This window comes from Euleptes europaea, chromosome 16 (genome assembly GCF_029931775.1).
Source record: "Euleptes europaea isolate rEulEur1 chromosome 16, rEulEur1.hap1, whole genome shotgun sequence".
Lineage (NCBI taxonomy): Eukaryota > Metazoa > Chordata > Lepidosauria > Squamata > Sphaerodactylidae > Euleptes > Euleptes europaea.
This window is the reverse complement of record NC_079327.1, coordinates 30,108,146-30,252,324: the sequence shown is the minus strand read 5'-3', so window position 1 is coordinate 30,252,324 and position 144,179 is coordinate 30,108,146. Positions and strand designations below refer to the sequence as shown.

The 144,179-nt window shown below is 43.2% G+C and overlaps 1 protein-coding gene across 1 annotated transcript; it reads left to right on the top strand.

Moving 5' to 3' along the window:
• Window positions 1–43,965: 43,965 nt before the first annotated feature.
• NCK2 (NCK adaptor protein 2) lies at window positions 43,966–108,964 on the top strand. The gene is made up of 4 exons (XM_056861753.1): window positions 43,966–44,016; window positions 71,509–71,750; window positions 98,107–98,828; window positions 108,606–108,964. The coding sequence occupies exons 2-4, from the start codon at window positions 71,525–71,527 to the stop codon at window positions 108,798–108,800; spliced, it is 1,143 nt and encodes a 380-aa protein (XP_056717731.1). The 5' UTR covers window positions 43,966–44,016; window positions 71,509–71,524; the 3' UTR covers window positions 108,801–108,964.
• The last annotated feature ends 35,215 nt before the right edge of the window (window positions 108,965–144,179 follow it).

The following is a 144,179-nucleotide window of genomic DNA, read 5'->3' as shown; positions in this document are numbered from 1 at the left end:
AATGGGTTTTATAAGAATCTTTGCTGATACAATCTCTCAGAAATTTTCCAAGTTAGTGGCTAATTTGGAAGAAGTTTCTAGGCTGAGGATGTCTGAAGCACCTGCTTTTCTAGTTTCCATGGATCATTTCAGGTTGATTCCCCAGATAGTCTACAGGATCCTTATTGTGAAAGCCACCACTTGATCCTTGTATTTTTGATTAATTACAGCCTGCTTGGAGAGTCTGAGAGCTCCTTGGACAAAGCTAATTAATACCTCCTTGGTTTAGGGCCATTCTCCTACTGCGCGAAGCAAGCAATTGACAACCTGTGCTGAAAAAGCCCTCCCTTGATAAAAAAAACAATGACCTGGCTAATTATAGGCCTATTTCCAATCTGCCATTTTAGAGCAAGGTGGTAGAACAGGTGGTGGCAGATCACCTTCAGGCACACTTGGGTGATGCTTCTTCTCTTAACCCTTTATGATCTGGCTTTCCACCTGGTTATGGGAAGGAAACAGCTTTAGTAGCACTGGTGAACAATCTCCAGCTACCCATGGATAAGGCCACTTCGTTACTTTTAATCCTGTTGATGGACCTGTCAGAGCAGAGTTTGGGATACATGATACTCTTCTCTGCTGGCTTTGGCAAAAACCTGCAAGTAGAATTTTTAATGGAGTTAAATTATCATGTCTTATTTCTGTAGGTCAAACAGCTGTAATAAGAGCACTGGCTACTGTAGGTCAAATGAAGGTAATATCCAAATAAGATTTTCACAAGACAGGGACACATAAGCTCATGGAGGAGGGAAAGTCCTCTTCTTCCCACACCACTTTGGTTGTTTATGCATGGGAGTTTTACCTGAGGTTTGTTGCTCGCTGGACCCCACACTTACCTGTTGGGAATCTATGCACCAGCAGTCACCAAGCTCAAATCAAACAGCATTTGAGTCCCCGCCCCTCGAAATGCTGCTTTGTAATTGGCTGTAGTGCTTACTGTAGGGTTGCCAGGTCCCTCTTTGCCACCGGCGGGAGATTTTTGGGGTGGAGCCTGAAAAGGGTGGGGTTTGGGGAGGGACTTCAATACCATAGAGTTCAATTGCCAAAGCGGCCATTTTTCTCCAGGTGATCTGATCTCTATTGGCTGGAGATCAGTTGAATTAGCAGGAGATCTCCTGCTACTACCTGGCAGTTGGCAACCCTAGCTTACTGTGAGAAAAAAGCCCCCCCCCCAAAAAAAACTCAATTTTCACATAAAACTCGATTTTCACATAAAAAAGCATTTTAAAAACTAAGCTCTCTAAAAGGCATGGGGTGGGTGGGGGGACCTAAGCCTCATTTCTAAAATTCTTTCTTCTGCTCAGAAAGAATTCCAAGGAAGCAGGAAGCCCCTTAATGCCCGCCCCTTGACATGCTGCTTTGTAATTGGCTGAGGTGCTGTCTGTGAGAGAAACGTAACTCCCCCAAGCTTCCATGTCCCGCGCTTTGCCTCATGCGTGGGGATTTCACCCGGGCTGAGCTCAGGGGAGATGGAAGAATTGGGTTAATAGAGGAACGGGAAGTCCCGGGATTTGTGAGGGCTGGCAGCGAGGTCATCTCTAATGGACGGGAAACTCACGCATAACTCCAAGGAACAACCGAGACAGAGCGGGGGCGAACGTGAGTGGAAGTACCCATGCATAAATGACCTTTGTGTTGCTGTGGCGTTAACTTTGGGAGCTTATATTATTACGTTTTTATTATTAAAATATTATTACGTTTTTAAAAGAAGTTTCAAATTTCTGAAAACTTGAAGGTTTCCCTAAATGGTCTCTGTGGCTGGCTCTGTTGCTAAGGTTTGGCTAACCACATGGGGGTCATATTTGGCTAACCACATGGGGAGTATCAGATATAGTGATAATCTACATGGTTTAAGTTATAATTGTTTTCTCCGTTCTCTTAAGTTGATGCTCACCCCGGCCCATTTAGAGTTAATTCCATTTTCCATCTCTCCCTCTCCCTCTTTTTTACTGGCAGTACATAGCATTTCCATTATGCGCTCAATCTAGTATATTCTTGCGCAGGCACACTAAAAGTTTCCATTCAGTGGAAAATTGGCAAGGCATTCCTGTTTATAACAAGAAAAGGTAATGCCTCTGATAAAACAGTGTTCTGTTACTATAATTCTGATGGCTACATTGCATTTGAGGATGGGATACCCAATTAACCAGGCTAAGCTATTAATGCAACTCCAAGAGTATTGCTTTTTCATAGGATGGTATTAAGGCCTACCCTCATGACCCACATGGATATTGCATCCACTCTGCACTCTGTCTTCAAACGCCAGATGCTACACCTGGTGATAGGTGAGTTCAGAGCCTTTTGAAAACTGCTTTATGCCCCCTGTCCTTCAGTTTCTTGACTTATCTTCAACCTGTGAGAAATGGTTTAAAGAGTTCACCATATGCGCTGTTTTTTTTAATGTTCTGTTCTTAAGTGGGTTCAACTTAGGTGATAGCTTCTTGTTAGGTTAGAAACAGACTGTGAAGCACGTGGATAGGAAGCCACTGTAATGTTCTCCAAAGGTCTGCACAGGAGATCCACTGTGGCAACACTCCTTGTTTGTTCTGTCAGGTAATAACCTCGGAAAGCATCAAGTTGGTTCAGGGACTGGAATACATACACTGTGGTTGTTATGAACATGCTATAATTGCTGTAAATAGTCACACCCAGAAAAATTTAGGTCAAGGCCAGTATAAACAATAAGTGCTCATTAGGAGACAGTCAGCTCTGTACTACGTACCATAAACCTTTGGAAAAACTCAAATAGATGGGGAAAGTTGCCTGTATCCATCTGTGCCATTCTATTTTACAGAATTTCCATTTGTGGGAGTGGCAATTTCCACCAATTGCCCCTTACTACTATAGACACCCACTTTGCTTTTTATGTCGTTCCTGGCACAACATTTAAGGAAGAAGAAGAGTTTTATACCCTGCTTTTCTTTACCTTAAGGGGTCTCAAAGCAGCTTACGATCACAATCCCTTCCACTCCTGGTGGGGGGGAAGGAGATGCTAGGGTTGCCAGGTCTCCAGCCACCACCTGGAGGTTGGCAACCCAAGGAAAGGACAGGGAGGGGGGAGGGAAAGAAGGAAAGGAAGGAAGGCAGGGAGGAAAGGGAAGGAAGGAAGAAATAAAGAAAGAGAGAGGGGGGAGGGACGAAGAAAGATAGGAAGGAAGGAAGGAAGGAAGGAACTGGGAAAGGAAAGAGAAGGAAGGAACTGGGGAAGAAGGGATGAAAGGGAGAAAGGAAGGAAGGAAGAAATGGGAGGGGAGAAGGGGGAGAGAAAGGACGGAGCTTCCGGGGGCCACTGAAAATGTCCTCGCGGGCCATTTACGGCCTGGGGGCCTGAGGTTCCCCATCCCTGTGTTAGGGCAAGAAGGTTTTATGCTAGAGACAGGAACAACAGCAAAGAGGCAAATGGTTTTCTTATGATGGTTCAGAATAGTGGGCAAAGGTCAAAGGTTCGCAAATGTTTCAGTCATTGATCTCAGGTATCTAATATCTTATGTGTTTCATATTCAGCAGGTAAATGCTGAACACACTTGAGAATCTCTTTTTATTTATTCTGCAAAGAATTGTGAACAGAATAGGCCCCTCTATGATTGATTCATTGTTATGCAACCAGACCAGATCACTTATAAGGACATTACAGAATGGCCAAGAGAAAGGCAGCTCAATCCTAAATCCTAGACACTGGTACATTGCTGATGCTGGCATAGCGCAGGTGTAGCTAGTAAGTAGGATTTTGGTTTCCAGAGACCAGCTTGAATGTATGCTTTCTCAGAAGAAATAAATAAATGCCAAAAAAGACACAATTCCAAGGAGCTGAGAACACAGCATCTTCATTGGAGACCAAAGCAACATCATCTACACTCACCAGTCATGGTTTGGCATGCTAACACTGGCTGTATATAAAAACAGTCAACCAATGCTCAGTGTCATGTGTTGACATCCCCCTCCTTGATATCACCTGTCTTCACCCATCCACAGAACACGAGAGCAGGAACAAAGGAAAGTCATCATCCTCTGTTACATGAAGAATGTGGCCTGCCTGGTAGGAGCCCAATAACCACTTTGCTCTTGAGCTGGGGATTCAAATCCCCTTCCGCGAAGGTATACTGTTTTATTGCATTTATTTATTTACACATTTCTGGGTTGCTTCCCCCCAAAGGGCTGCTACTCCGAGGCACGTAATGGCAAACCACCTCTATTTGACTCTTGCCTAGAAAACCCTACAGAGTAGCCTAAGTCAGATGCAACTTGATGGTGCTTTCCACCACCAGCTAGGCAGGATTTCCCCCAGTTTCCTTCCCTCTTGACAGGTGGACACACAGGGAAGGTCATTCTAAACATATTATTCAGATACCTCCACAGAGGAAAGGCCATAGCCTCTCCCAGGAAAGAGTTCAGATCTTGGGGCGGGGGGAGGAGAGAATGCACTGAAGAGCACTTTTTTTTCTTTTCTTTTTTTACAAAAAATGGACAAGGATTGCCAACTCCAGGTTGGGAAATTACTGGAGATTTGGGGGGTTGAGCCTGGGGAGGGCGGAGTTTAGAAAGGGAGGGGAGGGAGTTCAGCAGGGATGGGATGCCACAGAGTCCAATCTCTGAAGCTGCGATTTTCTTCAGGGGAACTGATCTCTGCAGTATGGAGATCAGTTGGAATTCTGGGAGAACTCCAGAGCCCCCTCCCCACTGGAGATTAGCAACCCTACAGTGGATGGATATACACACAGACTAGGGCCACAACAATGGGAACTCATAACTGAATGATCACAGAAGACATCTGCGTTATTTGGGGGAAAGCACTCATATAAGTAACAGGAGTAATGGGTTCAAATTCCACCAAGGCAGAAGCTGGGAATAAGGCAAAGTTTACCAGTAACAAGATTAAAAGTAGCAAAACAAGCAGATGAGGCATGACTAGAAACCACAACTCATGTAGTTCAGATAATTCCACACACCACACAATGAAGGGCGTTTGGCCCTTCATTGGCCCTAGTGTCAAAACCAGCCAGATATACCTGGGCAGGAAAAGCTCACAAAGAAATCCCTAATGCTGTGGAATGGCAGAGGGTTAGCCTACATGAGGTGCCTGGTTCAAGGCCTACATGGGGCTAGCTCCTGGTTAATCTTGGAAGGAGCTCTGGGCACTGCAGAGATTTTGCACTATCAAACCCAATATCTGAAGACAGGCCGCTCATGTTGATTAGCTGCCAGCTACTCATTGACTGAACAGCAAGGCTGATGAATGGAGTTGTCAATGCTCTTAGTCCAGCAGGGCTCTGGACTAAGCTTTAAAGGCTGAGGTGACAGACAACACAATCACAGGCAGAGTTGTCTGTGTAACTGCATGCCCATAACAAGAACAAATATGTGGTAGTTAACAAATTGTCTGCTAAGCAGCTTGCAAGTATGCTAGAACCAAACTAGAACAAGAGAGTTGGCAACCACACAGCAGAGAAGCTAGAGAGAGCCAGCGTGGTGTAGTGGTTAAGAGCGGTGGACTCTGATCTGGAGAACCGGATTTGATTCCTCACGCGTCCACATGAGTGGCGGACTCTAATCTGGTGAACTGGGTTGGTTTCCCCATGCCCACACATGAAGACAGCTGGGTAACCTTGGGCTGGTCACAGTTCTCTTTAAGCTCTCTCAGCCTCACCTACCTCACAAGGTTTCTGTTGTGGGGAGAGGAAGGGAAGGTGATTGTAAGCTGGTTTGATTCTCCTTAAAAGGCAGAGAAAATGGGCATATAAAAACCAACTCTTCTTCTTCTTCTTCTAGATACAACACTGGAGGGTAGCTGTCAACTGATCAGTAATATCGCACGATCTACTTTGCTATGTCTAGTGTACCACGGGCAGGCAATGGCAAACCCCCTCTAAATATCTCTTGCCTTGAAAACCCTATGAGATTGCCATAAGACTTGATGGCAAAAAAAGAAAAAGAACAAAGTATGGCTGCTCATCAGGAAATGTAGAAATCTAGATGGAATGAATAATGAACAACTGAAGGCTTTACGAGAGAGAAACTCTAAAAATCAATTTTGTAGCCATACTGTGTAGAACCTGGCTATTTAACTGAATTTCCCCCATGACTGCTCAATGAAAGGTTGAATTCACTTTCAAGAGTAATAATTGATACATCAGATAATTAATAATAGTTGAAAATGTTTACCCTTTTAAACAATCTTAATTTCCCTTGATTGATAATAATAATTTCTGTAATAAGTATTTTTATAGTTTTAGATACTAGACATCTATCTTTTTTAAAAAATATATAATAAAAACAACATATACAAATCATGATAAAAGTTGAGATTAATATGATTGCTATAGAAGGAAACAAGCCACATAGCTTATTCCTGACGGGGGATGTAGATGTGTGGCGGACGGAAGCGGCACAGCCGTGCCACCTCCACAGCCTAGAGGCTTTCCAACTGGCGGACAAGAAAATAAAGGCATTTTAAAGGCGTGTAATTGACTTTTAAATCTTGAAACGAGTTGAAAAAACAATAGCTATCTTATATTTTTACCTTCATCCTTAATCATTTGCCATGATTTAATTTCTCCATGAGCATTGATCATATCTTTAAGGTATACGGTCAATGTTTTTTTCCACATATTTGTCATAGTATGCTTCTGTTGGAGACATTAATGGTGATACCAAGGGGCTTGGTCTTCTTCAGGTAGACTCCCAAATTCTAAAGAGACCATCTCTAATTACGTGGTTCTCATTCTGTATTGTTTTTCCCTCCACAGATTTTTAATCCATAAGTAATTGTGTATACCTTCTTCCAAAGCAGCCTTTTCTAATTTTATTGCTCTTTGCCCTGGGTTTTTGCTCCGATCAGCAATCCAGATGAGACGAGCTGCTTGGTAATATAGTTTAATATTCGGTACTGCTAGTCCACCTCTTTTCCTCTCATCTTGTAAAACTTTTAATCTAATTCTTGGTTTCTTGCCATTCCATATAAACTTGTTTATCTGTTTCTGCCATTCTGTCAGTGTTTTTTCCTGTAAATAAAATGGGAACATCTGAAATAAAAAGTTTTAATTTTGGTAATACATTCATTTTTATTGCAGAGATTCTTCCTAGCCATGAGATTATTAACTTGCACCATCTCTGCAAGTCTTTTTCTATCTTCTCCCACACTACTTTGTAGTTTAGACATCTATCTTGTGCCTCATTTGCCAATCTACAAACTGTTCCATTGCCTTTCCCCAAAAACCTTTGTATTTGACCCAACGGTCTTCTATAATTCTCTTGTTAGTATGATAAATTTATACCTTTTCATAGATTAGATTAGCTATTGAAATTGAAATTGATGGCATTAGGGGGCAATATCAATTTTAGTCTAAAGAAATGATAGCGTAGGGCTATCTTTTTCAGTTAATTCCAATGCTAATTAATTACAGCAGCAATTGATTGTACAGATGAGGTGCTCAATTATATCCAAGTGACCCAAGGTTATTCACCAAGTGTGTCCGTGGAGAAAAATAGCACAAGAAAATTTGCTTTTAATTTAGTAATGATGCTTTTATAAACTGTGGTGCTTAATTTCTCATTTTTACCTTTCAGTTTTAAATGAACACCATATTTGTTTTTGGTGTTATAGTAAACGGACCAGCTAAATATCAGAAATTGGAGGGACTTCAATGCCATAGAGTCCAATTGACAAAGCAGCCATTTTCTCCAAGTGAACTGATCTCTATCGGCTGGAGATCAGTCGTAATAGCAGGAGATCTCCTGCTAGTACCTGGAGGTTGGCAACCCCAGCCCCAGGTCATTACTGACCCATGGGGTGATGTCACATCACGATGTTTACTAGGCAGTCTTTGTTTACGGGGTGGTTTGCCAGTGCCTTCCCCAGTCATCTACACTTTATCCCCAGCAAGCTGGGTACTTCTAGTCTGTCCTAAATCCACTTTCAGTTCAAATTCTAGTCCTTCTATCTACTATATTTTTAATATTTATTAAAATATTTTTTTTATCCTGCCTTCCCCTCCCCCCCCCCCCCAAATTTATCCCAAAGTAGCTCTTTGTCTTCTCTGGAGGACAAGATAATATAGAAATCCTGTGGATTTCACTGTTCTCTCACTTTCCTGGAAACTACCTGGGATCTATTATGCACGTTAAGTCAAGTTTTTGTTCTCATTAGTAAATTGCTATGTTGCTTTTAAAGCCACGGGAGCTCTTGCTAGGGTTTGGTTTTATATCAGTGTGCCTCGGGCTGGGGAAATACTTCCTTCCCCTTGCACTCTGATTCTCTCCATGACTTCCAGTTTTACAGCCAATCACGATAGCCATAGTTTCTACTTGCGCTCCAGATCAGACACAAAACCACTGTCTACTCATGCTTTCCAAGCACATCATTCGACAGTTTGGATGGCACAGCCAAGCAGAGATTGCATGAAGAGGGTGTGGGAGCAAGAGTTTGGAAGCATGCAAACCTGAAGCAGCTCACTTATACAGTGCCAGGCCTAGAAATCTAGTAATTCTGGGAGTACATTTAAATAGCTGCAATGATCATTTTACAGTGATATTCACTGTGTATATAACACTGAGTGAGAGCCAGGATGGTGTAGTGGTTAAGAGTGGCAGACCCTAATCTGGAGAACTGGGCTCGATTCCCCACTCCTCCACATGAAGCCTACTGAGAGACCTTGGGCCAGTCACAGTTCTCTCAGAACTCTCTTGGCTCATGTGGAGGCAGGCAATGGCAAACCACATCCGAACATCTCTTGCCTTGAAAACCCTGCAGGGTTACCATAAATCAGCTGGGAGTTGATGGCACTTTCCACCACCACAATACCGATCTATTGACATTTATTTATTTGGATAGTTATGCCCAGGTTTCCTTTACAATGGGGACCGAAAGCTGTTTACGACAACATTGTTTTCCCCCTCTTTATCATCACAGCAACAACTATGTTAGGGTGAGAGTGTGCGACTGGCCCAAGGTCACTTAGTGAGCTTCCAAGGCACGAGTGGAGATTCGAACCTGGGTCTTCCAGATCCTAGTCCAACAGGCCAAGCACTATAGAAGAAGAGTTGGCTTTTATATGCTGACTTTCTCTTCTACTTAAGGAAGATCCAAACCGGCTTTCAATCACCTTCCCTTCCCCTCCCTGCAACAGACACCCTGTGAGGTAGGACAGGCTGAGAGAGTGTGACTAGCCCAAGGTCACCCAGCTGGCTTCATGCATGTAGGAGTGAGGAAACAAATCCAGTTCACCAGATTAGCCTCCACCACTCATGAGGAGGAATGGGGAATCAAACCCGGTTCTCCAGATCAGACTCCACCACTCCAAACCACTGCTCTTAACCACCACACCACGCTGGCTATAGCTATAGGGTTTAACTTTATGTTGCTACCCTTGATTGTTACAGCCTGAGCACTCAAAAGAAGGAAAATCATTACAAGAAGTGAAATTTTTATGAAAACCATATGGTTATGGCTATCAAATGGTATGAGTTTTGCTCTAGGCTTCTGTATAGTTAATATTTCAAAAATGTTGCTTTAATGACCACTGCCAAGTAGAAGATGCTCGCTTAAATGAGCATTGTTGGCTTTTGATGGCTTGTGGCTGTATGCATACGGTAGCTGGAGAGAAACAAACTGAAAGTGAGGATATATATAGAAAAAGAGAAGCTGACTAATTTGGCATCTACTGTCAAGGAAAAGCCTTTGTGGGGGTCTTCCAAGGGTCCTGATGCTGCTTAGGACTCTCTGCCGGGATCTTGTTGTTCTCTCCATGCTCCACTTACAGACATGTGGATAAACAGATGTTGCAAAAAGCACCATAAGGTTCCAGTGCTTCCTCCTCACAAAGACACTGAGCTTCAAAAAGCTGCCCCTGGAATTTGCTATTGCTTGGGAGCTGCCAAACAGTAGTCAATCTTGAATACTGCTGCGAAGAAAAGCATGGACACCTTGAAAACCAGAGTCTCTGTAATGAGTCCACAGCAGATTGTACATCGATGGTTTCTCTGTAGTTCTGCACTGCCAGTTGACAGAAGGAGGGAAACCTGCCTCCCTTGACTCCACCTCTGATTTAGACTTTGATCACAGTGGCCTACTTTTGATTTTTGTTCCGTTTTAAAAAAAACAAGTCGACTCGGGCTACTCCAACATGTGAAATATACTTTTCTTTAGGGGTCCCAGGCAAATTGTAGAGGATAAGGGCTGGTCTATGTCCCTACTGTATCAGGCAAGAAGAGAAGAAGCTTTTCCACGCTCCTTTTGTCTGCAGACAGGAATATGTGACATTTGTATGGAAATGCTCCCTGCAACAATAAATTGTTGTTGAGCTTTGTGATAGGGGAATTTGGGAAATCCCACACTGGGGATATTTTAAGTGGCATGTGTGTGATAAAGGAAACGTGCGTACTGGTCCGTCAGTTAAGTTCAACTAAAGGAAATGTTAAAAGATGCATAAAGGGGTGTAACATATTGGGCCTGTGTATTTGGTGGCAGGCATCAGTCTGGATCAAAAAAAAAAAGGGGGTGGGAACAAACTCAACCAAAAATCATCTGTAAAGCCTAAGAGGTTGAGCTAAAGACAACAAAAAAAGGATGAAAATATTTATTCTTTGTGTACCAGGTAATGATTAATAACAAAAGGCCTGAAAAACTGGCTTCATTAAAAGAACTGCACATCTAAGACTTAATGAAATAAAAAAGTATCATACAAAGTTGATGAAACATGGACCTTCTTCAGTTGTCACCAATATGCAAGCTTAAAACCCACATCCCAATAGTATATATTATCTAGGTTGAGTATCCCTTATCCAGAGATCTAAAAACTGAAATGCTCCAAAAATTGAAACGCTGCTCTCCTGCCTCACTGAGCCATGCCTGCTGTTCTGGGCTCAGAACCAGAAGACTGTTTGCCTGCACCAGCCCTGGCTTCCTGAGGTCTGGGGCTAAGGCCCCATGCTCACCGCGGCTGGGGAAAGGTAGGCAGCGCTTCCCTCCTCCCTCCGTTGGCCTCTCCTTTCTCCTCCATTTGCTACTGCAGGTAGGTCGGGGAGGCTGTGCCTCCCTAGGGTCCAGGATTTTTTGGGGTGAGCCGGGCTTCTCCTCCTCTATTGGTCCAGGTGCTGGGAGTTTCTGGAGATGACAAGATGCTTCTCACAAGGGACAAGAGAGTGTTGCCCTGCGGGTTAGGGAAGAGGCCAGCACCCTGTATTGCAAAGGAAAAAGAAGCAACCGTCTTACAGTAAAGCGAGCCCAAGTAAGCAGGGAGAAGCAGCAGGACGTGGGGCCTCACCATCTTTACAGCAACAGCTGCTGTCCAAAGTCAAGAAGCTGGCATCGCTCCCCGTATTAGAGTGGTGGGTGGGAGAGCTGGTTGTTCGGCGACCATGGGTGGTCATGCAACTGCTGTGGGGGTCCCTCGGCCCGCGTTCTGGCCAGGTTGCAACCCTCCTGTGTAAGTCTTTTCTTGCCGCCTGGGTCTTGATGTAGCGTGGGCTAGCATGGTGTAGTGGTTAAGAGCGGTGGTCTGGAGCAGTGGAGTCTGACCTGGAGAGCTGGTTTTGATTCCCCACTCCTCCACGTGGATCTTGCGTTTTTACATGAAATGTAGACAGATAGTAAACTGTCCTGTGTTTTGAAAGAGTGATAACAATTGCTCCCAACATCTGAAAGTCAATCGGTTAAAGAGGGGCTGTGTTTCCATGATTTGTTTTTGTCTTTTGTAGCAGAGAAGGTCTATTTACATCAACCGCCACCGCCATCTGAAAGCAAAACATGCTTCAGAATTAGTGGGCTATTGCGCCGCGTATTTTGGATATCTAATATTGTTGTTGCCTGTGGTTTGGAATGCAAATCATGCAAATCTGCTGCTTCTTAATGCTGCTTATTGCTCTGTGCCATATTCAGGATCTGCTGATCTCACCCTTGTAGTGCTTTTTAAAAAATAGTTCTTTCAGCGGCGCACAGAAAACAGTGTAACTACTTTGTGCAACTGCTGTTGATGGCTTGCCATGAAACTTATTTGCTGTGGAAGAAGATTTTGCAAAGAGCATATGGCCTAACAATGAACTTTACCACAAGGAATTTAAAAAGGAGTACTTCTGTATAAAAGAAGAAGAAGCGGTCCTTAACTACAGTCTCTTAACAGATTGTTAGAGCTAACATGCTAACATGATATCCTGCACTGTTATTTCAGTTGCAACGACACTGTGTGCATTTTTCATTATCTATTTTCCCATCTGAAGATACTTAAATCCAGACTGGAACCATGGACAGACAAGGCAGATCTTTCAACAAATCGAGGAAAGCCCTTGGTTTTCAAAAGGGCTTTAAAATCTTTAAACGTTTAAAACAAATGGTACATGAAGTGCCCAAAATGATAAAAATCCTGTAGCTTTAAAAAATGGATGATGTCAGTGTCTGTTGCTAAGCAACCACAACTATATTGCCAGCCTTCAAGCCTCGGTTTCTGGTAGTAAATGGCAGGGGGAGGGGTCAGGGCCCTTTGAAGGAAGACTCAGTGTAGCCAGGCCTGACAGCAATCACCAGGTGACTTGCTACCCTGCGGCTTACATGACTCATCCAGGTCCAGCTGTTTGCTACTGGTCACCAGCAGTCATCTCATGAAATCTAGTGTTGTGTAGTGGTTACATATTCAGGATCTGGGAAACTCAGGTTCAGATCCCTGCAATGCTGTGGGAAAGTTGCACACTCTCAGCCTCACCTGCCTTACTGGGTTGTGTGAGAATAAAATGGAGGAGAGGATAATGATGTACACTTCTCTGGGCTCCCATTGTGGACAATGGTGGGCTATAAATGAAGTAAACAAATAAATAAAATATTCCCACAGAGATGTAGAGAAGGTTGGGCTATTAGGAACAAGTAAGTGTGCTTAGAACTACAGCCTTAGTCAGTCATGGTTAAGGTGCTTAGTAGTATAATTATATACAGAATTACTTCAGTCCAAGACCATTGATTTTAATTGGCTTGAACTGGAATAAATCCACACAGGATTACACTGTTATATATCAATCATGTGGCAGTGGTTTCCATATTGAGACTTTAATGCGCTCACCGCACGAATTTGGCAATGCTCACCATACTAATGCAACGCCCCTTTTCCCCCACAGGCAGTTGTTGGGGAAGGTAAAAGCTATTGACCGACATGGAGAACAATTGGTTCTTGTAGGTTATCCGGGCTGTGTGACCGTGGTTTTAGTATTTTCTTTCCTGACGTTTCACCAGCAGCTGTGGCAGGCATCTTCAGAGGAGGAACACTGAAGGACAGTGTCTCTCAGTGTCAAGTGTGTAGGAAGAGTAAAATATAGTCAGAAAGGGGTTGGGTTTGAGCTGAATCATTGTCCTGCAAAAAGTATCAAAGGTAATGTGCTAATCATTGTCCTGTAAGTATCAAGATAATGTGCTAATGAGGGTGTGGTATGTTAATATGGAACCATTGTATCCTGAAGTGATCTGTTAATGTGTGAAATCCAAAGCTAATCCGCATGGCTATTGTGGACTGTAGTCTTTGTTAGTCTGGAGGTTTTCAGGACAGGAAGCCAAGCCTTATTCATTCTTAAACTCTCTTCTTTTCTGTTAAAGTTGTGCTGATGTTTATGAATTTCAATGGCTTCTCTGTGCAATCTGACAAAATAGTTGGTAGAACTGTCCAGTCTTTCAGTGTCTTGGAATAAGACCCTGTGTCCTGTTAGTGTTAGTCCATGTTCACCCACTGCTGATTTCTCAGGTTGGCCAAGTCTGCGGTATCTTTCATGTTCTTTTAACCTTGTTTGTATGCTGCGTTTTGTGGTCCCGATGTAAACTTGTCCACAGCTGCAAGGTATACGATATACTCCTGCAGAGGTGAGAGGGTCTCTTTTGTCTTTTGCTGATCGTAGCATCTGTTGTATTTTCTTGGTGGGTTTAAACACTGTTTGTAGGTTATGTTTTTTCAAAAGTTTCTCCATCCTATCAGTGACTCCTTTAATAAATGACAAGAATACCTTTCCTATGGGAGACTGTTTTTCCTGAGTTTTCTGATTTTTGTTTGGTTTAAAGGCCCTTCTGATTTCATTTCTGGAATAGCCGTTTGCTAGCAGTGCGTGATTTAGATGATTAATTTCTTCCTTGAGAAACTGTGGTTCACAGATCTGTCTTGCACGGTCCATTAATGTTTACCCTCAATTTCCTTTTTATGGTAAACTCCCATTTCTTGATATTCTTTACCATTTTACGGTAAACTCCCATTTCTTGATACCCTTGTCATCCGTAAAACAAACTTTCAGTTAGGTCACAAGGTCTACCAGAAACCAACTCACACAGATCGCTACTTACACAAAAACTCCAATCACACCCCCCCCAACAGAAAAGAGGAATACTCAAAACATTAATGTTTCACATTGTATACATGGCTACACTTTTGAATTTTACCCTCCGTGGGAAATAACTTGTATCCAGCACTTTGAAAAATATTATTAAGATGTGCAATATAAGAGGAACTTTCTTGAAGGACTGATGAAGAATTCATATGTAAAGAATTTGAAACGGCCGTATCCTCCATGAAGTTTTTCCTCCTTGAATATTGATATTGTCCTACTTACCTGCAATGAGAAGAGCGCAGAAGAATGATGTTTGTACTCTTTTGAGACATGTCATATATGAATTGTTCCCTTTCTTCTATCACGTTTGTGGTGGTTTTGTATGTTTGTTTCATGTTGTACTTGTGTGTTGTATACATTTTGTAGTTGACTTATAACATTGATGTATAAAGTTAGACACAGTAGCATATAAAGATAGTCTTGCACTTTAAACTTTTTTTCGCTCCTGATTTCCTAACCTCCAGGTAATAGCAGAATATCTCCTGCAATTACAACTGATCTCCAGCCGATAGAGATCAGTTCACCTGGAGAAAATGGCAGCTTTGGCAATTGGACTCTATGGCATTGAAGTCCCTCCCCTCCCCAAACCCCACCCTTTTCAGGCTCCACCCCAAAAACCTCCCGCCAATAGCGAAGAGGGACCTGGCAACCCTAGCCCTGAGAGACCTGGCTCAATCCTGCAAAGCCTGTAAGACTGAGATGTTCCTCCAGGCCCATGGTTGAAGGCAGCGATGGTTTCATCGCAGCTGGCCGCCCCATCCCTTATCCTATGGTTATTTTTACTTTTCCATTAGTTTTTAGCTGGCTTTGGCTTTTGTTTTTCCCCCTCTGCTCCTTCCTGTTTGTTATCCCCATCACTGCTTTGTATTATAGTTACGGCGCCTATTGAATTTCAGAATGGATAAGGTTTTAGATGTTATGGTATTTGTTTTACGTTGATTGCTTATTTCTGTTGGTAGCCACCCTGAGCCTGACTGCAGTCAGGAAAGGGTGGGGTATAAATCTAACAAAATAAAAATAAATAAATATTTGTAATAATTAAGTAAACAACTGTAACAGCAATAATGTGTCTCTGTGATTGGCCTTTTATGCAGGGATGTTTGCTCCCGGTCACCCCCACCGATTGCTTTGGGGCTTCCTTTTGATTATGCATGCCTTTCTTGCCCGTCAGAGGTCCCCTCGCTCCCCCCGTGCATTTTGCCTGCATTTTCCAGATTCGGGTTAAAACATCATCTGGAAAACACAGGCAAAATGAGCGAGGCGATCTCTGACTGGCGGGAAAGGCATGCATAATCAAAAGGAAGCCCTGAAGCAGTCAGTGGGGGTGACCGCAGGAATGCCCCTGCATATAAGGCCATTGAGAATTCAAAACACCCTGTGATCACTGGCTGCATGGACAGCAAGAATATGGAACTGTTTCCAATTTTGAAATTGCTCCTCTCAATGTGTTTTTAGTGAATTTCACTGACAATACAACAGTCCTGCAGTAAGTGAGAAAAGCGGCCATGTCACTGTCAGGCTGAATTAGAATCACAGGATGCTAAAGTCATTCAGCAGTAACTAACTGAGCATTTTGGATGTATTCTACCCATTGCATTTTTTAGCAGTAAAGTACTTCATATTTATACATGTGTTCAGTAAATAGAATACTAAGGGCATGATCCAAATCAAAATTAAAATTGTTTAAAACCCCGTGGATTTCAGTGGAAAGATTTACAGTCTCCTGTGTAAAGTTAGGCATGCCTAGGCCACTGAATCTAACTGCATAGAATGTAGTTATTCTAAATTTTCCCATTAAAATTAGTGAAACTTAAAAGTGTTAATCTTGGCTACATCAGATCCTAAACCTGCAGTCCTAAGCACAGTTTGGGATATGTCTGCTACCCTTTGTAGTAGGTAGGGCAAGACATCTTTGAGTAAACACAAGTAGGGCTGGATTGCCAATTTTGCAGCAGAGGTTTCTTATTTATTTGTTTATTGAAATGTTTATAATCCGCCTTTCCTTGTGGTTCAAGGCAGTTTACAGTAACAGTTAAAACATTTTCAGTTAAAACCAAAAATAAAATAGCAAACCCCAAATCTCTCCCCCTCCCCCCACTTAAAAGATGCCTGCCGTGTAAAACTCCTCCAAAGCCCTGGCAAACAGGCAGGACTTGTAGTACCTCCTGAAGCTTTCCAAGAGCGCCCCACACCCCTTCAGGGAGCCCATTCCACAAAGCTGGAGCTCTGATGGAGATGGCCTGGGCTCTGGTCAATGCCAGAAAGGCCACCCTAAATGGTGGCGTAGCCAACGGATGGCTGACTGACGATCGTAGTTGGTGCACAGGGACATATGGAAGGAGATGGTCCTTCAAATATGCGAGTCCCAGGTTGTGAAGGGCTTTAAAGGTCATAACCAGCAACTTGAATTGAACCTGGAAACAGACTGGCAATATAGCTGTTTCAAAATGGGCAACTTATGTTCCTAGCAGCTAGCCCCCAACAGTCTGCCGCGTTCTGGACCAGTTGTAGTTTCTGGGTTGTCTTCCTTGGCAACCCAACATAGCCCTTCTTTACTTTGATGGGAAGGAATTTATTCCTGAAAATTTACAGTGAAATTAGTTTAACTCTTTTATGATAATTCTACTTGCTGCTGATGTCTTTAGAAACTGTGCAGTAACATTGGTACTTTTTGTAAATTGTATGCAGAGTGTCAGTATGATCAAGGCAAAGGTAGGGACTTTTAAATCCAGCAGATTTCAGGGGGAGGGTGCATCACTTTGACTGAACCATGTTCTAAGGAAGTGATCCTCCAACACAGGGACACCATGGCACGTGCTGATATGTGTTTTGGTGCCCACTTGCTCTTCCCCAAAACATCTGTTCATCATCTGTCCATCTTCTTTCCTGTACCTCATCGGAGCTCTGACGTTGCTCTAGAAGAGCCTTTGTGTCTGCAGAGAGCACCCATTCATAGTCAGCTGCCTCCATGATAGGGAGATAGTCAGTGGTAGAGCATCTGCTTGGCATGCAGAAGGTCCCAGGTTCAATCCCCGGCATCTCCAGTTAAAGGGACTAGGCAAGTAGGTGATATGAAAGACCTCTGCCTGAGACCCTGGAAAGCCCTGCCGGTCTGAGTTTACAATACTGACTTTGATGGACCAAGGGTTTGATTCAGTATAAGGCAGCTTCATGTGTTCGTGGTTTGTAATCTAGTGTCACACTTCTTGTGTTCCTCGGCAAGAATGCATATTCAGAATCACTGAACACTGACAGTTATGCCAGAACTCCTGAGAGACCGTAAGCAGGCACTCTCTGTCTTGGTTTGTAAATTTGTCTAATTTGACATCACAGCACATCAATGCACTAGGGGAATTGTAGTTTAAAGAGAAACTAAATCATACATGGCAATCCATTTCCAATTCTATATGTCCTTATAACTCAACAGCCCACAAACATTATTCATATTTATTTAGTACCTAGTTACTCAGCTCTCCAAAGCTAAGCAGGGTCAGCCCTGGTTAATATTTGGATGCGAGACCACCAAGGAAGTCCAAGGATGCTACACCGAGGCAGGCAATGGCAAACCACCTCTGTGCATTTCTCACCTTGAAAACCCTGTAGGAACACCATAAGGCAGCTGTGACTTAACAGCACTTTCCACCACCACCTTGTAACTCTGCCCCTCCTCCAAGTAATTCAGGCCAGGAACAATGTTCTCCCCTCCTCAATTTTATCCTCATCACAACCTTGCGAGGTAGGTAAGGTTGAGAGAATAACGAGCCCACGGTCACCCAGCAAGCTTCATAGCAGAATGGCAATTTAACCTGGATCTTCCTGATCCTAGTCTGATATTCTAACCACCACGCCTGAAATGATTCAATAAAAAAGTAGTCCCCTGTGCAAGCACCTGGTCATTACTGACCCATGGGTAACGTAACGTTTACTAGGCAGACTATATTTAGGGGGTGGTTCGCCATTGCCATCCTCAGTGGTGTACACTTTACCCCAAGCAAGCTGGGTAGGTTATGGTTTAAAGACTACTTGTCAACCCAGAATGCTGAACTCACCTGACTACAAGTATACATTATTTTAACTACAAGATTGTATCTGTCATTCATATTAACAATCCTGTCCATTAGCGGCCTTGATTATACACACCTCACACTTTCCAAGGGAACGCTCCCAGGTAGGGAACATTCCCTTCGAGAGTGACGTCACATTCCTGGTGAATCAGCTCCATCAGCTGCTGTGACTCTATTCCTGAAGGTTCCCTATTCTAGGGTGGCACTTCTGGGTATGCAAAAATGGACCGCCTTTTGTTTTTAGTTGGCAAGTCATGGACTGCGTTCACATAAAAACCTAAAAGCATCTTTTTTTCTAGATAGAGAGCACAATGGATCTGCAGATCCAACAAAACAGACTATACACTTTCTCCTCTTTCCTTTCTAAATAAGTATCATGTGCTTTAAAAAGAATGGAGGGAGGAGTCATGCCGGAAACCCGGTATTGCTAGAGGCACGGATCTGGATTTTTAAAAAGGGTATTGTGTGTGTGTGTGTTGACTCCATTTTTATAGCTTCGGATGTGCGCTCCACTTACAGCCGAAAGAGACGCGTCAGCCAGGCCAACGCTCAGGCTGGAAACTGGAGCTTGCAAGCGCAGCAATAACCCAGATTTACCAGCCCGTTTACAAAAAAACATCCCAGGTGGTGCAAACTTTCATTGCAGGCGGGGGAAAGCACGCGCGAGTGCGAATGCATACTACCTTTAACACAGGGGCAGAAAAAGGCGCTTCCGAACCGACCCTGCACCAAGTTATTTCAACTGGTTCAGGCATAACCGCTTAAGGCTTCACAGCATCTGACCGTTTCTGTCCAGTGTGATCCCCGAGTGCCTCTGCCTGTAGGGCGAAAACGGATGGGAGGTTTTGCCACTAAATGCACATTTCCCCCCCATCCCAATTCTCAAAACTCAATAACAAGCCCTCATGCAGAGTTTTGACAATTCAGATGGGGGGAAACGTGCACCTAGAGAGCAGCAAATCCAAAGCAAAACCTCTTGTGCATAAGCGGCCAAAACGTTTGGGAACCTCTGAGGTCATTTATGCACGGGAGGTGTTTTGCCTTGGATTTGCCACTCTTTAGAGTCACATTCCCCCCCCCCATCCAAATTCTCAAAATTCAACAATACCCCCCCCCCCATGCAGAGTTTTGAGAATTCAGATGGGGGAAATGTGCATCTAGAGAGCGGCAAAGGGCCTTCCCAAACTTTTCAGGCCGCCCAAAAGAAAGGCACACCGGAAGGCCAGGCAGCGACCACGCTGCAGTCACCTTTCAGTCTCCCTCTCCATGACTGCCTGTTTTGTTTCCTTCAACCTCCCGGGCCTGGTTGTTTCTCCCTCCCCCCCCCCCCCGCCCCGGGAAGGAGAGGCAGAGCAAGGTCGCTGCCGCAGGAGAGCCTAAGGACATCAGAAAAGGCCTTGCTGGACCAGACCCAGGCCCATCGAGTCCCGCCCGTCTGTCCACACAGGGGCCAAACCAGGTGCCTCTAGGAAGCCCCCCCAAACAAGACTCTATCCTCCCAGGAGCCGGGGAAGGGAAGCGGGAGGAGGAGGAAGGAGGGGGGAGGAAGGAGGGGGGGAGGAAGGAGGGGGGGAGGAAGGAGGGGGGAGGAAGAAGAGGGGGGAGAGGGGGAGGAAGAAGAAGAAGGGGGAGGAAGAAGGGGGGAGGAAGAAGAGGAGGGCGGAAGAAGGGGGAAGGAGGAAGAAGGGGGAGGAAGAAGAAGGGGGAAGAAGGGGGGAGGAGGAAGAAGAGGGGAGGAGGAAGAAGAGGGGGAGGAAGAAGAGGGGGAGGAAGAAGAGGGGGAGAGGAAGAAGAAGAGGGGAGGAAAAAGAAGAGGGGAAAGAAGAAGAGGGGAGAAAGAAGAGGGGAAGGAAGAAGAGGAGGGGAGGAGGGGGGAAGAAGAAGTGGGGAGGAAGAAGGGGAGAGGAAGAAGAGGGGGAAAGAAGAAGAGGGGGGAGGAAGAAGAGGGGGGAGGAAGAAGAAGAGGGGAGGAAAAAGAAGAGGGGGGAAAGAAGAAGAGGGGGAGAGGAAGAAGAAGAGGGGGGAAAGAAGAAGAGGGGAGAAAGAAGAGGGGGAGGAAGAAGAGGAGGGGAGGAGGGGGTTAGAAGAAGGGGGGAGGAAGAAGAAGAGGGGGGGAGGAAGAAGAGAAGTCGCCTCCCATCCCCGCCTCTCCCTCCCGCGATCCCAGCGGCAGGAAGGGAAGGGAAGGGAAGGGGCAGACCGGGGAAGGAAGAGGAGGGCGGGGAAGGAACTGCCTGCCTGGCTGTGTGGAGGAGGAGGAGGAAGAAGAAGAAGAAGGGGGAGGAGGAGGAGGAGCCACCGGGTCGCTGCCGCCGCCGGGCTGCCGAGGCTGAGCTGAGCGGCGCGGCGGTGGAGGCGCCGGGGCCTGGGAGCCGGGCAGGGGGAGGCAGGCAGGCAGGCAGGCGAGCGGGAGGGAGGGAGGGAGGGAGGGGGTGAGGGAGGCCTGCGCCCCCCGCCCCCCTCAGGAGGTCGCGCCCAGCTGCCGGAAGGCGGGCAGGAAGGGGAAAAGCGACCAGCAGAAGCAGGCGGGGAGCTGAGGGGAAGGGAAAGGGGGGGGAAAGAGCCGCCGCCGCCGCCGCCGAGACAAAGAGCGGAGCCGCCGGGCCGAGCGCGAGGAGGCGCCGCTCCCCCCCCCGCCCTCCCTGCCTGCCTGCCTCCTCCTCCTCCTCCTCCGCCTGGGCCGGAGGGTCCCGGACAGGAGTCCGCGGCTGACCTCCTCTCCCCCCTCCCCCCCCATCAGGTAGGAAAGGCGGCGGCGGCGGAGGGACCGCCATAAACTTGTTAGTGGGGCGGGCCGAGGAGTTTAGGAAGGGAGGCGGGTTTCGTGGTGCGGGGTGGTGGTGGTGGTGGGGGGGGCTTTTTGTTGTTGTTGTTATTTTGCAAATCCCCCCCCCTACTCCACCCGTTGGATCCGTCCCGTCGCCGGGCCTAGGCGAGCGCGCCCATGTGGAAAGAAGGAGGGGGGGAGGGAAGAGAGGCTTGAGGACCAGCGCCTCCCCCCTCCCCCCCTCCCCCCCCCTCCCCCCCCTCCCCCCCCGTCTTTTCTGCGCGGGGTTTTTGCAACCGGGGAAAGGGCAGAATATGAAAAACACCCTATTGCTGGGGGGGGGGAGTGGGGGGTGGTGGAGAGATTTGCTCCTAAATGAAGAGACCCGTGGGTGGCGGTGGGAGCCTTTTAAGGCTTTGATCGAAGAAAGCGGTTGCATTTTTTTTTATTATTAAAAAGCAAATCGGGGGTGGTGGCGGTGGGTGGGGGGGAGGCGAATTATTGTTGGCAAATGGAGAGCTGTGGTTAATATGCATGCATATTTTATCTCCTCGAAGATTGGGGATCTCGGAAGGGGGGAGAGGGAAAAAAAGGGACTGGATTTGTTTTTCCGGGGCGGGGGCAGAGAAAGGAGAGAAGTGGGATGGCCCAGGCAGGGAAGGGTTTCAGGGGCAGGCTGGTCTGTTGCAAAGCGCTGTGCATGTGTGTGTGTGTGTGTGGGGGGGGAGAGTGTGGTTGAGAGTAGGTGGGAGATTACCTTCCTTCTTGGCCCCTCCCCCGGCAAGGAAGATTTGTTCTCTGGCAGGGAAAGAAGGGCAATGGATGCTGTTTTCTTTCGCTCTGTTGTGAGGTGGTGGGGCTCAGGGTGTCACAGCAGGGAAGGAAGGTTTTGCAATAGGGCAGGACTCTGGGGACAAGTGTAGGGGAGTTAACACAGGTACAAACGAGGAAGGGGGTATCGACTCGATAACAGCCCCGATAACCTACAAGAACCAAGGAAGGGGGTATTGGCTCAATCAAGGAAGCCACGGCCTTCAGTTTGCAGGATCTGAGCAGGGCTGTCAAAGATAGGACATTTTGGAGGACTTTCATTCATAGGGTCGCCGTGAGTCGGAAGCGACTTGGCGGCACTTAACACACACACACACAAATGGAGGTGAGGACACGTTTTTCCACACAACCCCCTGAGATGCTTAGTTGTAAGGGAGGGGGGAAGATGTCAAGATGGAGCCGCTCTGGTTCATGCTAATAATATGTTAAATATTATTCTTGTTCTGTTGTACATATGTTGGCCCTTTGTACCTTGATCCTGTATATGTTTACTCGGGGCAGTGCGGTTTAGATCAATGTATTGTGCACAGGGTGGTTTAAATGTAGGGCATTTCTGATATACTCCTAATTATTCTCTCTGTCTTCCTGTAAGTGTGGATACCTTCTTAAGTACTGAAATATCTATCCTTTGTTTTGCATTTTTTTTTAAAGGGTTAGTTCACTTATTGTGCAAGAGTGAAGGTTGGTATGCTCTACAGCAGGGGTGGGGAACATCAGGCCCAGGGGCCGTATAAGGCCCGCGAAACCATTTGGTCTGGCCCTTGATGTGTCCTGGCAGATCTCTAGTTCAGAAGGATGCTGCCCTGCCTGAATCTCTTGGGCCCAGCTGGGGACAGCAGAGCTCAAAAGCGAGTCGCTCTATGTGGCAGACACTCGGCGCCGTCTCCGGTCACACCTCTTGGCTAAATGTTTGACCAAATATAGCAGGCTAATTTATAAGTTGATAATTTTGTGTGGCCCGCGAATGATGTTATAAATGTCCTAATGGCCCTTGGCAGAAGAAAGGTTCCCCACCCCTGCTCTACAGGGAACCAATCATTGTTTCCTTGAAAGTATGTCTGCTGTATTCATACTTCACATTTTTAGGTGTATGCTGTTGTCCCTGACCAGCAGTCTTTCAAACATGAGAGTGGTACAGACTACTTCAGAGCTTGGTAAATGTGATGGGAGGGAGGATGTCAAATGGTGGACATTTGCCTGTGCATTCAAATTCCAGTCTTCAGGAAGGTGTCAATGTAGTTGTCAGTCACTAGCCAACTGCTTTGCGTAAGCCCAAACACACCAAAGATGACATCAAAACCAGTTGTTAGGAAAGGTCAGCCTGAATTCATCTTGCAAGTGTGGTCATGTCAAGGTACTTCAATTTAGGTCCACAATGGTTTTAAATATCTGTTCCAGTCTTACTGTGCAAATGAAGGACTGCTATTGGTCAGTTAGTTGATAGGAATTCTGTCAGTATAGGGATTATTTACTGCTTCCCGCTTTTCCTTTGTTCACAATAGGAAGAATGATTATTTCTGGTCTACAAAACAGGATAACTGGTATATCCTTACATTACACTGATCATGATCCTTCTGGAAGGTGTGGAAATTAAATAGTACAGCATTAAAACAATCACAGTCCTTGATAGTCTTTATGCAAAAATCTGACTGCTAATTCCATTCATGTGAACACAGTCTGTGACATACTTTAGGAAACTAGCAAGCAAAATGTCGATAGCCGAGTGACCCTTGATGGTTTTCATTCTTGACAATAAAACTCCAATTTTGTAGATTTTTCTTCTATACATCCACACTATAATGCTGTTCATATCCCTGTTCAGGAGATTTGCCAGCAAGAAGGTCTACACTGGTGGCTGCTGATTCTTAATAGGTACCCAGGGCAGAAACGGGGTGTCTCATCCCACTTCCGCGTTTTCCACAGTTGCTACCCGTTTGTTTCTTCAGAGTATGCTGTTTATTAATGTGGAGAAAAGTAAAACGCTGTACTTGAGGCTAACGTTGGGGCGGGGCAAAACTTTTTCTCACTGTCCTTAACCATGGGAGGTCCGGCCTAATCAACTGGTGTTTGTGCTGGTGTAATACTCCATTACACCACCTGCCCGTAAGTGAGGGCATGAGGTGGTGGTAAATGCTGGTGGGGGAGGGGAATGGTACTCTTCACCTATCTAATTGTAAAGTCATTTAGCTGGTTATTTAATAGAGCCAATTTGTTCTGTGAAGTGGCTTATTTTTGTTCCTGTTTTCTGGAACTATAATGACACTCAAGCTGTTTGTTTATTTATTTAGATTTTGACCCCGCCCTCAATCCCTGGCCGGAGCCAGGCTTGATAAAACAATTTAGTTATCCCCACAAATCAGCGTAAAACAACAGATGGTGCTCCTTTATGAACACAGGGTCCAGTGTAGGGCTGAGAAGGCAGTGGGTGTGTGTGTATTAGATGATGCATAAATCAAAGGCGCAGAAAAGGGTGAGGTGGTAGGGAGGCGAGCATTTATGACAAACCGTAACTGCCCTCAACGATAGGCCTGGTGGAATAACCCTGTTTTGTAGGCCATGCTGAACTCTTAAGGTCCTGTGGGGTCCTGATCTCATTAGGAAGGGAGTTCTAATTGAGGATGGCCAGAGATTCTTCTGGCCAGGGACCACCAGTAGATTGTTATCTGCCTAGTGTAAAGCTGTCTGAGTGGTGTACTAGGAGAGATGGTCCTGCAGATCCATGGTCCCAGGCCATGTAAGGCTGTAATGGTTAAAACCAGCACCTTGAACCTTATCCGATACTCTAGCTGGAGCCAGTGCAGTTGACGTAGTACTGGCTGAATGTGGTCCCTCATTTGAAGTTTTAAAGAGTGTGCTCTGTATTGTATTTCGTCATGAATTTGTTACACTTGGAAGAGTTGTTTAGGATGGAGCATATAGATTGTAGCAGCCCGCCAACATTTCATGAAATGAATGCTGTAGGCTTATTATATCAATGTTAATGCTTAGACCAATTGGGAAAGATACTTCCGTTAGTTACTCTAGATTCTAGAATAACTGCATTGACTTCAGTAGGATTTGAGCCTGTTTACAGCTATTAGTAAACTAAACATTTGTTTGGAGCATAGAGTGTTTGCAACACTTCCAATTCTCTATATGCATATGGGAATGTACAGGTTACCTAGCTGTTCAGAATCAGTCCTCTTTTCAAATATGATCCAGTTTGTTTAATTTGAATAGTTTGCAGTAGTCAGCGTAAATGATACTATTAGTATATAACCTTTTTTTTTTTTTTGAACAGCAGTTAATCCTCTGCAGTGTTATGCAGAACAGTGGTATCCTAGGCTGTCTTTCTCAGCATTTGGAGTAACAGTCTGGGTAAAGTGGAGTCATGTCTTAGGTTCTGAAGCAGAATTCCCTCATATGCAGTCTCAAGCACACTCACTAGGAAGTAAATTTCATTGAAATCAATAGGATTAGGGTGTCAACTGCTGTTTATAACATTGTAGATAGACTTCAAGCCACTTGGGCAGGTACCATGGCTTTCTTTGTTCTGTACAGTACTGAGCATGCTGCTGCTGAGTTGGTTATGTGCACGAATCATAATAGTGTTGTTGTTTAATGGGCGTGGGGTGAGAGACTGGACAAAATCTTCAAGAACAGAAATTTTAAAATAGGTGTTTTTTAAAAATTAAAAAAACTACTTCACTTTATCATAATATTCGTTTGAAACCCAAGAGCATAGAAAATGGTGCCATGAATATTAAAGAGTACTGAACACTTTCAGTGAATTGATAATTCCTTATGCATTAACCTGCTGGAAAACGCAATAGGAAATTTTTGGCCTAAGGATGAATGCTATTATCTTTACCTAGGACTGATTAAAAAAAAAAAAAAAAAAAAGCTGAAGACCTACTTCACACATATAATTGTCCCTGTGTGGAGATAATTTCCCTGTAGGAAAACCATGCAAACCCTTTTGTTATTTTGCTGCAAGTATGTATTGAGAAGCTGGTGCACAGATTCTGACTTGGATCCACTAGAAGGTTTCTGCAGATTTTTTGTCCCAGGAGCAGCGTTTTTGGGTTGTTCTGGGCTGCAGCAGGAGGGGAAATGTTGTTGTGTTCTATGGAGACCCTTCTATCTGTGGAAATGTTCCAGGGGATCCATACCAATACCTGTGCACACTCAGCAAAATAAGTGCAGTGACTAGGCTGAACAAAAGTTTATCTCTATGTTTGGAAAATCAAGCGTAGACTGAATTTGTATGACTAGCAGCTCATTCCTGAGTCTAAAGGACGAAAGTACTTTGGAGGCCAGGAAGAGGCTGTGCAGGCTTTCGGGACCTGTGCCACTTATGCCGTCCAGGGTGGCACAGACGCCGGCGGGGAGGCCTGGATGCTGGGTACTCAGGGACGCCGGCACAGCCTTGTGCTGTCCTCCCGGGGGCGTTCTGGCGCAGGGCCATGGGAGGAGCCACCTTTAGGTGTCCTCCAAAACCCCTTTGGCCCAGGAACGTCCCCTTTCTATTTTCCTGAGATACGCCACCTTTTTTGGTGGCGTATCCCCGTGCAACCCTATGGAGCGGTTGCACGGGTTTTTTCAGGAAGGGGAAGGTTTTGGCCTAAGTTTGTGGGGGTGAAACCTCCCTTGGAGGCAGTGCTGCTGCGCTGCCTCCAGTCACCGACGCAGCCCTTACTCTCAGAAATGGGCTTTAAGTGAATACACGAGGAAGAATCTGAAGGTTAGAAGCTCAGATTTCTGTATGTGGTAAATTGGCATAAACTTTAATGGATTATGCTGGTTTAAGTAAAACTGGAACTGGTGAAATTAAGTTGTGTCACACATCTTACCTTATTGTATTGATAGAAGTTTCCGTAGCCAGTTTGTTCCCATGGTGAAATCTCATTGTGACTAGTTTACATTTTCTTTATTTTGTCCATAATACATGCTTCATACTGATAAAAATGCTAAAGTAGTGCCATAACTTGTGATAAATACAGTTCGAGGGAGGAGTTAGAAAAGAACACTCGTCTAAACCCTTTGAGAGGACAGAAATAGTATTTGTGACTTCTGTGAACGTTCCTAAGTAACATGCAGCCTATTTTGGTACCTTATGGTACTTGCATCTTAGATACCAGTCCAAAACACTAGAAAAAATGTGTGCTTAGATTATTGTCTATTTTATACGTTTAATTAGACCAATGAATTATTTTAGAAACTAGATCTTCCCGTGGTGGTAATACTTCAATCAGGAAATACTGAAAACAGAAATTGTTATAATGATGATTTCCTTTTAGCTAAAATTTCTGGTGCATTTTTTTTTAAACGACAGAGGGTATTTTTCAAATTTTGATTCACTCTGATCATAACTGTCTATGCCAATAAAAGTTATATGGATGTATGTATGCATGATTCACTGTAGTTTAAATAAAGCATAGTTTGTTGGATGCTTTTGGACGTGAGTTTTAAGCCAGTATAGTATTGTTAGAGCCAGGGTGGTCTAGTGGTTAAGGTGTTGGACAAGGACCTGGGAAACCAAGGTTCAAATCCCCACTTGCGCCATGGAAGCTTGCTGGGTGACCTTGGGCCAGTCACATGCTGTCAGCCTGGCAAGTATTTGAATGGGAGATCTCCAAGGAATACAAGGGCCGTGAGGCAGAGGCAGGCCATAGCAAACTGGTTCCATCTCTTGCCTTGAAAACCCTGTGGGGTTGCCACTAGTCAGCTGTGACTTGGTTCTCCCCCCCCCCCCAAAGTGCTGTTGTGAAGCTACGGATAAAAATAATTTACACATTCTTGGAAACCAGAATAAGCATGATGTAGCCCAGTTTAGAAAAGTAGGATGTAAGTACTTGAGTTCTGCTTTTAGTGGTATTTTGTTCTTCTTTTCAGCGTAGCAAGAACACTGTACTGCTCCATAGGAGAATTCTCTGGATATGATTCAAAATGCTTCATGTCTTTACATCATCTTGTGCATGCCTAACAAAAAGACAGTACCTTCTAACAGAAGTACTGCAAGTTCTTTATCAGATTTTCTTTTCTCAGACTTTAGAAGTTAAGTGAGATGGGTCTTAATAGCGCTCCTCGATTTTATGAAAAGTGATAATGGTGATCAAACTGACTTTGTAAAATATGCATTAGTTTTGAAAAACGCAATTATTCTAATAACTTCTAAAAATAAAAATAATTCAGAATACTTTGAAATACAACAAGCATTAACGCAGGAAGTAGCATCCATTTTGTCAATGCCATTTCCTTATTCAAGCTTCTCTGGCATAATTAGCTTGTTACATGCGCAGCCCATTCCTGAAGGGGAGGACAGAGCCTCAGAGGAACAGGCGTAACCCCTACACCGGCATCCGTGCCGCTTGCGCCATGCATAGTGGCAAGGATGCCGGTGCAGGGCGACTTACGCCGGCTCTGGGGCACCGCACAACAGCGCAGGCCTTCTACACCAGCGCTGTTTTCCCGGAAGCGCTTGCGCCAGTGTCCTGGGGGGCATTCCCAGGGGAGGAACTGCCTTTAGGCAGGTTCCTGACACCTTTCAGCCCCCAAATGCACCATTTTGCAGGTGGCGAGATATACCTGCAAAACTGTGGTGCAGCCCCATGGAACTCTGTGGGTAGTTCCATGGGTTTTTTTTTGCAAAATGTCCGGGCGCCGACTAACCACCCCCCCTTCAGGAATGGGCTGTTAATCATCTTGTAATGCAGTATTCTCCAGTGCTTCACTGTGTACTTATCAGAGCTTTCTTCTTCTGAAGTCTGTTAGTTATTTCGATACTATACTATAATTTTTTAAAAAAAAATATTTAATTTTTTACTTTGTCAAAAATGGACAATTAGAATGAAACGTTAAAGCGGAGAGAAAATATTAGATGTGTTAGATTTGATTTTAGGAGATAACTGTTCAGAACTGAAGAAGAACCATATGGTGAGATGCCATGTGACCAAGGAATCAGTTCTGATTTCCAGAACTGTAGCTCTCAAGTCTGAAGACCATGCAGTTATGGTCTGCATAGACCAGTGTGGTGTAGTGGTTATGAGCAGTGATTTGGAGTGGTGCAGTCTGATCTGGAGAGCCAGGTTTGATTCCCCACTCCTTCACATGAGCGGCGGAGGCTAATCTGGTGAACTGGATTTGTTTCCCCACTCCTACACACAAAGCCAGCTGGGTGACCTTGGGCAAGTTACAGCTCTGTTAGAGCTATCTCAGCCCCACCCTACCTCACAGGGTGTCTGTTGGGAGGGGAAGGGAAGGTGATTGTAAGCCGGTTTGAGTCTCCCTTAAGTGGTAGAGAAAGTCGGCATATAAAAACCAACTTCTTCTTTGTTCCTTACCTGAACGCGCGGTACTGTTCATTATATTTCCCCGCAGATCTACATTGCTATATAGTTAGTGTGAAAGGAGAGTTATAAATATTTTAATAAATGAAATATGATATTGAGAAAATCTTCTCTTAAGTATGGTGGATGAAAAATTCTTATCCAGGCAATTTTCAGGCATTTGGATCGTTATGTACTTCAAACACAAGTTCAATGAAGGAGCTTTTCTACATTATTTTTTTTCACTTTGCGAAATGTGTGCCCTTGAATTGCCAGTTGTGTTACTCGAAGGTGGCTCCCAAACCTTTTAAAAGTACTGAGCCACTACAAGTCTTGTGTCCCCTAGCCCTTTGCTCACCCTCTTCCCACAGCCCATGGTGGGGAGAAGGATGAAGGAAGGTAATGGGTAGGAGCATGGCAGAAGGTCCAGTGGCTTCAGCATCATCATTTTTGGCATCATCTCTAAAAGGGATGGAGAAGCTTGTAAGTATTACTTTGGATATCCAGTCAGCATTCAAGTACAGGAGTAGCTAGCATTTATTTTCCAACAGCATTCATATGCAGTAGAAAAGAGTGGGAGTCCAGTAGCACCTCAAGACTAACAAAATTTCTGGCAGGGTATGAGCTTTCTGAAGAAGTGACCTGTGGCTCACGAACACTCATACCCTGCCAGAAATTTTGTTAGTCTTTAAGGTGCTACTGGGCTCCTCCTCTTTTCTACCGCTAGTGACAGACTAACACGGCTACCCTTCATGAACATTCATATGATTTGGCCGAATACCACCAATTGAGATTATTTGCATAACAAAATAGTTGTGCTGCATCAATATATCTAATAGTGCGCCTGTTGGTATCTAAATCTGCAGGTCAGGGCTTAGACAGAAGTGAGAGTTTTTTTGTTTTGTTTTTAACAAACTTGGGGGAATTCTTAGGTTTGCAGAAAAATCTTAAAAGGTTTTTTTTTTATTGGAGCACACAACAGACAGACAACATAAACCTACTGTGAGGGGGACGAGGAATTCCCAAAGAGCCCACTGCCTGCCAGTGCCTGGGTAGGCAGGCCCTCCTGACACCACCACGGCTAAGGTGCTGCAGCAGGAGGAGGAGCATGAACTAGTCCTGCCTCCCTACTGCCCGCCCTCCAAGCCAGCATTTCATACGCATGTTTCCACCTTCCTCCAAAGAGTTGAGGTGGATCTGTAATCCCTTAACATTTGAAGTTAACTTGTGGTGCTGTTATACAGCAAATTAATAGTGAGACTTCTTCATTTCTAATGAGCACTGGAGAAAAGGGAATTATCCAAAATGAGAAGCTGGAGCAGTTGGCATTTTAGCAGACAGCTGAGCATGGCAACACATTTTGTTCCCTGCCACCTACTCTTGCTCCATTTGGAGCATGGTTGAGATAAATATGGTGTATTTGATGCCTGCTAACTGAGGTCATTCCAAATAGCTGCTTCCTAAACTAGCTAAAGAAATTCTCATCGCAGAATGGAAACTGGATGATTTTTATTGGAATTTTAAAGACAATATAAAAAGAATAGTGGGGAGAGAGGTGTAATCCTGCAGCTGTGTCTCAGTGGGTGAACTATGGTCAACTTTTTAGGAATGTTGCTTGAGTTGGCTTTTATGAAGAGGGTAAATATAATGTTGAAAGGGCAATATAAGCAGTTGTTTCAGAGGGTAGAGAGCTGTGGTGTAGAGATTTTTTCTAGTGTTGCATTTTTCTGCAGAAAAATTTGTAAAGAATCATTGTAATTAGCAATAATGAGTGGATGCCATTGCCAGAACAATATTAGGCAGTATTGATGCTGTCCTTCAGTGTTACTCCTCTGAAGATGCCTGCCACAGCTGCTGGCGAAACGTCAGGAAAGAAAATACCAAGACCATGGTCACACAGCCCGGATAACCTACAAGAACCAATATTAGGCAAGCTTGGCAGCTTCAAAGTTGTCATTAATGTTTTCTAGGAGATTGACCCAGGAATTGTGCAAGACAGTACATATATGTTTTGTTGATTAGTAAATAGGGGTGGGGGTGAAATGACAACTACTAGTAATCCAGATAAAAAAATCAAGTGTGGCTGTGCAGGTCAAACAAAAACCAAAGTTAAATTTCTCTCTCCCACGGTGGGAGGCATGTTATAACCAGCAATCTAATATGGAATTTACAAGACGTTCAAGTGATACTCCCGAAAGTGACAGTAAAACTGAGGCATTCCAGTAAGAATTACATTCTGTTGAAATAGATGAATGGATAACTACATTGATGAGGTATTGTGTACAGTACTTTGGGTATGCTAGAATTAGTGTGTCAGCAGTTTTCAATACCTTTATTTTTTGTTAAATGTATGCTATATTGTCTCTTTCTCCATCAAGGGAAGAGCTCCAATGGATAAGCCAGAATTTTGTGTATTCAGCAAGCACAGTACATTTGTTACTTAGCAAATGGAGTGGGTGAAGTATTTTTTATTATTTCAGTGATTATATGCTTTTTGCTATACGCATGTTAGCATTATTCCATCCAAGTGATGCATTTTTCTTTCTGCTTGTACTGTTGGCAAATTATGCAAGAGCCATCACTGAGGTGAGATCACAAGGGCATAAATCTGTTGCAGGAAGAACCCAAGTTTGAGGAAAGTTGAAACACTAGTTTCTTGCTACCAGAAGCTCCAAGCTATCTCTTCTTTAAAGAAAGTCATTCTATTTTCAGAATGATTGCTTAACTTTAAATAATACCTTAATGACGCGGTAGGTAGGGTTAAAGGTGAATACTGATATTCAAGTTGCTTTTATGGTGCTCAGATACCAGCAAACATATTTCAGAGATACTTTTAGAAGAAGAGTTGCTTTTTATACCCCACTTTTCTCTACCTTCCCCCCCATACACAACAGACATCTTGTGAGGTAGGTGGGGCAGAGAGAGTTTGAAGAGAACTGTGACTAGCCCAAAGTCAGGCTTCATGTGTAGGAGTGGGGAAACAAACCCAGTTCACCAGATTAGAGTCTGCCACTCATGTGGAGGAGTGGGGAATCGAACCCGGCCCTGGGGGTGTGTCATTTTTTGAGGTAGAGCCCCCAAATTCGCAGCATAGCTTGAAGGGACTCTCCTTGCACGAACCCCAAAGTTGGGTGAAGATTGGGTCGGGGGTCTGATTTTATGGGGTCTGGAATGGGTCACCCCGCTTCATAGAGAAATATTGCAAAGTTTGCAATGTTTCACTATGGGGGGGCAACCCATTCCAGACCCCATAAAATCAGACCCCCCACCCAATCTTAACCAAACTTTGGGGTTCGTGCAAGGAGAGTCCCTTCAAGCTATGCTGCGAATTTGGGGGCTCTACCTCAAAAAATGCCCCCCAGGACCCGAAAAAGCCAAATAATTATTCAGCTTTTTCTGGAATTCCCTGTTTGGCTTTAGTTTTCTCCCCAGGTTTGTGTACTCAGTAAACCTGAACTGGAAATTTACTGAAATGGCTATTTTCGGGTTTATTTTTGGTTTGGGTTTAACGATATACACAAACCTACTGAGTAGACTTTTTTTTTAAGACTCCCTGTCGCCTGTCATTTAGATACTTTTTTCTGAAGTGTTTTATTGGGTTTGAAGCCTATGGTTTACACTAACCAAGTCCTTCTGGTGGTGTTTACATGTGCTGAATGATTATGTGTAGATGTATGTTGAAATCAACATGCTGTTACTTTATATTGATTTGTTGATTTAGTGTAGTTAAAATGCTGTTAGCATGATAGGTGATGTTCTTGACCTGAGCTTTGATGGTTCATTGTTTATTTTGGATTCCCATCTGCAGCGTGTTCCCTTCTACATATATTTATTTATTTAATTATATTTCTACCCCGCCTCCCCAGCAGCATTTGTCTTTTTCAAATTTGAGCCATGTTCCTCTTCGTTCTTAAAAGCAAACCGTGTTTTAGTGCATCTTTTCTGGAAGTAAATATGTTGTTTCAAGATAGCAGAAAATTCGCAGACCCTTGTAAGGTTGGCTTCTTGCTACCCTGGACCAACCGAAACATTGTTGAAACTGTAGTTAGCGAAAAAGAAGACCAAGAATATCTGCGGTGCATATTGTAGTATCTTATATCTGTAATTCTTTAATGGGGTGTGAAATGAAAGTTTTGTTGTAACATTCTATATCTCAAACAATTTGAGTGAGGATGGATAGTTGTCATCTCAGGTGCTTTAGTCTGTGTGGTAGTCAGTAGTTGCTATTTGACTTTCTTGTGACATACCTGACACAGCTTCCCTTGGCAATAAAATGAATAATGATGGTTTTGTGCTTGCATTGAGTTGGCTCCTGTGAATCCTTTCTGTTAGTAGGAGGGCATTTCTCTGGCACAGAGCCTCTACCGCTTGCTGAATGGATTCATGGGACCCAACCCATGGATTTGTTAGTATATTTTTTGTACTTCTCAGGTACCTGTTAGTACAACATAAGCTATGCCTTCTCAGGTTATCTTCTTTCTATGCTTTCGTCATGTTGCAGAGAAGAGAAAGTACAAATGTGTTTTCTTAGGATTTAAACTGATACTGAGCAACCTGTATTGTTGTCTCTTTTCTTCTCTGGTAATGTCTACTAATACTAGTAAATCCTAGTGTTCTTGAGGACTTTTTACACACAGTTTATTTCAGATGTACCACCCCCAATAGATGTGGCAGACAAACAGGAGTTTGAATTTCAAATGTAGGATTTGTTGCTGTGCATATTAAATTTGATTCTGGTAAGCTCTATCTAGTCGACTATTCTATATCAAATTTAGAGGCAGATATCTCAGTACAACACATTTTCACACTTTCTTACCTGCTCTCTCTCTCTCTCTCTTGATGGCTGCAGGGTTCATATTTGAAACAGAGGTTTCAGGTTTGAACCCTGAACCCATCTGTGGAGATTATATTCATAAATCGCAGTCTGTTAAGTCAGCATTTTAAGTGTGACAAAGAAAGCTGAATGGTTTAAACCAAAGATTTTGCTTCGTTGTTGTTGTTGCACATGATGTCATTTTTGTGGCAAAGTTTGTCTCCCCATTAGTCACAGCCAGAAGAGTTGAAGCAGGGAGACTAATGCTGACATGTTGTGTTTTGTTAGAAATTATCAGGGACAGGAGACACTGTGGTGTTGCTGTTTTGGTAGCAGGTATACAGTTGTTAGACTGAATAGACGCATGTTAAAGTGTGTTGTGTGTCAGTGTGTGGGGGGGTGATTAGTAACCGGTACAGTCCTTGTATTCTTCATACACGACAGACACCTAGACAGCAAACAAAATGCCGCAGAATTTGTTATTGTCACGTAGCACTACAAATGCCAGAAGCAGCAGCAAAAAAGGTATATTGTAAACAAATAAAATACCTAGCATATATATCATGCAAAAGTGATTTAAGATTTCATTCCATAATATTTTAAATCTTTGGCAAACAAATTAATCTTGAAATGCTGCTGTTCTTTTTAGAATCCTGTGGTGGTTTGTAAACCATTTTATATTCAAAATGATAACTTTTTATTTCCCTGAAAGTTTAATAACATTTGATTCTGTTGTTGGTAGAAGATAGATTTCAGAGATTGTTTTTTTAATATGTTTTGTTACCATTCTGTCTTCCCTTCTCACTTTACTGGTGTTGAGAATTATTTTAAAAAATTGACCCCTTGGCCTGTTTCTCTTACATGGTATTATTGGAAGCTTTTCTATATCCTTGTTGGTTTGGTCCCAGTTGTATTTTTACCGACTATCATATTATTCTCTCACTCTGTCATGTGCAATCTTTTAAAAAGCCATCTATTGGGAAAAGAGACAATCTAAAATGGTGGGCAGCCTCAACTTTCACTGTTATGCAACTTTCCCTTGCGTAATTGCAAGTACCCCTAGTATCACTGGAGTAGAAAGATCTGTGTCAGACTTTTGTGCTTCTCAAAACCTCTGTTGTCTTTACCCTAGAAGTTTCTAGTCCCGTTGATAGGTTTGGGTTTCCCTGAGAAGTATAAAGTGAGGCAACTTGTGTCCAGTGTTTTGATCCCATGGCACATTTTCTTCAGAGAGAGCCTTTCCAGGTGGTTTTGATATGGGTTTGCATCAGGGTGGATTTGATTTAAATCAAATCAATTTAAATTATTATGATTTAAATCAGTAGTCAAGTAAGACTTGATTTAAATCATGGTTTTCTACATCAATATGCATCCTGGCTAGTATAATCTTAATATTTACAACCAAATGAAGGTTTCATTTTTAGAATAGTAACTTTTCAGATTAGTTTTACAGCTAAATAAAAAAATTACTGATTTGGTTATACTATTAAAAATGCAGTGCATAGATAGTTCACCTCATAATTAAAAACTAATCCTTATTCCATGATTAAATTGGACTATAATGCATCTTACACAGAAAACTATTTAAATTATCTTTAATTAGAATTTTCCTCAAAAAGCATTTAAAAATCTGATTTTTAATTATTTTTTAAAAAACATTGATTTTTATCCACCCTGGTTTGCATGGTTAAAGTCTTAATTCTTCAAAGTAGTGGTCTTCAGCTAGGGTTGCCAACCTTCAGGTACTAGCTGGAGATCTGCTATTACAACTGATCTCCATCCAGTAGAGATCAGTACACCTGGAGAAAATGGCCACTTTGACAATTGGACTCTATGGCATTGAAGTCCCTCCCCTCCCCAAGCCCCGCCTTTCTCAGGCTCCGCCCAAAAACCTCACGTCAGTGGTGAAGAGCGACCTGGCAACCCTATCTTCGGCCCATGTGTCAGGACCCTAAAAGGGTCACAAAGCCTGACCTGTTGGTTGCAAGCCCCCTCTGAGCTGGCATAAGTTTTTAGCTGTGTTTTGAACAATTTGCTGCTTAGTATACATGCATAGAGAACAATGGTTTTGTATCTCCTGCTTCTCTTTGCCATATGTTGAGATGAGTAGCAGAATCGTGAAACTAGGTTGACCCTTGTGTTTCTTTTGCCTTGCTTTCTTGGTTTGCTGCTGTAGTCCTAGCCTTGACGGTGGTGAGATCATAAGCTTGGACCCATTCCTCCCGGCACATGACTGTCACATGATTTCCTGCCATGTGTCTGTAGCTCAGAAGGCCCTAGACATGGGAAGAGCATTGCTTTAAACAAGATCCCACGTGCAGTTGCATAAGGATGGGTTCCAATCTCTCTCCCACAAATTTTAGCACCCTGATTATTGTACTTTCTGCTGGTATGGTTAATTGAAGTATAAGAAAGATGCTTGAACAGATTACTGATTATTTTATAGTTGACCTCTGGGGATATGTAAATTTTTTCATGCATGACCCCCAAATCCCAATTAACAAAGATATCCCTTCAGGAATCTTACCGCTGAGTCTTAATTGCTAGGAGCCATGTTTCACATGGATGATAAACTGCATATCAGCTAGGTCTTGCAACTGCCCGGGAAAAATCATGCCTCAATTTGAATTGAGTACCAAACATTAACTCCTTAAGTTTGAGTTGGTCAAATTAGGTATTAAATGGATTAAGGTGCTCTTTGTGATCATCAATAAATGACCTTCTGTCATCTCTTCTTCTCCCCACACACTCTTTTTCTAGATCTTTAACACTAAAATCTCCCTGAAAATGAAACTAAAGTCTTTCTCTTAATTTGTTGTCATTAAATGGAAGCTAAGCTTGTCCCTGTATTCCAGCACTCATTTCAAAACTCAGAAAAAGAAGATTGTCAAGCGATAGGAAAGGCAAACAGAAATCAGCTTCCTGTAAAAGATGTGACTGTGTGTTTTAACCATCACGAGCTAACTTGAATTAAATCTGCATATCATGCCTATGGAAAATTTTCCACAAGATATATAGATAAAGATGTTTATTTATTATCTCTTTGGCGTTAGTGCAGTTGACAATGCAGCAGCCAGGTTGTCAGGAAGCAAATTTTAATAGTCCAAATGAGCAAGAAAAAACTACACAAATTTCTGATTTAAAAGCACTCAACACTTAAATCACACAAGATAAGAACAAGCACATTCAAAACTGCTGAGATAATTTACTCTCCACCAAATGCTCTCTGGAATAAGACTGCCTAACATTTCTGAGCTGAAAGTGGTAAGGAAGCTGCCTAAAGGCAGCTCTGCCCCTGGGAATGCCCCGGGACCACCCACCATGCAGGTGTATGCTGCCTCTTCTGGGATTTAGTTCCTGGAGTAGTGGCGCAGCTCCGCGCCACCCAGTTGGCGGCGTAATTACCTTTGCACAGGCATAAGTGTCCCTTATCACAGGATAATGGGCAGTTGCGCTGGCGCGGGGTCACGCCAGCTCCTAAGGAGCTTCCCCCCCCCCCCAGCAATTGGCTGTTAATCAGTGAAGATAGCCCTCCTTATCTGCTTTAGTAGGCCTTTCTGGAGGATTGGGCCCACTAAGAAAAAAGCCCATGATCTTGCTGTAACTGTAGAGGTGGTCTTAACAAAGAGCACCTTAAGGAAAAGACTGTCTGAAGAGCATAACTGGCTCAGGAAGATGCAGTTCAGTTTTGTAGGTTTTGGATTTTTGTAGGTTGAAGTCCTATTGAACATCAGAAGAATGTAGATGTTGTGATATCCTTGAAAATGTAAATTTAATCCTTGAAAATGTAATTTTCAAGCACAACTAAAGAAATTATCAACATATCTTAGTAAATTATATTCCTTAATAAGAACTTTTGTCATGCAGTGCTTTTAAAATGAAAATGGCAGGAATATCTTTCTCAAAAAACACATTGGAAAATCTGCAAAGAGGCTTGCAATATTCCCTGTATCTTATAGTCATAAATAATATAATCAAACAGTCTGTGGAGAGGCAACATATACATTTTCTAAATACTAAATAGGTAATAATTTAACATCTTCTATTGCTAGTTTACAATCCCCCATGAACTTTACCTAATGCACATTAACAGGGAGGGTACATGCTAGGTATGAGACCAGTTAAATATTGAGGGTGTCAAAAGAATTTTTGAATGTGGTAAAACCGATGACAGCGTGGTGGAGTGGTTAAGAAAGGTGGTTTGGAATGGTGGACTCTAATCTGGAGAACCAGGTTTGATTCCCCACTCCTCCACATGAGAGGTGGACGCTAATCTGGTGAACTGGGTTGGCTTCCCTACTCCTGCACATGAAGCCAGCTGGGTGGCCTTGGGCTAGTCACAGCTCTCTTAGAGCTCTCTCAGCCCCACCTACCTCACAGGGTGTCTGTTGTGGGGAGGGGAAGGGAAGGGGATTGTAAACCAGTTTGATTCTTCCTTAAGTGGCAGAGAAAGGTGGCATATAAAAACCAACTCCTTCTCCTCCTACCCCCCTTTTTCCTTACAATCCTATCAATATTCTGTTTAGTTTTTGGACAAATGTCAGTCAAGAACATTACAATTTTGTATATAATCTAATAGTAGCTAAATCTATTGTTAATAAATAATACCTATGTATGGCACACTTAATTGTATTTATTTCTTTTTTATATACAAATTTATTAGTTTCCAAGATGCGTTCTATTCCTTTCTTATTGACATAAGACCAGGAGGTTGCTCACTGTTTATGTTCTGGTGTCAGAGTTTGAACTGATCATGAAACAATGTCACGTTTAATATGATTTCCACATCTAATCCTGCAGGACTCTTGAGTTTTAAAACACAAATGACATGATTGGGTGGAGCTCAAATATTGTGTTCTGAGAGCTTTAAAGATGCCATTAGTCTGAAAGCAAGACAGATGCCATTGCAAATCTAAAACAGAATATTGTTCAGTGATTTGTAGTGTTTTGTCATCAGTCTGTGACACCAATTTAGTAAAATGGAGCACACAGCATATACGCTAATATAGCTACACTTTGAAAGGGAGGAGACTTAATGGAGGTCTGTTGTGGTGTAAGTTTGCGTTACTCCATATTGCTTTTGGATACTTGACTTCTATTTTGAGTTGTTGGTTAAGGAGTAATGAGTATTTGACTGTGTAGGCGTAGCGAACCAGGGCAATTGAACTTGCTCAACAGTTCTCATGATGACCTCCTGTTTTCAATTGCTTTTATACTTGCTCAACATGCATATTCAGGCTACATCTTTGGATGATTATGATTAATCTACATCAACACATCATTTATCAATGGATAAAAAGCGGGGGGGGAAGGACTTCCTATTCCTCCTTATGGATAAGTGACATCTCAATAGATGTCCTGTGCACTACTCGATATCCAAGGAGTTTACATTGAGTAACACAGATGATACTGAATAGTATTCAACACCTGAGAAAATTTTAATAGTCCAAATTAGTGAGGTAGGGTATGGTGAGGAGCAATTATGAGGTACTCTCCTTTGAAAATTGTTGAGTCTTTAGTATACCCTTTCTCTTTTGTTTGAGACTGTGCAGAAAGGTTTGGCACTGGTTTGAGTAGGTTTCCCCCACCTGCGAACATATAGTATATGCTGTCACATGATTGCAAAAATGCTTTGTATTGAAAGTAACGTGTAGCTTTAAGGTTCGTAACAGTGGTTACTGTTCAGTAGCAATGGGTGAGGCTGCTGGGCAGAAAGTGTCAATATGTCCCTTCATCTAGGGCATATTGATTGGCCTTCAGCTTGTTTGTGTTTGGTGTATTACTGCAGCTGGCAATATCCCATATTTCTAAATGTACTCGGATATTAGGGAAGGTAGTGGAGGTTAACAGTGGAAGAACGTAAGCAAATGCACACTCTCTGTTTGGTGATCAGGAGTACTTGGTTAAGTCAAAAGATTCAAATACAAAAATATCGTGGCCTTTCTGACTCCCAGTATCTTTATATATTTATTTACTGGCTGACTTTATGTATAGAAGAAGAAGAATTGGTTTTTATATGCCAACTTTCTCTACCGCGTAAGGATGAATCAAATCAGCTTACAATCACCTTCCCTCCCCCACAACAGACCCTGTGAGGTAGGTGGGGCTGAGACAGTTCTAAGAGTTGTGACTAGCCCAAGGTCACCCAGCTGGAATCAAACTGGCTTACAATCACTTTCCCTTCCCCACAACAGACCCTGTGAGGTAGGTGGGGCTGAGAGAGCTGTAAGAGAGCTGTGACTAGCCCAAGGTCACCCAGCTGGCTTTGTGTGTAGGAGTGGGGAAACAAATCCAGTTCACCAGATTAGCCTCTGCCGCTCATGTGGAAGAGTGGGGAATGAAACCTGCTTCTACAGATCATAGTCCACTGCTCCAAACCACTACACCACGCTGGCTCTCTTATAATAATTTTTATCATCAATGTCATATGCTTAATAATGTATATCTGTTCTGAATTTGCATTAGGAAAGTTTGTAGGAGTGGGAAAACAAATTCAGTTCACCAGATTAGCCTCCGCTGCTCATGTGGAGGAGTAGGGACTCAAACCCGGTTCTCCATATTAGAGTCCACCACTCCAAACCACTGCTCTTAACCTCTACACCACGCAGGCTCTCGTATAGTCTCGTGACAGAGAACCAAGGTGGATTTCTTTTTATGTGATTCCATTTCAAAGTAGTGTGAGAATCCCAATATTTCTGATCAAACAGTCCTTGGCAAACCCCAGGCTTCAAGTTGCGGTGATGACCTCAGATTTGCTGCTGGCATCTGGAGCTTCAGGGCAGCAATCCCCTGCTGCAGTTGCAGGCATAGGGAGGGTCACGGCCAGAGCAGCAGGAGCAGACAAAAGGAGGGGGTGGCATAGCCTAAGAACCACTAAACAAGCAAAGCCCCCCCCCCTTGTCACAACCTGACTGCACTTCTCAGCCGGGGAAACATCTCCAGATGCTTCCAAGTGGCCTGTTGCAGCAAAACCTCCGGCTCATCTCCAACAGGCATCACTCCACCTCTCGTGCTTGTGTCTTGCTCTCTCTCACACGTGCGATTCTCCACTGAGGCAAGCCAAGGCCAACTCCCCATCCCTGGCTTCTCTGGTTTTGGTGGGAGGCTACAAGGAGGCTGGTTGCCTGGTAACTGCCAGGCACTCAAGCCCCTCCATTAAAACTGCTCCAGTTTGTGCCCCTTGTGTAGCAGAGACACAGACTCTGGGGTGGGAGGGAGCAGGCGAGTGGAGCAGACATTTAAAATAATGTGAGAATGTCCTCCACATCGCGCAATGCAACGAGTCAAACTGATATAAATGTATATATACAATGTGTGTGTTAAGTGCCATCAAGTCTCTTCCGACTCATGGCGACCCTATGAATTCAATGTCCTCCAAAACGTCCTATCCTTAACAGCCTTGCTCAGATCTTGCAAATTGAGGGCCGTGGCTTCCTTTATATGGTTAGTCCATCTCTTGTTGGGTCTTCCTCTTTTCCTTCTGCCTTCAACTTTTCCTAGCATGATAGTCTTTTCCAGTGACTCGTGCCTTCTCATACTGTGACCAAAGTATGACAGCCTCAGTTTAGTCATTTTAGCTTCTAGGGTCAGTTCAGGCTTGATTTGATCTATAACCCACTGATTTGTTTTTTTGGCAGTCCACGGTATCTTTTAACTCCACCAACACCACACTTCAAAGGAATCTACTTTCTTCCTATCAGCTTTCTTCATTGCCCAGCTTTCACACCCATACATAGTAATAGGAAATATGATGGCACCCTTTAGCTCTGGCTGGCATATAGGGCTCTCTTCATTCCTATTGTATCCTTGTGAGATTCATCAGGCTAAGACTGATCCAGGGTCAATCAGGAGCTCTGCCCGTGATGGGAGTTGCATGATCCCAAGTCTCCCCAGTCGAAGTTGCATGTTCTGTTTGTTGTGCCATATTGGTAGAAATGTTAGTCTAACGTGGAGGTATGAGGAGTAATAATGAATATTTCTGAGTGTTTCCTATATAGTCCAAAATCCCCAAGGCAAATGAGAGGAATTGAGCTTGTCATTCAAGATAAGTCTCAGTTACGCTTTAACTCGGTTTCCAGTAAATGTATATGCCCCCTTTTTCCCGAGACCTGCTTGTGGTGGCTCACAGGATGGATGGAAATACTTTGTTGCCTATTAAGTCTGGCTCCTGAATGTTTGGGCTGGCTCCTAGACCCAAATAAAAATGGTCAAGGCTTGTGATAAAGGTACCTGTATATCTGAAGCCATATTTGCTTTCTTTGGATTACTTCACTCTGCTACTGAACAGCAGAGAATAAAACTCAGTGTTTTCATAAAATTCTGCCAAAACAAATTAAGCACTAGTAGTAAAATACACCATCAGTTAGCAGATATTGAAAAAACATGGTTTCTAGTTTGAATGAACCCTTACCTGGATGACCCAGGCTATTCTGATCTCAGAAGCTAAGCAAGGTCGACCTTGCGAAGTATTTGGATGGGAGACTGCCAAGGAATACCAGGAATCCTGATGGGAGGCAGGTGATGAAAAATCACCTTTGAATGTCTCTTGCCTTGAAAACCCTAGGAGGTCGCCATAAGTCAGATGTGGCTTGATGCGGGGGGTGGGGGTTGAATGAACTAAATGTCTCATTTCTAAAAGAAACAGAGGCATACTTTTCTCAGATTTGGTTTCCTTTAGTTGGATCTTTTATTATTTTTTACACTTCTGTCTACCCACTTGTCCATCAAAACAGTGTGCTCAGGGCTTCCATCTGTGTACTGATCAAATCCCTTATCTATTTGACTTCAGCAAGGTTTCAGTATTGCTCATGTTCCGGCAAGACCCTGGGAATCAATGCATTTAGGAAGCACAATACTGCTTGTCAGTAGTTAATGGATTTTAACAGTGTGAATTGTTAGGAATCTTGTGAAGATAGGGAGAGAGAACAAGCGTTTTATGTTTTCATCTACAATTCATCAGATGTATGAGCGGGGGAAATGAGCATTCTGTCTCCACATCAGAAGATTGTACTGTGGAAGTGCGTATTACTCTACTGTTAGTTGAGACTTGAAAGAAACATCTAAAGCAACAGTGACACGTGATTAGCAATAGTCCTACTTGATGATGTTTTTAATTTTAAGAGGGTGGATGTGGTGTGGTGCCTAGACTAGAACTGGGGAGAACCAAGTCAAAATTCCTGTTTAGCAATGAAGTCAATGTTACCTTAGGCTGAGGGAGAGGGACTGGCAAAATTACCTCACAGACTTGGTGTGCAGAGGAGAACTCTGTATGCAGCCCTGAGTTCCCTGAAGAAAGAACAGGATTAATGGCTTCTAAAAACCTATATCTAATGCATGAAATGCCCTGACCTGGATAGCCCCAGGTTAGCCTGATCTTGTCAGATATCAGGAGTTAAGCAGGCTTGACCCTGGCAAGCATTTGGATGGGAGACCGCCAAGGAATATCAGGGTTGTGACACAGAGGCAGGCAGTGGCAAACCACCTTTCAACATCTCCTCCCTTGAAAACCCCACCAGGGGTTGTCATAAGTCAGATATTACTTGTCTGCAAAACAAACAAACCATGAAATATGTGATGTGAAAAATGTCAGTACATTTTACAAAACCTGTTTTACAAAAATTCTGTTTGCTTTAAGCAGTGTGTCCATGTAATAATGTTCACTGGTGACAATTGTTAAGTAGACCGAAAATCTCTACCTACAAATGCAATTCAGCTACTTTAATTTGAAAGAGCAACCCTGCCAGAGTTTAAATGTTAATTGAAATGTCTTTGTGTTTTGTTTCAGAATCTTTTGCAAGTATATCGTATTGAAAAGCCCTAGCTTTTCACTGTCTGGATCTGAATTGTGTGCCAAAGGTAAGAAACTCAGGTCCTTTTAGTTGGAGGTTATTATTGTTTACTGATGATTCTTATTGGTATAATTGAAATTTGCCTCCAGTTGCCTCCCGTAACTTTTTGTGTGCTTGCAGAGCTAAAATTACAGCATTAATGGTAATAACATTAACGATTGCAGCATTAACAGTAAACTCAGAACAGAGGTTTCTGTTACTTTGTGTATCTTTAAAAACACATATAAATGGTAAATGTTACAGAAGCTTGTTAACCTTTTTCTTAGGTTGCTCATTCAACTGCAGTTCAAGTTTCTTTTTCAGTGTAGCTCATTGACTCCAGTGTGCTCTGTATTTTGGGAAGGATGTTTCTGCTTGTGCAAAAAGAGAGAGAGAAATGGATTATTTCTGCTTATTCCTCCTGTCTGTACTACATTTCATTTTGTTTCCAGTGGTCTTCAACTTTCTCAAGAACTTTTTATGGAAGTTCAGGAGGCTGTAGTAATAAGAGAAATGAGAAAAAACAGATCACATGAGCAGAGCTCTGCTCACTGTTCATCCAAACCAATCAATTTTCACCCAGGTAAATGGCATAGGCATATGTACTGTTTTATAACTTTCAAAATAGATTTATTGCATGGTTCATCAGAACCCAAGGACAACCTCAACCTTAGCCATGCTCCGAGACAAAGTGCTCTTTAACCACTTTAATTCCAGTTTCAGGAAGAGTCCTTCTTTGGCTCAGTGGTAGAGCATCTGTTTGGCATGCAGAAGGTCCCAGGTTCAGTCCCTGGCATCTTCAGTTAAAGGGACTAGGCAAGTAGGTGATGTGAAAGACCCCTTCCTGAGATATATTTGTAAATTTTGTGGTAGATAAAAGAATTGTGCCTGTGCTGCAGCAGCATCATGGGTCAATAAGAGACAATATGCATGAAAGCCTACTGTTTGTGTGTGCATGCTGTTGGCAGCAAATTCCGATATATGGATGGTAATTGATCATCAATAAATGGATGGCATATTCACAAGTAGAGTTTAGGAGGCGATCTGAACCTACAGGCGTTTGGGCATCTTTATGCATCTTTATGCACTTTTGCTCTCTATGCATCTCTATGCACTCATTGCTCTGAGGAGGATGGCATCTTGTCGTGGGTGATTCCCATCAAGAAGGCAGGACCACATCTGGAACGTACTGTTGTAGGACCTGTTTTAGATATACAATTTTACAGATTCCCTTGAAGAAGTGTATCCGAAATGCATAGGGGTGGTATGACTGGATGAAATTCCTAGCACCAGGAATATTTATTCCCAGGGTTGTGGGACCCTGCCGGTCAGGAGGCTGCAGTAGGGAGGGGGAAGGGGCAAAATCATCCTTCCTACTTGTTCTATCAGTTCTATCAGTTCAGCTGTGCTGATGGAAGAATGATTTTTACCTTTTCCAGTAAGGGGCTACAGGAAACAGCCAGAATCCTTGCGTTTGTGGATCACTGGATGCATTCTAGTAGATGTGGAGCATTTATTAAAACTTAGATTACTAAATAGCTTCTTTTGTTTTGTGATTTTAATTGTACTTACTTCAACCTAGGGATTGCTGTCCTATAATATATGTAAAATTATTGAGCTCATCATGTTGTTGACTTCTCGTCTAGCAGTATTTGGTTGCATGTCCATTGATTTTGGGCTCTGCTAATGAGAATAACAGCAAGTGTCTGTTGTAGTGTGGTCATTTGTCTTCATTATGCCACATAATTCCAGTCAAGGAAATAATATGTTGATTTATTGCCATTATTAAAAGGGATAAAGCAATTATTCTAACGTAATTTTAAGTAATCCGGTTTTCTTTGCATTGTAAATATTTTCAGAAAATAATTACATGTGTATCGGCAGTGAAGCTTCCTTTAGTTAGACTTGATTTTTTAAAAATAACAGTGTTGTTCACTTCCCTGGCACTATTGCAACTAACAAACGCAGAATAGCACAGCAAGTATTTCAGCAGTTAATGTTAATTGTGTTGTCTTCAAGGGGCTGACATTTGAGACCATCTATTATTATATTTATTACATTTTTACCTGTCCCTCTTCCATTGAGCTCAGAACATCGTACATGGTTTTCTCTGCTCAGGGTGGATAAAATCCAATGTTTTTTTTAAATAAAAAAACAATTTTAAAAATTTAAATCAGATTTTTTAAATAAACTTTTCCTCAAAAAGTATTTTATCTAAGATACGTTATAGTCCAAAAGTTATTCATCATGAAATAATGATTAGTTATTAATTATATAGCATGAGGCTTTATATTCATCCAATGTTTAAATTTTGTGGTAAATGAATTCCATTAATCCATTCTCAATGTCATGCTCTTCCAGAGGTTTCTGTATGATTATTCTGGGCAGTTTTTCTATCTACAAGATGCTATTACAGAGACTTGGTTTTGCAATTCTGAAAACGGTGAATTTGTGTCTACAGAAATAACACGCCTCTTCTTCACAGCAAAAATGTTATAAAATAAACATGCAGAGAAAAAGACCTTAATCCCATTGTTCCTTTGCAGTTTTTGTAATTTGTAATTTTTTGTAATTTTGTAATTTTTTTGATATAACTTTAAAATTAATCTGAAGTTATTATTCTAAAAATGACACCTTCATCTGGTTGTAAATATTATACCAGCAAGAATGAGTCTTTATGTAGATAACCATGATTTAAATCTAGTCTTAACTGACTAGTGATTTAAATTGGTTTGATTTAAATCAAATCCACCCTTTCTCTACTCATCCATTATCTCTTCACAGCAACCTTCTGAGGAGGCTAGGCTGAGCAGTTAGCCCAGGGTCATGGTCAGTGGAGATTTGAACCTGGGTTTCCCTAGGTCCTCGTCCAGTGCTGAAAGTACTATGCTACTCTGGCTACACCATGGTACTGGTAGTAAAACATTTGGGACCATGTGAGTGCTACCACAGTCCAATTACCAAATGGTTTTCAGGATCAGGACTTTCAAGATCAGAGGCAGCTACAAAGATTGGGTGCTGTAGAATAAAAGCAGTATTCTAAGTTCAAAATGGGGATGGAATTGGGGATAAGGTGACATGCTGGAGGAATGCCAGAATTAAAGTGTCAAGGATCAGGTGATTACAGGACAGATCTTTGGGCAGACATATTTTTGAACAGCCATATTTCTAAAAGGAAGGAACAACTGGAGTCTTCTGTTCTTTACCTGATACTGTAATACAGTTCTGTTCTTTTACACATGGAGGAAACAGTGACGGGTAAGCGTAACACTGCTTTTCTGAGCTCTGGTCCATTGCCAGTGGTGGTCTATAGCTACCTGCTATGGATGAAGCACAGATAGCTTAATCAGCTTTTTGTTTATTTAAATTAAGTTCATTTTGATAAAATGGTGATTATACTGTGGCCACCACTTGATGAAGCACATGGTTTCTCCGGAAGTATCTGAAACAAAATGGGAAAACTGTGTCTATTATGAGGAATGGTTCAAATCTTTTGAATGCCTCCTGGTAATAACATTGCTTTTATGAAGCATGATATTTTAAAATTGGCATACAGTGCTAATTAGGAGTGCAGATACTTGTCATCAGTCACTTCTTGTGAGCTTCCGTCCCTGGAGCAGGCTCAGTGGGGGGCTCCAGCTCTCTGACGCGCAATGCTGCTACCCCACCTTCTGTCCCATTCTCCCCGGAGGAGTGTAGACGAAGCCTCAGATGAAGTTTGGATACCGCTTGTCTCACTCGGCACTTCTCCCTCCTACTGGAGTATCGCAAGCTTGGTTTTCTTGTGCATTATCTCTCAGTACCCACTCCTCCTCGGCTTGTCATTCACCCCTGCTTTTTATTATGGCCTTCAACATTGGCTGCCCATTACCTGACATAGCCACCAACCTCCGGCCCACGCCCAACTCCCCTTTTTCTTCCACCCCGGCCTTCTGCCTTTCCTAGTAACGGCTGTGAGTGCTGCCCCTTGGTCTGCTCTGGTTTCCAGCCGTCTTCCCTTGTCTCGGTCTCCTGTCTGTTTCGGTGTTTCTAGCTCTGTTTGTGTCGTACCTCCCGTGGGGCTCCCCTCCGCCTGTTCCTCCCTTGTCTTCACCTCGCTCTCCGTCCTCTCTTGGCATACTATCCCTCTGCACCTCCCATCTTTCCCTACCTTGTCTCTGTGCCCAGTGTTGGAACCCTGCGGTGTTCCCTTGGCGTCGTCTGTTCCTCCCCCGTCTTTCCCCTGTTTCCCCTTTGGCTCCCTGTGTTCCGGAGCTACCTGACCCTCTCCCCCCTGGAGGTAAGTGCCCAGGGTGGCACACTACTGTCATATTGATTTTTAGCAGTTCAGAATATATGACAAGCATCTTATTCCTTGGGTAGTTCTCTCTCTCAAACTATATTTTTGTGGCTTAAGATACCATTTATCTGAGTTTGTCACTCAATTCATGAGCTGAAACGAACCCAGGGCTTAAAATGTGCTAGAGTTAATGTTTGCTGTAAATATCATACCTTGGTGTAATACACATACATTTGTTAGATAATATCTAGGTTACTGAAGTATGTGGGATTTTTTTAAAAAACACTGCATTAAGAGGGGTGCATGCATAGAAGGTAAAATATACTACCAGCTGACAAAGTGGAATTTTCACACTGTTTACTGAGGTGATTTTATTTAAGATAGTTCATACGCTCAGAATTTAGTGCCTCTTAAAGATACAGCATAAAACGGTTCGGGGGCAAAAATAGCCCTATGTTGTCTTAAACTCTGATAGTGATTTTTCATTTAATCTTTGTTGGATAATAGAGATTTACTGTGATTTAAAAAAACCTTTCTGCTGCATACATATAAAGATGTTGGCAGCTGGAAATAAGTATCCCAATCATGATAAAGAGTCTGACTGGAAGCAGTGATATTTCATAAGCTGCATATGACTGGTATGGCCAACACATGCCACTTTTTCTTTTGGAGACGGAAACACATTACAGGTGTCTGTATGCTAAAGCTAGAAGTGTTCTGGCCAAGATGGGGGAGCTGAAATGCTTGATGCTCAATGGCAATTTAGATCTCAGAAATATGGTGGAATGGGGAACTTCTATGGGATACAGTCATCCCTGGTTATAAGCTCTATAGGCAGGACAGGGAGGGACGGGTTGGGGAGGTGTTGTGTTGTACATCAAAGAGGGCATAGAATCAAATAAGTTGAAAAACATCAGGGAAATTAACTCCCCAAAAGAAGCAATATGGGTGGAAATACTGGGCCCTAAGGGCTACTTAAAAGTGGGGTGTACTATCACTCACCTGATCAAACCCTTGAGGCTGATCTTGAGATAGAGAAGGAAATAAAGGAAGAGACAAACAGATAATGTTATAGTACTGGGAGACTTAAAATACCCTTACATTGATTAGGTAAAATGGGCTCCAGTCATGCTGTAGAAGAAGTGAGATTCCTAGACATCATAAATGACTGTGCATTGGAAAAGTTGTTCACAGAGCACATGAGAGGGGTAGTGTTCTTGGACTTGATTCTGAGCAGGGCCTAAGACCTGGTGAGAAATGTAGAGATTGTTGCACCAGTTGGAAACAGTGACCACCACGCTATTCAGTTCAGCATTCATGTCAATGGAAAGTTATCTTGAAGTCCGAAACTGTAACATTTGATTTCTGACTAGGGAACTTTACAAAAATGAGGGAAATAGTTAAAAGGAAGCTGAAAGGGAAAAAACACAAGAGAATCAAATCCTTAGAGGATGCTTGGAAGATATTTAAAACCACATTAATTGAAGCCCAGATGCAGTGTGTTCTCCAGGTTAGGAAAGGCACTGCCAAGTCTAAAATAATTCCTGCAAGGTTAACAATGCAAGTCAAAGAAGGTATAAAAAGTAAAGAGGGTTCATCTTCTGTCTTCGGTGCAGCCCCACATGTGGGACTGCGCCTGCGCGCAGGCCTGCCGCCGGAAAAAATTCAATAGCCTTAGTCCTCCACCGGGGATGCCCCTCCCTCACAGGCGGGGCCGGCCTTCGCGCCGTGCAGCCCGCATGCTACTGGGCGGGGCATCCCCTTCCCTCCTCAGTTCCTTTTTTGCCGCCGCCTGGATTGGAGCTCCTTGCCTTACCTCTCCGAGTTCGTAAGTTCTGTGGGCCGCGCCCGGCCCTCCTTCTCTTTCCTACAAAAAAAAAAAAAAAAAAAGATAAGAAGAAAGAAACTTAAAAATAAAATAAGTAACTAAAGGACGTTAACAAATAAGCTGAATACGTGATGGCCTCTAAGGCCCCCTTTAAGATCTGTAAGAAGTGCCCGGCCAAGATACCGCACTCAGATCAACATGAACTCTGCTTAACTTGCTTAGGCGAAGGTCACAACGTGTCTAAATGCTCCATATGCCAAGGCTTCTCTACCCGGTCTCGCAATGCTCGCGCGCACCGGCTGAGCGCCGAATTGTGGAAAAAGGCTCTCTCGGCTCCCTCCCCTTCGACGGGTTCTAGGACCCCGGGAGACACGCAGTCGACTAGATCGGTACCGATCCCTGGTACCAGTTCGACACCGAGACCCTCGGATCCGACCTCCTCGGATCCGTCCCGGAGCCATAAGAAGCACAAACGCAAGACGAAACATCTTGACAAGCCGTCTAGCTCCGGCCATCCAGTGTATAAGAGGCCTGCGGAGACACCAAGACCCCTGGCACCGGACGTCTCCATCCCGGTACCGCCCTCGGTACCACCATCGGCACCGCCCTCGGTACCACCATCGGCACCGCCCTCGGTACCACCTTCGGTACCGAGGACGCCCTCGCCTCACCTGGACTCGCCGTTCCACTCCTTCTCTGAAGCAGACTTGGATCCCCTCGAGGACCCTCTCTTGATTACGGATCCGGACCCGCTAGACCCAGCCTCTATGGTACCGACCCCCTCGGTACCACAACAAATTTTCCAACCAGCTCCCTCCACCTCTGGGCCCACAATCTCCCCAGAGTTGGTCAAGGACTGGATCGAATTCTGCCGCTTCAGACGGCTTTCCATCAGAGGCGAACCGGTGGTCCTTCATACACCTCAATTACCCTCTCCATTTACCCCTCTGACTCAGCGCACTCCTAGACCGGAATCCGAACTGGAGGAAACAGAGTCAAGGGATGAAAGCTCTGAGGATGTATCAGAACCCTCACCAGATGAACTGGTAGGGGACACAGAGGCTATTTCACCATCTGAAGATCTCAGGCTCCGGACGGAGCAAATGATAAGGATGGCTGAAGCATTGGACATTAATATCTCCACAACGGACAATAGGCCTAAGGACAAGATCCTTAGTCGTCTCTACCCCGATACACCGGGCATTGCTGCCTTCCCCATACTGGAGGGCCTCTCAGAGATAGCCACATCTCTCTGGAAGAAACCTGCTTCCTTACCAGCCTCTTCCAAGAAGGTGGAAAACCTGTATAGGACAAAATCTGAGTCGGCTGAATTCCTCACAATCCACCCTCCGCCCTCCTCCATAGTGACCACGGAGATGCAATCTCGGCAGCGCCAGGGACCACATTCAACCCCTGCCGACAAGGAGAGTAAACGACTCGATCAGCTGGGCAGACGGACATACACCTCCTCTGCCCTGAGTTTCCGTATATCCAACTATCAAACCATCATGGGGGGGTACCAGCTTTTTTTGTGGGAGAAGGCTGCCCCCCATATTGACCTGCTTCCAGAGGAGTCTAAGAATGCCATGCGTCTTATCCAAGCAGAGGCCACTCGCTTATCGAGACAGCAGATCAACGCAGGCAAACATGCTGCAGATAGTGCAGCTAGAACGATGGCTTCAGCAATCACCCTACGTCGCCACTCTTGGCTTCGCTCTACTGCCCTTCCGTTGGACACGAGATCACTTATCGAGGATCTCCCATTTGAAGGCGATACCCTGTTTGCTTCATCTACCACAGAATTTCTCACGAATCTCAAGAAGGACCGCCAGACCGCCCGTTCTCTAGGGGTAGCTCCTCCTTTTCACCAACAACAGAGGGACAAACCTCAATATCGTCAACAATCTTTCGGCCCATCCTTCAACAGATACCAGAGATTTCAAAGATTTCACCCGTATCCTCCACAGGATAAATTCCAACATCAGCAACCTAGACCAAAACACGGTTTCAAGCAACGCTCTCACCCTAACCCCCAGAACAAGGATCAGAGACAACCCTCACAAAAGTTCTGACTATTTTCGCAACCCTCAGAGGAGGGACTACCGTTCATGAATAGGTTGGCTAAGTTTTCTGAGGCCTGGCAAGCTATCTGCGCTGATACCTGGGTTCTCAGGGTTATTTCCCAGGGTTACCACCTGGAGTTTAAATCCATCCCTACTTGTTTCTCTGCCAGTTCTGCGGCAGACAACCCACTCCCAGAATTTGCACCCCAACTAGGTGAACTTCTTCTGAAGGGTGCTGTTGAAAAAGTTAACCTCCCATGTTTGGGATTCTTTTCTCGTATCTTTATGGTTGATAAGAAGGATGGGGGCTCTAGACCCATTATTGATCTTAGATTTTTGAATAAATATTTACGAGTTTCCAAGTTCAGAATGGTTTCCCTACCCTCTGTGATGGAACTTATTTCACCCCATACATGGTTCGCAGTTTTGGACCTGAAGGACGCTTACTTCCATATTTCCATCCACCCTGAACATCGACACTTCTTAATGTTTCGTTATGGGTCTGAATTTTTTCAATATTCTGTCCTCCCTTTCGGCCTTGCCACGGCCCCCAGAGTATTTACGAAATGCATGGCGGTAGTTATGTCCTTCCTCAGAGACCAGGGATGCACGATTTATCCCTACCTTGACGATTGGCTGCTCACGGCTTCTAGCCCTGAGTCTCTCTCCGTCAATTTGCAGCTGGTTCTCTCTACCTGTTCAAAGTTGGGACTGATGGTCAACTTGAAAAAGTCTAAATTAAGCCCTTCTCCCAGAGCTCAGTTTATTGGTGCCGTGTTAGATTCCACAGCAGGTCGGGCATTCCTCCCCACTGAGAGGGTGTCCTCCATTAAGAGGCTAGTCCATCTTTTTATGAGATATAGACACCAACCAGTAGTCTCTATACAGAGATTATTAGGCCTAATGGCATCGACCACTGCAGTGACCCCTCTAGCCAGGCTTAAGATGAGGGAACTGCAAAATTGGTTCATTAGGTCCTACGACTGCTCTCGCCACTCCAAGTGGTATAGACTGTCTATCCCTAGGCCTATTCTGCGATCACTACAATGGTGGCTCTCTGAGCCTAATCTTCTTAAAGGGATCCCTCTGGGGTTTTGGACTCCAAGTTTTACAGTCACCACAGACGCCTCTATGGAAGGTTGGGGTGGTCATTGCGGGAGTCACTATGTTCAGGATAGATGGTCTCCTAGTGAGTTGTCTATGCACATTAATTTTCTAGAACTGAGAGCTGTGCGTTATGTTCTTACCTCATTCTCAGATATCCTCCAGAACTCGAGAACACTTTTACAATCGGACAACTCCTGCACAGTGTTTTATGTAAACAAACAGGGGGGCACAGGTTCCATTCCTCTCTCCAGGGAAGCCCAGAGGATCTGGGCAATAGCTGGGAGACACAACATAGACCTACGTGCCATGCATATAGCGGGGATCCACAACACCTGGGCGGATTCCTTGAGCAGGGTTTTTACCACAAACCACGAATGGGAACTACAGGATCAGTTTATCCTCCCCATTTTCCAAGAATGGGGCACTCCTCAGATAGACCTGTTTGCGACCAGGGGCAACAAGAAAGCGGTAGAATTCTGCTCTCTCGCGGGGAGCGACCCCTTGTCCCTGGGAGACGCCTTCCAGCTCATTTGGTCGAACCGCCTGTTTTACGCCTTCCCCCCATTCCCCCTGCTTGCCCGAGTTCTGGGGAAAATAGCTGCAGACAACACCGACTGCATTCTCATAGCACCCCGATGGCCGAGACAGATATGGTTCACCCTTCTTACACACCTGGCGGGGGGGAATTACAAGCCACTTCCAGACCACCCGAACCTACTTCGCTGGGGGGAACTGGCCCATCACGATGTACAGAGACTACACCTCATGGCGTGGAGAATCCTTCCCTCTCATTAGTGGGTTGTTCACAGCCGGTTCAGGAGGTCCTTTTGCAAGCTAGAAGGCCCTCGACTCGTTATTCGTATGACAGGAAGTGGGATAGATTTTTAGCCTGGGCGGATCAGGAAAGTTTTTCTCCCTTTACCTGCCCTGTTCCTAAGATCTTGGATTATTTGTTGGAATTAACCAAGAGGGGACTGGCAGTCTCATCCATAAGGGTACATTTGGCTGCGATTTCAGCCTTCCACGATAAGGTGGAGGGTTATACAGTTTTCTCCCATCCCCTTGCAAAACGCTTTCTGAAGGGTCTTAATAATTTATTTCCTCCTACTCCTATACTAACGCCCCAATGGTCACTCTCCCTGGTCCTAGCCAAACTGATGCTAGCACCCTTTGAGCCTTTAGCTCAGGTACACCTGTCGTTCTTGTCGGCTAAAATAGCCTTCCTGGTGGCTGTGACATCAACTAGGAGAGTAGGGGAGCTGGCAGCCCTTCGTATTGATAGCCCCTTCCTCAGGGTTTATAATGAAAGGGTGGTCCTCCACCCTAGTTTTAGATTTAAACCCAAGGTGATCTCTTCCTTTCACCTAGCTCAAGATTTAGTTCTACCAGTGTTTTTCCCCAATCCTTCCTCTCAAGCAGAGAGGACGCTACATACCCTTGATGTAAAAAGGGCTCTCCTTTATTACATTGACCGTACCAAACAGTTTAGAAGGTCCAAGTCCCTGTTTGTATGCTATCAGGGTCCCAAGAAAGGTAAAGCCGCCTCAGCCCAATCTATAGCGAGGTGGGTGGTCACGGCGGTTAGAATAGCCTATAAACAGGCGAAGGTGACATGCCCCTTGGGCATTAGGGCGCATTCCACCAGGGCGCAGGGTTCTTCTGCTGCTCTCCATAGAAAAGTTCCTGTGGGCGACATCTGCAGAGCGGCGACGTGGTCTTCGGAAGACACCTTTGTGAAGCACTACGCTCTGGACCTGCAGGCCAGGAAGGATGCAGCAGTGGGTAGAGCAGTTCTGCAGACCCTTTTTTCCTGAGTCGACCCCACCACCTACTGGGTAAGCTTGCTAATATCCCACACGTGGGGCTGCACCGAAGACAGAAGATGAAAACAGAGTTGCACTTACCTGTAACTGCTGTTCATTGATGTCTTCGGTGCAGACACACATCCCTCCCTTCCGACCCCGCTGTCGACCTAAAAAAAAAAAAAGAAAAGAAAAGAAAAGAAGAGAAACAAATTATTAAATGAAGGGATTAAGTTATAGCTGGTTCGTGTATTCCAGTCTTGGTCGGCGGCGGAGAAGGAACTGAGGAGGGAAGGGGATGCCCCGCCCAGTAGCATGCGGGCTGCACGGCGCGAAGGCCGGCCCCGCCTGTGAGGGAGGGGCATCCCCGGTGGAGGACTAAGGCTATTGAATTTTTTCCGGCGGCAGGCCTGCGCGCAGGCGCAGTCCCACATGTGTGTCTGCACCGAAGACATCAATGAACAGCAGTTACAGGTAAGTGCAACTCTGTTTTCTTTTTAAAAGTGGAAGGTCTGCCCCAATTAATTGAACAGAAGGGGCCACAGGCTCCATGCAAATGAATAATTAGGCATGCAAAAAGAGAATTTGAGCAGTTTGCTAAAAGCATCAACACAAACAATAAACATTTCTTTAAATATATCTGTAGTAGGAAACCAGCCAGAGAAGCAGTTGGGCCTTTGGATGACCAAGGAATAAAGGGATTGCTAAACGAAGATGGGGAGATGGCAAAGAAGCTCAATGAATTTTTTGCATCCATGTTCACTGTGGAAAGTGTGGGGTATGTACTCATGCCACAGCCAGTGTTTTCAGGAAGGGAGTATGAAGAACTGAATCAAATTGAAGTGATGAAGAGATGAAGTTCTAGACCTATTGTGGAAATTAAAAACCAGTAAGTCTTCAGGTCCTGATGGCATACATCTAAGAGTTCTTTGGGAACTTAGATCTAAGACTGTTGATCTACTAACCCGTGTATGTAACTTATCACTAAATTCAGCCACTGTACCAGAAGCCTGGAAAGTAGCAAGTGTTACACCAATTTTTAAGGAGGAGTCCAGAGGGGAACCAGAAAATTGCAGGCCAGTTAGCCTAATGTCTGTTACAGGCAAATTAGTGGAAACTGTAATCAAAGATAGAATTATTAGGCACATAAAGAAACAGAGCCTACTGAGGGAAAATCAGCATGGCTTCTACAAAGGGAACTCCTGCCTCACTAACCTTTTGGAGTTCTTTGAGAAAGTGAACTAGCATGTGTAGATAATGGTGACCCAGTAGACATTAGATACTTGGACTTTCACAAGGCTTTGGGCAAGGTACCTCTCCAAAGATTCCTGAATAAACTTGCCAGTCTTGGGATAAAAGGACGGATTAGAGGGGCTGGAAAATTTAGTCGGATCAATAATTGGTTAAATGACAGGAAGCGGGTAGCCCATTCCTGAAAGGGGGGACGAAGTTCCTTTGGAGCCAGCGTAGGTGCCTGCTTATCACAGAATAAGATGGCACCTATGCTGTCGCGGGGACAAACATGACAGGGTACAAGACACCCCCTGGCCATACTGGCAAGGCTTTCCCAGAAGGGAAAGCTTTCCTTCCCAGAGGGGAAAGCCTGCACCAGTGTGTGTGGGGTGGCGTTCCCATGGGTGAAGCTACCTTTAGGCAGCTCCACAGCCCTTTTGCCCCAGGAACACCCCCTTGAGCGGCAGCAGGGCTGCACTACTTTTTTTCATGGCGCAGCCTTGCTGGTTTCAATGGGGCATTTCCCCTGTTTTTATTATTTTTATTTTTTAAATGCTTTTTTAGGCTCTGTGGCAGCTGGGAAGCCACCGAGAAGCAGCATGGCTCCGCCGCTCCAGGCCACCGCTGATCTACACCCCCCCCTTCAGGATTGGGCTCAAAGAGTAGAAATAAATGTACAGTTCTCACAACAGAGGGAAGTCGCAGTGGGGTTCTACAAGAATTGGTATTGGGACTGGTACTGTTTAATTTGTTCATAAATGCTCTGGAACTAGGGTTGAGTAGTGCCAAGTTTGCAGATGATACTAAATTATTCAAGATGGTGAAAACCAAGGATAATTGTGAAGAGTTCCAGGCGGATCTCCACAAATTGGGTGAGTGGATGACAATGTGGCAAATGAAGTTCAGTTTTGGTAAGTGTAAGGTGATGCACATTGTAACAACAACAAAAAAACAATCCCAATTTCAAGTATAGGCTAATAGGGTCTAAACTTGCTGAGACAGAGGGGGAAAGATCTTTGGATCGTAGTAGATAGGTCAGTGAAAGTGACTTATCAACCCAATGTGCTGCAGCGGTGAAAAAGGCAAATTTGGCTAGGGATTATTAGGAAATGGATCGAAAATAAAACAGCCGATATTATCATGCCTCTGTATAGATCTATGGTGGGGCCTCAATTGGAATACTGTTTATTGTTCTGGTCACCAGTTCTCAAAAGGGACGTCGCAGAGCTGGAAAAAAAATACAGAAGAGGGCAATCAAGATGATAAGGAGGTTGGAGCACATTCCCCGTGAGGAAAGGCTGAAAAGTCTGGGTCTTTTCAGTTTAGAATAGAGATAACTAAGGGAAGACATGATAATGGGTTATAAAATTATGCACAGGGTGGAGAGAACTGACGAGAACTTTTTCTCCCTTACCCAAAATCCTAGAGCTTGAGGGCGTCCAATGAAGCGGATGGGCAGTAGATTCAGGGCGGACAAAAGGAAATACTTCTTTATGCAGTGAGTGATTAAAATGTGGAATTCACTGCCAGAGGATGAAGTGATGGCCGCAGGCGTAGATGACATTAAAATGGGATTTGCAGATTCATGGAGGACAAGTCTATCAGTGGCTACTATCCATGGTGACTAAAGGGAACCTCCATGTTTAGAGGCAGCCAACCTCTGAATACCAGAGGCAGGAGGCAACATCAGGGGAAGGCCTTGGTCTCTGTGCCTTGTGGTTGGACCTCCAGAGAAACTGGTTGGCCAATGTGTGTGACAGCATGCTGGACTAGACGGACCACTGGTCTGATCCAGCTGGGCTCATCTTATGTTCTTAATTGTTTCTAACTCATTTAAAATCATGTGCAAACGCATATCCTTTATGCTACATTTTACATACTTATATTCGTGATTATACATCAGCTGTATTGATACAATTGGGAAAAATAGTGTTATACTTTATGAAATAACTGTTAATGATGGATTTGGTTAACTTTAAAACTTATTGTTTATGACAGCTGTGTAGGTAAATTCTGTTGAGAAAATATATTTGAAATTCTGTTGAGAAAATATATACTCTTTAAAGTGCTGATGAAACAGAAGTCCTTGCTCAGTTAGAATTATAGTCTATCTAGAAATCATTTCATGAGAGAAGTTCAGTATAAATTCCTGTTATTTTGATTTATTTAAAGTGTTTATATACACAGTTTTCTTTCAAGTATCTTAGAACCCAAGTTTAATGGACCTCTGTACATTCTGAACTTTGGGAGGATAGACCAGATGTCAGTATTTTGACTGAATAGTTCCAGCTAGTACTAGAGCGTAGCATTCTAAACGAGGTCAGAAAAACTTGTAGCGTGTAAAGTTTCATGCACATAATTCCAGTTATTTGAATTGTCTCAGTCAGACCTCTCCCTTTGTGCAATGAGGGAAAATGCAGAACAGAAAGAAGAAATGAGTCATATGAGGTGATTCCAGGAAATTTTCTGGTACAAATCCAGATGTTTGAAATGTGTGCAATAGCAAGGCATTAATACTTCAAGAAGATCATCCTGCTTTCCCATATCCTTTACATGCACACAAGATCATGTGGTACTATAGCTATGAGAGAGAGGTGTCAATAGAACAAATTGAGTCAGATCACTCCCTCAGATCCAAAGTTCATTACTGATAATGACTTAAACAATATAAATCAATTATATGCCAAGAACCAGTGTGGTGTAGTGATTAGAGTGTTGGACTAGGATCTGGGAGATCCAGGTTCAAATCCCCATTCAGCTGTGGAAGCTAACCTGGTTACCTTGGGCAAAATAATTCACTAAATCCCAACCTGATGAGTCTGTGGATTGTTTAGATCCATTCCAGTCTGGTTTCAGGCCTGGTTATAGGACTGAAATGGCCTTGATTGCCCTGGCAGATGACATGTGCTAGGAGATGGACAGAGGGAGTGCAACCCTGTTAATTCTAGACATCTCAGCTTTCGATACCATCAGTCATGGTATCCTTCTGGATCACATTTGGGGAGGCACTGTTTTGTAGTGGTTCTGGTCCTACCTCAAGGGTAGGTTTCAGAGTGTAATGCTGGGGGACCTCTGCTCTGCCCCTTGGACTTTGGTCTTTGCGTTTCCCCAAGCTTCCATCTTGTCCCCCATGCTTTTCAACATCTACTAGGGGAGGTCATCCAGAGATCTGGCCTGAGTTGTCACCAATATGCAGGTGACTCTCAACTCTATCTTGCACTACCAGCAGATCCCAGGGAGGTTGTGGAAACTGAACAGGTGCCTGGAAGAAGGTTTGGAATGGTTGAGGGCTAACAAGCTGAATTTAATCCTGTGCTCTTGAACCTGGGCCTCCTGTTGGATAAACTGGTGGTAGCAGTGGCCAGGATGCCTTTCACCAGCTTCCACTGGAGAGCCAGCTGTGGTCCTTCAGGGGCAGTGAAGATCTTGCCACTGTGTTGCATGCCCAGGTAACAATGTGCTGTCCAGAAGCGACAGTTGTACTGAATGCTGTGGCCCGAGTGTTGACTGGAGTGGGTTGTAGGGACCATATCACTGCTGTCTTGTTCCATCTACACTAGCTTTCAGTTTGCTTCCAGGCTTAAATCAAAGCCTTTAAAGAGTTGTACAGCCTGAGCCCCGTGGCACAGAGAGGTAAGCTGCAGTACTGCAGTCCAAGCTCTGCTCACGACCTGAGTTAGATCCCGACGGAAGTCAGTTTCAGGTAGCCGGCTCAAGGTTGACTCAGCCTTCCAACCTTCCGAGGACGGTAAAATGAGTACCCAGCTTGCTGGGGGTAAAGGGAAGATGACTGGGGAAGGCACTGGCAAACCACCCGCAAACAAGTCTGCCTAGTAAATGTCGGGATGTGACGTCACCCCATGGGTCAGGAATGACCCGGTGCTTGCACAGGGGACCTTTACCTTTATAGCCTGGGTCCAACATACTTTAAGGACTACCCCCTCCCATATGAACCTAACTGTACACTCCGTTCATCTTCAGAGGCCCTTCTTCAGTTGCTCACGCTCAAGCTAGATGGGTGGCAACCCGAGAAAGGGCCTTCTCAACTATGGCACCAAAACGGTGGCATTCCCTCCCCAGGGAGGTTCATCTGTTACTTTATATCAGTGTGTTTCACCAGGAGGTGAAGACTTTTTTGTTTCATCTGGCATACCCCCAGTAACAGTTATTGGCTCTCCTTCCCATGTTATGTGTTTTAATTGAACCATTTTATGATTTTAACTCCTTAAATGTTTTAATGTTTTTTATGTGTGTTGCCTTGTGGACCCTGATTGGGTGGAAAGATGGCATAAAAATGTTTTAAATAAAGAAATAAATTATATGTTGGAACTCCATTTCTAAATGCACTGGCAACTGCTGGGAGCTTTTAGAGGGTGGAGCTTTGGAAAGAAAGCATTGCTGATGCAGCAGTGTTACTTCTGGATCTCTCCCCCCCCCCCCCCGGTTCTAGGAATTCCCCCAATCTCTATGGGGAAATTCCTGGAGTGTTGTGTACATGGTGACTGGAACTGATATTGCTGCATCTGTGCCATCTCCTCTTCCAGTCTTCTCCCACTGCGAGAGCGGAGGAGAGCCAGCAGGGGCAGGAGGTTGCCCCCTCCAGCCTAGGGTAACTGTAGGTAATGATGCTATGCAAAAACAGAAGTAGTACTTGTATGTCTTGGAGGCTCATCAGTTTGTGTAGGGTGACAATGGGGTTGGGGAAATGGAAAGTCAGAAAAATGCAAATAGATTTCTCCCTCCCAGTAATCAGTTATCTTCTTCCTGCTCTCTGATACTTGGCCAAGGAGTGTTCTCCTTGCTTTGTCTTTTCTTTTCTTCGTGCCAGTGAAGGAGCTACAGCTGTCTGTCAGTGCAGTTCTTATTTCTTTCTTTATCAACATCCTTTATCGTGGTACATCTTCAAAATGGATGCTCTTTGTTCTAAATTCCTCCACCTGTGGAATTGCCCTTCCTATCCTAACCTTTTACTAGTTGCATATTCTGGACCTCACTCCTGCCTGCTTTAATCCAGCCCTCCTTTAACTGAGGCTAGCCTTGAGTTGTCAGGATGGATGAAAAAACACATCCCTAAGACTTGGCTGAGACTGAACTCTGCCCCACCCTTGGTATAAAAGTGGAAGGCAAATGTCTTCATAGTTGGTATCTTGAGACGGTGCCCCTTCACCAGGCCACCTGCAGGAACACAATTGTTTTTTTGTAACCCAGCGGGGAGTGACAGATGGGCTAGGTGTGACTGGAAACAAGCAGCCTTGAGTTGGAAAAGGTATTTATCTCTTGGTTCTGCTGTACTTCTTTGCTGCGCTGAAAGCAGCTGAGGTTGCTGTTTGTGAATATTGCAGGCAGAGATGTTTCCTAGATGGTCTGAGTCTGGCCAGTTAATCTTGAGCAACAGGAAGATGCCACCCTTAGGACACTGGCAATGATTCTGTAGTTGACTACATTGCAAACAACATTTTCAAATTACAGGTTATTTTCTGAAGACAGAGGGTGCCCTTCACTGTTCTTCAATCTACATTTCTTTCTTTTGCTAAGTTCGTGCCCCCTTTCTAGTCCAGGGGAGCGAAGTACAGCCTCTTCTAATACTCCATTGATGGATTTTTTCCAACAAGCTTTTCTAGGCCTATTGAATGTGCTGACATCCCCTTTCATATTTGGTAGCAGTTGTCAGCCTTAGCCTTTTCTACTCTTCAAAGGTTAGAGCAGGTTGAGATATTTTTACACAGAGTCTGAGTGGGAGATTTTTCTGCTGCTTCTGAGAGATTTGCTTGCTGCAACAGAATTCTGCTGTCATTTATCTTTTTCTAAAGCTTCTGTGCTTTTTTTTTTACAAGGTATTTTGAACATTTAGGTTTGTTTTATACCTAAGATTACTTTATTTATTTATTTTTGTTACTGAAAATTACTTGCAATTTGTTGTTGTTGTTGTGCTTCTTAGCTTTTCTAGCAGGATGAAACCAAAAACTCTTAACTGTAGGGGAAGTACAGTTCTGAAGAATAATGTTGGTGGAAATCATGTGGTTGGCACCCCAACGTGGGTGGTGCCTGTGGGTGCTATGGCACCCGCTGACAACTTTTGTGATGCCTGCCAAGTGTTTTTGGGAAGTGGATGGGGCCAGGTAGGGCTTTTGCCCAGCAAGCTGTCTGATTGACTATTGGAGATTTAATTGGCTATGCAGATTTTTTTTTTAATGTTGCTTTTGCAGCAGCTGCCAACACAGCACAAGGATCTACACTGTTAATGACGTTAAGCTATAACAATCATTTTGTGGCTGGCTCCAGCTCCTGTGGCAGCCATTTTGTTGCTGTGCCCAGATGTGCACGCAGGCTCTAAAAGGTTGGGGACCCCTAATGTCGAGTGATGAACCTTGCATTTAATTGGGTAAGCATGTGTAATTGTTGTGGGAAAGCGAATGTGGTATAAGGATTAGATTGTTTCACTCAAAGGGGAGTGAATTCAAATTCTGTTTCTAGAATATTCAAGACCCTTAGAACAAAGAGGACTTGCATTTTCTGGCAGCTGTTACACCTTTTTCTTTGTCCAGTTGTGTTCTTCAGGAACAGTAACTTCAAGATGATAGCAAGTCATCCGCTTTCCAGTCTGTGTAGTTGTGGAAAAATTAATTAATGCGGTGAATAAAACACACACAAAAAGAGTATACACTTTTCTTCTCTAGAATTGTTGTGAAGAAAAAAGAGGCATTTGACTACTTACCTTGAGGTCAGCAAACTGTAAAATTCCTTTTTTTGGGCGGGGGACATTTTCACAGCCTGAATCCTACAGGAGCAAGGTTTAGTAATTGATGGCTATGTTTTAAGCCTCTCCTGCTTTGTTTTTACTTAACAGTTTCATAATAATTTTTAAACAGAGTATTTAAAAACCTCCCCTGAGTGTGGAATTAAGTATCAGATAAAAATGTGTCCTTATTTGTCTTTCCTTGTCCCATCAGAGATGCTTTGTTGTTACAGCGGCGCAGCACTGAATAAGAAACTGTAATTTCCAAAGTAAAGGGGGAAAAAATCCAAAGAATTTTTGAATACTGTCCTTCAAAACAACCAAGAGCAAGCTGAGTTAAGTTGGAAAATCACTTATTCAGGTAATGTTTTGTTAGGGGAGTCATGCTGAGAAATCATAGCTCATCTGACACATCCTTGATAGGAAAAGACTGTCTTGCCTTTCCTTCCTTTAAACACAAATTATAACTTTACATGGTCCGGGAGAATACAATACAGTGCTATAATGGAAAACAGCTACTTTATTAGAGCTTAGTGTGTTGCCGTTAAGGCAGAAGCAAAGTCTCTGTGATGTAGTGGCCTAGAGTGTTGGGTGTACATATGGGAAAATTAGGTTCAGAACTTGGGTTTCACCATCCAGCTGACTATGTGTCCCCAGTAAGTTGTTGTCTTCCTATTTCATGGTAATTACTGAGATGAAATCAGAGTATCCTGTGTTATGCTATCCTTAGAAGCAGAAGGAAGGAGAATTTATGCAACTATAATAGATAATTCAGAGCTCTGTTATCAGTTTGGAGGACTCTGGGATGTAGCTTCACTGCACAGATATCTTTAACAACCTGAATTAAGGGGTGTTTAATTTAAAAGAAAAAGAGCCCCGTGGTGCAGAGTGGTAAGCTGTAGTACTGCAGTCCAAGCTCTGCTCACGACCTGAGTTTGATCCTGATAGAAGTCAGTTTCAGGTAGCTGGCTCAAGGTTGACTCAGCCTTCCATCCTTCCGAGGTGGGTAAAGGGAAGATGACTGGGGGAGGCACTGGCAAACCACCCCGTAAACAAAGCCTTGGAAACATCAGGATGTGACGTCACCCCATGGGTCAGGAATGACCCGGTGCTTGCACAGGGGACCTTTACCTTTTACCTAATTTAAAGGATTTTCCTTTCTGTTTTGGTTTTAATGTTTTTAAACGTTGAGCTTGATTGAAATGTTATTACCAGGGGTATTAGGCTACTTGTGCATATTCATATTTTACCCTCACCAACCAGATAGTGCCCAACGTGATGATGAAGACTATAGAAACCAGCATTTTTTCCACTTCTGCCTATAGATTTTTATGGCACTTTATTGTTTCCCTAGAAGATTTTTTAAAATTTCTTGAGAACATGAAAGGAATATTAGGAGCCTGAATTGGGGGGTGGGGCGGTGGCTGTTTGATATTTCTCAGTGTACTTTTTCAGCAGTGGTGACTTGACAGATAGAATGAGGCCATTCGTCAGTCCACAGACATTCTGCATGGATTCCTCCTCCCTAAAAGCCTTTTAGTTTAGTACTTAGCTGGACCCCCATGACTGGTACATGTTACATTGTCATGGTGTCATTGCTGCCCTGAGGATTCCCTGTTCTGCAGCAGCAGATAGAATTGTAGTTTAATACAGGAAAAAAACTTGTTTAAGGCGGAGGAACATTAGGAAAACTGTTTATATTTTCCTAGCCTTGAAGAAGTCAATCTCTCAGTGCTGGAAGGGATAATATGGGAGCTGCAGACATAGCCTTCGTAGGGCTGCCCTGTTAATTCAAGTATTGCAGGTTGGGCATTGGGGGTATATTCCTGCTGATGGTGATCCCATGTCAAGATAAACACGTCAGATTTCTTCTCCTGTGAAGTTAACAGGTTCCATCATTGGGGGAGAAGCTGTGGTATAGTAAACGTTGCCAAGACTGAGCTGGATCTCTGGCTTGAAATAAAATTCTGAAACATTTTTCAGTGTTTCCCTCTGAAGGGGTGGGGGGAACCACCTAACGACATTGCTGTTTCTCTAGAGAAGCATATTGACGAAGGCAGACTCGTAATCTTATGAGCAATATTGTGGCATGTTAGACGGTCTCCTCACCGGAAGCTCTTACAGAGGCAGACTGCCATTTTAAGTTCAACTGATCTCAGGTGTACCATAAACACTGTGAAGGGAACTCCACTCTTGTGTTGTGGGCAGCAAAGCGGTGCTTTTGCCGGATTGTATGGAGGCAAAATGCTTCTAGCTGCTGTGACCTATAGAATTGTTTTCTTGGTCGAGTAGTATTTTGTGTTTGGGGAGGCTGTTAATACCTTTTTGTCTTTTGCGTGGAATCTGTCTTTTTGCCTTCTTGACATCCAGTACATGTTTGACTACTTGGTAACTTGTATTGCATATTACTGCCTTGCAACTCCTGGCTGAAAATACATATTTGGTCAGGGGAAAGACACTGCTGCCCGACTAGTTTATGCCAGTTGTGGGAATATGTGTTAAAATAATTGGTTATCCTTTCTAAAAAATAAATCAAATGAAAAAAAGTGCTGTGTTCAGATTTTACAGAAGTTCTATCACTGAATGGTGACGATAACAATAGAAGAGCAGATGTGGGTTAAAGTGGGTTAAAGTTGACATCAGTAAACTCCCCCCCCCAAAAAAAAAATCCGTATTGGCATTTCAGAAAACCAATACAAACAAGTGGCACTTTCACACAGCCCAAATAATACACTTTCAATCCACTTTCAGTGCACCTTAACAATCGTTTACAAGTGGATTTTGCCAGTTCACACAGTAAAACCCACCTTCAAAGTGGATTGAGAGTGCATTATTTGGGCTGTGTGAAAGTTCCCAAATATATTTGGCACAGTGTTTGATATTTGACATAAATAACAAAGTGCTCCTTTCAGATTTTCCTTTGATTATGGGCACTTTTCAGATAGGAGTGCATGCAATAGACTGTTTTTGTGCTGCAAGAAAGCTATATAGATATTCCATTGCCTCAGAAAACAAACTAAGTTGAGGTTTCCTGTAAGCAGTTCAGATCAAGCAGAGGATGTGTAATTTTTTTTGTAGTGGTTGTATTTTGTATCTTTTATCAGATGAATTGCACACTGGATAGGAGAGCAGGTGTGGGTTACATCAGAAACCTGTTTTTTAAAGAAATCAGCACCTGTATTTCAGAGAAAATGCAAACAAGGTATGATATTTGATATGATTTATCTGACTGAACCATATTGTAAAATTTGGGTGATAGTTTTAATTTTGTAATGGTGTCATACTATGATAAATGATGGGATAAGAGAAGTCATCATCTCCTTGTAACTTCATCTTGTAACTGTGATAGAATAAAAGATCTTTCTTTTGTATTTCCTCTTATAAAGTCATGCAAGTAAAGCGTTCATATGGTAGCCTAACATACTGCACAGATAAATGTTGTACTTGTGCAATGGAATGAGGTATTTGTTTTGCTGTATTTATGCGATTAGGGCTGTGTGTTCAGTTCCTTCACATATCTTCAGTGCTGTGGGATCAAGGGAATAGATCTCATAATCATGCAGTTGTGTGCCTTTAGATGTGCTGTACTGAAGACAAGGTCTATGGGTTAACTTTTCCGTTAAGATGATTTAGGAGCGAAGTGTGCACTCGCATACTTATCATGTAGGACTTAGTTGATGCTGTATTAAATGTCTTCTATTCCTGTACTAACGAGTTCGCCTCTAAATTATTTTCTTGCTTCAGCCTCAGACTAGTTTCATATCCTGGTTTAAGGCTACCATGGTTCATTTTATCCCTATTTAACGATTGGGCCAACACACTGCTTAACCACAGTTAAAGATGGAATGTATACCAGAATTATTATTTTTATTTTATTATGTTTTTATCCCGCCCTTCCCAACTAAAGCCAGGCTCAGGGCGGCTAACAGTATTTATTATTTTAATTGTAATTCTATGCTATCTAAATAATTAAAACATTAGATTATTAATAAACAATAATGGCGCCCTGATCATGACTCTCAGATGATGTTGCTATTTCCGGGTTCAGAGAAACCAAGCTTACCCAGTGTGGGGAGCCACAAGATGTTAATGGATGGGCATAAGATAGGGTAGGAAAAGACAAGTAAGGAAAAGAGGGGAGGGAGGGAGAGGAAGGGAAAAGGCCAGATGTCTGTACCAAGCTAAAGTTGGGCTATGTTGGTATAAATTAAGAATTTGTTTAACTATACCTAAGAGTTCTGTGCACTAATATGAAAAATAATTTATCTTTGAGCATCTTTGTCTAGAAATGAGATAGACACTGGTAGCACTAAGATTCTGGGACCAGGTTCTTACGTTCTGCCTGTTGCTCTTTACTTTTGTCACATATTCTCCATGCAACACCATAATCAGGTCTGTAAAGAACATTGTTTTCCCATAGAGCAGCTCCAGTTCTCACTTCTCTCCCTTGGTAAGAAGGCACAACTGGGTTATGTGATAAAGTGGGTAGAACAGAGGGTGCTGGGAACTGGGTTTGGAGGTAATATTCTGGGTTTAGAAGTTGTTGAAGTAGCTTTTGTTTGGGCTGTGCTTAGAAGGCATGGAACAGCCAATTTCTTGAGCACCTCTGTAGTTCAGCATGGTGTCAAAAATAAGATCCGTTCTTTCTGCTCCATTGGGCAGACGTTAGGGTGCTGGAGACTATTTTATTAAGGCATTTAATATTTAGGAAGTAATTTATTAATTGAACTGGAAAGGTTTTTTCCCACTTAAATTGGTAAAGAGAAAGCAGAGTGTTTTCTCACCTTTGGTTGCCCTGGCTGGTGATAATCTGGCAAGGCTTTATGCTGACACAGTAGTTGTTGATATTGGAACATTTCGACTGTCCGTGTTCAAAATAATTTGAATTAATCTAAATGTACATTAACAGTATAAGAGCATCCAGATCAGGCTGAACTGTAATCTCCCTCTGGCTAAAACATGTTATTGACCTGTAGTTTGTCTATTTTGTGATTATAGGGGGTTAGTTTTATTTAGAAACTGTGCTTTGCCCTTGTACAACGCTCACAGGGAAGCATTTTAAAATGAGAACAGTTAGTGAATGGAGTACAGCTGTTTATCCCGTTCCACAATCCATTCTTTTTCTGTGTAGGCACTTTTGTGGGTTGTGTATATTTGTTTATCCAGAGACACAGAGAAAGCTAAACATCTGCTAAAAAGCATAACTCTTCAGCAGGCTAGAAATTATACCCATTGTGCCACCAAACCTTAATCTCCAATTTCGTCATTTAAAGGATTGCTTCACATTTTATTTGCTCTTCGCCTTGCAACGGATCTGTGTATTTCAGCTCAAGCTCAAAGCAGATTGAAATAATGTTTTCTTCCTTGGTTCTTCCTCTCCCCCCCCCCCCCCGCATCCTTGGGTGCTACCCGAGATCTTTCTTCAGCAGGGGTGACCTAAACAAAGTAAATCTACCAAACCCTCCCTTGCGTCATCTTAAACTATTGCAAATTACAGATTTAGGCTTTCCATCTTACCCTGAAACATCTCTCTTTCCCCCATATGATGATGGTAATAATATTGTACATCCATCCCATTGAAGAATTTACTATTTAGTGAGTTTTTAGTTGCTCCAAATAAAAAGATATTTTACTGATGCTTTGAAATTGTTTTCTGTTGGACCAGCTGGCTGCCTATGACAGCACATGCAGGATTATGTATGTTTGTTTTTGTTCTGTCACTTTTCTAGCTCAGTGACTCTCTGCTTTGTACTAATCCTGAAAATATTTTCATTAATCCGCCGTTTTATCTGCCTGTTATTTTCCCTTTTTTTTACCATTTTGTCACTTTGTTATTGAAGAGTACTTTCAGCTTTAGGCTGCCTTGGAGGTAGAGATGTAAAACTTAGAAATTTGGAGTCCACTGGTGGGTGGATTCTTGGGAGGAAAAGAAATTTGGGGAGAATCTGAAGTACATGCAATACTTTCCTCTCAAACCTAAACTGGTTTTACTGCTTAAACAGCATAAATGCATAATTTATAAATTAGCATATAGAATTTTAGTATTTGGTATATTTATGGAGTTTGGAAGTGTGAATGCCTCAGTTTTCAACAAGCAAAATTGTGAATATGCCCAGTACTAAAGAGAGAGAGAGTGCACACTACAAACTGCTGCACCCTATGCTATTTTGGCACACATATCTTAGTTTTGTTTTTTTCCTGAGAGGTGGGTAAAATAAACGTTTAAAATAGAAAACAGCTTATGTAATAAACAGTCTCATCCAGTCATAATAGGTGTAAAGCATGTTTAGATAGTGAGTTAAACTTTACAACTTCCCGGAATGCTGGCAGATACAAGGGCCAGAGGCAGGTAGCGTAATCAGGAAACCAGTCTGAGGTCAGGTAGAGTGCTGTTCAAGTCCAATTCCTAAGCAGAGGGGCAATCCAAATTTAAGGTCAAGTTGAGTTCCGAGGTCAGGGTAACAGGAGTCCAGAGAATAACAGAGAGACAAGGTGGCTACAAACGGATGAGTTGCTTCCACCCAGCGCTGAACTCATTGCCTGCCTAAAAAGGCCCTATCTTAATGCAGACCAACTGTTGCTTATTAGGCGTTCAGACATTCCCAGTTGCATCGTCACTGAGTGCTCTATGCAGAGCTTGTAGCCTTGCACTTTTCCAACAGCTTTCTGTCGTTGCCCTGATCTTTCACCGTTTCTGTACGAGTGGTCTTGGTAACCTTCCAGGTGATGCCATCTGTAGCTGAATCCCAGACACAGCTGGTTCTCCTGGGCTGCCAGGCTGCAGACCCGGTGAGACTTCCTGCTCTTCACTCCTTTCACTGTATTCTGCCTGCTGGGATTGCTCCTATGCTCTCACCCTGCCATCTCCCTCTAGTTCATCTGAGGAAGTGTCGGCAGGCTGTTACGCTTCCTGCAGTCTGAAGAAAATTGTTGTCCTATGGGATTCTGGATCAACCACTGCCTTTTGATTCTGTGTATTGTATTGTTGCCCTGACCTGGTTGGCTCAGGCTAGCCTGATCTCGTCAGATCTCAGAAGCTACGCAGGATTGGCTCTGGTTAGTACTTGGATGGGAGACCGCCAAGAAAGTCCAGGGTTGCTATGCAGAGGCAGCCAACGGCAAACCACCTCTGAACGTCTCTTACATTGAGGACCCTATGGAGTCATCATAAGTCAGTTGCCACTTGATTGAGAACCCTATGGAGTCATCATAAGTCAGTTCCACCACTCATTGTAACATTTCACTACTCAAGAGAGCCAGCGTGGTGTAGTGGTTAAGAACAGTGGTTTGGAGTGGTGGAGTCTGATCTGGAGAACTGGGTTTGATTCCCCACTCCTCCACATGGGCAGCGGAGGCTAATCTGGTGAACTGGATTGGTTTCCCCACTCCTACACATGAAGCCAGCTGGGTGACCTTGGGCAAGTCACAGCTCTGTCAGAGCTCTCTCAGCCCCACCTTCCTCACAGAGTGTCTGTTGTGGGGAGAGGAAGGGAAGGTGATTGTAAGCCGTTTTGATACTCCCTTAAGTGGCAGAGAAAGCCGGCATATAAAAGCCAACTCCTCCTCCTCCTCCTTCTCCTTCTTCTGAAGAGAAAAAACAAACAGCATATTATGACGAAAGTTGCTAAAGCATGACAGAGAAGTTAAGTGAAGGTAGTGGCAAAAGTGAACAGGAAAGGTGAGACACAGAATTCTGGCAAATATTAAGGGATGCTGGCAAACTATTTCATCTTCAAGGGTAAGTTCAGAAAAAAATAAGCCATTTTAGCTACTAGTTTTAATGTTGCAATGTCAGTTTGTCAATAACTCTTGGTTGCAGTTGCAGCTTGTTTCCGCTGTGTCTGTATCATTCTGAAATAATGTTACCGTTGCGCCTCTGTACCCCGGTATCACAGGGACAATGATCATCCTTGGAACAGTAGTCTAGAATAATTAAGCACCAAAGTTCTACAAATATAAAGTGGCCAGATAAGTTTCCTCTAAAAAGCATGCAGTTGGAAAGTCATGTACAAAATGGACATGCCGTCTGTGATATTCTAGTTCTCATGTGCAAATTGAGCGGTTAAAAAATAAATAAATGAAGTTCTTAAATGAAGTCTCTGGAAAGGTTGAGACTTTTTTTCTGGACCAGTTGTGGCAAGATTTGTGCTTCTTTAACAGAAGCAGTGTTTTTCATGAAGAAACCTGCAAAGGTGGTTTAATGTGGTCTCAAAGGTAAAGTGGGTGTGCTGTGGCTTGCAAGTGCGCTCCGATTTATTCACTATATTTCTCTACTGCGTTCCCTAGCTGCTCAAAGAAGTTTTCAATAAAACAAGTAAAATTAAAGCTGAGCAGAAATATATCATACTGGAAAACATCAACACAGTTAAACACTACTGTTTTAAGATGTTTTATGCTTCTGGCTTTTTAATGTTAGGACCGTAGTGGAGGAGTATGCTCAGTGTTTCAATGAATGTATTTGTTTTATGACAGAGAGACTCCATGAAAGATGACAGAAGAAGTTATTGTTATAGCAAAGTGGGATTACACTGCACAACAGGACCAAGAACTCGACATAAAGAAGAATGAACGCCTCTGGCTGCTAGATGATTCCAAAACGTGGTGGAGGGTAAGAAATGCAGCCAACAAAACCGGATACGTGCCATCAAATTATGTTGAACGAAAGAACAGCTTGAAGAAGGGCTCTTTGGTTAAAAATCTCAAAGACACATTGGGTAAGTTGTTCTTGGGAACTCAAGGTTGTTTTCTGAAAAACTCTTTCATTTCTGAAAATACTTGTGGGATGTGCATCACATTATTTTGTGGTGTTTTTTTTTTAACTGAATGAACATTACTTCAGTAAACTCAATTTTTTGTGTGTGGTAGATGAGATTGTAAGGAGTGTTTTTCCTTAATCTTTTTAACAGCAAGTAAAAGTAGTTGAAAAAAACGGTCCTCTACTTTTTCTTTTTTAAATAATCGCTTATTATACGTGTCTTTTTTTCTTCTTGAAAGAGTATTTGTAATTGGGTTCTGATACTTGGTGGTAGTGATAAAGTTTGAATAGTAATAGTATCAGAATATGACCCCCCCTCGTTTGATATCTTTCATCCCAGTGTGAAGTGAGCCAAGACCCCACTGAAATTGGGCCTGGGCTGGCATGTGCTCACCTTGGGCGTCACCCCTAACACCCTAATGGAATGAATTCTGGAGTCCTGCTTAACTGTGTTGTGCCTGCGGTGCTGCCTTTGTAGCATTTTTCTAGGTGTCCACATAGATGCACACAGAGTGACTACCTACCTCCTCTTCCCTGTCTTTGGGCAAGTTTGGGGAAAGGAAATAAATCTTGGTTGGCGATTCGAGTTTTTGCAAGCTTCATTTGCGTGAGCCCCAAAAAGACTGCATTACAAGAGTGCTTACAAGGAAAAAGTATAAACTGAGGAAAACTGAGGAGAATTTGCCCACCGTTATATAGGCCAGTAATCATGATTGTGCTCTGCAAAGGCATGCCTGCGTTTGGTTTTGTACTTGGACGTGAATTGTGAATATTTTCTAAATGCTCAGTTTTCTGGTTTATTTCCCGATTTGTTTAATTTGCAGTGAGACCATCCCAAGAAGATGGTTTCCTTCAAGGTCAGATTGCTAGTGGTCCTGGGTTTCCCTTTGCTTCCTTGGTTAATTTTCTAGAGTAATCTGAAACTTCTTGCCCGTGATTTCCTTAGTGTGGTGAAACTTGTTGGCTCGGGTTTCTTGTTTATATCGCCTGGGATTTCCCACTCCCGCAACATAATTATTACAACAGTTTGAAAGCTTTTCAATTATTACCCCCACCCCAAAAAAATGCAGAATGAGGAACAGTTTCTTGTGAAACGCTTGTGCCGTAGATTTGGTTTGTAAAAAGAATCAACTCAGCTAACAGGGACCATCAAGAAATAACAGAAGTTCATATAGTTCAGAAGGAAGTTTCATTTTAGTTACAGTTTTTCAGCTTGGAAGAAGAAAACAGTTATGCTTCAGCGATGCCTCAATATCTTAATGTTGTTTTTGTTGCTCCTTCTTTCATGTTTGTTTTTCTGTATTTGCTCCTTCTTAAGTTCAGTTTCTGACAGCTGAAGGATGCCTTTATTGGTCCGCATGACTGAGTGGATATGCATGTCTGAGAGAGGGGTGTCAGGGTACATTTCATATAATCATCTGAGTATGTGGCAACACTCATATGCGAAAACTATGCACCTACGCTGCAACTATATAAACGTCGTCCATGTTTTTAGAATTAACTCTGTATTAAACTTCAAAAAACCAATCTAGCTCCATCACATCTCCAAATCTAAGAATGGTTGTGTCTGGTTAGTACTTAGATGGGAGACTTCCAAGCAAGTCCGGGGTTGCTACGCAGAGGCAGAGGGAGACCCTGTAGGGGTTTCCTTGAAACCCCTACAGGGTCTCCCTAAGTTGACTGTGACTTGATGGCACTTTCCACCATAAAGTACTCTAGTAGGTGCCTTGAGATTTTTAAGGATGGAACTCCCTTACCATTTTTTCAATGAAGCCAGATGATTTTGCTGATTAACAGCAAGACTTAATGTCCGTGTAGTGGGCCTTCTGCAACTCAGGGACACATTTATTTAACGTTTATGCTCCACACTGGTCTGCCTTACTAATTGGGTACCTGAAGAAGGACGTTGTCATCAAAATGTGCATTCAGTTGGTTAATTGGATCCTGGGTAAGTATCCCAATACAGATGCACAACCAGATGTAAGTCTGTGTCAAAGTGGAAGCCTTCTTCTGTGGGCCAGTCTCCTGTGCTGGGTCAGGATAATCCCATAATGCCAAATGTTTAGGTCCTGACTTGATTGCAAATGTTATTTAACGTCAATAAGGCGGTCTAGTTTTGAAGACGTCAAGAAAGGGATGTGGATGGCCATACTAATAAATGTTAGTCATATAATGGAATATGACTGTGTTCAATCAAAGCTTATTTAAACGATTTATAGTTAGTTCTCATTTGTAAGAGGGCCAGCAGCAATTAACAACATTGCTAGGTCTGTCTTTTCATTCCATGCCCAGTTAGTTGGTAAACCTATATTGGAGATCCAAGAAAATGCCATACCAATATTTTTTCTGTTCTAGTAGTATGGAATCAGCATAAAAAAGATCAGTAATTTGCATGGGAGCATAAGCTGTTAATGAGTACTAAAGAATGATGTTATAATGGTGAGGCATAGAAGTGGGATGGGCCACTTTTCCTGCTAAGCCTGTTATCAGCAGTCTTGCTTAAAAATTTAGGAGTCCTTTTGGATTACCCCTTTTTTAAATGAATATGGTAGCCAAAAGTGATCCAAGCTTCAGTAATTACAAGGCTTGAGTGAGTACTCATTTAGTAAAATGCTTGTGTTGGCCTGCCCTGGGAAATGGCTTGGAAAGTACTATTAGAGCAGAATACCAGGAACCTGGCAGCTGTTAGGTATAAGACTCTTGTTATGCCAATACTTATACCAGGGGTCCCCAACCTTTTAAAGCCTGCAGGTACATTTGGAATTCTGGCATGACACGGTGGGCACAGCAACAAAATGGCTGCCACAAAATGGCTGCCACAGGAGATGGAGCCAGCCACAAATTGACTGCCACAGCGTAACTTCAATAACACAATGTAGATCCTTGTGCTGTGCTGGCAGCTGCTGCCTACGAAACTTTTAAAAAAATCTGCACAGCCAATCAGAAGACTTGCTGGGCAAGAGCTGTACCCAACCCCACCCACTTCCTAAAAACACTTGGCAGGCATCAGAAAAGGTGGCAGGTGCCGTGGTGCCCATGGGCACCACAATGGGGACCCCTGACATACCTTGGCATTAACTTTCCATTTGCTTCTAGGTCCAATTAAATGTGCTAATTATAACCTTAAGGCCCTTTATTATATGCGATAGTCACACTTGAAGGATTGTTACTGCCTACATGAGTTCCATTCCTCTGATCATTCTCTGCTCTCTGTCCTTTTATATAACAAGCAGAGGCAGCAATGCCATTCATTCTCTTTATAGCAACTCCCATTCTTTGGAATACCTTTCCAAGAATGGAGGAAGACCTTCAGGAGGACATCTTGTAACATTAGGTGATTCCCACTGGTCGCTCAGGGAGGCAGGATCAAATTTCAACTTCCTGTCTCCTGGGATGCAATCGCCCACTTCCCAGTTTGTTTCCTGTCTAGCACAGGGAGAGCAGCAGCTCTCTGCTGTAAATAGCTCTTTTCTTAATTTAGGAAACCTACCGTACTCTATTCTTTCTTAAAATTCTTACTTTCATTCCCAGTCCTATCTCTGAGCCGGCTTTCGCCCTCTCACCTCTCAACCTTGTCCTCCTCTGTGGTTCTCTTTCCCTCTCAGTATTTTCCTTCCTGCCAAAACAAAATGGCGGATCAACAGCACCATAAAGGGATTAATCTCCAAGGGAGACCTAGACGGGTCCATTTGTGGCTTAGCCATGGAGGAGCGACAAAACCTCCTGCAGCCGTTTTCTCTGCAAAAACGGAAGAGGAGAGTGGGGGCGAGCTGACTGTGGCCACATGAAATGTGCTAACGTGGTACCTAGGAAAGGCCCGGCAAATAATTTGTCCCCCAGCTCCAGATGAGTATTCATCAAATGGTAACGTGCTATCACCCCCTCCGCTGCTCCAGCCTTGCATGCAGAATACGGAGACTGTATAAATGCCCTAGGGAAGGGGTTGCAGTTTCTCAACTGGCCTCCCCCCTCCACGGTCATTAGGGGAATGCAGGGTCCTCCCCCAAGCTCCCTCTTCAAGGACTTCTGATCAGGAAAGCATAAGGATGGGATCTCAAGACTATCATAGCAAGTTCCTTAGAAAAAGGTCCAATGAGGTAGACAGGAAGGTTATCCCCTCTGGCAACCATCCCAGCCGCGCGGTGCAGCATGCTTCCTACCCTTCCTGCCGTTAATGTCAAGGTAAGGGAGGAAGGAGAGTTCCCTTTGAAAAAGGGCGAAGCGGCAAATTGAGGTGTAATAACCACCCTTTTCCAGTTTGTCTGAGTCACTGGTCAAGACCACATGGGAAAAAAACCCTGGCAAACAGATCAGCCCTGACACTACCAAAAGGGCTTTATATTTCGGTTCCACCGCAGGTGACTTTGGGGTGGGGCTCCTAGAAGAGCTCCTGTCTTGGGCTTACTATCAGTAGATGTCTGAGTTTAACCAAGATTCCTTGGTTAGGAGAGTAGTTTTAGCTACGGGCACACAGTCACCGTCTCGCACCATTCGAACAACAGTGTCCTCCCCCATCATTACTAGAGCTGCAATCGCTTGCGTCACACATTATCAGTTGAACCCAGGAGATAACTGTTGCCTTCCAAGGGCAAGTCGTGATCTTACAAGGGTTGCCTTCCTCAATGTATTCCTGACATCATGATTTATTTACCCTTGACAGCCGCTTTCTCCATATCAAGGGAAAGGACAGACACTGTGAAGACATGAAGCTGCCTTATACTGAATCAGACCCTTGGTCCATCAAAGTCAGTATTGTCTACTCAGACCGACAGCGGCTTTCCAAGGTTTCAGGTAGAGGTCTTTCACATCACCTATCTGCCTAGTCCCTTTAACTGGAGATGCCAGGGATTGAACCTGAGACCATCTTCATGCCAGGTCGATGCTCTACCACTGAGCCATGGCCCCTCCCCTGAAATAAAAAGCACACACCAGCCTAACAGATAATTCTGGTCAGGAAGGCGGATGTTTCTGAGGGATTGGATCCTTGTTCCTGGATTTGGAGTTGGCTTTTGCAGAGTGGGTTAAGCGCTTGGACCCAGCCTTGCTGGTCGAAAAGCAGGTTGGTGCAGTAGTTGAAGTGCCTTCTGTTAGGTGTAACTAGTTCGCCAACTCTCTCCTTTCTCAGTTGATCTGGTGGTGCTGATCCCGTGCCCTTATAACCTCATGGATGGATTACCATGATCTATGTTGGGCTATCCCTGAAGACAGCCTGGGAATTACAGCTGGTCAAAATGCAGCAGCTCGGTTGTCAAGGGCTATCCGGTGGAAATATATTGTGCCCATTTTGAAACAGCTATGCTTGCTGCCATTTGCTTCCCAGCTCAATTCAAGGAGCTGCTTAAAGCTCTTTACGGCCTGGGCTCACATACCTGAAAGACCATCTCTGTCCTTCCATATTATGTGCCAACCATGGACTTCAGGCTGCCACCTTCTGGCTGTTCCTTTACTTAGAGTGGCCTACCTGCCATTGACCAGCGCCCAGGACATTCCTTACTCTCTCTCACTTGTGGAATGGGCTTCCTGAAGAAGTCTCCTCATTGAAGACCATCAGCAGGTTCTGCAAGCCATGTTTGTTTGCCAGGGCTTTGATGGGGTATGAACAGCAGGCAGTTGTGAGTTTATCCGGGTTTAATATGTAGTGTTTTGATTATTATCTGTAAGCCACCTTGAGTAAAGAGAGAGGCAGGGTACAAATATATTAATAAATAAAAAATAAACCTGAATTCTGTCCGAGGACTTATGGGTCTGTTTACTTTGTACACACTATTTTAATTGGCTAGTGGCATTTTTTTATTTATTTACAACATTTATATCCCGCCTTTCTTCCCAGTCAAGGATACCAAGGCTGCTGCTATTTTATTTGTTGTTACCATCCTTGGGTACGTGTGTTGGGAGAAAGGCCTGCAGTTAGGGTTGCCAGGTCCCTCTTCACAACCGGCGGGAGATTTTGGGGGCGGAGCCTGAAGAGGGCGGGGTTTGGGGAGGGGAGGGACTTCAATGCCATATTCAATTGCCAGGTGATCTGATCTCTATCGGCTGGAGATCAGTTGAATTAGCAGGAGATCTCCTGCTACTACCTGGCAGTTGGCAACCCTACCTGCAATTGATGTTAATTAAATAAATAGAATTGCATTAATGGCTTTTGCCAAGAAGCAGTATTTTCAAAACCACAATTAACTTTGATTCTATACTAAAACTTTGAACATTTGTATCGCTTAGTAAACATGGAGGATAGCAGGCAGATAGAGGGTGAAACAGCAAAGACTCTTTCAGTTGGCTTGCCTTTTCACCCACCCTAGTCGGTCATTTCCTTTGTATTGAGAATATTAATTTTTAGCATGTCGGGATGGAGGATATCATACCATTAGGGTGCCCTGAAGAATTTCCCTGTGCACTGTATAGGTCAAACTCAGCATCATTAATTGTGTCTGCAAGGACAGAAGGAGCTAGCGTAGACCTGGGCTATTCATATAATGTATCTGCAGTGACATACCGTGTTCATTTCCTACCTTCTGCCATCAGACAGTGACAGCTCTGCTCAGAGTGTGTATCTGCGCTTTAGCTTTGTGGTCATGAAGGAGTGGATGACAAAGAAAAGGCCACATAGTGTTGGTGAAAGTCCTCCTGACAACTTCAGCAAGATGTTATCACATTAATGGTAGTTTTTCCTCCCAGTGAGGCAATAAAATAGACAAGACTTTATAATATCTGGAATACTCAACACAATTATTTCTTATTTGAGTCTGATTTTTTGGCTTCGTTGCTGCCAAATTGTCTGCTTTTTTTCTCCCCTCTTGACTTTATGCATCTGTGCTCTGATTGAGCAGTAATTATTTCAAATCCAAATAGCTGCTGAAGTTAGTAGCGAAGTTGCTCATGGTAGTCCTTTTGCAGTTTTCCGTTTGTTTGAGGTTAAATATGCTGAATGCCTTTGCAGCGCTGCTTGCTTTTCCCCCCTTTCATTTAACTTCCTGTTTATTATAACTGTCAGCTATTTCCTTTTTGAAGCAACCCAGTCTGTTAGCTGTCAGGTCACTTTAGATGCTTTCCCTCCCCATTTCACCACCAAAGGAAATTAAATGTTTGGTTAAACTTTTGCTTTATTGTCTGAGAAGCTGATTCCCTGAATCTCTTGATAACTGGTATTACACAAAGGGGTTTTTCTAATTGTTCTCCCTGTTCGGTTTTTATTTTATTTATTTTATGTTTAAGACTTGAACACTTTGACTGCCTGGAGTTGTTCACAGGACTTTAGCTCAGCGTGCAAACAGTCTCCTGTTGGGGATGGTTGTCAAGAGCACTTAGAACTGCAGTCCCAAGTGTTGAAATGGCTCCACAAAATATTTTTAGTCCAAGAAGCTAAACATAAACTGCAGTTTATGTTCTTGGATTAAATTTTATTTATTTATTTATTTTGAAATTTTTTATTGAATTTTATGGGATACAGAAGGGAAAAAGGGAAGGCAAAAACGTTACTACATTACTTGGTCAGTGCCTAGAGCAGGTCACCATTAACATATTTTTAAAAAGTAATAATTCACTAGAAAATTAAAGTACCCTATCCAGCAATATAAGCAGGTCACCATTGACATCCCAGAAAGGGTAATACGCTACCAGTAAATTGAGGTACCCTGTCTGATAATCTTAAAATTTCATAGCTAATGAAGTTGAAAATCTTACATAATTGATAGCTAATGAAGTTAGCTAATGGAGTTGAAAATCATAGCTAATGAAGCTGAAAATCTTACATAATTGATAGACACTATTCAGATTATGTCTTAAAAACAATTACAAATACCTAAATGCTGTATTCTCTTTAATCATGGTCTACTCTTATCTCATGAACACAAATGTTCAAACAGTTCTACTAAAGTAAGGCATATCTGTTGAATAAAGGTTGCCATTTTTGCTTAGTTTTGCCATAGACTCATATTCATACATTTTTGTAATCCATTCTCTTAGCTCTGGTATCTCAGTGTCTTTCCAATACTTTGCATACAGAATTCTTTGCATACAAAAAATAATAATATTTTTTCTGGAGCCATCTTCAAAAAGAGTGCCTAGGAAAACCATTCCTAGCTTGTGTCAAGTGTAGAAATCATGTGGGATTCTCATTATCCACTGAAACTTGTTCATAAATGCAAGTCAGATTAATGGATACATCGAGCTTTGTCACTCAATAACTGCCACATCCAGTGAAGACTCGCAGGTGTGAAATGATGATCAAAGATTGTACCCAACAAGTGGAACCTTCCTGTCACCTAAGGTTACTTCAAACTGGTTTTGGCTGAGGCAGTTGACAAATTAACATGAACTGTTAAACATGTATGTTTGAATCAGCTTGAGGTTGGGATGCAGAAAAGAACAGGTGAAGAATGTCTGCAGCGTACCCTTCAAGAACACACCTTAATGGCACATCTCATTTCTCCAGGGCCGCAGAATAAGGAAGATGTTGTGTTTGGAAATTTGGAGGAAATCTATTCCTTTCACAATAGGCTAAGATTTGTGCTCCATAATCACATGTTCTAACTCTATTTTTAGTAGTGCATAAAAACAAAGGGAAGCTTCTGTTTTCTAGGTGCATATAGAATATCCTATAGATTTTTCTATAGGGAACCAGGGACACTGATGGTGCTGTGTTAATAATTGTTCGCCTGTTTTAAATTTTTGCCATATTTTCCCTCTTCTGCCTTTGTTTTCCCACTCTCAGCATTTAGATCATAAAGCTCTTTATGGCAAGGACCGACACTATTCTATAAAATTCCATTGGTGGTACCATATGAAATCCAGTGGTCATTTTATGGTGATGAAAGGCACTTCCACCAAGAGAATGGAACTTTTTTGCTTCCCCTCTCCTGCTGCAAACCCACAAATTCTATGAAATGCTTCACTTGGGACACAGGGAACCCTCAGAAATAACATGAGATGTGAACTGGGGTCCTGCAATGAGACGGGAATCACAACAATTACTCCCCTTTCCACAGGCAGAAAATGGCCTATGGATCACTCTATTATTCTCATTGTCATTTTGGCATTAGGCTAGTGTTGTTGTGTCCATATTCTACACGAAAGGCTGTAGTTGTGACCAAGTAGCTTGCCTCAAGTTCAACCCCACAAGTTCATCGCTGAGCTGAGATTTAAGAAAGGAGTTTTTAGTGTATTGCTCATGCCTGAATTGTCTCTTTGAGTACTTACGTTCTGGTTGTATCTTTTCAGAAATCATGGAAACCTCTAAAGCAGTGGTTCCCAAACTTTTTGGGCCACCGCCCCCTTGGTTCCACAAACTCAACCCCAGCGCCCCCTACCCTATAAAAAACATGATTCAAAATAGGGGTTTGCATGACGCACTGAAGGACAATAACAATAAAATTTCAAAACAGTAACAATTAATTGCACACCTGTTCAAAATCAAATTAAAACTTATTAGTTGAAATTTATTCAACAAAACTGATGAACTTGATCCAGTGGTACCAGGTCTTCAAAGTCTGGAAAAAGTTTGGTTTCCACCAAATTTGCCAGCATGGTGCCATAGCTCGATCAATTGTAAATTAGTGAACAACGTATTTGAAGGGGCCCACCTCTAGCACCCCCCTGCTTAGTGCCCCCCTAGGTAATCCCACTGCCCCCCAGGGGGTGGTACTGCCCACTTTGGGAATCACTGCTCTAAAGTGATAACGTCAAGGCTACATTCAGTGGCCACGTTAGGACAGTATTAAAAAGGGATGTGCATAAACCAAGATTATTGCCAGGGTGGTTCCCCCATCCCTTTTCATGTGGAGGGTCCTGGTTGGAGACTAGTGCAGTTACCCATGTGTGCAGGCTAAGTAGAATAAGCTTTTTCTCACCAACCAGGACTCAACGCCTAGATTTGTTTTTAGGATCCTGGGTTTTTTTGGGGGGAAGGGGGCTAGCTCCAGTTAACCCACATGCGTGCATTAGTACATCATGGTTGACTGGAGTTGGGTTAGGGCCAGGATTCTCTGTGCGAGAAGGGAGCGCACCTGATTCCATGCTCAAGCCTGGTAACAGGTGGGGCTTGTGCATATCCTGGCTTAATGTGGGTTGAAAGTTTGAATACAGCCCGACAGTGATTCCTGAGATGTGTTCTTACGGCTTACAGTATGTCATTGGAATTTTAGGCTGTTTCATTGTACTTTCAAATAAAATAATTTTCCTTATAGAACATTCTTAAGACAACTAGAAAACCACATAGAATATCCACAGTTGGTAGGAAGATGCTTCCTTGAAAGGGTAAGTAGCATATATAAAAGGAAGCATTAGCATGATGTTACATAGTGATTAGAATGTCGGATTGGGATCTGGGAGACGCAGGTTCAAATCCCCAATCTGCATTGGAAGCTTGCTGTGTGACCTTCCAGTAACACACGTCACTCGATCTGTTGAAATATGATCAACTTGCTCAAGCCTCAAACTTTATACTACAAGAGGCCAGAGAAGATGTGCACTGTGTTTGTGTTTACAAGGAATCCAAAGAAACAAGATTGATGGACCCCTATACTTTTTTTAATGAGTACAAACTCAGAGCCAGCATAGTGTAGTGGTTAAGAGCGGGGGACTCTAATCTGGACAACCAGGTTTGTTTTCCCATTCCTACACATGAAGCCTGCTGGGTCACTTTGGGCTAGTCACAGTTCTCTCAGGACTTTCTCAGCCCAGCCTATCTCACAAGATGTATGTTGTGGGGAGAGGAAGGGAGGGTGATTGTAAGCCGGTTTGAGACTCCTTAAAGGTAGAGAAAATTGGGGTATAAAAACCAACTATTCTTCTTCAGTAAACCTGAACAGAGGGAAGAAGTGCATTTCCTGTATCCTAAATTGTAGCTTCTGGGTAAAAATCATTCCCACCTCCATTTCTGTCACATAAACTGCATTGGAGTAGGAGGATGAGGCTGGGCATTTACTAAAATAGGCTCTAGAAATTATATTTGAGGACTATTATCTAGGTTGCAGAAGTAAGTGTTGTTCTTGCCAAGCAGCAGAATGAGTCATGGGTCCTGCAGTTAGCAATCAGCTAAATGCCAGGAGTTAAGTATCAGATTCCTGCTCTGAGGGAAGGCCATCTTGCAGCTTGGGTTATTCACGCCCATTGCTAGGGGAGGCAGGACTAATTTTTTCTATTTCCTGTCTCCTGGGCGTAGATAGCCCAGGGTTCCACTTTTTCTCCTGCCTTGCTGGGGAGAGCACGTAGTCAGCAGAGCTCTGCTCTCCGGTACCTTTAGGCTAGCTTTAGGATCAGAATCTACATTCTATTCTATATTTCCTACTACGTTATTTCCTATTCTTACTACAAAAAAAACAACCCTCTATACTTCTCTGTCCTCTGGAGCCTCTATTTTCAGTTACGCAGGCCCTGATGCACTAGGGCCGGCCGCCTTAAGCGGCCGGGAGGAAGACAGCTATTTGTCCGAGGCCGATCACGATCGCACTCTGTGATCGCATTTGGCCACAATATCCAATCCACCCTCCGTTGGCCGCCTCGGCGTTCCTTCAGAGCGGCAAGAGGCGACTACTGCACAGCCCGACGATCGGCCTCTCCACAAGAAAGCCTTAAAGAAGAGGCAAAATGGCGGGCGTACCAAAAGGGTGCCAAAAAGCCGCGGCCCCTGAAGAGCGATTCTGGCGCCGCAGCAACGGTCTTTAGCGGTCTCCCCACATCCGGGGGTATGGAGGGAGAACCGCAAGCCTGCAGCTCTCATTCCGGCTCCAGGACGGTATCGGGTAATTCTTTCCCCGGGCGAGCCAGCGGGAGGGCAGACTGCAACGTTAGATCAAGTGGCAGCAATGATCGCACAGGCTCTTGCCGCCCAGAAACAACCCGTACCGCCTGGTTCTCCCTCCCCCTCCGATAGCTCTCCAAGGCATTTCGCTGGGAGGGAGACTTGCTGCAGCCACGCCGAAGGCATAGGTCCCTGGCTAACTAAGGCAGCAATGAAAAGTAATTATGCCCAGACCTCCATTCATACTATACAGGATCGCGCCTCGGTGTCATGTGAAGGCAGTATCAGAGAGGAGGGAGAGTGTGACTCTGACACGGAAATTACCATGTTTGAGGGAAACATTCCTTGTTTATTTGCCATGGAGGATTATCAGCCCCTTCTCTCCAAAGCCCTCTCTGCTCTTGAGCTTAATGATGAGGCTGAAACTGAGGCTGAAACTGTGGAGGAGTCCAAACATCGCGTTTGGCCCATAGGCACTAAGTCCTACTTTCCCAGAGTAAACCAGAGTAAACCACCAAATCAAAACAGTTCCCTTGCCAGAATATTTTCAGCAAGTGATCAAAACTGAGTGGGATAAGCCCACCATTAATAGGCAGTTCCCTGCTGTGACAAAGAAGTTGTACCACATGTTATCAGCAGCCATGGAACTCCTTAAGTTACTGGTGATTGATGCTCCTGTGGCCGCTCTGCAGTCACTGGAACTCCCAGCTGAGGATGGGATAGGCTGCATAAAGGATCCATTAGAAAATTGATTTTTTTATCCAGAAAGGTCCATGAGGCTGCTGCATTAACACTACAGGCTAACACCACGGCAGCAATAATTGCAAGGGCATCATATGCTTGGGCAAATAAATTATCCCAGCTACTTCTGGGGGCCGATCAGAGGGTGGCAGAGGGAGTGGACAGGGTCCTCAAGGCCTCTGCTTTTCTGGCCGATGCCTCCCTGGATGCACTTTCCTTTTCAGCCAGGGCAGCCGCCTCTAACGCAGCCATTTGCAGGGCTCTCTGGTTAAGAGCCTGGCCATTTGACATTAAAGCCAAAACACCCCTGCTTGCCTACCCACTGCAAGGAGGCAAGCTATCCAGAGAAAAGCTAGATAATATGTTAATAGAGACAAAAGATAAAAAGCGCATCGTGCCCAAGCCCCAGAGGAAGGAATACAAATCTTTCAAGCAGTCCTTTCAATCCAGTCATGCCTTGCCAAGATTCAAACAGGATCAAAGACGTACCCCTTGGCCGGGCAATCTCCCCTTTGGCTTGGGTTCTGCCCCCAGGGTGTTCTCGAAGGTATTAGTGACCTTGGTAGCAGGGCTACTCAAAGAAGGGATACAGCTACACCCCTATCTGGACGATTTGCTGATTTGTACCCAGTCCAGAAAACAGTCACTGTCCCATACCCTAAGGGTGATGCAGGTTATGAAGACCACGGATACATCGTAAACCGGGAGAAAAGTCAACTAGAACCGCTACAACACATTCGTCACTTAGGAGTGATCATAGATTCCGCCCTCGACCTTTTGATCCTCCCAGAGGACAAAGTGGAAAGGATCTCCAACATTGCAAGATCCACGGCCAAGGGCCGTCAGTCTCGTCTGATGGCATTGGCCCGTCTGCAGGGACTTATGATATCCTGCATCCCTGCCGTGCCATGGGCGCATTTTCACTCAAGACCTCTTTAGTGGCTACTCTGCCCCTTTCAAAATCACATCGCTCGCAAAAGCGACAGAGCAGTGGCGGTGCCAACTCTGGTCCGAAGACGTCTCCTCTGGTGGGCTCAGCCTTCCAGCCTCTGGAAAGGGCTACTGTTCATCTTACCACAGCCCATTCAGGTCTTTACGGACGCTTCTCTGGAAGGTTGGGGTGCCACTGCAGAAAAACACATAGTCCAAGGGTCCTGGTCTCCAGTGGAAAGTAAGCTATACATCAACTTACTAGAGTTAAGAGCAGTCACCTAGCGCTCAGACACTTCCATCACATCATTTGCAACAGAGTTGTCCTCATCAGAACAGACAACGTGGCGACAAAGGCCCACCTAAACAAACAAGGTGGGTCCAGATCGAGGACACTACACCAGGAGGCAAGGAGGGGAATCACGTACACCACTTTGGGTCCCCAATGAAACATTCAGTGAACAAATAGGAGTAAAATCTCAGAAATCAGAAACTTCAAAAAAAAAGTATCAGATGTAATAAACAATGGAAAACTGGAATTACAAAAATAGAAACTTTGCAGTAAGATAATACATACAGTAAAGTGGGAATAGACTATAATCCCTATTCCCTTTGTAAAAGTGTTGTCCATTCTGTTGTACCATAGCCTTTACTCCCTTTATAGAAATGCACTCCTGATTTAATAAGTGCCTCTTCCTCCTCATCTGCTGTTTTCTAATTCAAAACAAGCACTTCTATTTATGGGGTATGACATGATAAACTGCCAAATACTGAGCACCATATATGTGCATACTTATTCCTTGAAGACTTTTAAAGCAGCAGTAAGATTTTTTTCCTTAAATTCCATCCAGCCAACCACACAAGAAAATGGCCAAGGATACGTGCTCGCCACGTTTGTTCATCTCAGTTTTTTGGAATACCACCACCATGCGGTCTGCTCGTTTATACTTATCATTTGACAACTCCTCGTCTTTCTAGAGCCTTCTGTTTAGCTAGACTGAATGCTAACTTTGCTATGGTTATGCAGGGCAGAATTTTGAATGTACCGTACCCAGACAGGACCTGTCCTTGCTCTTCTGGCTCTTTTGCAACTGCTTGTGGTTTCACCTTTGAGCCCAGGCTACCCAGTGCCAAAGTGGGTACATTTTTTGTCTGTATTGTATTGCAGTGTTGTCTCCATGTCCAGAGCTTTGCTTTATTCTATAAATAGAACTAACAAATATTCAATTATGTTCAATAAAATATACCTAGGACCTAGGGAACACAAAATACCACAAAATATCTTTTTTCAAAGCATACTACTCTTTCCCATTGAAATTAAGAGGCTTAATTTTGGCTAGACTGTACCCTTAAGTTAAAAGCCTCCTTGCTTAATTTTGGCTTTGTAGATAGTGAAAACAGTTAACATCCCCTTTCCCCCATAAAAGATAGAATAGTCACCCTGATCTTATTTTCTTGTTTCTTTCATGGGTATATATATATATGTATGCTATTGTTTTCTATTGGTCTATGTATTTTTTCATTTTCTATTTTGTATTCTTGTTTGTATTTTTTTTATTGAAATGGAATAAAAATCTCTTTAAGAAAAGATTGAATGAGTCAAAAAACATGATTTCTGAGGACAAGCAAAACAAAAGGCCACACATCTATGTTCATTTAAAAATTTAGACCAAGGGGTGTCAGACATACGGCACGAGGGTCAGATCCAGACCCTTGAGAACTCTTATCCAGCCCGCGAGGCAGCCAAGGCAGCCACCACCACCCATCCCGATCTGGGCTAGCAAGGCCACTATGGGCTCGCCAGCCAAGGCAGCCCCTCCCACTCTCGATCTGGGCTGGCAAGGCATGGCCCAACATGACCAGGTGACATTTATGTCATGTCTGGCCCTCATAATAAATGAATTTGACACCCCGATTTAGACTCTGATACCTTAACAACATGACTGTTGACTTGATAAAACTACCCAAATACTACCAACCCTTTCTTCTTTCTGAGCACTTCATCTGAAGTAAGTGATCTTGTTCAGGGCTGCATGTGTAGTACAGAGAAATCCAAACAGGACATATTTTGCTGTACCAAGAAATAAGTATACGCTTTATCAGTAAATATGTGAATTATATAATGCTGGAAACTTGACTTAAATTGATTCCTCCTCCTATTCAAACATGGGACAGAAATAGTTGGACGTATCTCTGAGAACTGAGGGATTGATATGAAGCTGCAGTACTGACAAAATGTTTGTAATCTACATTCTGAATCCTTGGATTGCCATTGATGATGAAAAAGAAAAACACTTGTTTGTACTCTGTCGAATTCTGGAAAGTCTGTAGTTCCTCAAATATTTGATGAACTCTTAAAAATAAGGTGTCTACTTATTATATAGCCAGGTATAAACACATATGGGTTTAAAAATAATAATGGCCAAACTATGAAAGTCTCCGTCAATCCCGCTGTCTTTTAAAACCAATATTGAACATACATAGCAAGTAAAGTAAAATAGAGTGTAGATGTGTAGGATAGTTACCAAGTTCAGCAGTTGTTCTTTCACTGGGAGAACGTGAGAAATTTAAAGTGCTATAATGAGAACTCATCAGTAAAACCTACGAATATGCAAAAACATGTGAAGGCTTGGTAAATTTGAGCTCCCTATGTATAAACTTGCTTTCTCTGCAAACTGAGTATTGAAAACTATAATTAGAAAATGGCACATTGGTCTACAGAAACAGGCTTTTAAAAGAAAACCTGCTGTTGTAATACATGTAATACACGGGCATTTTTTTCTCTCCCCGTGGTGCTCTGCCAGGGGTTAGATTCATGTTGCCCTGCAGCAGTGGTGTTTCGAAAACAGTAAAGCCATATACCTTTTGCTCTGCTGCCTCCTGGAGCTCAGGGATCATATTTTTGTCTTGAATTTGGCACTGTCACCTGGCTCTTCTATTGTGTGTGTGTGTATATATGGTGACCCCTTTTTGGGGTTTTCGTGGCAAGAGACTGACAGAGGTGGTTTGCCAGTGCCTTCCTCTGCGCAGCAACCCTGGTCTTCCTTGGCGGTCTCCTATCCAAATACTAACCAGGGCTGACCCTGCTTAGCTTCTGAGATCTGCCGAGATCAGGCTAGCCTGGGCCATCCAGGTCAGGGCGGCTCTTCTATTAGCACCCACCTAACCTGCACAAGGAGAAGGAAAGGAAAGGAATTGACAGGCAGCTAGAACAACAAAATCCTTGATGGCTGATCTTGTTATATGTATTTTCTGTACAGCACTTGTGGAAGTGAATAACTGAAAGGCAGGGTGTGACTGTTTAAAACAAGTAAATAAAGTTTTGCCTACCTGTAAAACCGGTTTCCTGCCAGACTTTTTTGTTTTGTTTTTCTTAGCCTTAAAAACTGGAAACAAAGTTTTTTATTAGTTATACACTTTATAATTTATATTTAAAGAATGTATATATTTCCCTTGCATGACCAACACATCCTCTTTTTTTAGAATCGGGCTACATGGAGTGAATGAGGTAGGTCAGGGGTGTCATCCCAAACATTTGTTCGGTATGTATTTGGCAGGATGGCTAAAAATCAGTAATTTTGTAAAAATTGGATTTTTGAAAATTTAAATCAGATTTTTAAAAATAAAATGCTTTTTGAGGAAAAATCTATCTAAAGAGAGTTTTATATTTAAGATACATAGTCCAAAGGTTATTCATCATGAAATAAATATTAGTTTTTAATTATGTAGTATGAGGCTTTATATTCATGCAATGTTTAAATTTTTTGATAATGAATTCCATTAATCCGTTCACAATGTCATGCTCTTCCAGAGGTTTCTATAAGATTATTTTGGGCAGGTTTTTTATCTAGAAGATGATATCACAGAGGCTTGGTTTTGCAGTTCTCAAAACTGAATTTGTGTCTCCAGAGATAACATGCCCCTTCTTCACAGTGAAAATGTTATAAAATAAACATACAGAGTTGAGAAAAAGCCCTTAATCCCATTGTTCCTTTGCAAATCTGGGTACGCAGAATCAACCGTTTACCTCTTTAAGTGCTAAGTTTCAAGAAGTTCAATGAATAGAAGATTGTTTCGAGTGGAATAGATCTGCACAAGGAACAAAATGTGAGGAGAGGGGCAAGCGGTAAAGATGAAAGTGAAACCTTTCGAGCAGAACACAAGTCTTTAGAAAACCATGATTTAAATCTAGTCTTCCAGTGCATTCCTGAAGGGGTGTGCGAAAGCTCTTAGGAGCCGGCGTGATCCCTGCGCCGGCGTCCATGTCACTTGTGCCATGCAAACTGGCATGGACGCTGGCGTAGTGTCACTTATGCTGGTCCCTCTGGACCACGGCAGCAGTGCATGGCTCAAGTGTTGGGGGGAGGCTTCCTGCCAGCGTTCTCCCAGTGCAAGTCCCCATACAGGCATCCCGGGTGGCGTTCCCAGGGTGTTCTGGAGGGTGGAGCTGCCGTTAGGCAACTTCCAAACGCCTTTTCTCCCTGGGAATGCCTCCCAAGATGCAGTGGTCCTGCACCACCATTTTAGGTGATGCAGGCCACTTTCCCCTATGGGGAAGCCTCTGAGGAGGCAGCTGGGAAGCCTCTGGGGAGGCTTCTCAGCGGCTCTGCCCCAGCCGCCGCGGTTCATCCCCCCTTCCGGAATGCACTGTTACTGACTAATGATTTAAATTGTTATTTCAATTGATTTGATTTAAATCAAATCCACTCTGCACTTTGGCAAAAGAGACTTTTGTTGTATAATAATGTGCTGCCAAAATTGAGTTTCTGTTTTATATTCATGTGTTTTTGAAAGGGACTTTTAATTCATTTAATAAAGAGTTATTTTGTTTAGCACATTGAGGTTTGCCTGCTTGTTAGTTCTGGGGAAAGGTATTGCTGTGTCTGTCAAAAGTATTTTTGAAACCTGAATTTCTAAGACTCAAGTGTATTTTTCTCATTGTAGATTACTGATTTTGTTTAGTGTTGCTGAGGCTTATGTTTTGTTTCAGAACATAAAAAGATAGTCTAGGTAATGTGCAGTGGCACAGGGACGGATTCCCAAATCATGAACAGTCGTCCATTGTATTTGAAGCTTCCACAGTATTCCAGAGGAGACCTAGGAATAGTTTTTCTATGAATTTTCATTGGATACAGCTGTTCCTTATAATACAAATTAATTAATGCACGAGGGTACTGTTTTATAAACTGTTGACTCCCCTTTGTTCTTTCTGACTAAACTGGGATGCCTTCTCCCATACAAACCTACTTGCTCACTCCGGTCATCCTTGGAGGCCCTGCTTTGGCTGCCCCCCACCATCTGACGCTAGACTGGTGGCAACCTATCATGGCACCAAAACTTTGGAATGCCCTTCCCATGGAGGTTCGTCTGCCTCCCTCTGTCGATGTCTTTCAGCAGGAGGTGAAGACTTTTTCCCCGCTCTGAAGGAAGGGCATCTTGATCTTTGGGTGTTTCTCGTCCATTGCTAGGGGTAGGCAGGACTAAACTAACAACTTCCTGTCTCCTGGCGAGGAACACCTCCCCTTCCAGTTCTTCTGCCTTCACTGGGATGGCGTTGAAGCCATAGCTTCTGCGTAGGTCTAGTGAAATTAGGTTAGAATAGATTTTCCTTACCTTGCCGTATCCAATTGTTTTCCCTCCCTACCCTCACTCTCGTTTGGGTACGTTTGTTTTTTAAATTTAAGCTCCCGGCTCTGCTGACCATCAGCTGAGCCGCGAGAGAAACAGCTAAGCTGCGGGAAAGACGCGGCAAACAAAATGGCTGCCGGAGAAGCTGCATCGGAGGACATCGAGCTCCTTTCTGATGCAGATCAAGAATTCGCCTTAAAATCTGCTCCCGCCGTTAGCCGCCCTGGCGGACTATCGGAGAGGGAGACGGGAAAGTCGCCGCCACCATCTACTTCGGCTGGAAAATCGCTGAAGAAAAACAAGTCTAATGGCGGGGAAAAAGGTGGCAGCTGCAAGCGCCAGCTTAAGCAGAGTTCCGCTTCGACCTCTAAGGTCTCCGCCGGATCCTCTGCTGCGCCTTTGGATGTGGAGCCCAGGATACCTACAGAGGGTAAAGTAACCCACCCTTCTGAGGAAAGGGGATCCCCCAAGAACCCCATGTTTGAACCAGCAGGGTTACCCTCCTCAAAGACTCCCTCAGCCACTTTCTCAAGGGTTTTCATATAGTTGGACATCTTCCCCTGGGTCCTCAGTTATAACTGAACCCATGCAGGAGAAGCCTGGCTACAGCAAAAGTGCCCCCTCTAGGCAGTGGCCCACTAAGGCAGCTATGAAAGCAGTGCCAATTATCCAAGAGCAGAGAAATGAAACCTACCAAGAGCAGAGAAATGAAACCTACCCTGTGGATAGGGATTCTGGGGCTGACGATAAGTAGGAAGGAGAGTTCGTTTCAGACGAAGAAATCCCCATTGTTCAAGAACAGCAGCCTCGGCTGTTCTGTTCTGATGATTTCCAGCCTCTTTTGGCCAGGGCACTTTTTGCTTTAGACCTATCTGATGAAGCTGAAGTTCCTGAGGAATCTAAGCCTAAATCTAGACGTAAAGGTTCCAAGGAATATTTCCCACAATGTGAGGCCCAGACTATTAACGTCCCCTTACCAGAATACTTTGAAAAAGTTATTAGAGCTGAATGGGACAAACCCCTACATAATAAACAGTTCTCTGGCAATGCCAAGAAACTATATGATATGGCCTCATATGCAATGGATATGTTGGAATTGCCTGTGGTAGATGCTCCTATCTCTGCCCTTCAATCCTCTGACATCCTAGCAGAGGACGGAGTGGGCGTTATTAAAGATCAGCTCGATAGGAAAATGGAATTTCTTTCCAGAAAGGTGTATGAGGCAGCTGCACTATCTATTCAGGCCAATACCACAATAGCACTGATGGCTAGGGCTTCAAATGCCTGGATAAAGAAGCTCACTGATCTCCTACCCACCGCAGATTAAAAAAAAATAGCCGAGGGCCTTTCTCGAGTGCTAAAGGTGTACTCCTTTATGGAAGATGCCTCCTTGGACACAGTGATCTTCGCTGCTAGAGCGGTCGCCTCCAATACAGCCATTCGCAGGGCCCTATGAGTAAGGCCATGGTCTGCTGAGTATAGGTCCAAGACCATGTTAATGGGCCACCCATACAAGGGTGGCAAGTTATTTGGAGAGAGACTAGATAAGATGCTCTCCGAAATTAAAGATAAAAATAAGGCAATCCTTAAATCCCATAAAAAGGAACCCCGTCCTGGCCAATACTTTCAGTCCTTTCGATCCTACCATACCTTATCCAGGTTTAGACAGGATCAGAGACCCCCACACTGGGCTCCTCAGAGAGGGTCCTTTCGACGTTTCAACAGATTCAACCGCCCCTCACAACCACAGTCCTTTAGGGCGGACAAACCTGACAAATTCTTCAAAGGAAAAAAGCAGTGACATCAGGGATCCAATGGTGGGGGGAAGGTTACAACTTTTCCTTCCACAGTAGTGCCACTCCCAGACGGATGCCTGGGTACTACAAATAATTCAGCAGGGATATCGAATAGAATTTCATCACAAGCCTCCAGATAGCTTTGTCGCATCGCCATTCTACCGCAGTGCTGTAAAACATCAAAAAACGATGGAAGCCATTTCTCACTTGATCCGGATCGGGGCCATAGAGGAAGTACCTATTCAGGAGCATCTCCAGGGAGTTTACTCCATATTTTTCACAGAAAGAATGGGGACTGGAGGGCTATCCTGAATCTCAAATTTCTCAATCGATTCATCCAGACCAAACATTTTTGCATGGAGACACTGCTAACCATCATAGAGGCATTGCGTCCAAACACCTTCATGACATCCATAGATCTCACAGAGGCTTATATGCATATCCCCATCCATCAGTCCCACTGGCACTTTCTGAGATTCAACTATATGAACCTTCATTTTCAGTTCAGGGCACTACCATTCAGGTTGACATCTGCCCCCTGAGTTTTTTCCAAAGTGATGGCTATTGTGATGTTAAGGAAGGAAGGAATCCAAGTACATCCCTACCTAGACATCCTGCTCATATGCACCCCCTCATACAACCTGGCACTTCAGCACGCCACTCGGGTCATCACAGCACCGGAAAGCACGGCTTTCTTATAAACAAAGCCAAAAGCTTGCGAAGCCTGTCGCAGAGGATCCTACATCTGGGAGTGGTAATTCAGAGACAAAGCCTGCAAAATTGCGACGGTGGCCATGTCCACGGTAAAGTCATCACAACATCGACCGATGGCTCTGACAAGGCTCCTAGGCCTCATGGTATCATGTCTAGGCCTGATTCCTTGGGCTCGCTTCCACTCCCGACCACTTCAAGCAGCGCTGCGTCCATTCCAGCTGTTCATCACACACAAGATAGACAAGACCCTCTCCCTCAGTCCGGTGGCCAGGACGAGCCTCTTATAGTGGACCAAAGTCAACAATCTAATAGTCAGACAACTGTATCTACACGAACAGCCAGTCCAGGTGTTTACAGACGCCAGCCCCGAGGGATGGGGAGCCACGGTGGCAGACTCCTTTGCTCAGGGCGTATGGAGCCAGTCAGAAACATCTCTCCACATCAATCTCCTCGAACTCAGGGCAGTACGCCTAGCCCTCATCAAATTCCATGACCTTGTCAGAAACAAACATGTTCTAATCAGGACAGACAATGTGGCGACCAAGGCCCACATCAACAAGCAGGGTGAGTCTCGCTCCTCTCGCCTGCACCAGGAGTCATTGGCCATCATGATCTGGGCAGAAAAACACCTTTTATCTCTGAGGGCAGAACATGTACGGGGCATCCACAACACTCAGGCAGATTGGTTAAGCCGTCAGACCCTCCAGGAAGGAGAATGGATGCTGAATACTCAAGTTTTCCAAGCCATCACTAGCTGGTTTGGAACACCCATGGTGGATCTGTTTGCCTCAGTCCAGAATTGTCAGGTGGAAAGGTTCTTCTCCCGGTTCTACCATCTGGAAGCAGAGCAAGTGGACGCTGTTCTGATTCAGTGGCCTCCGGGTCTCCTATATGCCTTTCTACCACTGCCTATCCTTCCGAAAGTCATCAGGAAGATAAGGGTGGAGAAAGCGGAGGTCATCCTGATTGCTCCCAATTGGCCATGCCGCCCGTGGTTTCCAGCACTCATGGAGCTCTCCACCAGGGCACCTTGGCAGATTCCGACATCCTCGAATCTCCTTCAACAGGGACCAGTGATTCATCCAGATTCTGGATGGTTTCAGTTGACGGCTTGGAGGTTGAAAGGGCAAGGCTCTTAGCCCTTGGGCTTTCCATGGAGGTGGTGGGGACCATCCTTAAAGCCAGACGTCCTTCTACTGCAAGGATATATCAATACACCTGGAAAGCCTTCTCCAAGTGGTGTCACCGGAAGACAATCAACCCTATCTCTCCTAAGCTACGTCAGTTACTGGACTTTTTACAGAACGGTGCGCAGCAGGGTCTTAGAGCGGCAACCTTACAAAATCAAGTGTCTGCTATTGCCTCAGTCTGTCCAGATATTGATAGGATTCCTCTGTCCGGATATTGATAGGATTCCTCTGTCATCGCTCCCTCAGGTTAAGGCTTTTATTAAAGGAGTACCTCAATCTACCCCTCCGGTGACTCACCGCTTCCGTACCTGGAGACTGAACACTGTACTTTCTGCTCTAACCAAAAGTCCCTTCAAACCTATGAGAGAAGTTTCCTTACGATAAGTAAGGATGAAGACCTTATTTTTAGTTGCCATAACCTCTGCCAGGAGGGTTTCAGAATTGGGTGCCCTCTCTATTTGCAAAGACTTATGTATCTTTCACAAAGAGAAAGTCGTGCTATATACTGATCCCTCTTTCACCCCCAAAGTGGGTTCCCGGTTTCATCAGTCTCAGGAACTTCACCTCCCTTCCTTTTGTCCTAATCCTTCTACTCCCAGAGAGCGGAGCTGGCACACCTTGGACCTGCGTAGAGCTATTCATATTTATATATCTAGAACTGAATCCATTAGGAGAACGGAATTTATGTTTATCTCCATTTCTGCACCCAACAAGGGACTATCTATCAGCACATCCATTAGACCAGGGGTGGGGAAGCTTTTTCCTGCCAAGGGCCATTTGCACATTTATAACATCATTTGGAGGCCATACCAGGTGTAGATCTCCTGGTAGATCACAGCCCATTCACTGCGAAGTAAAGCCACGTCGGCCGCATTTTTCAAACAAGCCTTGACTGAAGAGATCTGTAAAGCGGCTACTTGGTCCAACGTGACTACCTTCATTAGACATTATCGAATCAATACTATGGCATCCGCCAAAGCGGCATTCGGCAGACTTATTTTACAGCACGTGGTGGAAGATGATGAGGACTGAGTTCCCACCCGTTATTTCATTGCTCTTGGAGATCCCAAAGATCAAGATGCCCTTCCTTCAGAGCGGGAAAGGTACATTGTTTACTCACCGAGAAGGTCCTTTCCGCTCTGAAGTAGAAGGGCATCTTGCCCACCCGGAGATGGCAACATCATCTTACAAGGGTGGACTGAAGCACACCAAACTGGCCTACGGATTCAATCGGCCTAATAATATTTTAGCAATACATATAGAATGGTTCTAAGTTTATCGTTCAGTTTATTGTTGTTTGTACTCCTTGTTTGTGAGTGCCTTTTCCTGTCTCTTGAGCTTGCTGTAGAATAACTGGAAGGGGAGGTGTTCCTTGCCAGGAGACAGGAAGTTGTTAGTTTAGTCCTGCCTACCCCTAGCAATGGGCAAGAAACACCCAAAGATCAAGATGCCCTTCTACTTCAAAGCGGAAAGGACCTTTTCGGTGAGTAAACAATGTACCTTTTTGTTTTAAAATTTTTAAATATTGATCTTATTTGTTACCTGGAGCTTAAGTGCCACTGAGTTACGTTGTGGTAGGGTCATAACACCTGAGTATTTAGAAGTCTGTTGCTTGAAACACCTGGGCTCCCTTTATCAAGAAACAATAGTCTCCCTAAACGTCATTTGCATAAATATTTATTACAGACATGGTTAACTGGAGACGTGTAAGAAACAGGAAGCAGAAGTCATTTGTACTATTTAACTGAATGATTTTCAAGGAAAAGGGGAAGAGTAAATACTGAATTTTGAGGCATTATTACATGGGTGAGAAACCTGCCTTTCTTGTGATCATGGATTGCGTAGCTGTAGCTGATAAGGAATCCCTAGAGGGTATTATAGTATACAAGCCCTCCAAAAGCACTCGTCACATTTTGCTAGCCTTTAATAAACCTTTGCAAATAATGTTGACATGTTTTTAATACTTCTACATGCTTTAGATAAGCTCAGAATTTCCCCAGCAATTACCATTAAAAAGTGCTTGTTCACGGTTTCTGACGAAGTGTTCTTGTATTACTTGAGAGGAATTTTTCTTCCCCCCTCCAGGGTGGACTACGCTTTATATAAATTCCAATACTTGTTCTTAAGTAATCATCCTTTACTACTACTGGAGAAGTAGAAAAGGCAAGAGTCCAGTAGCACCTTAAAGACTAACAAAAATATTTTCTGGTAGGGTGCCACAGCTCACTTCTTCAGATACAGCTAGAAAGTGAACCCATCTGTCTTTAAGTAGAGGAGAGTGGATTCAGACAAGCATTAGTATGTAAATGTTAACAGTATGTAAATGTGAATAGCAGGCGTGATGGGATTAGGTGTGGTATGCAGAAGAGTCTGTGATGTCCAGGGGAGAGATGATTTCTCCACACCCACTTTTTATTTACACATTGATAAATTACACATGCATAAATTGATCAGAATGCAGCTGATGTAGAACTGATGTACTCATTTACTGTAAAATTTCTAGTAAAATGTAAAAGTATAACCGTTTGTGTGTATGGTAAGGAAGTTATATTTCTGCTTTTTGAAAGTGCTATACTTTTGTATTCTGACTTCAATGCCATTTTATATCAGAAGAAAATTTTCCATGTGGCGCAAAGTGACCTGTAATCAAAGGAAAAGAAAAAAGTTTGTGTGTGTGTATGTGTGTGTGTATATATGTGTGTGTGTGTACACACACACATGTATATATATACATACACACACACACACACGCAACTGTGTGTGTGTTTATTTATTTACAAGAATTTGTAACAAATACTAAGCCCTCAACCATTAGTGCTGTAATAATAGTTTTGTTGTTTTTTTGTTTCTTTGTTGTTGTTTTGTTTTGTTTTGTTTCTTTGTTTTGCTTTGTTTGTTTTATGTGTTTATGTGTTCCTGTACTTGTGAACTGTGATTGTATTCATATCTGTTAATAAAAATTTTAAAAGAGAGAGAGAATAAGAGGAGAAGATAGGGGTGGGATTTTAACCAATTCCTCCTGCATCTCCTCCGTGCCATACAGCATTTTGTTCTGGAGGGTGCCTTTACCCATGACAGTGTCTTTGCTGGGGTCGGGAGTTAAACAGGAGGCTGTTGGAAGAAGGAGAGATGGAAAAGATCTGCTTCTAATTACTCTGTTTGTAGTAGCTTCAATCCAATTCATAATTCATAGTGGGAGTGATTTGTTTCTCATTTCGTGAACTGTGGTGGAGTCAGAATTAAAGGACAACATGGCCTAATGTGTAATGAATTTAAAAAACAAAATTTCCTTTGCCACACTGCCTGTATTTTTATGTCTATTCTATTGTGATCATGGAGAAAAATGTAAGGGCACATCAAAGCTCAATTTAGTGGTTTCCCTTCTGAAATGAAGAAGCGTCTTAAAATATTAAGATGTTCATTTTTTCCTGACATTTTTCTGGCATTGTAGCTCCTTTCTTCTTTGTCTTAATTGTTTTGTTGACAGATGTAGGAAGTAGTTGGAGGATTTTCCAGCCTTGTTCTCGATCAGATATATTTATTGAACATTCATTGGATTTTTTTTTTCATTTTTAACAGGTTTGGGTAAAACAAAAAGGAAGACAAGTGCTCGAGATGCTTCTCCAACTCCTAGCACTGATGCAGAGTACCCATCTAATGGCAGCAGTGCTGATCGGATTTATGATCTGAACATCCCAGCCTATGTTAAATTTGCCTACATGGCGGAGAGGGAAGATGAGTTGTCCCTCGTGAAAGGATCTCGAGTCATTGTTATGGAAAAATGCAGTGATGGCTGGTGGAGAGGGAGCTACAGTGGGCAGGTTGGCTGGTTTCCTTCAAACTATGTAGTAGAAGAAGTTGAAGAAGCAACTGCCGATTCACCGAGTTTTCTAAGTCTAAGGAAAGGAGCATCCATGAGTAATGGCCAGACCATGAAAGTGCTTCACGTTGTTCAGACACTGTATCCATTCAGTTCCGTCACAGAAGAAGAGCTCAACTTTGAAAAAGGTGAAACCATGGAAGTCATAGAGAAACCTGAAAATGACCCAGAATGGTGGAAATGTAAAAATTCTCGAGGGCAAATTGGTCTTGTTCCCAAAAACTATGTAGTAATCGTAAGTGATGGTCCTACCATTAATGCTTCCCATCCACCTCAGATAAGTTACACAGGGCCCTCTTCTACAGGACGGTTTGCTGGAAGAGAATGGTATTATGGGAATGTTACTCGACATCAGGCTGAATGTGCTCTGAATGAAAGGGGAGCGGAAGGGGATTTCCTTGTCAGAGACAGTGAATCTTCGGTAAGTTATCCTCACTTTGAAATTGGAAGTGTTGCAAGGTTCTTGATTTTTGATTTTGCAGTGCATACTGTGAGATAAATTAAAGTGCAGATATTCCACTATAGAAAAGAGAGCAACAGGATTAAAGCTGTATGTTATGCTAACACGGATCATCTTCATTCATCACTTGATAATGCAGCTTTTTTAGAGATGGGCAGAGTAAATATTACCTAAAGGTAAAGGTACTGCCCTGTGCAAGCACCGGGTCATTCCTGATCCATGGAGTGACGTCACATCCCGACGTTTACTAGGCAGACTTTGTTTTACGGGGTGGTTTGCCAGTGCCTTCCCCAGTCGTCTTCCCTTTACCCCCCAGCAAGCTGGGTACTCATTTCACCGACCTCGGAAGGATGGAAGACTGAGTCAGCCTTGAGCCAGCTACCTGAAACCAACTTCTGTTGGGATCAAACTCACATCGTGAGCAGAGCTTGGACTGCAGTACCGCACCTTACCACTCTGCGCCACTGGGCTCCTAATATTACCTAGATAGACTTAATTCACGTGCAATACAAAATAGTAATCTGATATTTGGTGCATAATCCTTGGGCTCTCCTTTGTCTGCTGCAGTACCCTGTCTCCATTCCTTCCCATTTGGACACTAGATTGGTATATTCAAACCAACCATAATTTGCCAGTTTGGTTAGAGAAAGGAGTGTAAGCACAGGCGGAGTGTATGCACTCGCAGCTTCTTCATGTATCACCAGATCATTGTTTGGTTTGCATCTTAATGGGGGACAGGGGTGGTGGACAAGATCAATTCCATTTTATGTCTCTAAAATAACATTGTTGGTGGGGATGGATGTCTCATTTGAAAAGAGGATTTCCTGTGAATGTAAATACAATATTCCTTCTTCATAATAATACATATTTCACAATAGGTTCTGTTTGTATTGATGCAGCTGCACTAATAATGAAGTATTGCATTAAAATGTTTAATTTAGTTTGATCTTAAATGTATAGAACATTCTTGGTATATTTCTGTGCTTTCCTTTTCTAATAATGCATTTTACAAAAATAGCCTTGGACACATAAAATTAGTATACTTTCTAAATTTGAGCAGGCTATGCTTCTGGCTCTTTCATATTCTAATGGCTCCAAAGAAACAGTTACCTTAGTCGGCTACTGTGGAGAAGACAAAGGCTCCAGTCTGAGGCAGACCTACTTGGCACTGATTGCGCTGAAGTCCTAACTATGCATAGGATTGCAGTTGGATATTCAGGAGGCGCCTTAAAGCCTGGCCAATTATTGCAGCAACAGCTGTCATTGTATGCAGTTGACTAACTACTAACTGCTAGGTGAGCTTGCTCTCCTGCTACTTCCTGTGGGTTCCACGCTAGGGCTCTCCACAGCTGTCTTATTGATTACCAAATGAAATAGTAAAAGAAGAAGAAGAGTTGGTTTTTATATGCCGACTTTCTCTACCACTTAAGGGAGACTCAAGCCAGCTTACAATCACCTTCCCTTCCCCTCCCCACAACAGACACCCTGTGAGGTAGGCAGGGCTGAGAGAGCTCTAACAGATCTGTGACTTGCCCAGGGTCACCCAGCTGGCTTCATGTGGAGGAGTGGGGAAACAAATCCAATTCACCAGATTAGCCTCCACCGCTCATGTGGGCGAGTGGGGAATCGAACCCAGTTCTCCAGATCAGACTCCACCACTCCAAACCACCACTCTTAACCACTATACCACGCTGGCTCTCTTTCGTTTGCATCTGTAAATCTTATCCTTGCTTATTTCAGTATTACTTATTTATTTATTTAAAATTTATACCCTCTACTTGTTAATCTTATAAACCAGTGTGACCCCCTGCCACTCACTCAGAGACCCTCCCACCCTCCACAACCTCTGTCACACAGGTTCAGTGTTGCTGGTAGGTCAGGCAGTCACAATTTGCCAGCCATGTCGCCTCTTCTAAAACATAGAGTGCTGACCCTTTCATGCACCAGGATCCCCCCACAAACACGTGAACATACATTCAGATTGACATGGGGAATTAGCTTGTGTGTTTGTGTAGGGCACAGCAAGCCAGAATCTTTTACCTAAAGAGATGGCTGTGAGTAGCAAGTCTTCAGGAGGAAAAGGATGACAGAGACCTGATTTAAATGGGAATATAGAGTTTATTGAGGGATTTGGTGCAATAGTGTGTGTGAGGGGGGGGAAACGTATCCTAAGCAAATACTAGCAGTACTAAACCAAAGTACAGACCTATTCCTTATCCCAATTAATAAAGCAACAACTTACAAATTTTCAGCAGGACGACTCCAGTTTGGAGCAGGAGTTAATCTTCAAGATAAAAGTGTGGAAAATGGGGAATAGTGGTTTGGAAAATAGGGGAGGGTAGATCGGGGGAGAGTAAAGATTACCTGTCCTATTTTGTGAAGAAATCAGATGGAAGAAGGAGGGGTCCAGTGTGTGTTGGGTGTCTGTTGCCGTTCAGCTGGTGTCAAGAATCAGAGACCCTCTTTCCTGGTTCTAAAGCCAGGTTAATTGTACGGTTTCTGGCCCATAGCATAAAATGGATTCTTTTCAACAAACAAAAGAAATACTTGAGAGTAGTCAGGAGAAAACTATAGAACTAACTAAATGGCACCAGGAAGGAGTTTTTTTAACTGAATTATAATTCAGGATTACAAAAGATGGAGATATTAAGGTGAGTCATGTATTGGGCAGGAGCCTTGGGAACAATGGGAGACTTTTGAGTTGGAGGTGCCAGACCGTCACAGGGCACTTGACGTCCAAATTGTGTTAATGGTCAGACAGGCATCTTTGTCTTCTTGCTTGGTGTGGCTTAATTGCTGTCATCCTGTTGGCACATCCTGATTTCTCCCAGAGAGGCGTCTTTGGGAGCATTGCTGTGGACTTTGTCCCAGGATCCTCTGCTGTGTTCACCGCTGCGTGGTTCCCTGGGACTTGCTCACGGTGTTAGTCTGGCAGTACATCCATTCAGGCTGGGAGGGAGGGTGTGCAGATGAAAGGGGCTGGCGACACGCCCTCTCCCTCAGAGACATCACCAGACAGGGTAGCTCATTCCCCTTTTTAACCATCACCCCTCAATCAGACTCTGCATGGAACTATTGGGGTTGGGACTCCAGTGTTGCTTCATTTGCTGCTGTCATTTATTCATATCCTAATACAGGGGTGTCGAACTCAATTGTTTCGAGGGCTGGATAGGACATGAATGCCGCTTGCTCAGGCCGGGCCATGCCTCACCAGCCCAGATCGAGAGTGGGGCTGGTGGCTGGCTCGCAGGCCGGATAAGAGTTCTCAAGGGGCCGGATCCGGCCCACGGGCCTTATGTTTGACACCACAGTCCTAATATATGTATATATAGCCCAAGATCTTAGTTTGTGCATGTGCACTTCTTTCCCTGAGACCATACACATCTACCCCACAGGCTCAAACAAACAAATTAACTTTTATTTATGGAGTGAATCAGGTAACGGATTACAAAGGTTCTTCATATTTGAATTTTTGAACCATAGTTCTGTTGGGGCATTTGGGATCCTCTGTTACAAACGGACGCTTTCCCCAGTCCACATCAGACTGCTGTTCAGGCTTACTGGTTTTCCCCTCTGCCAGTTGTGACTCCTAACTGAACCAACAGCTGTTTAACTGTCAGCCTCTCACCAGTATTCTGTCAGCTCCCATTGGTCGCTCTTAGGGAGAGGCGGAACCTAATCTGTCCATCGCAGCTCATCCATCAGATATATATCTTCAGTAGCAGGCCACAATTTAAAATGCTATGGCATACGGTTTGCCCGTCTGGACATATGAGCCTAGCTCATATCTTTCTCTCATCTCCCAGGAAGAAGTCATTGTGGGGATATAAACATGGCCGTTAACAGTGACACACGCTCAATGAGCCAGTTCATTTGTGTCTGACTTCTTGCTGTTAGCCTCTTGTCTAGAGTGAACAACGGTTTAGTCCGGGCAACTAGTTTGTCCCCTTGGACAAACTGACCTGCAACTTATAAACGGACTTGGAGCTACTGGTTTTTTAAAAGTTGGTAGCTGATAACTTTTTGTTTGTGAAACAACCTGGTTTGAACATTGATCTTTTCGTTTTGTACGTGTCCGGTTCTTATACAGTTACAGGCATACCACGGAGATACTGCGGGTTCGGTTCCAGACCACCGCAATAAAGCGAATGTCACGATAAAGCAAGTCACATGAATTTTTTTGTTTCCTAGTGCATATAAAAGTTACGTTTACATTATACTATAGTCTGTTAAGTGTGTAGTCTATTATTAAGTGTAGTATATGATTAGATTATGTTTAAAATATGCACACATCTTAATTAAAAATACTTTATTGTTTAAAAAAATGCTAACCATCTGAGCCTTCAGCAAGCTTTAATAATTTTGCTGATGGAGGGTCTCGATGTTAATGGCTCCTGACTGTTAAAATGCAATGTTTGCGAAGCACAGTAAAATGAGGTATGCCTGTACTAAAATAGAGTGATTGGGTTTTGTTTTTTTTAATCATCTTATGGCAGGATAGCTGTATGCATTTTGGTTGTTTTTTTGACCAACATTTATTCAGTGAATTAAACTATGTCCAGCAGCACTCACTTCCCAGGCTTTCTCTGAGATTCATAGAGCAGGTGTATGAGCAAGAGAACTGATCGTTTCCCTTTAGCCTGTAGGAGGATGCATGGCCGTTTCAACAGCCCTTGGTGTCTCTTTGGGAGAGTGTTATGACCATTTCTGAGTTGTCCTATCTGCCCCTTCAGTTTTGTGTTGTTGTGCTTTGCATGTATTATTACAAATTTGGGAAGCAAAGCTGAATTAGTATCCCAAATATGGGGTGAAACTGAAAAAATAGTGACTTCTGATGTAAAGCAGTGCTGGTAAGGTGATAGCTGAGGTGAGATTTGAATCACTGTTTCCAGCTCACATCTCATGCACAATACCAGTTCTCAGTAAAAAACTTAATAGAAATGCTTCTTTGTTCCTTACATGTTCAACCTGATAAACAGCCCATTTTGTAGAACATCTTCCTACTCGTTTGGTGAAAGTTTTCATAAATGATGACCATAAATATAAAAGAAAGATGTAATATTTCTAAATTATTTATACAAAGTTTGAAGACATGTACCGCATGAATCAGAAGGCACACGGTGCTTTGAGACAAAGAATATCATACTCTTCAGGGATGTAGATTGGAATTGGAGCTGCTTGTTTTTCTATGGCTTATAATCGCTTGTGTTGAAAGGAGTTTATTACCAAGCGAGCCAGCATGGCATAATGGTTAAGAGTGGCGGACTCTCATTTAGAGAACTGGGTTCGATTCCCCACTTCTCTATGTTAAGCCTGCTGGGTGTCCTTGGGCCAGCCACAATTCTCTGAGAAATCTCTCACAATGGCAAACTACCTCCAAACGCCTTTTGCCTTGAAAACCCAGGGTTACCATAAGTCAGCTGTGGCTTGACCACACACACATCACCATCTTTGTACAAAAGTTAATGTGATCATTGTTAGTTGGAATTCAGCTTTTGTAAATGAGCGTCATAACTGAGTGGATAAAATTTGAGTGTGCCAGATCCAGTGTCTTGGGTATTTTATAACAGCACTAACCAGGAAATGAGTCCACCTATTTTGGGTAGTTCACCTCCTGCAGAGGGTGTGTGTGTGTGTGTGTAAAGTGCCGTCAAGTCGCAGCCGACTTATGGCGACCCCTTTTTGGGGTTTTCATGGCAAGAGACTAACAGAAGTGATTTGCCAGTGCCTTCCTCTGCACAGCAACCCTGGTATTCCTTGGTGGTCTCCCATCCAAATACTAACCAGGGCTGACCCTGCTTAGCTTCTGAGATCTGACGAGATCAGGCTAGCCTGGGCCATCCAGCTCAGGGCACAGAGGGTGTATATGTAGTTTAAAGTGCTGAGGAACATTCAGGTTTCAGCTGTGGCATATAATGCTTTGAACAAACATCAATAGGTTCACCAGTTGTGTTCCTTTGTGAACTGGAATCTGGCCATGCTCTGATTATATCCACACCTGATTATTGCCATGGATTCTATCTGGAGTTGTCATTGAAATGCTTTTTAGAAACCTCCATTTAGTGCAAACTGGATCAGAGAGGCTGTTTACTGATAACTTCATAAAACACATCTCATCTGAAAGAAATTGACTGGCGGCCAATTTGTTTCCAAGCACAGTTCAAAATGCTATGGCATACTGTTAAATCGGACTTGGGGTGCTTTAAGGGGTTTAAGGATTGGAAGTGTTTAACTGCTTTTTAGTTCATTGCCTTTAGAACCTTATGGTTAAATAATGACTTAATAGAATACCTTGTCTGCAAGATAAAACAGAAAGAGGAGAAACCATCTTGCTTGAGCACTAGAGAGCTCATAGATTGCTTGAGGGGAAGACCTTGAAGGGGAGAAGACTGCCATTTACAAATTGTGTCCTGTTCCATGATTCCTTGTGGGCTTGTATATATTAATACTTATTTAACTGAAAGGAAGACAAGAGGAATAGAGGATCATTGCAAATTCACATACAAACTGTGATTATGTCAGGTAGTAAAAAAACGTTTTGTGTATAATGGGGGAGGTATTTTCCTCTTGGGTAAATAAGGGTAGTCTCAACACTTTCCACCCAATTTGATTTCAGCTGAAACATTATAGTAATTAATAAAAGAGGAGTATTTGCTCAGTCCCAACCTACCTTTTTCTGCACAAGCATAACAAGATATTAATCCAAAGTTTATATAAGAAAATTCAGTGGCACATCTGCTGCTACTCAGGTCTAGATTTGAGTAGTCCATCATGGTGAATCCAGCCTTGAATTTTTTTAAAAAAATACTGGTTCCAGTTGTTTTGCTGTGAATCGTTTATTCTATTGCAGGGGTTCCCAACATGATGCCCACTGATGGCTTTTCTGGCACCCACCAAGTGTTTTTAGGAAGTGGGTAGGATGAGGTAGGGCCTTTGCCCAGCAAGGCTTCTGGATGACTATTGGAGATTTGATTGGCTGTGCAGCTTTTTTAAAATGTTGCTTAGGCAGCAGCTGCCACCACAGCACAAGGATCTACACAGTGTTACTGAAGTTAAGCTGTGGCAATCGTTTTGTGGCTGATTCCACCTCCTGTGGCAGCCATTTTGTTGCTGCTTCCACCATGCCCATGTTAGAATTCCAAATGTGCCTGCAGGCTCAAAAAAGTTGGGAGCCCTTGTTCTAGTGCAGTGGTTCCCAAACTTTTCGGGCCACCGCCCGCTTGGTTCCACAAACTCAACCCCAGCGTCCCCTACTCTATCCAACAATACAGTTGAAAGGGCCCACCTCTAGTGCCCCCTGCTGCCCCCGTGCCTCTTAGTGCCCCCCTAGGTAATTCCACCGCCCCCCCAGGGGATGGTACTGCCCACTTTGGGAACCACTGTTCTAGCGTATCTGTATTAGAAATGCTTCTGCCTCCACATGCACAGTTTGGTACCTGTTATTCATCTAGGTCCACATCTGACTCTTCAGACCCTTTAAAAAATGTCTGCTGAAACTACAATTTGTGGATGCAATCATGTGGACTGTTGTTGTTTTTTCTAGGTTGTTCTCACTTTGGGGAGTATTAAGACTTGAGTATTTATAATGGTTGGAAGTATAATCAAGAGGCATATTACCTTTTGAACATGGACAGCACTAGTACTGTGATCATAACATTTTATCCACGCCACATTCTGCAGTGTAGTAGTTTAAAGCAGAACATTTTAAATTTATTCATTTTATTGCACTACATTATCTTTACACGGGTTTTCTTAATATCGTGCACGATGTGGGTCTGCACTGACCCCTAACAAATAACGAGCATACACATGCCCTTAAAATGCCTGTGAGCACTATGTGAAAACTCCAGGGCTGAAGCATGGGAAAGATTGCGTGCAAAGCCATCCAACTGCAGCAGCTATGTCCAGTGGGAAAAGGGGCAGAAATGTCTGCCAAGAGCTGAAACAAAAAGTGGGGGGAAATAGAAGCAAAATATAAAAATAAACACTCTTGGAACAAACTAAAGGAGGACAGCAGGGAACAGTTTCACGCTGCCTTTTTATTTTCCACACAGTATATAGGAGGACTGTGTTTTGAAAGAGTGGATTTTATGCATACTCGGATTTGTAAAGGGGGGGACATGATTCAATCCTAGCAACTGAAGTATGACACTCCTCAGTTACAGGAGTTTGCAAAGCACTTTTCACTGAGCATTTCCCCCCCAATTTACAAAAAAATATTTAATTATTTACTTAAATTTGAGACTGCTTTCTCCCCATCAAGATCCTCGTGGTGTAGAGTGGTAAGCTGTAATAATGCAGTCAAAAGCTCTGCTTATGACCTGAGTACAGTCCTGATGAAAGTTGGTTTCAGGTAGCCGGCTCAAGGTTGACTCAGCCTTCCATCCTTCTGAGGTCGGTAAAATAAGTACCCAGCTTTCTGCAAGTAAAGGGAAGATGACTGGGGAAGGCAGTGGCAAACCACCCCATAAGCATAGTCTGCCTAGTAAATGTCAGGATGTGACATCACCCCATGGGTCAGTAGTGACCCGTTGCTTGCACAGGGGGAGTACTTTTACCTTTTTTCCCTACCTATTGGGCCCCATAGTTGCTTATATCTCCTCCATTTTTCTCCTCACAACAACCCTGGGAAGTAGGTTAGGATGAAGGAGAGGGATTGGCCCAAAGTTACCAAGTGAGCTTCCATAGCAGAGTGGGGATTTGAATCTGGTTCTTCCAGACCTCAGCCCAACACTCTAGCCACTACCCCACATTGGCTCTCAAGTGCTAAAATGTCAAAAATAAATCAGGTGACTGAAAACACAAACCCCTCAAGCAAAGTAAAGGACAAGCAAACTTTACATACCCTGACAGGTAAGTCATTTGATTCTGCAGATGTGTGTCTTGTAGCATGTTCTTAAAGAGTTAAATCGGGATCTACTAAAACCTTGGCATGTATTTGAAAGGTACTTCTTTGCTGCTACAAAGCAAGAAAGGCCCTCTTGTGGCCACTGCTTAAAACAGCATTGCTGGCATAATACTTCTGTTGCTCCTGCATGAGATCAGGCGCAGTGCACATCTTTATACAGTTTCAGTGTTCTGGTTTCCGTTCATAGTATGATTGTGTAGAGCCGCATATAGTGCCACGGCCAAGCTTTTGCTTAACGGTACATACCCATCACGGTGTAAGTAGTTTGCTGTTTTTTTATGTACCCGCGGCACTGAAGCAGTGAGGGGAGCCAGAAGCATAACTAATTTAACAAGGTACCCAAAAGGTTAAGGAACCAACATGAAATCATGGGCTAATATTGATACAAGTGATTTTGTGAATAATATATAGTAAATTTAATACAGACACAAAAATAAATATAAATGTGAACAACTTTTATGTATCCCTGTTCAAGCCTCTATGTATCTATGCTAAACATACCAAATAAACATTTTAAAAAAACACAAGCTAACTAATTTAACACTGTTACTGCACTAGGTATTCCCAACAATGCATCAAGAGTTTGGAAATGTTATAAAAAACATCCCTTTAAAAGGGTTTTTGGATGCCGCGGCTAAAAAATGGTTGGAAGACGTCTTCACAGCTAAGGGGGCCAAACAAAGTGCGAACAGTATTTTTTATAACATTTTCAAACTCTTAATACATCTCTGGGAATACCTAGTGCGGTAACAGCCTAACTCATAGCAGGCTTAAAATTGTATGTTTGTCTATTATTGCCTTTAAATGTCTTCTTTCCTTTCTGTTCACAGCCCAGTGACTTTTCAGTATCTCTAAAGGCATCAGGGAAGAACAAACATTTCAAAGTGCAGTTGGTGGACAGTGTCTATTGCATTGGGCAGCGTCGATTTAATACAATGGATGAGTTGGTGGAACACTACAAAAAAGCTCCCATCTTCACCAGTGAACATGGGGAAAAGTTATACCTTGTCAAAGCACTTCAGTGACATTGAAGATGGACTAGGCCTGTCGGGCCTCCTCTAACTTACAAGCCTTAGGTCCTACATTCACTTTTATAGAGCAGAGCAATCTACTGCGGTCTGAAACAGTCTTCAAAGAACAACCTCTTTCTCAAGTATTTGCTTGGTTGGTTATATTCTCGATTCCATTCCCCCGCCCCCACCCCCTTTCTTTCTGTTTGACTTTTGAAACTTCAGTTGTTTCACGTTCCCTCAGGTTGAAAATTTCACTTAAATGGATGTTGCAAAGCACTCAGTTTTCTTCCCCGGGTTCTAAACTCCCCTCCTCCATATACGTTTACATAGTTAGCTCGCATAAATGAGGGGTGTTCTCCATTCAAAGCAGTGTTAAATTGTTCGGATAGCTCACGCTGGCAGAATGCTAGCAGAACCCATCATGAAGAGACTTTGGGCACAGTTTGAATGCACTGAACCTGCAGCTAATTAAGTGAAATATAGTAGACATTAACAGTTGTGGCTGTGAGTTCTGTAGCTATTTTGCTTACCAAGTAGTATATTCCAGAAATTCCTAGTTTCTAGAAGCACTCTTTACACTCTTTTTCTCAACTATTACATTGCCTCCTTGACTCTTTGTGAAGAGTACACTAATTAAAGCATTTTGTAATAGTACTTCTTAAACTACTACGGTAAGATTGTGGTAAAAGAAAACTATCTAGCGTATTTTGACATGTAAATGCAACAGATGTTTCATTGAAAGTTGATTACTTAGAGAATCATTGAATTGTAATGGTTGAATGTTTTGGTAATCTCCAACCAAATGTGCCATCCACATAATGCTTTTCTCTTCTTGCCCTTCTGCTTGTTTGAATTAAACAATTATGTATTTAATTCTTAAAGTAATATGTATCTGTAGATGATTGACACTAATAAACATAACTAATTATAGGTGGGTGGGGCTTCCAACACATACATGCATTTGTATAATATATATATATGCATATATATATTTATATATATGCATTTCTGGAAAGAAAATTCAGGGTACAAAAACATGGGGCGATTGGTAATAAGACACACAGAATGTTATATGAAGAAAATGCATTTTCTCTTTCTTTACTTTTAACCTTCTTTATGGTTTTTAAATATAGTCTTGATGGCACATTCCTGAAAATCAAGAAAAGGACCTTGATGATCCCAGAATCTTGCATACCCAGTTTTTTGGATATTGTAATAAAAAAAAAAAGTATCATGTGAAGACGGAGTATTGAATTTATCCTTGGGTAATGACCATGGGTTCATATAGCATGATGAAATATGATAAATTCCCCCATGTGTGGAGGATAGAACCTAAGTGATGTTGGGAAAAAAGCTTGATATATGTTCGTGGTATTTTTCATTTTGTTTATGATAAATTGCAGTTTCATAATTTATTCATAGAATCTACAACATACCCTGTGGCTAGATGCCTTTTTTCACTTTTTGTTAAAATAGACATCATTGAGATCTAATGCTATACTAACTTTGTGGTTTAAGTAACCTTCCAAGTTGGTGCCTACTCTAAAGAGCCTATCACTGTAGTAGACATGGCAGTTAACTCATCTCAGCAAATGCCACTAGCAGCTGCGTCTATACTATACAATACAGTATACACTATACAGTATCATGGGAGCAAGATGCTACTACTCTTCTATTTCCTTTGCTGCGGTTCCATTCATTGTAGCAGCAGTCATTTGCCATCGGGCCGAGAGCACCTTATTTAAATCTGTTTAGATGACATTTGTTTGTTTTGAATCACACTCCTTGATCTAGAATTACTCTGCAGCAGAAGGGTTGCGGCCTACAGCCTTGTTTTTCTGGTGCTTATGCTTAAACCCAACTATGTGGACACAGTTTAGTTTATGTGCCATAACTGTAAATGTGTTCAGCCACCAACTGTTAGGAACAAAGAATTTTTGAAGCCAAATCAGGAAGTTGTCCTTCCATTCTGGTATCCTGCCTATCAGAAGCTGACAGCAGAACCCTCAAGAATTAGTTGGCGAGATTTTTTTTGTCCAATTTCTTTGCAACCCCAACAATTTAGCAGGTAGCTTAAAACCCACATGTATAAAAGCTTTAATTATAATGTGTTTGGCCATATGATTGTGGATGATTTCATCTATGAATGTCTAGTATATTTTTAATCATGTTAGGCCCATGGCCTTAGTATGGTGACAGATACTCAGGAGTAATCATTCATTTTTTTAAATCTCTTAATTTTAAATTATGTTGCTTTTAAAGTTTATTGTGACTTTTATTGTATATGTTCTGTGGCATAAACATTTGATGCATTTTGGAGGGACTGCTGTTACTTCTTCCCAAAACTGAACAGTCTCCTTAATATTTCCTGTTTTTCAGAACTGGGGTACAATCTACCAAAACATTTTCCTGCACTAGCACTATTGAAATTCATTTTAACAGTTCTTATGCATTAAACGTTCTCAAAACTTTGTCCAGCATTTTTTGGATTCCTTTTACAAGCTTGGAAATCCAATTTGACAAAGTTTGAAAAGGTTGCAATAATTTTTTTTTAAAATAAAGGAGCTTATATTCTCTATTGCTTTTTATCTAGATGCAATATAAAGTGGATTGCTTTTATTGTTAAAATATGTTGATTGAGCTCTTCACAGAGAGCAATTAGTAGCTCAATTTAACACACCTCAAAGACAAATAAAAATAGCTCAAATTATTCTTTCCAGTGGGTACCAGATTGCATTTGTGAACCCTGAATTCAGTCAAATCACACATTCAGCAGACTAGATTAAATACTCCTCCAGTTCCTGGTTTGGATTCTGCACTTCTGCTTGCACAAAGCATATTAGTCTGGTGCTGGCCACTTGCCACTGGTGTCATAACACTGCTGTTTCCATGCTGAGGATTGGGAGGAGAGCTCTCTTTGGGGTCTGTATACAGGAACGACAGCTCTTTGCCATCATTATTCAGGAACGGGATAGACTTCAGAGGCTGGCATGCTCTTGCGAGAGGGGCCACCGTGACTGCATTAAGTTAACCTATCTTCAGCAGCTGCCACTTTAGTAGCAGCCATTCGGACTTCTGATCTTGTCTCTGAAGATGGAGCAGGATCCATACAGGATCAATTAGATAGAAAGACAAGGTTCTTAACCAGAAAGGCACATGAGGCTTCCTCCCTGGCTATTTAGGCTAACGCCACCACTTCCGTATTTGCTAAGGCTTCTATTGTGTGGATGGGAAAATTCATTCAGTTATTATCAGCAGATAATAGGATTTCAGAAGGACCAAACAGAGTTCTAAAGGCTGCCACCTTCACAGCAGATGCATCCTTTGATGGAGTGACTTCTCAGCTGAGGGCCTGGCCAGCAGAATTTACATCCAAAACATTACTTATGGCTTACCCCTTTCAGGGGGGCTGTTTATTCGGAGCTAGATTAGATAGAGACAAAGGATAAGAAAAAAGCTCTAGACATGGAAGGAAGAGGTTACTCCTTTCCCTCTTGTTCTTACCAAATGCTCCCGTGTTTCAGATCTAATCAGAGAAGGAGATCCTGGTTTAGTGGGAAGGGCTCTCTCACTCCTCAGCCTAAATGTCAAAAAGAAATAGAATGACATTCTCTAGACCTACATAGAGCGATCAGAATATATATCAGAAGATCAGCAAATTTTAGGTGTAACACTCCTATTCCAGAGGGCATCACAGCGCACTCGATCCTTAGTTATCTACCTTAGTTAAGCTTTACAAGATCAACGCTTATGATTCGACCAAAGCAGCCTTTGGGCGCAGAGTGCTACCACACGTAGTGGATGACAGCTAAGTTCCCACCCAGAATCAGTAGCTCTTGAACATCCCACAGCTTCAAGATGCCCTTCCCTCAGAGTGAGAATGGAACCTTGACTACTTACCATGAGAGTTCCTTCTACAGTTATTGACTTGCCTCTTATCCATACCCCTTTCTCTTCACATGTTATCACAGTTATGGTTATGTTTTTATTATATCTGTTCCTGTCATTAGTTAGCTCGGCAAACATGAAACTGAAGCCAGCAGGGCGATTCCAAGGAGACAGGAAGTGAAACGTTTGGTCCTGCCTCCCTGGGTGAGCAATGGGAATCACCCGCAGCTTTAAATGTGTAAAATTCAGTCCTTCTCACTTGATCACCTTACATGCATAACATTGTCCATTCCATTAATGCCAATAATGTAGAACTGCCTGCAGTCCCTTGGTAGGGCAGGATATTTTTCTTCCATCCCACTTCTTCACTGGCCATCAGTTTATGTTTGTTTCTCTTTCCTCTAAACGTTTTAGCTTTCCTGCTTCTTAGAAAACAATGAGTTTGCTTGCATGTATAACTTTCTTATGTAAAAGAAAAACAATCCACCACAAACCACAGAAAGAAGGAGCCTTCTTCAGGGATCCCTGGTCTCACCATGGATAAGTCTTAAAATTGGTTTTCAGTACCAGAGTTGAAGAACTGAGCGAGCAGATACACCTTATCTAATGTGCTCCATATGTAAAATGAAGGCGTTAGCCCCAGATTAAAAAAAAAACACTGTGTCCACAACATAATGCACAGGGAACAGTGTCTTTTCCTTCAACAATCTTCACCTTAGCGAGTCAATTTTTTTCCAAGTTTGTATCTTTAACTGGTTGTGTTAAGAAGCTGAAACCATGAATAAAGTGAATTCCTGCATTCTTTTGAAACTGGCCGACCAATTTCCAGAAGGTGGCCCGTTTTTGTTTTTAATGGATGAAAAGTGAACCTGACGAAGAAAGCAGGCATTGTACTGTGTAATAAATAGCTGGAAAGCATCACCATAAAATGGCATATGTATAATTTATAGGGATTATTGTAATTATAGTGTGTTATAAATGTATTCAAAAACAACTCAGTAATTGCCATACATAAAATGGTTGGCTATATTAAAAAAAACAAAAAAAACCCAAAAGGGATGAGAGTAACTGAAAGCGTTACAAAAATTACGCTTACTTCCCAGAAGCAATGACTGACAAGGATCCATTAGAAACTAACTGGAACATTTGAAGGTTCTGACTCAGCTGTTTAACACTGCTTTAACCTAAAACAAATTTTACCAGACAAGGACACACACAAGGCATTTATTTGGCATAGTGGAAGGTAAATATTTCTGCACTGTTGTAAACGTGAGTAAGGACGCCATGGAAATGCTTCCAGTGCTTCATGGAACATTCTGGCGTGCTTGAAACCAACACTAAGAATGTGTGTAATTAGCAGTGCTTATAAAACATGACACCCTGACCTGGATGGCCCAGGCTAGCCATATCTCATCAGATCTCAGAAGCTAAGCAGGGTCAGCCGTGGTTAGTAATTGGATGGGAGACCACCAAGGAAGTCCAGGGTGGTTGTGCAGAGACAGGCAATGGTATACCACCTCTGTTAGTCTCATGCCTTGAAAACCCTACAAGGTTGCCATAAGTCGGCTGCAACTTGACAGCACTTTACACACACACACACACACACACACACACACACACACACACACACACACAAAGCATGCTACGCAGCCAATTTACAAATCTAAAAACTTGCAGTGGCATTTCATAGTTGTAAGCTCCGCCCTATTTTGAAGGCAATACTCTGTTGTAAACTTGCTGGAATAAATTAGTATTGTCCAAATGCTTGGTTCCTTACTTTGTAAAGAACCACAAAACTAAAAAGTTGGGTGCTAATTCATGGTTGTTCCTTTTTCCCTATCTAATGTTTATTTGAGTCTTTCCACATTGTCACATTCTTTTTTAAAACTCTGGTAGTTAAGTTCAGATGCTTTTGATACTTGTCAATTCAACTGGGGGGAAAAGGTAAGTCTTGTGTTGGGAGGGGTGCTAAAACGTGTAATGGGAGACTCCAGAGTTTAACAAGAATATGAGGGCTATAAAAAGGGTCCTGTCCTTTCAATCATGGACCCCCAGGCACAGGAAAGTAGTGGGAGTTAAGTACCAGGAGGAAAAGGTCTCTCCCTCTCCTTCTAATATTTCAACGCACTGTATATAAGGCAGGAGTAGCAGTGTTCTCCATTTTTCTCCTGCCATCTGCTGACAATGTAAGCCACTGACCCACTGGGGAGAAATGTGGAGTATAAATTCACCCCCAAAATAGCATACATAAAATCCTATCAGATACAGTTTATTTGCCAACTCCACCCCTGGTGATCTGTTGATGTCCTTTTTTATTGTGTAGAAAACACAAACCTTTCGCTGCATTGTTTAATATTGTCAGGCTGAGTTAAGTATCTAAAGACAGGCCAAGAAAAGCAACCAGGTAAAGCACTATACGAAAACAGTCTGATAAATCACATAGCAACATCTGAATGGGCCATTAGCATTGTGCTGAGTTCTGTGCTTTCTTCACATGAAGCTCTGTTGTCCTCTTTGAAGAAATACGGACTCGGATTCCTGTCGTGTCAGTCTGATTGTTTCTGTCATAGTGCATGTGGAACTTCTGATTTTGAGATTATATGAACTCAGTGGAACTTGAATCTCACGCATTTGTATGCGTAAATGGTAATGCTGCCCTTGAAACAAAGTTAAGGGTGACACGTTGCAAGGTCTGAAGTGGTCCATCCAATGATAAATCGAATACTGCTCAGGAATTTTCATTAATACCAAGATTTCTGTGTTTCTGTATTGACGATAGAACAGGTAACAAGCATAGCAATTTGGGAATGGGGAGAGGCGTAAGAAGAAAATAGCCAAGGACTCATTCATGTCACTTGTCAGTATCAGTTATCAAATAAATTACTATAGTTTCAGCCCCCAGGCCAGATGGGATGTTTGCAAACATCGAAGATGATACTTGAAGATGACCTTCCTGAAATGTCCATTGAGAAAACATTTGTTCTAATTAGCGTATTAGCAATACTACTGTTGCTAGTGCTTCCTGTTGCACAGCAGTGGAATGTGAACACAACCATGATTAACTCATTATAAATGTTCTGCCTATACTGCATAGGGCCAAAGCCATAATTATTGGCAAGTTGAATCCTGAATTAAGAGTACTTGCAGCCTTGCTTCCACTTTGTATATGGCCAACTTGGCTCTTGTAGAGTTGTTCATTGTCAGAGAAGCCAATAAGAACATAAGAAATGCCATGCTGGATCAGACCAAGGCCTGTCAAGTCCAGCAGTCTGTTCACTCAGTGGCCAACCAGGGGCCTCTAGGAAGCCCACAAACAAGACGACTGCAGCAGCGTTATCCTGCCTGTTTTCCAAAGCACCTAATATAATGGGCATGCTCCTCTGTTCCTGGGGAGAATAGGTATGCATCATGACTAGTATCCATTTTTACTAGTAGCCCTAAATAGCCCTCTCCTCCATGAAGATGTCCCCTCTTAAGTTGCAAGGTCTGAAGTGGTTCAGCCAATGTTTTGTCTCTGCCATCTCTTAAGACATCTAGTAGCCCTGTGTGCTTGATGGAAGCTGGCAAAAACAAAATAAAAAAACAAAAAAACAGTTATGCCATTTCTACCTGAGAACTTACCTGGAATTCAGTATTCAAAGTTACATAATTGAAAATCCCTAATTGTTACTCATGCTGCTCAAGCTAATCTACAGGATCTGTAGTGATGAATAAAAAATAGGGTTCCATTTGAGGAAACAGTCCTAACATAGGCTAAAGTCATACAAGTTGTGCTTGTTCACAGAAATGCCATCAGCACTGAACTTGGTTCAGATAAGGTGAAATTGATGTAAAAGTTCTAATTTGTGGAGATGACCCATTCGATTAATGATTAGTTATTTCAGAAGCAAAGGCATTGCATTGTTTTAAAATATAAGGAGTTGAATCCAAAGTGGATCAACAATCACTAATAGTTAAGGGTGTAAATCCAGCGCTTAAAAACGAAACAAATCATACACCTTGTTTCTTCCATCATGTAATAGAATAGATCAAGGCTTTGCATGTGCAGATCGTGCATACAGTACTCATCACTGAATTGGGTTGTGTGCATTCTGTGATTTAAAAACATCTGTGCCAAGGTAATGACAAATTTTTGCCAGAAATGTTGAAGCTTGTGCCTGTAATGCTTTGAGGGGCACCACAAGGGCTGCATTTGCTTGGGAAGGGGAAAGATGATTCCCAGATTCCTGGTGGTCCAGCCAAGATGGACGTTTTAAGAGATCAGGGAACAGCTCTCACTTCCACAGAAAGATCCAGTGGAGGAACCAGAGTTGCTGCAATGTATAGAATAGTGACAACGAATATATCAGTTGTTGGGCTCAAACTAGGCTAACTGGTTAATTGCTCTCCAAGTTAAGGTGACCACGGGTGGAGAACAGATTACCAGCCATCTTGCATTAATAGGATGTTACCGCTAGGCAAGATCTCGCAGGTAGATATGCTTGTGAAACTGTAGGAACTATCAGGCAGCCCTCTACGCTACCTGTCTGAAGTATATGTGTTACTGACTAATGATGTATTTCACCACCTAAGGAAGTTATTTAATTAAAAAAGGTGTAGGCAGAGTACATTACATCAAACATTTATTTTAGCTCTGAAGCTTGTGAAATGTGAAATAATAAAGTCATGCCGGAATGCGCTTAAAGAGGATTAATGACATTTTGTTGAACTGGTAGTTTTTCATTTTCATTTGAATGCATTACTCAGAGTATTCTCAGGATGATGAAGCCAGTGGCCTTCCCCTATGTCTCTGCGACTTGGATTGGCATATTTTGGATTAAAGATAAATATATGATCATTAGCCATTTTATCCTTTCTTCATCAGCTGGCAGCATCTCACTTGATAGGCACATGACCTCATTAGGACAGCAAAGCAATAAACAGGGTTTCAAAAGGTTAACTAGCATTAAGGGGCATAGAATTAAAACCATAGAAATAATTCCAAGGTGTTTAGAAATAAAATCAACTCTATTAACATCAGCCAAACGGCAGAGATTGAAATTAAATGGGTTAAGGCCAGATGGCCGTAGCGAAATTGTGTGGAGTAATGGTGGTATTAAATTAAACTAGTACCCCATAAATTTGACCAGGAAGGGCTCTTGAGCCAAGCTAGAGATCAACCTTGGGGAGTAAAGTTAAATGTCAGCTGTGAAAAAGCATGAGTTGAAAGGAAAGACCGATCTGATTGCAAAAAGGGGAAACTAAACTCTATCTAAAACTGGAAACATACTAAAGGCTGAGAATTGGGCACAAATAATGCAACAGAGCTTGGGGCCAGGAGTATCCAAAGACGACGGATCGCAGTCTTACTGACAAAGCATGGAAGGAAAAGGTAAGGATGCAGGAAATCCTAAACACAGTTACACCCTTTTAAGCCCACTGACTTCAAGAAGAAAGTAAGTGCCACCTATATATTATTTTAAATTAATCCATGGAAATAGTTATTGTTAAGAGCTGGAGTACTTCAGAAGCAATTCTATGCAACAGCTCCATTTCAGCTTTGCTGTAATAGTTCAGCCTGATTGACCAGAGGTAGGTAAGCCTAATTAAAGCTAAGTGAAAGGGGGTAATGTCTTTTCTTTTCAGCTGCGGAACATCTGTGTCGCAAGCTAGCCCACACATGCACTCTTTAAACTTGGTTACTCTCAGGTAGTTATGTAGCAGGGCACCATCTACAGGGGTGTGTTTACTTTGCAAGAACAAGGGAGCCTTGGATCACCGTCCCAGTGTCACACCCTTCCACCATGTTAACAAAGTGCTGCCTAAGTAGCACAGGGGAATAGTGGCTATCATGGATGTTGGTAGGTTCCAGGAAAGCATTTCTGGGGGAATGCTTGAGAGGAGCTTGGTGTCACTTGGTTTAAAACAATGCACCCCTTACAGGTAGTGTAACAACATAAAATGATAGAACTTGCCTGTGAACATGCATAAAGAATTATGGCTGTTCAAAGAGAGGAGAAAGCTGTAGGATACAGTGCAATGATAAGGACGTTTGGAAAGACATGGATGTGTATATAATTATAAAATCAGAGTGAGGCTAGAATCCTCTGAACTAAGGTAGGATGAATTGGAAAGCCTCACGTTGTGAGAACATAAATATAGACTTATAGATACTTGCGAGTCTAGCAGGAGAAAAATGCCATTGATGCAGCATCTTAATAGCGTTTTCACACAAACCAAGGATGACTGAAAAAAATAAACTATAAGGGAAATCATAGCACTAGTTTACCTAACAGGACTGGGGAAGGATTAGAAAGATAATGCATATACTTGGGGAAAAAAATAGGGGGAAAGGTGGTATAATTTCTTTAACCGCGCATTCCTGACCTTTGAGGGCGAAAGTCCTTAGGGGGCCAGGAAGTGGCCATGCCGGCATTAGCCCCTGCCCCCCGTGCGCAAAGGCATCCAGGCTACTTACACCGGTGTTAGTGGCCCCAATGCTGGTGGGAAGGCTCGGACACCGGTCTTCGGCAGCGCTGCCCCGGGACGCCAGCGGGGCTTTCTACCAGTGTCCCAATGACGTAAAGGCCCGTGCCGGTGTTCTGGGGGGGCGTCCCAGCATCTCGGGGGGCATTTTTTGCATGCACAGCCTCGCTTTTCTCAATGGGACAAAAAGCCCCATTTGTAAAAGAAAAAAAGCCTTTAAAAGGTTTTACTTACTTAAGGCTTTTTTCTAGCTTTCAGCAGGTGGGGAACTGCTTAGGAGGAGCCTCAGTGGCGCCTCCTCCCTGCCATCCCCGTGCACCGAAAGCTTAGGAATGCACTGTAAACAACGTTAAAAGAAATGATATAAATTCTCATAATCTTTTAAGGCAATGAACAGTTTCTATCTCTCACAATATTTTTCCCGTGCATCACACCCCCACTGCTGGATCAGGACTCAAGCTGGTACAGCACTAAAAAATAAGATTTTTTATTTTTATTAGGAAAGGCACTAAATTGCCTCTCTAAAATGAACTGTGACTCCTTGAATTTACCCAGCATACTCTATTCTCTTTCAACTTATTGTTGTTGACCATAGAGGGTGATTTTTTTTTTTCTGGTGCAGCATGTAAATATTTTGTTGATTGTAATTTTATGTATTGAGTTGTTGATGGGAAACTGTATAATTTTATTAGGCTGCTGGATTTCTATTTTTCCCTTTCTCTATCCTCCCCCCTTTTTCATGCAGCATCCGGAACGCATGACTTCATCTGCTTTATTAATTTGGACCTTGGGAATGCTGGCTTTCTATCAAAACCTAGGAGAATGTGCTGAGCAAACACCAACAGAAGGGGCTATACTGGAGCATAGATTTACCGCTCCCTTATATGCAAGTAAGCTTCCCAAGAGATTTGTTTTTATGAGATCATCTTTAATGATACCGCTTTGTCTTCTTTGGCTAATTGGATTAGACACATAGGGCATCGCCAATGCACAAATAAATACTTTTAAACAAGGTACCTTTTTAGTAACCTTCCAGGGACATACGTTGCTGGAGCTCAGTTTTAAATGGCAGATTCACAGCCATTAATTCTGACAGTGATCAGTTCTGTCCTTGGATGTCATTCAGCTCCGTTCCCCCAGAGATTTAGCTGCAAGGGAAAAACGAATTCTTCTTTAATGTAGTTGCACTAGGGTTGCCAGCTCCAGGTTGGGAAATACCTGGAGATTTTTGGGGGTGGAGCCTGAGGAGGGCAGGGTTTGGAGAGGGGAGGGACTTCAGTGCCATAGAGGAACAACATTCCTTGTATTCAACACATGTCAAGTTGAAGGGAAAACATGTCAGGTTGAAGGGGAAGACGGCCGTTTCTGTTCTTGTGTCTTCATCAGTTCCTCTTCAATTACATATATTCATGGAATATCATCAATGGCCTGCAGCCTGTAGGTTGGTACAGTTTCCTGTTAGGTAGGTACTGATCCTACTGCCTCAAAAGGCTAATTTCACTCGATATACAGCATACTGATTCCTGGCTAGGATACCTAGGATACCTAGGAGGTTGGCAACCCTAAGTTGCACCCCAAATATGACTTCTGGATTTTGGTTGTGTGCACTCATGCACACTTTCCATGGATCATTATTATTATTGTATATATATATGCTTCTTACAGTTGTAGTGCAAACATTCAAGAATCTCGAGAAGGCCTAGGAATGATATGGTCAGGTTGCTATTGTTCTGGCCCTGTAAAGGTATTTGCTAATTGCCTTTGGTTAAGCCTAATTCTAGCAGGGTGATTTTTGTTATTCTCAACCTCCTAAGGGAGAGTATAAACCCCAGGCGTTGCTGATCATTAGGCCTGGCATGCATGACTCAGCAAGCTAGGTTCGTATAATCGGTGGCTCCAAGGAGGCTCAGGGAGCTTCACCATAGGCCAGGAACAAGGCCCTGGACATGGGCATAGCTGCAAGGAGCTCCCAGCAACAGAAGGGATATAAGGTTGCCAACTCCAGGTTCCCTGGTAATTACACCTGATCTCCAGGTTACAGAGATCAGTTCCCCGGAGAAAATGGCAGTTTAGGAGGTTGGACTATATGGCATCACATCCCTGTTGAGCTCCAACCCATACTTGGCAACCCTAATAGGGATGTACGATCCTTCTGCTATAATTGTATTGTCTTTGGTTGCTTTTATTAAAACAACCCTGGTATTTGATTTTTCCCTGTATCTGCCATTTTCCAAGATAGAATCATGGAATGGGCATACATAGGCTTACCAGGTCTCGCAGATCCACAGGTGGGAGCTTTTCTTTGGAGCGCCTGGCACGTGTGTGCCTGGCCCGATGCGCCCATGAGCCTGGCGCAATGCATACACGTGGCGCAACGGGCCTACGTCACTTACGGTTTTACCCGGAAGCGATGTGGACGCTCTTATCATTCTCTGCCAAAACTCTATGGTTTCCATAGAGTTTCGGTGGAGGCTGCTAGAGTGTCTGCGTCACTTCCGGGTAAAACCGAAAGGGATGTGGACATGTCGCGCGGGCACATGGACGCGCGTTGCCCGCCGTCCCTCAAGTGGTCAGCAGGCAGCCCATTGGATTGGTGGGATTTTATCCACCACCACCGGGCACTTGGCAACTCTAGGCATACAGGCCATCTAGTCCAACCCCCTGCTTAATGCAGGATCAGCCTAGAGCATCCCTGAGAAGAGCACCCCTGGCAAGATGGCAGATATGGTTATTTCAATATTTAAAATTCTGGTAGGATGCTCATCTTTGAGTAAAAAGATCTGTTTTTGAGATCGATAAAGCCAAATATAAAGCCATTTTGCAAGATTGTGGATCTTTTTTCACATTCTTATACGACGCTTGTATCGGTGTAAGTTTACGCTGGTGGGGGGGTGTCAATCAAACCAAATATGTAATTCTTTCTGCTATAAAAACAAAATAAAGTATTATTTTTTTAGGATCTGTAATATTTGTGGGGGATGATAAATCCAGAGAAACTATATTTTTTATTATTATTTTGAGACCAACAAATATTTTCAGGATATATGTTTTTGTGATTTTTAATGTACTCGTTGCCTCCAAAATATAACAATAAAGGAACTGTATGTGCTAGTGTTTACCCTGCATCAAGTGTGTCCTACCAAATTCTCTGTCAAAATCTGGATTTTTATAATGGAAACATTGACATAATACACTTCCTTTCAGATTCTGTTTATAAAGAAACTTTTTACAGTGCTGGAGTGACCCTAGAAAAGTGTTTATCCTTTTACAAAGATGATAAAACAACTAACTTAAAAAAAAAAAGGCTTGTGAACTTTTATTTCCACTGTGTTGAACCAGCAAGGGCAGCTGTCAGAAATGCAAAATAAAACAAAAGAACCCCTTGGAAATTGCTATATAAAGAGATACTTAAGTATCCTTATTTAGCAGCATTGAAGTGCTTGCCAATAAGAAGAGAGGGGAGGAGAATGGAAGCTCAGATGTGTTTACAAAGGTCAAAAGTAATTTTCCTGAAGTTAGGCCAACTCTTAATATGAGCAACTCATACCAATTTGATTATACAAGCTTGGCAGGTGGGGGGAGGAATGGACAATTTCAAAATCCAGCTCCACCCCTAAACATATCTTCCTCTAGGCTTCCTGTTTCAGGACCTTAAGCAACCAACCCCCCATTCCTTCTTTTATTAAATCTCAGCTGTTCTCAGCATTCTGTGCTCTTTGAACATTTTCTATCATATTTTCCTCTCCTTTTTGCTTAATTTACAATATCATATTTTTCTGCATCCCCAAGAGGTTGCCTGAGCATGTACAGGTATCAGCCTTGTTTGTGGGTTGACTTATTTTGCTACTATTTATACAAGGACCAGCTAATTCCCTATTGGACATATTGTTAGAGCTAATTCTGAATAAGCTTTTACTGAGACATTGTATGAAAATGAGGACAAAATGAACTTCAGAATTGCACAGCTTGTGTGTTCAAAGTTGTATTTTAATATTCACTTTAGCCAAGCCTATGCTTTCTGGACTCAAAATCATCAATATAACTAATTCTCAACATGGCCCTATCTGTGGATACTTAAATCTAGAGACTGGGGCCATGAACAGAAAAGACAGAGCTTTCTACAAACCTGAAAAATGCTCCAGGTTTGCAGAGCAATCTGATTTTTTTTTTAAAAAAATATAGAATAAATGAGGGGTTAACCCCCCAAAGTAATAAAAGCAGCAATTGTAGCTTAAGAAATGAATGCCCCGCTAATTCTAGGCAACAGCAACAGTATTGCTCACCTTCAAATCTTTGTTTCTGTCAGAAAAGGCGGGGGCAGGGCTTTTTCCAGGGCTGTTTTGGCCCTTCAGAGAGAGGACTTAATAAGGCCAGGAGTGGTGGCAACCACTGGACAACCTGATACCACCTGACTTGTATGCCTTTCCCAAGATAGAAGGGGAAGGGGGGAGAATGATACTATAAGCCACTTTGGGATGAAACACAGGCTATAAATACCTAAATATATAAAAAATCAAATAAGTACATAAGAAGAAGAGTTGGGTTTTATGCCGATTTTCTCTACTTTTTAAGGAGAACCAAACTGGCTTACAATCTCCTTCCCTTCCACTCCCCACAACAGACACCTTGTGATCAGACCGTGGTCCATCTAGTCCAGCATCCTGTCTCACAAGGTGGCCAACCAGTTCCTCTGGAGGTCCACCAAGAGGTCCTTCCCCTGATGCTATCACCTGGCATTAGTATTCAGAGGTTTGCTGCTTTTGAATGTGGAGTTTCCCTTTAGTCACCAACGCTAGTAGCCACTGATAGACCTATCCTCCATAATATTATTCTCCAGACATTATTAACTGACAACTATAAATGAAGGCAAAAGTGTCACTATATAAGTGGCAGCTTGCCTATTTAAAAAAAAAAATCAGGATGTTTTCATTTGTTATACAGGGCAGGCTGCTGGCTCTCTAGTCCTAGAGCAGTCAGGCAAACTTAGCAGCACTACAGTGTTTTCTCTCAGATCTACCTACTATAACTTGCAGGCATCTCCAAGAGAAAAGACAGGGTGAGAGAAGGTGATTGTGTGTGCCTATACACTTGAAGGATTCCTACATTTCATAACTGCATTAAAAAAAAATTAAAATAACTGCCCTTACAAAATGTTACATTTTTGCTTGGCGATTCAAACAATGGTTTGGTAACATCGAATGTGGCACACTTTCTGGCCAAGGTTGCTGCTCTTAAGAAGAAAGAATTCTCAACGCCTACCTTCGGTAACCTCTAGTCAATTTGCTCCGCCCCTAGTCTAGTTTAGTTAAGAAATTTTATTCCCCGGGCTGACGCCTGGTTTTTAGCATCGTTAATCTAGTATTGTTTTTATGCCTTTTGTGTTCCTCTATGCCTTTTATCCCTTCCCTGTTTCCCTATCCCACCCTCCTTTCTTGGTCCAACACTGCGGTCATAGACATCATCATCATCATCATCATCATCATCATCATCATCATCATAATTGTTACAAAATGAACTTTTTCAAAATATAATACTGTGGCTTGGAGTTCTGGGATAAGGGCCAAATATTATTTTTAATGAAATTTTTGAGAAGCCAAGAAACTAACTAATTTATTGTGGAAGCTAGGGTGAATTCTGCCCTACTGATGTTGATTCAAGTATGTTTTTTTAATAAAGTTAATGCTTTAAAAATACTTAATAGCTATTAATACTTTAAAAATACTTAATAGCTATTAATATTAAATAGTATTAATAGCTATACTTAAGTATTAATAGCTATACAATTAAACATCAAATGCCCTATCCTAAGCTATAATAAAGTAACAGTTTTGTTGTACAGTTTAAGGGCCAAACTAAACCTTATATTTTGTAATGAGTCAGGTCTGGTTGGCTGCATATGCAGCTCCAAAATGGGGTAACCCCCCCAGCTGTTTTGATTTGGGGAAATGGTGCAGGGGGCAAGAACCTCCCACACTGTGGTCTCATGCTGAATTGTGCCCCTGTGAACTTTTAAAACACTGTTCCCTGCAGCTGCTGTATGGCTGCAGAAAAAGTCATACCCAATTCATTACCATATGTCACATGTAGTTGGCCCTAGGTTTTGACCTAGATCATCCAGATAGTTCAAGTTAGTAAATAGCTTCTAGCTAAGTACAGAAGTGCCTGGTGTTCCTACAACACAATACCACCCACATGATTCCAGTATTTGGATCCTTTCCAAAGGGGGTTGAGATGGGGCCAAGGCATGTGGGAATAGGTACACTATTAGGCTTGCCAGGCTCTGCAGTTCCACTGGCAGGAGCTTTGCAAGGCCGCGGTAGACGTGCGTGGCGCACACCCCACGCGGCGCATCTACGTCATTTCCGGGTCTAACCGGAAGCGACGCAGACGCCCTAGTAATCCCGGCCAAAACTCTATGGTTTCCATGGAGTTTCAGCTGAGGTTGCCAGAGCATCCGCATCGCTTCCGGGTAAACCCGGACGTGATGCGCCCGGAGCATGCCCACTGGCCCTCAGCTGGCCAGCGGGCAACCCAGTGGATTGGCGGGATTTTACCCTCCACCACAGGGCACCTGGCAACCCTATACACTATAGAGGAGGCCTGGTTAGCAAACCCATTCTCATAGTGCAGTCTAGGTTTGTCAATTCAGAAATAAAATAGAAATTTTTATTTCATGACTCATGAGGTGACCTTAGATCAAAATTATCTAGCCTTTGCCTGATAATCTTTACCATGTGTAGTCCCCCAGGGTTTCTGCAGTTTCTGAGAAACAGAGAAAGAACAAAAGTTTAACACAGTTTTCAAACACAGTCCCAGGACTATATGATAAGTAACACTGCATTTGAACTTATTCTAAATTAGTTTAATTGTGTAAAAAAAAATCTGCAACTTGTGGTTTTTCTCAGAAACTGCACTGTGCTGTTGGAATTTTAAGAGGTTTCTGGAGCCTGACCATCCCTTGCCTAAAACCTCTTTGCTTCAAATGGTCTCCCCAACCACTTCCTCACGGGTTCCAGTTAGGGATGCCAGCCTCCAGGTGGGACCTGGGGAATCTCCTGGAATTACAGGTCCTCTCCAAACTACAAAAATCAGTTACCCTGGAGAAAATGGATGCTTTGGAGAGTATTATTCTGGTTTCTTTTCAGATCATATAAATCTTTTGCTTTAGAGAGCAGACTCTATGGCATTGTACCTCAGTGAGGTCCCTGTCCTCCCCAGGCTCCACCTCCAAATCTCCAGTAGTTTCCCAACTTGGATCTGGCCACCCTACCCCCCCCCCATCCCTCACTGGTGGTCAGGAGGGACCTGGCAACCCTAGTTCCAGATGTTTGCAAGAAGAGCAAGCATGCATCTGGAATTCTACAACAACCCCCTCAGCTACTTTTTCCCTCTGCAGAATAGCTGGAAGCATGAGTTAAACCACTTCTCCACCTCTCTCCTGGAATTATTTTCCCCTAGATACTCAGCCACAGGGTGGGGTGGTTAAATTGTGGAACTCCCTGCCCCAGGAAGTGGTGATGGCTGCCAACTTGGAAGGCTTTAAGAGGGGAGTGGACATGTTCATGGAGGAGAGGGGTATTCATGGCTACTAGTAAAAGTGGATACTAGTCATGATGCATACCTATTCTCTCCAGTCTCAGAGGAGCATGCCTATTATCTTGGGTGCTGTGGAACACAGGCAGGATAATGCTGCTACAGTTGTCTTATTTGTGGGCTTCCTAGAGGCACCTGGTTGGCCACTGTGTGAACTGACTGCTGGACTTGATGGTCCTTGGTCTGATCCAGCAGGGCCTTTCTTATGTTCTTATGATGGCATGGCATGGGTTGTTCAAATGCATTCATCTGTGTCTATTACGTATGGTTTCATGGTAAGGGCCTAGGGTTGCCAGGCCCCTCTTTGCCACTGGTGGGAGATTTTCGGGGGCAGCCTGAGGAGGGCAGGGTTTGGGGAAGGGAGGGTCTTCAATGCCATAGAGTCCAATTGCCAAAGTGGCCATTTTCTCCAGCTGAACTGATCTCTAGTGTCTGGAGATCCGTTGTAATAGCGAGAGATCTCCAGCTACTACCTGGAGGATGGCAACCCTATAAGGGCCACTGAGTGAGTTCATGGCTGAACTTCGCTGCTCACTTTCCTAGGACAATACCAGCTTTCAGGCTTTTAGTATATTTTCCTAGTGCTTTATCAGTTAGCGTAACGTACTGCTACATGTCTCAAATTTTAGTTTGCCAATTCTAAGCACAAGTGAAAAGGTTTTTGTGTAGCAAGCAAGCAGTTGCTTGCAAAAATACTCGACCTAGTAGAAGGGAAGGAACAGCAAAAGCAGCAGTAAATATTTTCGCTGACAGCAAAGCGTCAGGAAGTGGAGAGAGGCACCTGGGGGGAAGGATCTAACTAGCTGCTTCAGGCGCTGGCACCGTTGGAAGGATTCGGGATACAGGCCCCTCTTTCATGTACCGCACCAAGTGAGAGAGACAGGCACATGACCACAAGGCACTGGATAAAACAATATATAACACACACATATGGCTCTCTAAGCAGTAAGGGCTTTGTTCAGCAGGCCGCCAAGGGACTGCACATTTGCTTGGCAGCCATGCGGAAAATAATGAGCGCGCATTGATGAGAAGGGGAAAAGACACAAATGCCAGATTTTCTGAAAAGCAATCTATTATACAAGTACTTTGGCCTGGGCAATTGTAAAAACGGAAATAAGGCAAGAGGAAATTATGGGCTCATATTTTGTAGCTTTGGCTGGCTCAAAGTTAAGCTTAAAAAAAAGGAATGTGTGTTTTTTTAAAAAAATAGCGCTAGTCTTGTAAGACAACAAGGAGCTAGAAATCCAAGTGGCTTCCTGTCTTATTTCCTTTACATCATTGTCACAGGAGATAAATCAGTCTTTTGTGTCTATCTTGATATGCAGTTCGCTGTCCAAGCACTATTTAATGGTCGCTCTGCAAAAAGTGACTTTAGGCAGGCCCAAGGACGATGCAAGTTTCCTTTTCTGAAGTCAAATGTGCTTGTGTTGGACGCTTTGGGTAGCCTTCCATTCACATAAACACTGATTTAAATAGCACTTTCCCCTATCAGTGCAATAGCATGTATGTCTCATACTAGGACCTGAGAGGTACTCAGGACCAAGTCCATGGTCATCTCTCCTCTAGTCAACTTTGTGATTAACTACTCTTGTATAGTATTTAGAAATTGTGCTTTTTCTCATGATCTGAACACACTTTAACCAAGTCAACTTTCTCCTCAACCTTCACTTTCTTCCTGTGCTCTGCCATTGGTTTAGCTTAAAGTATATTAATGTAAAATTAACTTTAAAGTAACACTTACCTCCATGCTTAACGTACTCACCTTGTATTCTTATCGCAGATGCTTGGATGCTGTGGCGGTTCATTGTTGGGGCATTCTTGCTCACAAGGGAAACTACTGCATGAGAAACACATTTCCAAAGCTACCTGAGGTGTCATGTAATTCTTTGGATGTATGTCTATAATTTCGAGGGAAGGCAGCATAGTATAGCCCAATTTCAGAAGCTAAGCAGGGTTGGTACTTGGCAAGGGGACCAGCAAAGGAAGGCTTTGCTAGGGTTGCCAGCTCCGGGTTGGGAAATACCTGGAGATTTTTGGGGCGAAGCCTGAGGAGGGCGGGGTTTGGGGAGGGGAGGGACTTCAGTGCCATAGAGTCCAATTGCCAAAGCAGCCATTTTCTCCAGGGGAACCTATCTCTATTGGCTGGAGATCAGTTGTAATAGCGGGAGATCTCCAGTTAGTATCAGGAGGTTGGCAACCCTAGACTCTGCAGAGGAAGGCAATGACAAACCACTTCTGCTTCTCACTTGCCCATTGCTTGGGTCACCATAAGTTAGCTGCAACCTGATGGCTCTTTACACACACATGTCTATAATTTCACACTTTAGCTAAATCGCACCACAAAACTGACTTGGCTTGCAGTAGTCAAACATCTTCTTTTCCTACCCTCATTTTGTGTAGGCCAGTGGGATAGGGAAACCATTTTGCTGCCAACTGTAATTGCAGATTTGAAGGGAAATCTGGTGCACACGATGAAGGGGAGACAGAAGCTTGTCTTCAAATGGGACTTGTGGAATACGTATTAGAAAAACAGCTACAGGCAGACGTGGATGGAGCTAAGACTAGGGTTGCCAACTCCAGGTAGCACATTGTAGCACATTGTTGGGTAATAATATTGATTTTTCAAATGCTTGGTTTGTTGTTGCAGAAAGGAAAGGCAAGATTGGCCATAAAATACTCTTCCCCCTCACCACTAGAAAAGTAAGTTCCTCATTTAGAGATCAGCTTAAACATTTCTGGTCTAAAGGACCTTTACCCCCCCACACTCACACCTGTAACATTCAACTCACTTTATCATGCATGTCTGTATCTTTCCTTTAAACCTTAGGGGTGGTGTCAGAGAGGTAGATTACCTTCTGTGAGGATACGATCCCAAGGTGGGACCTAATCCTGCAGTCAAAGACCAGTAATTTAGAAGACCCTTAAGAAATAAAAGCCAGCTCAAGTTTTGTAACACCATTAAGACCAATCCATTTTAATTCTAGCATAAAGGACTATAACATTTATTTGGTGCATGAAAATTTGTACTGGAGGTGGAGTTTAACGAACTTGCTCAGAAGAACACCGACTGACGATTACAAGCTCAGATGGCAACCATTCTTCGATAGGTATGTATACGCATGAGAAAAATTGTATATGAAATAAGAGATTATGTATGATTTAAACAAGAGTTGAATAGCTATACAGAATATATTTGATTATTGTATGTGCATTCGTGGGTTGGGCTCTAGAAATTGGGTATTAGCTGAAGTTTAAGTATCAAATCGCTCTGAAGAAGTATGATGGTTAATGAAGATGTATAGATTAGATATGAAGTAATATGAGTTAGGGCTAATGTTTTTAATCGGTATTCTAATAAGATGTCTTAGTTGGGGGTAAGAACGTGAAAGCGGTCTACTTTGAGCACGGATATGAAATGGAATGAAATGGTTCCCCCCTTCTTTTTCTTTCCCGTCTTCTTTTTTGTACCCCTCAAAATTTAAAAAAAGAAGAAGAAAATTTGTACTGGAGACCTGTTTGTCTTTTAAGGTGCCACAAGTCTCCAGTTTCTTTTTTTGCCACAATAGCCTGCTACTTTTCTTGAGTTCTCCACCATTTTATTTTCAATCCCCCAAACACACTTCACATTTTTTTAAAAAAAGGAAAGCACATTGGTGTTGGGAAAAGCATGGGGCCCGTGGCTCAGTGGTAGAGCATCTGCTTGGCATGCAGAAGGTCCCAGGGTCAATCCCTGGCATCTCCAGTTAAAGAGCTAAGCAGGTAGGTGATGTGAAAGATCCCTGCCTGAGTCCCTGGAGAGCTGCTGCCGGTCTGAGTAGACAATACTGACTGATGGACCAAGAGTCTGATTCAGTAGAAGGCAGCTTCATGTGTTCATGGAAGATTAATCATGTAACAGTAGTTCACAGCTGTGTGTTGTTCATGACCTGAAGTGGTGCGTTTGGCTATGGCTACCATGGGTATGCTGTGGTCGCATGCTGCAAAGTTATATCCGGTCTGATTTGTCAGGTATGATGGTCTATTTGTACCTGCCTGCTGGTTTTTTGCCTTGGAAACTTACAACTTTGGAAACAGTTGGTTCTGAATTTCCCAAGGAAAGTCCGTCTCCTCATCACCTTGGAATGTTCTGCACAGCTGCAGGCAAAACGTCTTTGTGGTGGAGAGGGTCATGGGAAGAGTGGAGCAGTGCTGAGGCAGATGCATGCTTTGTATTCAGATAGCTGTGCTCAAGCAATCCTGGCTTTCCCAGCCTCGTCCTTGGTACTCTGTTTAGAAAATGAGCAGATTAGGCAGATATTCTGTACTGTAACACCCCATTTACCATTAAAATTCAGTGGGCTTGAATTTCTCTGGTTCTCCTCCCCTCTTCCTTTGGAGGTTTGCAGCCAGCAGCTGTTCTAAAGTCTTGCTGAGACAGTGTAAAATTTTCTTCAGGGCAAGAAAACCATGCATAAATAATAGGTTGTTGTAGCTATGGGGACATTTTTTTAATGTTCTAGACATGTTTATTTGTAGGATAGTTTATGTTCTCCATAACACAATGTCAGAAGATGAAACTTTAATGAACACCCCCCCCCCAACGAGACTTCCTTGGTGGAAATTTATATCTTGTTTCTTGGAAGAATGTTCCCAAGAAGGGAGGAAATGATATGTGGGGCCCAGTGATGGATCTGTGTTACAGTTGCCAGCTCTGTGCCGGCAAATGCCTGAAGATTTTGGGGGCAGTGCCTGGGGAAAGTGTAGTTTCAGGGGAATGTGACGTCACCTCTGGGTGATGTGTGAGGAATGTCCCCAATCTCTATGGTCTTTCCCCCAAAACTGGCCTAAAAATCTCCAGGGATTTGCTGGAGTGGAGGGTTGATGAAGGGTCAGTGGATGTGACATTACTTCCAGGTGACACTCTAAGAATCCCCCAATCTCTGTGCTCTTTACCATAGCTTTGGAAATGGTTGGTTTTGAATTTTCCAAAGAAAGTCTATCTCCTCACTTCCATGACATGAGTTAAGGCAGTAGAGTGGTAACACTCTACGAATTACCCCCGGTCTCCATGGTCTTTACCACAGAGATTGGGAGAAATTCCTACAGTATCACTGTGAGCAGCCAGACACCCCTTCATTTAATGAGGTGCCATTGCAGGCACCGGGGCCCAAAACTGACATAAGAGCAAGACTTTGCTCCACATAAAATGGATGCCTCTCAGAGAAGTGTGAGAGCCATTTTGTGTCACAGGCAAGAAGGAGTTGGCAGCTGCACATTTTCCCATGGCCCAGAGAGTGCCTGGCTGACAATGGATCTGACTAATCTCCATTACCTCACCTTAAGGTGATTCAATCAGCACCCCGAGCGGACCATTAGTTACACTATATACACTCATTCAGGAGAATGCTCCAAACATTCTGTTGCACCCTGAAATCTCATCAAAGATTCGTACCTGCAACTATCACAGCAATCAAGCAATATCCTAGAGAATCATTCAGGTATTCTTGTGCATCCTGATGACTCACCTAGCCTCTCCTTCCCTTTTGTCTGGACCCCGGAAAAGCAATAATTTCTTTGTCCCTGGCTTACATGCCAGTTACCTCATACCACCTCAGGACTCATTTTTGGGTACAAATACCAGTCCTGGGCTATTCATAGCAATCTTGGCTTCCCGAAACAATGGTCGTTTCGCCCTCTACAGCGCTGCTTTCGTCAGACACCACTCTTCTAGACTGGTAATTATCACCCATTCCCTAAGTCTATCTGCCACCCCTCCAACCTTATTCTTCACTAGCTCTTATATGAATTATGCGTATGAGTTTATACTGTGCACCGGAAATTATTATTGGAATAAAACCGCCTTTTATTTGAGCAAACAGCCCCTTTATTGAGAGTGTTCCAAGGAACTTATCCCTGTATACGAAGGTTCAAAGATACCTAAATTACCCCCTCTTGCTAAAACCTCAGTCTTTAATGCTAATTCCCCCAACAACAGCGGAGACGATCTAATCCAGGTAACATCACCATATATGCCATTCCACCCTCCCCATTTTTTCTCCTGCTCCTCACATACATAGGGTGGGTGGTTGAGAGCAAAGGTGCAAGTCTGCCCGCTGCCACCAGGCAAATGGTAACCCTAATATGAGTTGAAATCCAATGGCATCATTAGATTCATTTTGTGAACTTCAGCGGAGCTGTAGCTCACCCTTTAAAAGATCTATAGACATGGAATGTTGTTGGTCATTTTACTGATCAGTAAGATCAAGATTGTAATAGTCTTTGGAACACTTGTGGCTGCCATGTGGTGGTTGTTTCCAGTGGAGTGGCTCTGTTTTCATTATTAATCAGGTATCTTGCACCATAGAGCTCTGTCCTGAATCTAAAATTGTGATTTGGGGCTCACCATATTCCCAGCAGGCTGACCTCTGCAGGTCTAGCTGTCTTCGGCCCCGTCTTGCCTGCCTTCTGAATTTCTAGGGTTGCCAACCTCCAGGTACTAGCTGGAGATCTCCTGCTATTACAATGGATCTCCAGCCGATAGAGATCAGTTCACCTGGAGAAAATGGCTGCTTTGGCCATTGGACTCTATGGCATTGCAGTCCCTCCCCTCCACAAACCCCACCCTCCTCAGGCTCCATCCCAAAAACCTCACGTCGGTTGCAAAGAGAGACTTGGCAACCCTATTAATTTCCCCCACTCCAGAGGATGGTAGCAGCCTCCTCCTTAGACATTCCTATGATTGTGGAACTGGGCAGGCAAGCCTCTCCCTCGAAGACTAATATGCATGAGATGTTTTTCTTTCAAGGCTGGGGGAGTGGAAAGGAAGAAATGAAGAAATAGTGGAGCTGCAGGAGGGAAAGCAGCAAGGAAAGACAGACAAGCCTGGTTAATTAGTTCTTCTGGGTGTGGTGTGGCCTGGCCTCAGCTAACTAGGCTGCTGCTGGTTTTGTTTCTTGCAGAAGGAGCAGGTCACTTCTGCTCAAGCAAGAGCCTCTTTTCTGTTGCAACTACTCTTTTGAAGAATGGAGAAGTAGCATACAGGCCTTGTGCTCATCTGTGGAACTGGGTACTTTTCCTGGTTGCAGTTGTTTTATTCCCCTGACTTAGTCCGTGTGTTGGGTCGCCAACCTCCAGGTACTAGCTGGAGATCTCCTGCTATTCCAACTGATCTCCAGCTGACGGAGATCAGTTCCCCTGGAGAAAATTGCCGCTTTGACAATTGGACTCTATGGCATTGAAGTCCCTCCCCTCCCCAAACACTGCCTTCCTTAGGGTCTGCCCCAAAAACCTCTCGCCGGTGGCAAAGAGGGACCTGGCAACCCTATCCGTGATGCAATTTAGTACTGGTTTGTTAAGGTCAAATCAGTCAGGGCATTAACTGCATATTTGCAAATCAAGAACTCAGTGAGTCAAAGCATGATCTGAGACGAAATGTAGTTTGCTTTCATTTTGCTGCAAATTGGTAATGTAGGATTCCTCTGCCCTACCAGCCCAAATGGCAACCAGCCCCCACTGCCTCTCCCTATTATAGCATCAGAGCTAAGACCCATGCAGTTCTAGAGTTTCCAAGAGCTTTAGTACAACGCAAGTACTATTCACATTCTTAATGTCTGACAAAGACCTTGCAGAGATCATATTTCACTTTCTTTTTCTTGCACATACACATGCAAAGGCTGCTACAAAATGAGGCATAATTACCAAAAGCAAGTTTATATGCAGGGGTATTACGTCTCTCTGGAAATGAAGACGTTTGCCACGTTGCTTTTTCCTCACAAGTCTGCTTTGAGGTTTTTTTTATTCTGTGTTTCATGTCAGCCACTTCATGAATCTCTAGTCAGTGGCTGTTAATGAGTTTCTCTCCTCTTGCTTTGATGCATTTTGAAATGTACTTTTGAAAGCTACTCCATGCGAAAACGGCAGAGGCTGGAGATTGCAGTATTGGACCAGAAGGTTGTTCAGTCGCATCTCAGACACAGCCTTGCTCTGTTGGGGGATAAGCAGATGTGTGCTGCCCCCTGCTCGCTGCAATAGGATGATTTCTTTACATGTCTTTCCCCAAGTGTGTTGCTGTGTTACTTTTCTCCATATGGCCTAGACTGAGATAGCTAGTTTATTTCCTTGTTATGGTGTGAAATGAAAGTTGGTTACTCACATTCACAGAAAATAGTACAGTGGTGTTGGATGGCTGTATATGAAAGTCTTTGGGGGCCGCATCTGAACACATATGTTCAGAATCTTCTATTTGATAGAAGAACTCATGAATGCCTGCAGATATTCACATGGTCTTTTTCATGCAGGCACATAGCTTTCCCACCCCACTCTGGTTGGGATGTATAAAGAACAAATCTATGTTTTTAGTGGGAATAAAATAGAGAAAGAACATACCTTGCTTTGTGCTGCTGCTTTTCCAGGATGCCTCCTTGGCCATGAACCCAATCTGGGCTGCCACAAAGAGAAACAACTAGAATCTAGGGAGCTACTGAAAACCTCATACCAGATACACATCTGAAATTGGTAGGGTTGCCAGCCTCCAGGTACTTTATTCAAGAGTATGCAGCTACTATGGCTAAAATAAATTAAACCAAACCAATAGTATGTCTATATATTATTTTGAATCTGTTTCCTCACAGCATTCATGTAGGAATTTGTTGAAACATATATACAAATATACCATCTTGTTGCTCCACAAGAGTTCTGAATAGACTTATTATACAGGCTTAGAAACTAAACACAAATATAAAATCTTGTTGCTCCACAAAAATAACCGATATATAATAACAAAACAAGATAGTGATTCCGGTATAAGTCCTGTTTCAAAAGTAAATTTCCTCAGTTGGTAAGAATAAAATGTCCAGATATAATTATTGATGTCTTTGTCCTTTTAGGAGCAGTTTGTTCAGCTTTGCGTTGCTCTGGTTGCCTTTTGCGTTGCGCTGGTTGCCATGTGTTGAGGTTTAATAAGACTTCAAGTCTTTTCCAGCTGTGCTTCTATTAGTTTTGAAAGAGCATATATTATAAGTATTGTCAATTATACAAATTGTACAAGTATGCAAAAATGCCTAAATTTTTTTACAAGAGCTTACCCATAAATTTTCATATTATTCGTATTGATCACAACAGGTATAGTCAGGTCATCAAGTTGGATAGATTTTAGTGAAATGACACAACACTTAAAGGAAATGGAGAGAGCAAGGGGCGGTTCAATTAGCATACAAGGTGCTGCCACTTACAAGTAGGGCTGTCGATTAGGTTCGTCCCGAACCGAAAAGCAGCCGAATTTCCCCTGATTTGGCGGTTTTCAGTTCGAATGGAACCAAACTCAAAAAAGGCGGGAAAACGGGAAGCCGAATTCAGCGAGTTCGGGGTGTTCGGTGAATAAATTTGGAAAATTCGGGGTTTGTCACAGCAGCATAACCATCAGTTAGTAAACAGCATTCTCCCCCGGCCAATCGGTGGCCAAGCTGGGTCTTCTTCTGGCCAATCAGTAGCGATTGAGTGCATGAGCCCAGCTGCTGCGTGGCCCGGCCGGGGAGAGAAAGAGAGAGTATCTGTTTGTGTGAGAGAGAAATCCCCGTGGGGGGTGCTTGTGTACATTCACTCCTTTCCGTGGCTGCAGGGGGCGCATTTTTGGGGGTACAGCTTCCAAACTTTCAGCGTAGCTTCAGAGGAGCCTCCTTGCAAGAATCCCCACGTTTTGTAAAGATTGGATCAGGGGGGCTGAGATATTGCCCCGAAAGAGGTCCCCCCTTAATGTGCATTTTTATTCCATTTACAGCACACATTTGCTCCTTTCTGTGGCTGCAGGGGGTGCATTTTTGGTGGTACAGCTCCCAAACTTTCAACGTAGCTTCAGAGGAGCCTCCTTGCAAGAATCCCCACGTTTTGTAAAGATTGGATCGGGGGGGCTGAGATATGGGCCCCGAAAGAGGTTCCCCTTAATGTGCATTTTTATTCCATTTACAGCACACATTCGCTCCTTTCCGTGGCTGCAGGGGGTGCATTTTTTGGGGTACAGCCCCCCAAATTTCAGCATAGCTTCAGAGGAGCCTTCTTGAAAGAATCCCCAAGTTTTGTAAAAATTGGATCAGCGGGGGCTGAGATATGGGCCCCCCTTTTGCCTATTGGGATGAATGGGATCAGCCGATCCTATGTGCATCTCGACAGCGGCAAATCCAAGGCAAAACCTCCCGTGCTTAAATGGAACCGTATTGGATTACCCAGTCCTCCAAGTCCCTCCTGATGGAACAGAAGACATCCACAGTAAGACCCCTTTTGGGGCTTTAATCTATAAATTTTCTCCTGTGTGTGTGTGTGGGGGGGGAAAGCAGAATCTGTGTGTGTGTGGGGAGGGAGCAGTTTCTGTGGGTGGGGGGGAAGCCAAAGGAGACTTTCGACCATTCTATGTGTGTGTGGGGGGTGCCCCCTCGAGTCTCTCTCTCCCTGGTTTGAGGGGGGGCTTCAGTTGTGTGTCCTCAGGTTTTCCCTCATTCATAAGATCGGTTAGGTCTATTTTGATGCTTGCTCAAAAATTGTTTTCAAATTGTGACTTAAAGAATGCATTTTCCTGGTCCCGAGTCCAATGCAAAAGGGGAAATTCCACCCCCTCCTGCTCCTGATGCTTAGCTAGCATGCCTCTGTCCCTTTCCATGGTTTGCAAACTCCCAGGCGTCAGGTGTTGCTTTGCATGGTTGCAAACGTGTTGCTTTGCATGGTTGTGTTGCTTTGCATGGTTTGCAAACTTCTTCGCACCTGCCCCGCCCTTGCTCCCCGCAGCTCAGCTGTTTGTCGGGGCTGGGAGCTTTGAGTGGGCGGCAAGCTCTGCTAATTGCAAATGCACATTAAGGAGGGGGGACCCCTTTCGGGGCCCATATCTCAGCCCCCCGCTGATCCAATCTTTACAAAACTAGGGGGTTATTGCAAGAAGGGTCCTTTGAAGCTATGCTGAAAGTTTGGGATCCCCAAAAATGCCCCCCGGAGCCGCGGAAAGGTGCGGTTGTGATTTTAATGGCTTTATTCGGCCGAATTTTTTCTCGAACTCTGGACCTCATGCCGAATTGCACGGACCCGAAGCGGGGGAATTCGGACTTCGGCATTTCCCGAATAAAAATGGGCCGAATTTTGCTGAATCTGAATTTTACCGAATTTTTTTTCAACAGCCCTACTTACAAGAACGCTGAGTAGTCGCACATAGCATTCAATGCGTTGGGAATTACCGTATTAAACATAGTTATGAAGCAGGCCCCCTGTTGGCACAGAATTTTGTCGATGTTATCTCTAGCAAACCGCTTCTTTTGATATTGCCATAAGGCAAAGAATCTTAAATCGGTATTTCTGTGTTTAAGTTGATTGAAATGAGAGACCACTGGAGCCTCAATTACGTTATTACGTATGCGCGACCTATGTTAGCCGATTTGTAATTTCAGCGATCGATTGGTCTTGCCTATGTAAATTAATTGGCATTGGCTAACTAGAAACCAATGCAAAGTAGCCAGAATGAATCTCTACATGTTGCTGCAGCTTGGGGGTAGAGGTCCCAAACTTTCAGCATAGCTTCAAAGGACCCTTCTTGCAATAACCCCCTAGTTTTGTAAAGATTGGATCAGCGGGGGGCTGAGATATGGGCCCCGAAAGGGGTCCCCCCTCCTTAATGTGCATTTGCAATTAGCAGACTTCAGACTTCACCAAGCATAGCTGTGGGAATTATGTTGAAGTTAAACATGCATGAAATTAGGCCACCAAGCTGTTTTTCATAGAAACAAGCAGAAATCTGATTGAAATGCAGAGAAAGATGGGAACTCAAATATCTCTTTGAATTTTCATTTGTAGTATTCACTGAGAAAGTTAGAGAATATCTTTATAAAGAAATGCAACTTCAGTATTGCTAGGTATGACTTAGACACCGCATAGCAGAAATGAAAAGCTATAACCTTTGCCTGAAACAACTGGTTATGATCCAGCGGATGAAGAAGTGGAAAGACTACAAAATGAGTTAACAAATGTTTACAGTGCTTGAAAGTGGCTGCTGGCATAATGACAAACACAGTAAAACAGGCAAGGATAAATGTGAGAGCCAAGAAGCAACACAGACTCTAGGTGATGTGTGCAGAAATTAATGGTATGGCTGCCATAACAGATTCAGATGTGTCTCAGTGAATTTATCTCCAAACCAGATTGTAAGTGGCAGCAAATGTTTAAGGTGGGTGAAAGGAAAAGCCATGCAGGTAAAAGTCACACTCAAGAAGATGCTAGAAGATACATGGTTAAGTTTTCAGAGAGAGAGAGAGAGAGAGAGATGGACAGTCAGTCCAAAACATGTTTTTGATATCACATGTTGAAATGTAGGTTTGCAATCATGAAGCTTAAATTGCTACTAAGAACAGTTGGAATTTCATTTTAAAGACCAAAAAATAATTGTGGCCTGAACTTTCAAGGATGGGTAAAGGTTAGAATTAAAATATATTATAAAAATAATCCCATTGTTAACACAAATCTAACAGTCTTAAGTATATAACAAGTTGATGTTGTATCAACAAAGAAGCTTTTAAAGATCACACAGTAAAAACACCCTCAAGAAGGAAAGAAGGGCTGCATCATCTGCATAAAGTACGAATTGGTATTAAGTAGCCAAACTAGAAACGTGAAAGTGGTTAGCTTGCAATTTATTAGGTAAGTCATATAAATAGAGGTTAAATAGATCTGGGGCCAGAACACATCCTGGTCTAATTCCTTTTGTGACCGGGACCGGATCTCAGAAATGACCAGTTCTGGGACATCTTACTCTAATGGAAGTTGAAGTGTGTAAAGAAACAATCAATTGTAATAGTTGTTTGGGAATTTCCAACTGATTTAGTTATTCCAAAGCCTTGCGCAGGAGATATGATCAAAGGCCGCTTTAAGATCCATAAAAGCAGAAAAAACTATTTCACCTTAGTATATGATGAATATTTGTCAGCGAGAAAGGAAAGCACGTACGCATGATGTAATGTAGATGAACCTTTTAAAAAGCCACTTTGTTCAGGACCTGATACTGACAGGTTGTAACTCCAGCTACGAAGTTTTAATTGTAGATGGACCAGTCTCCTTTCTAAGAATGACAAGTGGCTTTAGCGAATCCCATACAAAGCTCCATCTCTGATGTCAGAGGCTACTGTTACCAATCACAGTTGCATAAAATATAGTCCCACCTCCGTTAAGCACCTGGTAATGACTCTGAACTTCCATGACAAACTTGTGGTCTGATCCTTTGTCCAAAAGGGATTGAGTCTCCCAGGATGGCCCAATGTGGAATGGAAGTGAACGGCTCATTCTAATGGAACCTCCAGGTGTCCAAGATCCCAGACACTCTAGGTGGCGATCTTGAGCTTTAGTTGTAAATTTAGGGGTTTTGCACACCAGGCACCCTACAGTGGGGGAGGCCTAGGTGTCATTGTCACTTCTATCATGCACCAGAAGTGACATCATTGCATCACTGGCAATACGGGACACTTTGGTATTTGGGCAAAACGTCTATGGTAAAAAAGGAGTCAACTATAGAGTTTTTGTCCAAATATCAGTGTCCCGCATCACCGACACAATTACATAATTTCCACTGCACACAGGAAGTGATGATATGGTGTTACCAGCAACACTGCACTGCTGGCCTAGGACTCCCCCCGCCACCAGTAAGTCCCCCTGCCCCCCGCTGGTTGGCAGAAAGGACTGTGAAACCCTACTTCCAGGGAGGGAGGCTGTTCACTCCCTGAAGCTGGGCGGCTGTGAGGCTGCTTTTGGAGGGAGCTGATCCTTCCACACAAAGTGGGGGTGAGTCTGTCTGACCATAAGGGGATCAGGTATTAAAAGAGTTAGGAACCAAGTAAAGCAGTCATGTTAGGGAACTTTGCTTTCCAGCAGACTTCTTCTCTTTGTGAGTTTTGCCCATTGTAGTTGTAATGTTCCTGTATTGATTCTGCTCCATTTTTATAACTGTTCTTTTCCATATTTAATTATTATATTATAATATTAAAATAATTGGTTGTTCGGCCTGGGTCCTTCATGCCTTGTACTCAGCCATATGCCATGACCAAAGAGAGAGTTGCTTGGAAGGGGGACAGCAAGGTTGCTCTGGACCCCCTCCCCGACAAGTCCCAAAACCAAGCCAAGTAAGGCCCTTGTCTGCTCCAAGGTGGAAGGAGGGAAAGAGTGAAGGAGAATGTTTGGGGGGCTGGAGGGTTCCTTGGAAGGGACTCCCCATCTACAATAGAAACCCCACCAGGCCCACCCCTTCTTGTTATACCTACAAAGTCATGTGCATGACCTTCCTGATGTATAGGATGAAGCAGGTATTGCAAGGCCTATTTTAAATGGGGATGCCAGTCTCCAGGTGGGACCTGGGGATCCCCTAGAATTACAGCTTATTTCCAGACTATAGAAACCAGTTCCCCTGGAGAAAATTAATGTTTTGGAGGGTGGACTCTATGACACTGTACCCGACTGAAGTCCCTGTTTTTTTCAGACTCCATCCCCAAATCTCCAGGAGTTTCCCAACCTGGATCTTGCAACTCTACCCCCCCCCCCAATCCTCCACCAGTGGCCAGGTGGGACCTACCAGCTTTATCAGTTCTGGTAGGTGTTGTCACAGATGGTTTACTTGTTTTCTACTCAAAAGATCAACAGCATCCTGAAGAGCAGAAGGTTTAACTGTGGCCTTTCCCCACCTGATCAGGCTGTGGGGCTTGGCTGGCTGCGCTCCATCTACCTGGGTGCTTGTTAACGTGGGGGGGGGGGTTCCTTCTCTGGCTGTAAAATGGCCACTAGGTGCAAATCAAAGAATCCCACTGCGGGGGTGGCAGGGGCTGGTGACCCCCCCCCACACACACACATCCTTTTTTTGTTTCTCAGTGGGATTTCAGCAATAAAACACTGAATTAGTAAATATACACTGTGAGCCTCGGGAGTTCTTCAGTCTATAAAGTTTACTTGTCTCAGCCAAAGCCTCCTGCATTCAATCCAGCACTTGGCAGCCAGCTATTTAGTGCTAATGCCACTTCTTGCTTAGCTGTGGAGTAAAGGAATCACACCCTTTGATTGGTTAATTGTAGGTGGCAGCATGGAAAGTGGCAGTGTTTGCAATCCCTCTAGACCAGTGATGGTGAACCTTTTAGAGACCGAGTGCCCAAACTGCAACCCCAAACCCACTTATTTATTGCAAAGTGCCAACACGGCAATTTAACCTGAATACTGAGGTTTTAGTTTAGAAAAAACAACTCATACATTAACATCTTTTGTCTTAAAAGAAAAATACAGTAACAGAGCTTTCAATGATACAAACAACTTTTTATTGAAAGGTAAAAGTTTGCATTTGGCATGCTTTTGAACAATTTTTTTAACAAATGAAGCACCCAATACAAAGATGAGGGGTGCTTTCACACATTGCAATCCTGTGCATGCTTATGTGGGAGTAAGCACCATGGGAGTGGGACTTCTGTGGCCAGTAGTAAAACGCTCCACCTCTGCCCTCCTCTTGGTCAGATTCACAGCAGGAATATATAGACACAATGGTGCCACTCGGTTTAGTTAAAATGGAAGAATCCTGCTGCTGGGCTGGAGGGGCTAGTGATGTAATTCAAAACAATACACTGCAGCCAATTACAAAGCAGTGTCTTTAAGGGGAGGGACTCAGAAGCTCCATATTTCACTGAGAATGAATAATTGAGTGCAAGGTACTCCTGGAATATCTTTGAGGGTATCTCAAAGAATATCTTTGAAGCCCTCATGCATAGAGTTTTGAGAATTCAGATCAGAAAACTGTGCATCTGCAGAGCAGCAGATCCAGCACAAATTTCCCCTGCATAAATTGCCAAACTACCTGTGGACACTGCTTTGTAATGAAAGGAACATGGAAAGCCATGCATGAGTAGATGCAGCCCAAGACTGAATGCTACAAGCGAAGACATTTGTCTGTTTTTACAATACAAGCATTGAACATGTTGTTCCATCCATTCTGAAACTTCTTTAAGTAGCAAAGATAAAGCCATCTACTGTTGGAGCAGTAAAAGGAGGGATATGGTAGTCTGCACATTTCTCTCTAAAATGCTTTTCAGTGCTCTCAACCAGGAGGGACAAAGAGAGAAGACCGTTCTCTGATGGCATGAATGAGAACACAAAGTCAGACCAGTGGTCCATCTAGTCTAGCATCAGTTTCACACAGGATCCAACAACAGAGCATATAAGGCAAAGGCCTCCACCTGATGTTGCTTTCTACTGGAAGTTCACTGCCTTTGATCTGGTGGTTCCCTTTGGTCATCAATAGACATTGATGGAGCTCTCCATCACTCGTCTGTCTAATCCCCCTTTAAAATAATCTATATTAGGTGTATATGCAACAAGGCCAGGTAAGAAGATCATTCTACTTGTTCTTCGCCACTTTTGTGGTACGTTTGAGCAGACAAAAAAACAGCTGGTAGACAATGCACAATGAATGGATTTGATTAGAATAATTAGCATATCATTTGCATAATATATAAATTGGGCTGTCTGCCTTTGTAGCTATGTCAGCCCTGGGTATAAACCACTTTCCTTACAGCATTAAGTGAAAAGAACTTTGCAGGAATCTCACAGGAAGAATTATTTGATAGAAGTGAGATGAATATCTATGGCACAAGCAACAATGATTTTATTCTTTCAGTGTCATCTTTCTGAAATAACTATAATCTGACAAAGGGAGCTTTGACTTCTGAAAGCTTCATACCCCGAAAATGTCATTGGTCTCTAAGGTGCTATTGGACTGGAATCTAGCTTTTCTACTGCAGACCAACATAGCTATTCTCCATAACTATAATCTGGTTGCTGTCTTATCCTTGACTAAGTTGTCCTCTCCTGTGTACCACACAAAGGGGGTATTCATCATCTGTGTGCTTGTGTAAGTTTAGGAGCTGGACACATATCTCCTGTTTTTAAATTATTCGTACAGAAGCTGTGAAGTAGTCTTGTGTAAACAGGAATGCAAGGAGGCAAAGGGAGCAGCCAACAGAGACGGAGAAGCCAAGAAAACAGGAAAAATATCTCCCTCCTTCCCCCACCCATTGCAGGGTGTAATAAATATAGGGCTCATTTGTGGATAAAACAGCCAGCAACAAAAATGGAAAGCTAATGATTTGGGCAAATGGGTACATATAACATCCAACAAAATATCACAAAGCACAGGATTTTGTGGTGTTGTGCTAATCATAAATTATACTTTGCTCACATTCTCTTTTTTTGACAAAGTTCTCTTTCTCCCTCTTTTTAAAAGGAACAAAAATGTGCTTTACAAAACTGAAAGAAGAAACCTAAGGACGGATATATGGCATTTCCACCTTAAAGTAGCTTCAAAGTAATTATCTCCTCCTTTGCCTTCTCCCTAAAAAACAAAGATTAAAAATTGTAAAAGCTTTGCAGGTCAAGGTCCCTATAAGTCTCCACTGACCTCTGCTGCAAGGGTTATTCCCA

What these genes read in the sequence shown, in the direction of transcription:
- NCK2 (XM_056861753.1), top strand. Translation starts at nt 71,525, where the DNA reads ATGACAGAAGAAGTTATTGTTATAGCAAAGTGGGATTACACTGCACAA. An exon ending in AAATCTCAAAGACACATTGG is followed by an intron (nt 71,751 to 98,106) that starts GTAAGTTGTTCT and finishes CATTTTTAACAG; the next exon opens with GTTTGGGTAAAACAAAAAGG. An exon ending in TCAGAGACAGTGAATCTTCG is followed by an intron (nt 98,829 to 108,605) that starts GTAAGTTATCCT and finishes TTCTGTTCACAG; the next exon opens with CCCAGTGACTTTTCAGTATC.